Here is a 144,179-nt window from a genome sequence, read left to right on the forward strand (position 1 = left end):
ACACACACACACACACAATTTCTCACCATGTTAATCCTTCAGAGTCGATGAAAAAACACCAGTGACCGCTGGATGGCCTTCCACTGCCGGACAGCACTTGGAGTGGGTGTATCCAACTGCAAAGAACAGCGCAGGCTGACACAACGAAGCGTCCAGCACCAGGATACGCTGAAGGCTCCATTTCTTTAACATGAATGTTTAGTACCTGTTTGGCTCTTCACAAAAGAAGTAAGAAGAAGCCGCCACAGGGAACCAAGCGGCTCACATAGCCAGTTAAATGTTTTGGTGGTACCAGTTTTTGAGAATTTGATTACATTAAAGCCTTTCTTGACCATCCTGGAGGCTCTGTCCATGTTCTAACCTAGGACCGTAACTCACTTACTACATAGCTTTAGACAACTGATGTGTCCACTACTTTTTCTGACACTTACGAAGTTGTTCTGTAACTAACCTAACTCATTGCACCTCGTCCACTCATAAAAAGACGTTCTACCACAATATGGCAGCTACAGTTTTAGGACATCATTTCTCACCAGACAAGACTGCTGGCCAGCAAATCAACACCTGATATCAAGATTGTTCAAAATAAGTAATTTTATTATTAAAAAAAGCATTCTTGTGAATGTTAAATTCTACTTTGCCATTCTCTCAATTTGAGCTATTACAAAAAAGTGTCAAAGCCATTTTGCAAAAACAGTTTTGCAAGCCTTCCTACTTCTGACCAGCTAAACAGAAAAGTAAGTGGTTAACTAGAAATAAAACCCATCCCTTGTACCTAACTCTTAATGAGCACAGGAGTTGTGACAATACACTAAACTACCACCTAGCTTTTTAATGTGAAATTATGAAACAAAAGTTCTGCAGACAATTTTTAACCTGTTACATGGAACTGCACAAAGTTTTTTTTTCTGTGGTATCCTAGAACTACAGTAAGATACATAAATGAGCCACTGTTAGCTCTCTTCTTTTCAATTCTTAGTACAGTCACAGAAAAATATAGATCCATTTTCTGTGGATGAAAACTGCTGTACCTCCACTGAAGTAATCCATACCATAATTCGCAGTAGCTGCCGATACTTACACAGGCCTCAGGAAGAAAAGGAAGAAAGACCTTCAAACAACTCCACATTTAACACATGCATTTTTATCAAATCAGTTCTCATTATCAAAGTCAATATCAAAAATATATGTAAACTAATGCAAAACTAAAAGGTTATGACAATATAAAAGAACAGAACTTTGAAATTTTGCACGTTTTCATTAATACTTTAGTTTCATTTGAGCAAAATATATATTGCATAGTCTCAGGAAAAAAAAAGCAATAGTTCCAAAAAAAGAACTTAAAAGTCCAATTATTGTGTTTTCTTTTAAAAATATAATTAACAACTCTTACTAAAAAATAGTACGCAAGACAGCTTCTGATTCCAGAGAAGTGAAATGGCACCATCTAGTGACTTACAGATGAGATAATCAAGTCAGGGAAGTTGTCACTTCTTTTACTTCCTCACGAACCATAGATCCAAGTTTGGAAACAATAGCAAAAGGAAATGTAAAAATAAACATGAATGCTGGAACACTTACGATGGAACAAGGAATTGAAAGTCAATTGTTACTACTCAAGGATTATTTTTCTACCAAACTAGGTACCTGTGTTCTTTAGTATATTAAAATGTTTTTGGAGGCACGTACAACATAAATCTAATAGTCACATACTACTGACTCAAAGATCTTCCCAGGAAAGCCAAATGCTTTTCAAGCAATGGCAGCAACGGCTTATTAAGGAGTTTTCTATCAATTAATAGTAAAACATATAGCTGTCAAAATTTATGAATAAAAATCTAGTAACTTTGGATGCATCTAACTCTTCACTGATAAAATCAAGTAAGGCAATGGCCTCTCCTCTTCAACCAATAACAACACATCATGCTCGCACAGGGACCATGACGCTACGTGTATATGTCCACTGATTCACATTTCCAGCAAATTGCCTAAAAGCTGCCAGCATAGAACATTTCTAAGCTATTTTTACAGAACTAAACTTCAAGTGCTTCTGTACAGATTGCATACATTTTATAAAATCTTCTGGGAACTCATCTACTAGAAAAATATAGACAAAACCACTGCTGCTACTTATGTTTTTTCCCTTCTGCTTTTCTTAAAGGAATATATTGAAAAAAAACCTAGTTACATTTTTCTCAACAAGAAGTCATATGCCCTCTGGAGGACTATCAAACAGGGCTTTTTCTTTAGGAATTGCAACACAAAAAGTTGAAACAGTGAAGGGGGTTGTGCAGTGGAGATTCTATACTCTTCAGACATTTTTAATCAATGTTTCCTCTTTTGTTCTCGCTTTCTGTGTATATTTCATAAATACAAAGAACAGTTTCTTGCTTTGCTAGAAAAGGTAAGTCTCTAGCAACCCAAAAAAAAAAAACCCTCAAAACCTACCGCTCTAAACTTTTAGGGTGTCCCACCCTAAAAAGCGGGACAAGTTGAAATTATAGCCACAGAGAATTATGGTTTTTTACACACTGAGAGACTGAAAATACTTTGTGAAGAACATTACACTGATCTGTAGCTCTGCTGGCTTCTCGCTTATCCACAGCTCTACAGCAGGGCAAAGAATGCTATCTATTCCTAATAAAAACAAGATAAAGAAGGTTAACTGTTTGTTGTAACACAGTTGAAAGCCGTTGAAAAAAGCAACAGTGAGGAGAGCTGGCACTGCCGCATACTGCTGCAGTCTTCAGTAAGAATAAATAAAAAAAAACTCATGAGGGAAATCGCAGAAAAGCAAGCTACTACAGGTACGGACCAATTCCAAGAACATATGGATAAAATCCTTTCTGGTTGGAACAAGTACTGGGTCAAACAATTTTATCCACTGGCTTCAATGTATGCAGCTGGCCCAGATCAATTTCTCTATTTCAACGAACCACTTCACCACACAGATACATATTTTAGCTCTAGCAGAGCACAGAAACACATATTTGAACAGACTGCCCTTCCTCTTTCAAAACTGATTTCAGTTCAAGCTGAAATTTCTGCCTGGTTTTCAGCTGACGCAGAGTAAAAATGGGACTCTCGTAATCAGTCTTTCGAGAACACCTGCAGAGCTGACTTTAACTTTTACGAAAACCTGTATGATTTGCAAAGTGTGATTTTTTTGAAAACTTTATTTGCAGCTATGTGGGGGTGTTATTTATAGAAATTAATTGTCACTTGTTTTAACCATCATGGAGAGAAACACAGTGGAAGCAACAGAGTTCCATTTGAAATGATGACTTTTCCAATCTCAGCTATGAAGACATGTCAAAGCATCTTCTGATTCTAAAATTTTGTACGAATACCAAGAAGGAAAAGACCTGCAAATAATTCAAAGAGAATATATGAACAAATATGCCTTTTTAGGACTAGCTGTTCCTGTATTTTGTCTTTAAGGATGTTGCACTAAACTTTTAATAAGCTAATGTTCACCCACTTCATTAGTTACATAATTAAAAAGACATATATTAAACTGCTTTTAAAAAATTATAAGGAAAAAAAGATAATTTCTACTACTTAAAGCCTAAGACTTCACTAACACTTAGATTTTAAGACCCTCTATGTCTCTAAATGAAAGTAGCAGAAAAATTTGCAGGAAAACTTGCTGGTGTCCTAGACCTCCCTTTTGATGTAGGTGAACCTCTGCAGGGGAGGCTGAGCTCACTTGTTGGAAACCACTGCTCTCAGGAACAATGACAGACTTGCCATGGAGTCTTTCAAGAGGCACTTAAGCATCTGACATCTTTAAAAACAGAAGGAGCATGAACCTTTAGATCTTTACTGAAATGAGTGAGTGTGGTAGTGTATTATCAGAATATGGGGAGTCTCTTGTGGCCAACTCAAAATCAGCAGCACAGAGCAATTTTATTAATAGATGGTATCACTTAAAATATTCCAACTATGGTAAACGCACAAAGACGGTCAATGTAGAGAGGTGTTGGCCATCTCAGCCACCTCTATAGCTGAATCTTCGACTATTAATGTAATCTAAAAATTGGCATAGTTATCATAACACAGCCCTCATCTTGGTCGCACAGGAAATGCTTAGGGCACTCTGACTTCATACTTCTTTGCATGCTATAGACCCAATCACATCTCCACGCAAGACATGCACATGTGTCTGTCAAAAAGCTGTCAAAAGGCCAGTGGAATCAGGTATCTAATTCATTGGTATGGAAAAACAGACACTAATCAAAACCAGTGTTGGTCACGTTTTCCCCAAAGCAAGAAGATTTTGGAAAGATTTTTGGAACACACACACCAAAGTTTTCACTTGTTATTTGGAAACTGAAAATAAAAACAATGTCTTTTTTCTCTTGGTTTAACATCAGAAATCTACCTCTTGAAAGATAACTGGCAAAAACAACCATACCATCATTTTGCACATATTACCTGAATTACAAGAAACTACCCATAAAGGACATTCACTATTTGAGTTATTAAAGATTACATTTCTGTTATTAAATTGTAATTATAGGGTAAGGTAAGTATCACAGAATGCCACGCATGCAATTCCAGGTCAGTGAAGCAACCTGTTGCTTTCATGCTCGACCATAGTCACTCATCTGACATTTTAAATAGCAGTCACAAGACAACATATCATGATATCAAAGGCACACGACACTGCAACCCATGTCTCAGAAAACTTAGCTGACTCTATTAATTCTGTGTTCTCATTTAGACAATTTAAATAAAGGAAAAAAAACACTTTTAAAGGTCAAATATTTCACTCTATATCCTTAAGTAAAATGCAGTTTGGAAAGTTTATTATCATTTAATCAGTTTGATCTTTACAGAAAGAGCTACAGTGTCATAAGTTGAAGAAAACTGGCAGACAGTAATAACAATAACTCATTAAAACTTCCAAATATATGGCTGAAACGGAGTTGACCAACTAATACTAACTTTTAATGAAAAGCTGTGATAAATTAAATATAAACTACTTTGCTTTAAATTATCTTTCTTTCCAAGAGGTGGCCTTTACTGTGGAAAAAAGGTCAAGGGTTAATTAATACTATTAACTCTATCAGATGTGTTTGATCGCCAATTTGCATCATAAACTCACATTTAAAAATCATAGTTCCTAAGTTTTATTATTTGCTTTAAGGTTGCAATCATTTTATTTTCTATTATCAAACCTAACTCTTGAGAAAGTATGTTGCCACAAGAGAACTGCTGATACTGAATAGTTAGCCATTTGTCCGATACGATTCCATGCTTAAGGAATCTCCAGTGAACACTAAACACCATATGATTTACTTCAAAAGTCTGTCCTAGGTAAATAGGAATAGTTCCTGGAGCAGAACAGAAAAGACCACTCCAAAGATGAGCACATTTTCCGTACTGATGCTTAACGGCTACCACCAAACTTGCACAGCAGCAAACCACACAAGGGAAGAAAGCAGCAGGGAGACCTGCCAGATGAAAACCCTTGAATCAAAGATGGCGGGTAAAAACCCCAAAGAACTGTTATTCGCGTTGCATTTTCCACTGGCATCGGAATTTTCTAGTAAAGACCTCCATGAGGCAAATAAATTGGTTAGAGAGTTGCAGAGTAAATACCACAAAAGAAATACGTTATAAAGAAGAGTGTATTTCCCATGACAAGAAACTATTTTTTAATTTTAAGAAACATTATACTAGCAATTTAATCTCTGATGTGGATGCGGTGGTTAAAAAACAGTTAAATAACTCTCCCCAATTATGCAAACTACATTACCACTGCACGAGGAAGGACACTGTGTGAGAAAATACAGAAAAGCAGGATCCACTTCTAAAAATGCTTTGGGTAAAGTCTGTTTCCTGCTGTAGCTACGGTTCTTAGGAATACCTGCTAGGCACCGAAAATGTAACAACCGTGACCTGAAATGGATTTTAAAGTGCGTATGAAAATACAGGGCCTGCTGGAGCGGGCCCGACCGGCGAGCAGCGGGGGCTGGGGGCTAGGCCTTCCCCGGCTGGGGCACCCTGGGCACCTCTGGAGGGCACGCCAGCCCTCGGGGCTGGTTTTTCTGGGGCAGATGCGCCACGGAGCCACCCGCAGCCCTCGCTGGCACCTCTGGCCGGGGGGTGGCCCCGCGGAATGGTGGGGTGGGCTGCCGTAGCCATCTCAGAAAAGCGCCCTACCCGCAGCGAGTCCCCGGCTGGGCGAGGCCGAGCCCGTGGCACGGCGCCAGCCGCTCAGGGGGGTGCGGCGGCCCGGGTCGAGGGGAGCGCAGCGCAGGCCCACCCCGCTCCCCACCCCTCACCCGGCCGGCAGCGCCCGGCGGGCTGGCTGCCCCGGAAAGCTCCGCCTGCCGCCGCGCCGCGCCCACCCGAGGGCGGGGAGCGCGGGGAAGGCGGCCCCTGCCACAACGGAGCCTCGGCCGCGACCCCGGCAGCCGCTGAGGCGGCTCTCCGCGCTCTCCCCTCTGTCCCTGAAGGCGGGCCCACCGCTTCCCGCCGCCTCCGCCGGTATCCCCACAGCGCGGGAGGTTTCCCGCCACCCGGGACCGCCGGGACCAACCTGCCGCCAGCGCCGCCCCGGCCCCGGCCGGCTGCGAGGAGGGCGGCGGCGCGGGAAGGGGGGTCTCGGGGGGGAGAAAGGGCTTCACTTCCACCTGCTTCAGTGGGGTTTTTCCTCCCCTCCCTTGAAACAGATAAAATATCTGTGGAGTAACGCAGCAGCGTGTGCTAAACAGCACATGGCCCCCACAGCACAGTTAATTGATTTAATACTGTTTTTAAAGGACTGCCCATCCCCAGAGCTGGCACACGGAGCGACTCAGCCATTTCCTTATTTCACGTACACTTACCAGTCCTAATCTGGAAAATTACTTACAAACAGTATTTAAGACACATGTGGTTGCCTTTTCCCTGTATTTTATTGGTTCAGAGCATAAATGTGAGCTTTACAGAGTCATTGCAGTGCAGGTGAGGAAGCTCAGAAGCTGTATTTGGCAGCATTAATCTCATGGCTTCTTGGAAAAAAATCCATCCTTCATCTAGAATACATACCAGAACTAATTAGTTCCTATGTCACCTGGGGAAAAAGAAGAAAAGACAGACAGAAAAAGTAAAACAACACTGAGGATTTGCAAACAGCCTTGAAAATATACTAAACATTCAAGTTTTCTTAAAAAAAAATTTCGTTATTGACACATTTCCACTTCACTTGTAGTTCACTGGGTAAGTAAAGACTGCACTTTTCTTTGCAGATGAGCACATTGCCAGCGGTCCAACAAAAGAACATATGTGGATGAAGCAGTGCTGAAAGTGCCACCAATTGTGAATGTGAGCAGCTGAGAAAGGTGCCAGCTCGGCAGTGCTGGAGCTGGCCCTTTTCTGTCCCAAGATAAGTATGTTCCTAGTAGCATCATCGCCTTAGTGTTCCACAAAGGTGTTAAACCAAGCCAGAAAGGTTAGTGAGCACAATGGTAACCTTCTACTCAGAAATCAAAAACCACTCCGAAACAAGCCCATCACTCTGAAAGACCACAGCCTAACTCAAGGCCTGGGGAGAGCAGTTCTAGCTGTGCTATCATGGGCACATAAACAGAAAAGGTCACAACTGCAGTAAGTTCTCAATCATCTAATCAAGGAAGGTATTTAAGACTAAATAGGATTAAATTCTCAACACTTAGTGAACATTTATAGAACCTTGCTGTGAAGTCAGTACAATGTATTCAGTAGCAGACTTCAAGTTACACATGCTTTCCACCATTCATTAAATGTGTTAATTTCTCAGATGAAGAAAATGCTTGTAATCCTGCTCCAAACTTACAACTTCAGTACACAAATTGAAGGAACAATACGTACTGAATATGTGCCGAGGAATTTATGTAACATTTGTTCACACCAGAAGCTTAGTGCTGATATGCTCTGGTGAAGACAGTAAAATATTTTTGAAGCAACTACAAAAGATCCCAAAGCTCTAAAATTCTCTTACGTTTTGCATTCCATTCCATACCCTTTCTTTAAACCTCCAGATGACAAAAATAACATTATACAACATTAAAGCTTCATTTATATATCTCTTGACAATTAGAATCCTTCTAAAGAAAAATGATTTTGAAATCTTACATTATATTGATGACTTCAGTATAGTTCAAGAATTCTGAAGAGCTGCTAGTCAACTAAGTTGGAAAACAAATCATTTAGGAAAAAGACAATTTACGAGATTTTAAATGCTGGGTACATTCTACACAAGTACCAACAGCTTGCCTCCATTCTACAAGTGTGCACTATTTGTATAGTAATTGCTACTGCGCAACCAAAACTAGATCCAGGAACTGTAATAAATCACCATTTTAACCAGTGTAAGTATGCCTGCTATTTCCTTTTAACAATGGAGAATACAAATGTATTTAAAATGTTATTGGGATGCAGATGCATGCCACTAACTTCTGTGTGAACTGAAGGACTTGCAAAAGTGATTTTAGGACTGCTAAGCATCTAGAACCGGTTCAGATCAAGGGGATCTGCATGAAAATGTTTAAATAGTTTGTCCTAAAGCAGCAAACTTGTCTGCCAGAAGCAATCTGGAAAAAAAGCACAAGACAGCAAACAAAACCCAACAAATAAGGTGTAACAAAAATGTAACTCTAACCTTCTGTTGCTTAAGGTAGAGAGACAATATATCCTTTCAGCTAAATACAGTTTACTAGATTAACATATAAAAAGATTAGATGAACAAACTTTAGAAACTACTTGTCATCCATGCATTTCCCATTTATTCCTTAGGGTGTCTCAACCACTAATCTGCTTTTGTCTTGGGTAGACAAAACTATTATTTCCTTAGGTTCATCAATTGTGAGTTACTGCCAAACCACAATAATTTGAAAGTCAAGAACTATTGATAGCCAACAAATATCTCCCTCAAATCTCTCAATATTCAGTGTTGAAGGAAGCTGGACAGACAGTATTTGCTATCTTAGTCCATGATATTTGTGCCTCAGGTTACTCAAGAGTCATACCTTTCACATAATGCTCTTTCAAAACAACAACAAAGAAAATGTCAATATTGGATGTTAACAGTTTAAGTGAGTAGATAACTCTGAATCAAATTGGAGATCGCAGCTCATGTTATCTTTACTGGCACTGCTCAGAAGTTACTTTTGGAAGGGTATTTCATGGCACCAAGTGTCTGGAAAAATCGTTCCTTCTGAAGCTGAAGGTCATTGAAATAATATACTTACCTTTAAGGAATCACTACAGGAATAGAGGATATTCCAGGAGAAATCTAAACAACAGTCAAGTTTAGGAACAAGCAAAGCCGTACAAAGACCCTTGTGGTTTGCCACTGAAGCTAAGCAAAGCTTTACACATGCAACTCAGCTGGAGACCTTTCCACAACAGATGTATGGAAAACAGAGTGGAAATGCCAACCGTATAAAAACTACGTGGAATATTTCACACAAAATACTCCAAATACTTTTCATTATGTAACTTTTATTTGAGACACACATTGTTGTAAAAAAGTTCACATGGAATAATAAAACCACTGGAGTGTGAAGTTCTTTTTAGGGGTTGGGTCTGGTTTTTTTGTCTATACACATCAATACACAATTAATGATTAGGTTTACAAGTTAACCACATGACAAATCCACTTTTATCTGCAGGAGCTTTTCACATTACACCTTTATACCAGAGATAAAATGTGCTTAAACACACACAGTAGAACACTTCTATTTCAAAATTAAGCATTTTGTCAAGGACTATACTTTTTATTCTGAATTTAGTAGCTATATAGCATTAAAATAACTGTAATTGAAGTTTTATTTGCAAAAATGTTTGTAAGGCCATAGGAATGCACTAAAATACTTAAATTCACCAGAAACAAGAAAAATCAATGGAAATCCTGCTATTGTGGAAGAAAGAAATACAAGTTTTATTTATAAGAATGAGAATGGCATAAGCAGTTCAGTGAATGGAGCAGAAGAAAGACCTATTACCACCTACAGACCAATCCTTAGGAAGTTTAACACTGCAAATTTCAGTTACATTAATAACCAAATAACAGATGCAGTTTCACAAATAACAGATCTATGCATTTTACATATTATTAGTGTACTTTCAAATCATTATCCATTCACAATATTTTAATGTGATATGTATATACGACACTATTCAGTTGTGAAAATGATCCACTTAATTCACTTGACTTCAGCAGACTAGCATGGGAAAGGTACTTACAAGGGGAAATACCTTCTGTAAAAAGAACTACAGGTCTGAAAAGTCAATTAGCATTTTTGAGGCTGTCCCCCAAATAGAAAAGTGATCTGTGTTAAGTTCCATGAGTGGTTTAAGCTTTAGCAATAATAGAACTTTCAGAGAGTAAGTAAATCAAATATTCTGTATACACTCAACAAAAACTTCTTGTGCGTGTTTTGCTGAGCACAGTCTGAAAGCTAAAATTGCAAAGCAGTAAGACTAGTTTGTTTTTTGTTTGGCTGGTTTTTTTTTTAAACCATTTTGAAAAATATTGGTCAAGATATAGTGCACAGACGTGGAGCCGAGGGAAAGATTTCATAAAACTCAACAGCATAAGTAGCATTTTTTGTTTTATCAAAATCCACCAAAAAATGTCTGCCTTTCCTGAAAGGTTAATGGCAATTTCTGGAAAAAAAAAAACAACAAATACATTTGCTGCTTAACAAATAATAATTATATGACTTTTGTTCTAATGGACATTAGAATACTAACTAGTTGACTGAGGTATAGTTAAGAGTCCTTCAAAATTTACATTATATAGTCTTGAGCAAAGTAGCAACAGAGACTGCACAAAACAATCATAGTGATATTAGAAAAGCCTGTAGTACCCAGCATCTGATGCGTAGGCAGAACATACCATTTATCATCACCCGCCTGCCTAAAGGAAAAGACAGCTAAAAAAATTCCCAGTAAAACATACAGCTGATTTGCACGCTAAGATACAGCACATTTTTCAATGCCTGACAAGGCAGACTGTACACAGAAAGTGGTCTATACTGACCAAAAGTTAGCACATTGATAAAGTGCAGCCACTCAGCCATTTAATACTGCTGGAGAAGAGGGGTGGGGGCAAAACAACAAAGAAAGAGAGAGAAATCTGCATTTTACCTTATCCATAAGACCACATGAAATTAGAATTCTTCAGTTTCAGCAGGGGACAACAAAATTGCATTAAATTCTTCTACAAATAGAAAAAGATGAACTTTACATGAACATTAAGCAAAGTGAAATATTTACTGCATTATTTTCTCATGCATAAAGTGAATTTCCTATGGTCTTACCTCACATTTATGTACAGTTTAGCAGAGCTAAATGTAAGAAAATAGCAAGTTTTTTTTCTCCCCCCCCCCCCACCCCATACAGAGCAGATACCCCAATTTGCTGCTGCTTCAAGAAGCACTTCATAGACTCTGCTACTTACAGGCTCTTTCAAAGGGAAGTTCATGGAGACTAATATTGAATGAACATTTAGCCACACAGCAAAGACAGGAAAAACAATACAAAGCATTCTGTAAACGGTGCCAAACACAGAACATGTCAGTTTTGGTTTGCAGACAACCCCTGAGATAAAAAAATCAAAGTATTACGACACCAAATAAGTCAGAGGTAAATTACTGATAATAAACAACATTCATAATTGGTGTCACAACACTTTCTGTATAGAAGCACTTTTTTTTTTAACCATACAGAAAACATAACTGCTTTAGCCTGTCCAAGAAAAACCTCAAGGGTAGACAACAGAGCAGTTAGGGTTGCTTTGTTTTTTTCACTAAACCTTGTTGCCATAAAGATCTTTCTGTTTTAGTGCAGCAACAGCAGTTTATGAGATACATCACCTAGTTACAATAACTATTTCTATTCAGCTACTGGTGGGGACAGGTTGATAACCACTTAAGACTTCATGGAACCAGCTACTAATGTTAAACCTTTTAAAATCAAAAGTCTTTAAATCTAAGGCGATTGGCCTGTTCATTTCAAAATATTTCTAACAGACCCAGAGATGACAAATTCAGTACCCGACACCACAAAACAAAGCGGTTATCTGTGGTAACAAAAAACTCATTGTTTTTACAACTCTAGACAACGTAGTGAAGCAAAAGCAAGCACATCAGACGTTAACTTTGACAATGACAGAATGCACCTATCCCCTCATAACAAACATGCTGGACACAAACTTGTAGTTAAAGCTTACAATGGTCCAAGTTTGGCACATCGACAGAACTAAAGCACCTGTTTTAATTGCTCATTGAGGAAATTTTTCAGAAGACAATAAAAAAGTAGTAGAACAAAGACTAGGTTATACGATGCTCAGTTGAGTAAAAAAAGGCAACTACATTTCAACTCTGCTTCTAACAGTCTAGGTCACTGTACCAGTTTTTGATGAAAAAAAAAAAATAGCTTAACTGCAGACGAAAGAGGGCTTCACACATTCAGCATTACCTGCATAACTAGCAGTACATTATAGCCCTAATCTGACCATTTCCTTAGTGCCAGAATGCGATAAACTTTAGCAACTGCACAGGAAGCTAGTTTTTGGACACCTCTGCTGTCGAGGGTCGATGCTTACAGACATTAACAAACTATCCTTAGAATTACAGTAGGAATGGAAGTCACCTTTAGAAGCAGTCATTTCTGAACAAATGAATCCACAAAGAGGTTACTCAAAACTCATGCATTCAGCTTCCACAAGCCACTTAAGTGATAGTGATGAGGCCAATGCGTGACGATGATTTCAACTCCAGAGCGTACTTCCTCATAAGAAACAAAAAAAGGTGCAGGCAGTTTGAGCTAACAAAGGGAAGGTAAGTGAGGAAAGACACTGTGTTTATTCAAATAACTGAAAGGTGCAACTGTGAATCAGACAGTGACTGGCAATTCAGAACGCAACTTTGCTAAGTCTGGTAAAGAAAGAAAAGCAACATACTACATTCAGACTAGAAGCCGTAGCTTCTGCATGAACAGATTTGTGCATCTAAGAAACAAAACCCATACAAATTGTTAAATGCCAATTGTTACAGTAACTCTCATCACTAGAGTGTCAACATCCATACTGCAGTCATGGCCACAAGTATACAGCATAGAAAATAATGGAAGTGAGACAATTTTTCCCCTGGCTCTTCTGCTTAAAGATAAATTTGTTTAAAAAGAGAAAGAAAAACTTGCACAAATCTGTTAAGAATCTTAGTTACACGTCAAACTGTGCAAATACAAATGTAAGATTGCGCTGTAACAGGCAGTAAGAGGCCAATATGGATGTGCAAAGTTAAAAGAAACATAGCAGCTTTTGCAACAGGCAATAAAACAGAAAGTAAAAAAGGAAAACAAGTTAACTCTTGCATTTGTGTCTCCACTTCATAGCTTCCATATCTGAGAAAGAAGAGCCTGACAGGTCAATAGGCTTAGTGAGCAAAATCCACTTGGTATTTTGTGTATCGCAGTCTACGTTCAATGGAGCTCTCAGCAGCAGCTTGGTGGTATTATTTCTGAGGCTTTGTGACCCTGTGCTTTCAAAGAAGCAGAAAAGGTTCTAAGTGTGCTGCAGTCTATCACTAGAAGTTCATCAAAGTAGCGTGCATCGAAAGAAGCTGCTCTTCTTAGATCGATTTTCTGTTATTTTTACTGGCCCACCTGCCCCTGATGAACTGTTGTCATTCTGAAAGAGAAAAAGAGTATCAACATCACAAAATGCAGGGAAAAAAAAAAATAGAATCATAGAATCTTAGGGTTGGAAGAGATCTCCAAGATCATCAAGTCCAACCATCAACCTAACACCACCATGCCTACTAAACCATGTCCTGCAGTGCCACATCTACACGTTCTTTGAAGACCTCCAAGGACGGTGACTCCACCACTTCCTTGGGCAGCCTGTTCCAGTGCCTGATCACTCTTTCAGTAAAGAAATTTTTCCTAATATCCAATCTACACCTCCCCTGCCGCTAGCTTTCCTAGTTTCCCTCCCCACTTCAACCCTTTGCAAAGCAATAACCAGAGCAGAGGTTTGTTGCAACTTGAGCTCCTCAATTAACCAGTGATTGTTAATCACTCAATAAAACTGCCTGTTTTACAATGAAACATTTATCCAACATCCCAATCTCAAGTACTGGCTTGAAGGAGTGACTACATAATTTGACATTTAATAAAGCAAGCATCACACTGTTATATTTCAAAAAACACATCAGTTTCAGGCTGCCCAATGTTAATTTTCATGCAAAATAAAGAATAATTACACACTGATGTGTAATACAGTGTGATAAAACACTGCTCAAGTTTGATCCAGCATCCACTGTAACCCCCGGGAGTTTTTTTTGATACAGCTCCTGCTCAGCCAATTATTTACAGCAGTCATTTCAATGTATCTAAGTTTGTATGCTAATTGGAAATACAAACCATTTTTCTGTTGAGCTTTGTCATAATGTCCCGTGCAAGTGTGAAAAATGCCTGGTGAGGAGCAGAAATTAAAAAAAAAAAAAAAAAAAAAGAAAAAGAGACAGTTAGTCACAATAGTCACAAGACACATTAAAGACAAGATAGACTTGGAGTAGGCAGACACTTTAACAATACAGTATTCTGTAGGCCACTGCTAACACTTCAAGTTGCAAGGCACTCTATGTACAATAACTATTTACTTAAAATTGCATTAAGCACGCTTTAGAAGAAAAAAACATTTATTTTTCAGTCTCCATCCTACCAGTCTTCAAAGCAAGCGAACAGACTTGGTCATCGCATAACTCTTGGGAAAGAAAAAAAAAATCTGCTGAAGAGAAGGTGCTTTAATACTTTTTTTTTTTCCAAACTATACTGTGCAAGACAACTAAAAACCCACAGAGAGGTTTGAGCTGCAATATACAAGCTGCTTTTTTTAATGCTTTCTTCACTTTTCATGTAACAATTTTAAAAAATATTCAAATAGCCAAGTCTTTTGCAGTAAGCACAAACTGATGTTGTACACTTAATGACCCGCAGGAGTAAAAAATGAAAAACTGCAGGGTTTGTCATGAAAGAGCAAGTCAACCATCTGCAGGAACCAATGAAGAAGAGAGGTACTTTTTCTTAGGAGACTATTGCTGTTCACTATTGGTATTAGCTGCTGATGTTCACACTTTAATTCTCTGCTATAAGAATCATAATGACACTGAAAATCAGACCAAGCACTGTTCCAGAAGCAGCACAATGCAAATAAGTCCATTCAACTACATTGTATAACAATCATCTTGCAGCCAGAAAAAAACGCTTGGATGGCACAACATCAGTCATCTTATTTTTACAGTAACAATCTCTTTAGTTTCTCGTTAATTTGTTATCTGCATGATCTGAATTAAGTACGTGTTTGGAGAACTTATAAAAAGTATCTCATCAATATACATGAAAAGGCTTTTAGACAATTAGGTACAGGAACAGCATTTAAGAACAAGTCTGCCTTATCTGAATGAATGAATCTTAATGTAACTGCCTTCTGATATTACATTATTTTCTCGTCCATGCTTTTCATAGAGTTAAGATCCTCCCCCCACTCTCCTCAAGATGACAAGAGTGATTCATGGTAAGATAGACTGGAGTTGAGCCACTCTTCCATCCGATTCTATGTCCTTATGCTCTCAAATAGGGATCTTGTGTTTTTAGCATGAAATCTATTTGCAGGAAACCAGACTGCAAGTCTATAGATAGAGTATTCATAAGTCGTCTTCCTTCTCTAACATCAGCTTATGACAGTCTATGCTGACGTTCCAGGTTAATACACAAATCTTCAGTCCCATCTGCACAGCATATATTTACTAGGGACCTGAAGGCTTCTCGACACAGTAGCATGTAATTCTGAAAGTAAAGAATCTTGAATCCAATTTCCTGCACAAAGCATTGTTCTAAAGTGGTATCTATTCCCTGTCCAAAAGCACCTGCAATTTAAGTAGCAAGGTAAAGAAGTCTAAAGCAACTGTTCGCTACAATAATAGAAAACCACCCTGTTAACACCCATTTAAAAAAAATTCCAGAGACTACCAGAAAACAAAAAATGCTGGATTTTACAGTAGCTTTCTAAATATAGCAAGAGTGTTGACCCAGGAGCACAGTTGGGACTTCAGGTCCCAGATCAGGTCAGAAAGCCCAGTATATCACAAAACATGCTTCCATAGAAGCAGTTCAAGAAACACACCTAAGCATAACACCCATCTCTTACCTCTTCCACATTTATGCTGGATTTTGCACTCGTCTCCAAAAATTTGATTCCATAATCAATTGCTAACTGGAAAAGAGGTTAAAGTTTTTCAATGTTTTTAAAATTCCTTTGTAAAACAAATGTTTCTCATTGGTTCATAACAGAATAGATGCTCTATGCTATATCAACTTTTAGAAAGAAACTAAAGCTTCATTTCTAATGTTTTTGTAAAAGAAAAGTTACTGGACAATTAGAAAAAATACTAGAACAGGTCATACCCTCATGTAAATTCAAAACCAACAAAGGTCCTTATTTAGGACCTAAAAGAACATTAAGATAGACTCTTCATTGATATGGATTCATTGATCAGATAACTATATACTAGCATCCCATAAGCTGTATTACTAACAACTACATTACTTCAGCTGTGTACGTGAGAGATTATATAGTATTCTTATTTGCTTGTTTGTTCTGTAGAACAAGTAATTACTTAAGCTTTAATGACAGTACTTACGACAAAAACAAGTAACCGCCATGGTGAATTGAGTACAACATGATCAAACTACACACAAAGCTTTATATTGAGATTTAGAACACTTCATGCTATAGCAAAGGTCAACACTGTTTACAAGATCTTCCCCTCAAGACAACAGTACCATTAAGTTTATTCAGACTTGAAGACAGTCAAATGCTATTTAAAAACAAAAAGCCCAAACCTGGCATCCTGTAATATATAAAAGATTCTGAAACAAGAGGTTTGAAGCCCATTATTTCTTGTATGCCTAAAACACACCAAACATCCAGCAGCCAAAATCCTAAGAAAAGTAGGCTTCTAAATAAGGTAAACCATGAAATCTTACCTTTTCCCCTTTTTCTTTTGAGACTTGTCTTTTTTCATTCATATCACATTTGTTACCCAGGATCATTCTTTCTACATCTGAAGAGGCATGCTGAAAGAAGACAAAGTAATCTCTCAGAAACAAAGTGTATCATTATTTAAAAGAAACTTATGTGTCAAACTCATCCACAAAGGAATATTCTTTTTTCAAAAAGTTATCTAATATGAAGGCTTTACTGAGAAAAAGACTGACTTTCAAAACAGGCCATTTAATATTTAAATACTGAAATAGGGTGGAATAAATACTCCTAGATTAAATTTGCCTAGTTTTATTACAGATCAAATACAGCACCATGAGCTCTGTACCAGGTTGTGCACATGCACAGGCATTTGGCTATTCTGGAAATGTAATGGTACACGCTTAAGTTCAAAGTGGTGCATGGACATCTGGTGTACTTGGCTGGAGTATCATTACGCAATATATTTGCATTTTAAAAATAGATTATTAATAAAAGACTTTTTTAATTAATAATCACTTCAGTAAGAGAACTTCAACAAGAGAACTTTTATAGCCCAGTCACTACTGGATCAAATTGGTCACTAATACAGGAATTTTGCTTAAGAGTCAGAGAACAATACTAAAGAAAAGCCCACGGATCTCATGTTTAAGGAAAAAAGTAAGACTCTGCTATCTAACTACCAGCTTCACTAAAATTAGGGTTTCTCTTCTAACTTAATAATGACCTATCCCTGCTTCACAGCTATCCAAGACCAAAAATCTCTAATCAGGCAAACACACAACACAGTAACAACTGAAATTAGACAGATCTGTCATCATCTCAGGGAAAGGCAGACACTCTAAGATCTTGCTCCTTCCTATTGCTTAGACACACCCAAAAGCAAAAGAGAACAATAGAAGTCATACAGTAAGAGCTGTTTTGAAACACTTCATGCTTACTTTTTAAACTTAAATTTTCTAGCTTCTGTCCCTAGATGAATGAGATAATATTCTCCCCATTAATAACCACTGTTGCATTCACTGCACAGTCTAACTTGGCCATGTATGTCAGCTTCTATAATGAAAGTGAGTAATTACTTTGTTATTATTTGTCCCAGGTAAATCATAAGATGGAACAAGTAAGAAGTACTTTCCAAAGTACCTACCTCCTCTATGTTTCTTATCCAGTTTTTTATGTTGTCAAAAGACTTTTCATTTGTGATGTCATACACCAGCATAATTCCCTAAATAAAATCGAGAAAAATCTAGTTAGACGAGCTAGCACCATTAGTTGATTTTTGATATATGCTGTTGGTTTGGTTATACTTGCAAGAAATGCAATGTACGCTTTATGCGCCTATAATCCCTTCTCAAAGCATTATGCCATTGCTAAGAATTTACCCAAAATATTACTATTTAACATCTTTTGCCACTGTTAGAGGTCAAACACACCACTTATATGAAGTTTTAAATTATTAGCCTATAGTCAGGAAAAGTTTAAAAATTCTACTACAACAGCAACCAGGACTCTATTGTTAAAGTCAAATTTAGAAGCAGCAGCTTTAAGCAGTCAAAGATGACAAACCTGTGAGATCCAATCTGCTGGGGCCAGTAGATACTTACAGCAAAGCTGACACAAGGTGCTCTCCCAGAAGCTTTAGCTCTTTCAGATAGTTATGTATGTATACTAGCGTGGGCTCTCAACAATTAGCAAAGCACGGGAAACCACACAACAGCTGCATTAAGGACAGATTGCCAGGTTCGTCTCCATTCCTTATTGCCTTTCCTATCACTCCTTGTAGGACAAAGATAAGTCCTTGGCCATGGACTGGGAGGTGGGGAGAAGACCACGTCACTGCCAAAACCTTTTCAAGTACTAGAAAGCTCTGAAAGAGCTACAACCATCACTATTTCTCCCCATCAGTACTGCATAACTGTGGAGTTATTTGGACCAGCAGCCAGCCTATGAATGGAATGGATCTGTTCACACAAAGCAGTAAGAACATAGTAGCAGCACAGCTAGTAATCAGCAAGTTGAAATTAACTGTCTCAATGTAAAGTATCTCAAATCATAGCATTAATGACCATTACAAGCAGTTATACCACAAAGAGTGCAGACTACAATTCAGTTATTTGATTTCAAGTCATTCTTAATCGAAGAAAAAGAAACAGTAGCTTTTGTAGGTGACTGTATTTCTAGCCCAGACTTTGCATTCTGTACTGGCTGAAGAAAAAGCAATTTAGTGGAATATATACTTTTAACATTAAAATAATTCATTATCTATTTTTCAAACACTTCAAGTATTTAAAGGGGTTGACTGTATTAAAAAAAACCTTGTCTTATTAAAGTTTGGCAACTTAGCTTCTTATTATAATCTGCAGAAATTTTAATTATATTAAAAAAGACAACATGGCTTGAAGTTTCATTGCAAGAACAGGACTAGACAAAGTACCAGCAAGTTTTAAAAATGAAAAACAAAAACAACTCAAAACAAAAAAACCCCAACCAAACCACAAACTTTATCCCCCCGCACCTCAAGCCACAATTACCCAGTCCTCCAGCTGAAGACTTACATGACCTAACCTTAAGAACAGCAAACCAGTTACACTAGTTGTGCCTAATTTTTTTCAAGTGAGAGCACTCACCATGGCTCCTCTGTAGTAAGCCGTTGTGATTGTGCGGAATCTCTCCTGGCCTGCTGTATCCCTAAAATTCAGTGAAAACAAGTATTTGTTGGAGATGATCTTTATGCTGTTCCATACTCAGAGATGTCTTATTAAACAGAGTAACAATATATTGATCCTCACTCATTAAGAAAAAATACCATTGAGAAGCTGTTTGCACAAGTTTCCTCAGCCCTCAACATCCTTCTCACTCCCAAGCTATCCTACTTACACCAGTGGTTACAGTAGCACCATAAATATGGCACAAAAGCATTTAAATTTTCATGTAAGCAGTAAAACTCAGCACTACACAGCCTTCCTCAGAATAATGAAAAAATACAACTCTGATGCATCCACGTCCTGCATTAAACAAAACCTAAAACATGCAGCAGTAAAGTATTTTAGGACAGTGCATTTTCACATTAGTTAGCTATTAAAATCAGCCACTATACCTTAGTGTGCTGATATTTCCTCCTAGATTACTTCAAAGCAGTATCTGTCTGTGACTGAACAAGAGAACCGAAGGGTTTGGCTACTAGTCACACCTAGCGGGAACTGAACCCCGAAGAGCTGACAAAACACGGCTTTTTGACTTACACTACAGACAGAAAATTTGTACCAACCTCTTCTGGTACTTCATCTCCTTAGTCAAAGAATTCTGGTTCACATGCAAGTATCACAACTATCTCTTCTAGAACTTCAGAAATTAGCAAGAGCCCTACAGTTGCCAGTAGCATTTAAAGAGTTTGGCAAGCATAATAATGCTTCTCCAAAAATACTCATCTGCTGTTATCAGGAGGCTCAGTCTCTACTAACCCACCATCAAGGAATGGGAGCATTATCACTCACCTGTGCCTCTGTGAATACAACTAGGAATCAAAGCATCAGAGGAGATTATATTTTCTTAGTAGCTAATACTTCTCTTCCACACGGAATACTTAAAAGTGCATTTAAGAGGACAGCTTCTGCTAAAACGGGAAGTTGCTGTAATGTTCGCATGTGAGTAGGCTATTTCCTGTGCTACTGAAGCAGAAACACTCCAAGAGCAAGCTAGAAGAAAGTATAAACCGTATGGATAGTGAAGGAATAAAAGGTATTAAACTTCTGGTACAGCCAGGCTCAAAAGCTATCAAGTATTCCTGCTCAAAGACAAATTAAATACTGAAAACTCAAATTATATTGGAATACTTACCATATTTGTAGCTTGATCTTCTTTCCATCCAATTCTATTGTTCTGATCTTAAAGTCGATTCCTGCCAGAGAAAGAGATACTCTAAGTTTTGCAATAAATGAAAAGGAAGCGTCCAGTTTCCTTTTAACAATTTGGTAAGAGAAAACTTAGGCAAAAGAATTATTCTGAACTTGTCATTTCTTCCAAACACCAGGAAGTGCTAAGGATGCAAAGGTTTTCATCTGCATCCAACACACCAAAGATAAATTATTCTGCATAATGAAAATAGACCAAACTCAGACTCACTGCTAGAATTAGTCAAGATTACGAGAGGAAGATTTAATCTCAAAATTCTTTCATTTTACAACAATAAGGTCACTAGTTTTAATGTGTACTTTCCTCAACTTTTGACTAGCCCCTGCAGTTCAAGCCAATTCCTTAGAACCTCTGCTCTGAGGAAAAAATGCATACTATGGCCCCTTAGTTCCTTTTCAAAACTGCCCTCTGCCTTTGCAAACTGATGTTTAATGCAATCTGATCAGACATCACAGTAAATAGTAAAGCATCACAGGAGATAAAAGCTACACAGATAGTTACTGAAAGTGGCTGAAGTAGATCATGCATGGGACTTTTTCAGGAGCACCAGTTTACGAGTAACTCAGATTTTCTAGGAAGATCCAAAAGGTATCAAGAAAACACTTCTCTCCTTTCCCTGCCTTACCCTTCCACACAGTACCCATGAGCTCCAAGATTGACTTTAAGACAGATTTTAAGCCAAGGGTGGAAAAAAAAAAAATTAATTCAGAAGGGCTTAATAATGCCTTTTAAAGTTTAGAGAGATCAAATGGATCTATGAATCAAAGCCAAGATTTCCAAACTGACTAGCCTTTACCCTGGACGATTTCAACTTTCACGTCGCTAAACCTATCACTATAACATAGCTCAAACTGAGACTGCTCAAGTCCCACTACGTGACTCCCAGGACAGCCACCCCCACGTACCCCTCCAATTAATCTGTTTTGAAACTAACAGCCCATTTTTTCTTCACTGAATTTTAAACAGTTACTTGATATTTAGTAAGTTTGGAAAATATTTGGGGAGGGTGGGGTAAGTTATTCCATTTATTTAATTTATTCTCTCCTCCAACGTAATTTAAGTGACTATTATCAAGAGTATCTTACTTGAGAAAACGCTCTTTCTAGCTTTACGAATTCATCCATCACTCAAACAGGAAGCTACGGGATTTTTTAATATACTGCAGTAGAATTTGAATATGAAATATGGACTTTCATTAACTATTTGACTTTCATTCTTCTCACATGCGATATTAATATTTTAATATACTGAAAATAGCAAGTTTCAGCCACTTAATCTTGATGTGCTATGCATAAGTAGTTTAGCTCATTAGTTAGAATACAAATTATGAGCAGAAATATTGCATCAGCACTTTTAACAGCATATGAAATTAATTGCATTAATTTAAAATGCTGTGACTACTGCTACAATTGCAATTTCCCAAGACTCACTAGCAGATTTACAGGAAAAAAAAAAAAGAAGATACTTTAATTAATTCACATTATTCTAAAAATGACATAAGAATGATGTGTACTTTAAAAAAAAAAACCCTCATTATATGTAACAGAAGTTTGGCAAGTGTTTCCATCTTACATTTGACAGGATTTTGTCTCTCTCTTGCAGTAAAGACTTTTCTCCTAACTACGTGCAACACTTCCTGAAATCACAGGTAACTGTATTCAGATCTGAAAATAACAAAGGTTATAAAGCACAAATACAGATTTTTCTGTAAAGGGTATTTTATCCTGGACAACAGCAAATTAAATCAGTTTTAAAAGCTCCTTCGTGTCTAGGCCTGAAGCCTTAAAATTAAGAATAACAACTACAGGGAAAACTAGCTTCAGAGACTATTGTGGTTTAAAGATAATTCCGTATGTACTGTCAGCTACTGAAGCTGAGGCACATCAGCATAAACAGTGAAAGACTCCGGCAGGGATGGTTTTCTGAGACAGCAAGCATACACTGCAGTCAGATATCTGTACACCAATCCATGCCTCGGACATTCTGGTTTCTTGTGGTTAGTCACTTCCCTCGCAGCACCAAACGATTTATACAACCATTCCTTTCATCACTTCTAGAACTCAGGATCTGCACAGAAAAAAAAAAACAAACCTTCTCAGAACTTAACATTTCTAGTAGGAACTTCACAAAAATTCTCAAATCAAGATGACTTTCAAGGCTAAAAGAAGAATATAAAGGGGAAGGCCATAAACACTTCTGCTACAATACCAAGAAGTCTAACAAATGCAACTGAAACTTTTTAGAGGCTAAAATGAACTAGAAATTGGTGTTTCTTTTGTTCTTTCACTTCAGCAACAGGAAGTGGTGAGCTGCAAACATCGGTAGAGCAAGCCTGGTGACATGGGCTACCACTTCCTGCCCAGTCCACTTGCATGGCTAAGTATGAGCAGTACTTTGGTTACAGTTCAAGTTAAATTATGCCATGCAAAACACTCCAATGACTACAGCATTTCAAAAGTAAATATTGACAGAAAGTTTCCTTTATCAATGAATCCTTATTTTGTACAACCACACAGTGGGATACAAGAGTTTGAAGAGATACTCGGGTGTAATAAAAGAGTCACTCGTGAACCAGAAAGTTTGATTGGAAAGGATCACACAGCTTTCATGGTTTTAAAATGCAGTGTGCCATGCTGTTCTCTCCAGTAGGGAGAAAAAGCCCAGAAACATTTGGATGTCCAGCTGAATTTAAGTTTTAGAAGCTTTCAGAAAACACAGACCCAGATTAATTCTTAGAATGCAAAGGCTAACACGATAATAATTTTTAACTGCTAAAGCAGAGTTGCCACACAAAAGCCTGATGCACTTGTGTTCACCTAGCAAGTCAGCAGCTATCAGACACGGATACAAGAGTATCTGTTGGAAGAATCACAAACTCACAGTCTGCGAGGCTGAAGTCTAGGTTGAGACCCAAACTGTTCTTCCACCATTCTGCTCCCTAGTTCCTTCTTATCCCAGCCAACCTATGCAGATTGTACCCACAATTAACCTGTAATGCAATCACTTTAATGAGACATTGGGCAACGTTCCAAAGAGCTGCACTACAATACTAAATACACAGGACTGTCCAGTAGTACATATAGAGAGGTTCCTTTGCTGCCTTTAGTCCCAATGGTTTTCTACTCTGCACCTTAACAAAACTAGTCTGACGCAATTCTTACAGGAATGCAGAGACGCTGAAACAGTTCATTTTGCTACTTTAGTTTTCAGAACAGTAGCTCACTCTCAAGACATCACTGTTCCTCTTTTGTTCTCCCCTCATCCGTGATTTTAACACCGTAGTCATCAGAGCTATCTCAGATTTTCAGTGCTACAGAACCAGTTTCAGCTGGGTCTCCACTACAATTTTTCCCTACACAGTACCACTGTTTGGACTTACAGACTGTCTTGCTTCTTCTTTTAAACAAAATTTCTGTTGCAAAAAATGCTGCAGCGCAAAAAACCCAAACCAAAGTATTCTGCCTGGAGCAAGTAAACTGTTACAACAGTACGATCAAATACTTCTGAAGGCAAAGGTTTCTCGGGTCTTCAGTCTGCTTAGCAAGAAGGTACTGGAAGGGCCACGTTCTTGAACAATACATGTAGGGAAAGACAGAAGAAACACACACAAAACTAATGTTAAAAAAAATATAATCACTTAGTAGCTACTGGCAAGCAAATATTAGAATTATTAATATTTACCTGCACTACTCAATTAACCAGTACTTTAAGTTAATTTTTCACGTGGCTCAACATCAGTTTGCAGCAGCTGAACCTTACGTGTAAGAAAGTCCTATGATCAGATGACAACTCCTGTAGATTTTAACTCAAGTTCACTTACGAAGTTTCCTGTTTCATTAAGTTCATAGTCCATATATTTAGAAATATTTTCTGGTGCAGCTGTAGCAAGAAATCAGCCAGGAAATCAACCCCTTTCAGGATGCAAATAAATTTCAATCTCTGATAGCATATGCTAGCCTGCATATCTACCACTGTAGAGTATTTCTCCATCTCCAGCAAAGCAATGATTAATAAACAAACAAACAAACAAAAACAAAAAAACCCAAAGTACTCCATGAACTAGCATTTTAAAGGGTGTAGTTCTTTTTTGTTTCATTGTTTTTTGTTTTTGTTTTTTAAATACAAGCCAAGGGAATTTTAAAGTACTAAACACCAAAAATTGTCAAGGAAGCTGTAAAAAAAATACTACTTGATTTGCCTGCTAGATAGAGTCTAATTTTAGACCCATCTATCAAAGAACATAAATGAAGCACCGCAGCATGAGATCTTGTTTATCAAACTAAAAATTAAGAGATCTATTTTGCATGACCTGCATATAATAAAAACCCCTGCCTCTTAAAGAGGTTGCCTTCCTACTTATCTAAATCCTACCTTACTCCTTTGAAGCAAGAATAGAAGAAACAAAATTAAATGGAAATAAAATATTTTTTCAATGGGATTCCCTGACAACCACAAAGTTTGTGGCACTTATCACCATTGGACATAGATCACAACAAAAAGGAATTCATTACAAGATGGGGGAAGGAGGCAAAGTACAAAGTCTCGTTACCCTTTTCAGCAACGCAGCCTCAGAATAACTGGAATTTATGTGTCAACTTTCAAGCTGGGCTCGCTCCAACTTTGCAGCATTGGTCCTTCCTATCCTACTCTGTTTACATGTGGGGCTGTGAGGGTTTTGAGTTTTTTCAATGGGCAGAGCTGCAGAGGGAGAAAGTTTTGTGACTTCTTTACTGCAGGACACAATGCGCAAGAGTCTTCAAGAATCACAAAAGGCAAGAAAAGCATTTTCCTGCAGTCATTAGGAATTAAGGCTGAATTAAAAGCAACTGAGAAATGAGCAAGCAGATTTGTAACCTACCTTCAAAAAAAAAAAAAAAAAAGGAAGTGAGAAGAAGCACACGACTGAAAATCAATATGCTTCACCTTCAGTTTGTTGAATTCTGAGAGAGAATTACTTGGAAAATACTTCTCCCTGTAGGCTTGGCTTCTTGTGAACAGGAAGTGCCCAAGTTGCCCAGATGAACATCAGAACTAGTAAGCAGTAGTACTTGTATGGCATAGCTGTAGCAGCTGGTATTGTTCTGCTCATCCTCCAAAGGATGGGTTTGAATTTGAGAGGGCCATCACAAGCCTGTCATCTCCAAGATGCTGCAGCAGTATGTTTCAGAATCAACTGCTGCCAGTGCATTTGCCTTTCATTGTGCTTTGAAGAGTTGTAAGCAATTGGTACTGAAGGACACTCTGGGCTCGCTTACACACCTTGCTCACCACAAGATCACAGGGATGCAGATATCAGCACTGGTCGCACACACGAGCTTTGTGTGGACACAACAAACAGAGCTGAAGAGTTTCAACATCTTCCACGGATATTCCAAGCATAAACAGACTTACAGGGCAACGCTCTCCCTGAAACTTGTTCTTTTCCATATGCATCCAACAGCTGAGGGCCATCAATTTGTTCCTGTAGTTTTTTCGCCCAAGTTTACCCAGGGATTACTATTTTCATTTGTTCTCAGTCAATATTGCAGGGTTTGGATTAAATACACTTCTTTTTCTTTTAAGGGAGTATTTTCTTGCACTACATCAGTATACTGTCTCAATGTATAAGGGCAGATAAATGAAACCTCAGAAATCTGCTTTTATATTAGATCTTTCTTGAAGGATTTCAGTAAACATAAGAAATGACCAAGTAGGAAACAAGACCAGTGTAAAAGGCAGGGTGGGGAACACTTGCAACACACCAGTGTGTCATGCAGCCTCATGCGAAAGAACAAAGTCTAATCATTTTGAACTTGAACGTTTGGCTTCAGTCCCTAGTAACATCTGCAAGGCATTTTCAGATGATCTCAGCAATGTCTTGTATCGCTATGTAAATTAAAGACGCACTACTCTTTTATTGCAACCATTCAAAAATACAACAGATTAACATGAAGCAACACACCAGGGTGAAGGTCAACATTTTTTACATTGTAAGATACAAATTTATCTTAGAATATACACAAGTGCAACCATTTTTATTCATCCTTTCATAACTTAAAGGGACAAAGCTGTATTCTATTCCTTCCCATAGCTCATACGAATCTACAAAACACTACTAAACTCAGGGTGGGCTGAATAGACTCCTGCAGGTTAACTGGCCTTTTTTCATCTTACTGTTCACCCATACAAAGAATCTAATACTGGTGTCCTACACAATGATACACAGCACAGTTTCTTGCATCTTGAAGGATATCAGTAGAGTAAGATTCTTAAAGTTTAAACACACTACATTAGCAAAATATATAAATATACAGCTAAAGTAGGTAAAGCAATAAAGAATGCGGGTGCCATATGTATACGTAACATAAGGCAGTTTCCTGCTCATAAGACCTTGAAATTTACTACACCAAGATCAGACCAACACTCATAATGCTGCTTCCTTCAGCATCTGTCTCCTCAGCTACGGTACAGCTACCACTCTAAGCTTCCTCTCTTAAGACAAACTACTTTATATTTAAAATAGAGCAAGTGATTTAGAATACAACTTATAATCACCAGAATTAGACCAGCCCACGCTTTGAAACATTCAGATTTCTGACAGGTCAATAACCTACAATGTAATCTGACTATCACACTAAGATTTGAATCCAGAGCCCTTCAGCCACTTGTGTGTAACAGCACTGCTCCGAGTTCTGCCACCACAGCCGTGCACTGCAGTGCTTCAGCATAAAAACTCGAAGATCCTGCAAAGCAAAATTCTCGTTCCAGTATTTTGAATTCAGAATTTACAGATTGCTTTGAGCAGTCTGAATCGCATTATTTGAAACACCAAAAATACTCGATCCTAATGTAAAGAGTATAAAACAACACAATAGTAGAAACCTGTTACTGCCTGACACGAGTGAAATTACCAACTGTCAAAACAGCCCAGCTTTAAAAGGGCTGGGTCCCTGCAGAATGCTTCTCAGAGTTTACAAGCTAGGTACTACATCTCTATGAAAGTGCTCTCATTCTATTTCAAATGCAAATTAAGCAACACTTGCTGGTAACTCAGTTTCATCTAAAATAATTTTGAAATAGATTAAAATTGCATGACTGATACAGGCAGCAAAATTTGTTTATTTTAAGGATTATTTATAGACTGACTGTCTCTAAGAGGAATGCACTAACTTAGCTGCTTTGAGAACATACTCCTTTCAAGCCAGTGTGCAACTGGAGAGCAGCAAATCTTAAAATGGGCCAACAGATTGGAGGTTTCACAGCTACCTGAAACTAGATAGGTGCTGCCACTGAAGAGTCACAACCAAACCCTCTTCTCTTTTGAGCAGATTAGCTTTCATTTGGGAGAATTCCATAATTCAGCTTACCATCACCTGTAACGACAACTGATGGCGCAACTTAAGAGAACAGGTACACACAGTCACAGCTCTCCTCCTCTGTGCAGTAGACCACAGACTCAGTTGAACCAGTCATTAAATTAAAGCCCTGGTTAATACAGACAAAAAGGTGGCCCACAAGTAGCTGGCAAGCAGCTCCAGCGTGGATCCTACAGCAGGATATCACCTGACCAGCCGCAGCTCCGTGCTAGTACAGGAATTGTTCTGTTTCTCACACTCCAGCTATGGCTAGATACGGAACAGAAAAGGCTTCAGCGATCTCCCAAGGACACAGCCCCATTTTCACTTAACCTGTAATGCAGCAGTGACAGATCTGTGCATCTGTCATCTACTTTGAAGCTCTTCTTTCCCTCAGGTCTCTGATGTGCAGCATATGGCTTTCTACTGCACACACACACACAAAAAAAAAAAAAAAAAAAAAGCTTTGACACATGTTTTAATGGCTAAGAACACCAGATATTCCCATTTAGAAGGTAGCTTAGGAATACAAGTATTTGATTATTATTTCAGAAGCCCAGTGCCTAATATGAGATGACATGTGATTAGTCTTATCAAAAGCATCATTTAATAGGTAAAACTAAAAAAAAAAAATTGAAAGTGGAACTCCTCAGAAAAGATTATCCTAAACCTCCTGCCTATAAATCAGATATGTTTGTAGATGTAGAAAACAAAATTCTGTCTTCAACCAAGATAACTCTAACTGAATACTGCTGTCGGGGGGCGGGGGGGAAGCAAGCTCGCTTCGTCCAGAAGTTAGCATTTTAAGCATAACAAAAAGTTTTTTTAAAATGCCTTATTAAAAAAAAAAAAAAAAAAAAAAGTATGTAGCCAGTACTACCTTGCCACGATGATTCAAAGTTCATTGTTCACTATTCATATACCACACTTCAGTTGTGACGATGAGAAAAGGCCAAAAAGGCTAGGTGTGGTTTTGTTCAGTTACTTTTGGTCCAGATGAATCTATCCGACTGTCTAGCGAGAAATGGAGATGCCACTTCTTTTTTAAAAAGCCTCTTAAAGTTTTGGGGCTCCCACTTGATCTGGATGCCTGTACAGAACTGCTTATTCAGAGTGAAGAAATAAAGACTTTTGGGGGCCGTACCATCATTTGTTTACAACAGAAGAGCTGCTACATGAAAACCAAGCATACAGAGTGTCCCAGAATTCACAAAGCGAAGGACGAACTGGTAAGTCATTGGTTACCTAGAGATAAAAAGCCCTTGCACGGTACAAACAGTGCACTTTGTATTAGGTACTGCATACGTATCCCATCAGCTGCAGATTTAAGAAAGGTATGGAAGACCTGATGGGAACAGCTAGTATGCGCAGTTAAACACTGCTATAGCCCAACAACTTGGACTGCCAAGCACCTCCTTGAGAGATTCAGGGGTATCAAGGCAGAGGGGAAAAAAAAAGTTTAATCAGGTCATGTTAGACAGAGCAGGTATAAATTACGCACGACCACTATAAAGATAAAAGTGATTACAAAATATGAGCAGTGATCAAATTTTTGAAAGTTTTATAGGAATGCTGGAACACCCCACGCAGATGAGAGTTCAGAGAGCACAGACCTGCTAAAACTGGAAGGAAAAGTACACAGAATATGAGTATTGCCAGCAATGTAAACAGAGATAAAAATGAAAAGGAAAAAAAAAAAAAGAAGAAGAAAGCGCACACATCAACAACGGTAGTAAGACAGTTCTTAGCTTTGTAACTGCCACTCTGGCCAAAAGGATCTTTGTTACCTCTGAAGATCAAAATGTCTTGTCCAGGAAGAATCATCGTTGTTAAGATAATCTAGTCTAGGAATTTAAATTAGAGTCCGAAATATGGTTGTGTTTTAGAAGCAAGTGTGTAAAGTACCTAATGAGGCAGCAAAATCAGACCAAAAGTCAAAGCAGAAGGTTTAAAGTTACTGAAGTTATTTTTAAAGATGGCAATCTCCATAGACTTTGAGAACATGATTTTTATTGGAGGCTTGTTTAAATCCATGTTCTTACACGGAGGTTAGTATGTGGGAGTTTTTTGTTTGTTTGAGAAGCAAAAGACACAAAGGAAGAAGGGCTGCTTTATTTAACTTCTGTGTGCATGACGATATAGGCCTTTCTTGAAAGACTTTTACTATCTAAATTAACAGGCAAAGCCATGTAACTTATTAACGAAGGACACACTTGTCTTTCCGGCACAAAACAGTTTTCTTTCCCTATATTATGCAAGGTTCTTTTAATGGTCACTTCATCTCCTTTTCCTGCATTGCACATTCTAAGTACTCCTCTCTAGTCACTTCTGCTAAGCCAGGGAAGGTCTCCCAGCCACTTACTGTATCTCCCCCCTTCCTTCTGTGTTTGGGTTGACACAGACACCTTGCTTCGTCTTTAATCCCATCAGAAGTCACACCATGCAGGCAAGATATTTTGTTTCAATAAAGGTAAGCTACTTCTCTCTGGCAGACAAAAGAAAGGATGATTTTGTTGGGGGTAGGAGCAGTGTATGTGTTCCCTGGCTGGCAGCCACTTTAGCTTTGCCCAATTTCTTAAACTCAACCTGCTCTTCCCAAATTCCAGATTTGGTGCCAGATTCCTGTTAGTAACCAGCCTGCTTTACACGTTCTTAGATGTTGCCCTACATATAAGAGAATGTGACTTACATTCAGCATCAGGTGTTTTCTCTGGTGCCCAAAGCAGTAGAGACTCCACAGTAACAGCGAAACTAATATAGATCACCTTAAATCGGAGCAACTGTTTGTTCTCCCTAGCAGAAGAGAAGTCTTCTGAAACATGGAGTACTTTAGTTGCCTTTAAAGCTATGTACTATCTAATCAAAAGTGCCATAGCTTACATTTAAGAGGAAAGCTTACTATAAGCTGCAAGATTAAACTGATATTAGATACAATGAGTGGTCAAAAACCCTTTAGGAGGCATGAAATGACATCCCACTGCAACCCCTGTTGGGACAGGAAGCTGACTCAAGTTTTGAGTTGCAAGTCTGACAACTAAAAGCCTCTGGATCAACTCTGCTTGTACAAGTCTTAGGCAGTGCAATTCTGTTGAAGTTACTATTATTCATAATTCATTCACATTAGAAAAGGATCAGAAGCTACCATAACATCTAATTAAAGATAAAAAGCAATATAACATCCTTTGAAATACAAACACATCCAGCTAATTTCTATCACAAAACAGGAAATAAAGCATTGCTATAAATACTGCATGTATTCTTCATTACCTGTTATGAATTTCAGTTAAATTCTGAAATAAGTCACTTCAAGATGTACTTCTACTAAAAGGCTGTCCTGTTGCAGAAGGACTTGGAAATCCTTCCAAAAACGTAAAGAAAAAATTCCCAAACAAAAGCTATGTCTTCAATACCTCTCTCAAAGCCCGTGTTAATCAGTCAATACATTTGTTCCTGCACTCATTCAACGTTAGCCTGTGTTCTTAACCTGACATTCAAACCAAGTCACAAAAGCAGCTCTGAGCTGCCTCCCTGCCACTCAAATAACCAGGTAACCCATAGCCAAGAGAGACCTCCATCTGCCAATTAGGAACAGGCATAAAACAGTTAGACATCTGTTTCAGAGTAGCATGCAGCAAGAAAGCTGCAACAGCATTTTTAATAAAAGCCAAACAATTTCACCTACATTGTTGGCCTTCACTTACATTGCAGAACAGAGTACAGTAATGCAATCTCATTAGCAGACGAAAATCAAAGTCTAAGATGTCTTTTGTTACCGGCTAGGTGTCAGTATCAAATTTAAGCAACCACGGGCACAAGGAGTAGAAATATTCAGTGAGGCATAATTTGACTTGAGTACACTAAAACAATTTCCATTACACATCACAGACATGGAAATTTCACTGCAAAAGGGAAGTTGATAATTTTGCTTGTCAAAGGATTTTCATCAGAGTGTTCAAAGGTCAGCACACATGTGCTGGATTGCCAGAGTAGTGCCCTATTTTGCAAGACATAGACTAAGGAAAAGTTACTTCCGTAAAACCAACACATTTTTTCAACTCTCAGATACAGCACTATCTCGCATGGGCAACTTCCTGCCAAAAGCTGATATCATCTTGGATTAAAAAAAACAAATACAACAAATTTTGTTCCAGAGTCAGCAAGCCTTTGTACTAAGTCATAAAGGCTATCAGCTAAAAGATACGACTTTACTCTCACAGAAATCAGTTTAAACAAAAAGTTGAAAGGAATGCAGAGAATAAACCTTATTATTTGGAATGATAAGCCCAATCCAGTTTTACCAGACAGCACTACTTGAACAGCAAGTTAAGATACTTAGAAATTGCTAAATTAATGCTTCTTATTCTTGTACACCGCACTGAAACTTCTAGCAAAATGCACATAAGATACTCCAAGATAAGTTTTGCTTTAGGAGCTGTTGAAGTGTGAAAATGAGCTGACTGATCTGCATTTTTCTTTCCATGTAGAACTGTGCAAAAGCAGAAGTTTCCACTCAGGAAGCAAACTAAACAATATAACCTTACATAACACATTCCCGTTGAAAAAAAAAAAAAATAAAATTATCCCATGTTAACAGTGAAAAGTTGATCCTCACTGGGGACCACAGCAGTACTAAGACTCGTCAACCCTTTCAGAGATTTTCCAAACGGAGCTACAGAGCCCTATATAAAAAAATTTTAAATTGCTGAAGGCCAAGGACCTGCATTGCCTAAGTCGCTGAAGGCCAATCCATGTTTTCACAGATTGAAAACACACAGCTTCAAGTAACTAAAAGGATCATCTCAGAGAAAGATTGCTGTCTCACTTCTCACGATGGGTAGCAAAGTTTGCTAAAGGTATTAGTTACATCAGGTAGCCAAGACAAAGATAAAAAGACTATTACACCAAGAGTCACCCAAAAAAGAATTTGAAGAGTCTGGTACATTGTAAATATATATGCACTGCACTTCTATCTTACTTCTTATGTAACTGTTGGCAACAGGACACTGGCCTGGAAGACCCTGCTGCCTGAATCAGTACCACCATCGTTACAGCATTACCAAAGTCTTGAAGAGAAAAGTCAAGGGACCATTTCAAACCTCCAAGCAATCTACCACGACGTAGCCTTACAGGCATGTTTTGCATGAAAGAAAGGGAATCTGTAAAGTACGACACAAGCATATCACGCAAGATGACAAAGTAACTACAACTCATTATTGACTCATTGCTATAATATGAACATCGAGGCTAAGTAAAACAAATATTCTATAATAAATTTCTTCTTTTCCTTTTGGAAAGTGTTTCCATTGCTTTGGTAACTGAAGTGCTGCGGTTTAACTCTGGTTAAACTACTAAACAACAAGAGGAGGGGGAAATTACAAGAAAGATATTTGGTGCTTAGACACAATGTGGGCCCTTTCATCATGGCAACAAAGTTTGCTTTAACATCTGGATGTAGAATCTAATTAAAAAAAAAAAAGTTGAAACAGTTAAAAATTTAACCCCATGTAGTTAAGAAAAAACCCTTTAAAAGACTCACCTCACTCACAAATAGCATTCACATACATACAATAAAATTTTACATGAACACATCTCAAGCTTTCTCAGACCTCTACGGTTAAACCAACCCTGATCTCGTTAGCAGAGACAGACCAGAGGAGAACTAGGGCACCACTACAGGCACACAGTATCGTGTGCGCTAATTAAAATAATTGTGATTTGAACACACATCATAACGGTAAGTACCATCATACTGCAGAATCCACTTTTTGGAGAACAGCCTGGCAGCTTACACTTGAGGAAGACTCTGTGTACTCAATTAGGAATGATGATCTGGAGACTTTTAACTTTACCTAGCAGGGGGGCCTGTTTGGGAAAAGCATTGCATCACTGTGCCTCCCTCCACACTTCAGGAACGAACAGATTAGATCTACATGACTGACCAAAAAGCAATACAAGCATTACACGAGGGAGACTGAAAAAAATCCAAGTATTTTATTTAAGCATACGTCAGCACTTTATGAACAGTTTCACTATTTCCTGCATTGTCAACTTTCCTGTTTGTAGGTCCTTTGCTAAAAATTAAAGAGATCTGGAATAAACAAATTCTAAGAAGGAAAACGTAACTGTGAAATCACAAATACTACCTATGGAATCAGAAGTATGTCTCAATTATTACAAAGTTTCTTCAAGTTGAATAGTGTTGAAAATAAGACCCCTGTGAAAGCAAATATAAAGGAAGGAAATGAGAGCCAATCAAAAGTGAATTAGTAAGAAAAAGAAAGAGCAAGGGGCTAAGCAGTTCAAGAAGCATCAAGAAAATTGTTGGAAGACAGATGCACACATTGATGTCAGCTAACTCTTTAAAGGATGAAGAGGTATTTTACATTTAGCACAGTACCAATGTAGATTAAAAAAATAAACTAAACAGCACTTATTAATGTTTATTAAGCCTTCTACCACAGATACAGCAAAATATCTTTTCCGGTAAAATGCTACTCAGGCGTTGGTTAGCTGGTGTTACTGATATAGCATTTTGAAAATGGTTGCAGGTAGAAAAGGAATGAGTCATTTTAATTCTTCAGAAGTATTTGTTTGAAATGCAGAAAATCTGTTCTTAAAGCCTTAGAAACACCAGCCGTATCTCATTTAGTCAATCCCATCTGCCTAAATAAAAATGTATTTCTTCCCTATGCACCGAGTTCAGCACAATAAAACATCTGAAGAGGATATGCCATTTGGGTAACATAAAACAGGTCACACATTATTTCACCTCATCTCTTACCCAATTTCCTTCCAGTAAAGAGGCTACTCATTCTCTCAGGGTTACAGGTTTCAAAGCCAGCATTAGTTTTGCCCTCCTAAACACTAGCAAACTCCAGCTCAGTTTGCCCCTTCACCTTGAAAACACTGTACTTCATCTTATTTTTAAAAAGTGATCTCAACTACAAGTAGCTAACCATAAATCCCTAGTCTTGTCAGACTGAGATTTCCATTCAGCAACACATCAGGGAAGAACTTGAAAATTCTGCTTATGCTTAGCTCAGCAGAAAGTATTTTAGGACTTACAAGTCTTACAGAAATATAAGCCACAGCAATTTGTTTTGATAGATCACATCTCATTGTCATTAACAATTGGTAGCTGAGCTCTAGAAACCCCTTTTCACCAACCAATTTATAACGAAACTCAACTTTCGCCAAGGAGGTTCCTCTGTCTAGTCACCGAGGAGCTTCCAACTATAGTCGGCTAAGGAGTTTGAGCAGAACTGCTCCAAATCTCAGAAACGTGAGCTACACGTTCAGGAACACACGCGGGCATTTAGGAGAGCTGAGAAAGGCGAGGTAACTGGAGAGGTAACTATCTGCCGAGAGCGGTTTGGTCCCCGTCCCTGCGCAGCTCAGCATGACTCGCAGTTCGCTTAACCAGCCCAAGCCCCCTTCCACTGTCTGAAAATGTACATCTACGCACGAAACCGCCAACAACCGCGCAAGACAATCAGACAGAAAGCTCGTCCTGTCGCCCGGCCAGAGCAAGGCTCTGGATTTTGCGCAGGACTCGTTTCTGATGCAGCCCCACACCAACAGCGGGAACAACAGGCGGGCGGCCCAGCGCCGCGCACCGCCGAGCCCCAGCCGCCAACTGTTGCTGCGGCCGGGGCGTGGGGGCCGCGCCCGGACCCGCTCGCATCCCGCGGGTCCCTGGCAGGGGCCGCGCCACCGAGCCGCCCCTCCGGCCCCCCCGGCACCGGGGACGAGCCCTTCCCCGCGCGCCCTCCGGTCCTCCCGCACCGAGGCCCCCCACCGCCGCCACGGCGGGAGCGGCGCTCCCAGCGCGGGCGGGCCGGGCTCCCGCTCTGCCTCGGCGCTTGCTCCCGCACCGGGCCCGGCACAGCCGCGGGGCTCCCGCCCACCACGCACAGGCCGCCGAGCGCGGCCCCAGCCCCGGGCAGCGAGACGGGTGGGACCCTCGTCCCTCCCGCTCTCCCGGCGGCTCCTCTCCCGGCGGGAGGGCCCTGGCCGGGACCCCTCTTGCCCCCGGGATGGCGCCGGCCGAGCCCGGCCGCAGCCCCTCACCGATGGTGGAGATGAAGGTGGTGTTGAAGGCGTCCTCGCTGAAGCGGAAGAGCAGGCAGGTCTTGCCCACGCCCGAGTCCCCGATCAGCAGCAGCTTGAACAGATAGTCGTACGTCTTCGCCATCTTCCCTCGGCCTCGGGCTCGCGGCCGCAGCGGGAGGGAGGGAGGGAGGGAGGCGAGAGGTGGGGGGGGCAGGCAGGGAGCGCAGCGCCGCCCCGCCCGGCGCCCACTCGCGGGAGGCTGCGCCGCCGCCGCACGTCACGTCACGTGACGTCACGCCGCGCCGGAAGCGCCCCGCGCCCGACGTGAGATGCAGTCTGCGGGCGGCGGCGGACCCGCCTCGGGGCGCGGCACCCCGCCACCGCCCGCACCGCCACCGCCACCCCGCCAGCGAGCAGCCGTTGAGGCCAGGGCTCCGGCGGGCGCGGAAGCCAGGTGCTTTAAAACCCACGGGCACTGACACAAGGCACCACGCAAACCGTTAGGTCTGAGACCTCGCGTTCCTGGTGCTCACATGGCAGCAGATGCCACGCACCCTGAACTTAATGCCAGTTGCAGAACGGCTGCCACTGAGCAATCGGACGGCCTCGCTCTGCAAGGGACTGGGCTAAATTCTCCTTGGAAACTCGCTAGATTGGTAAACAGAGACACGGCGGTTATCTGCTCAAGCGGCGCAATAAATAGTGGCGTAACACCGCATCCCCAGTAAGCACAGGTGAAGTGTGAGCGCGTATGTGGCCTCAAATGTTTACCTGTGGCTTTGGGAACGTCAAGTAAGGAAGAAAACAGAAAAAAAAAAATATTTTCACACAGTCTCAAGTAGCGCTAAAAGCGTGGGTATTCTATAACAACACGTGGAGCACTAGAACAACTAGTTCTAGAGCACGTCAGTAAATACTTTTCCCCCAGTCTTTCTCCACTGATAATTATCTCTTGGCGAGGCAGCCTCATTATGTATCCATTACGCTGAGTTCCTCGCAGGATGTCACAAGGCACTACAAAAATAAATAGCATTACTGAAACACTTTAAAGTGACAGCAAAGAGCTAGTGCTTTAATTTAATTTGAAAATTATAGCCTTTAGACAAGTTATAAACAGAAATATCTAACACTGTAAATCACTACAACAGTTCTCACTTCCCTCTAGGGAAAACAAAGGGAAAAAAAACCCCAGCCGTTTTCCCCAAATCATTCATTAAGGGATTGTCATCCTGCAAGGCCTGAGTTACCAGCTTCCTTTTCAGTTCCCTCCAGGCTTCCCCTCACCTCCATGCAGGAACCTGCTGACCAGGGCACCACTCCCGCTACTCACCCAGCGCGGCATCATGCTCAACAGCTGCCTGCAGCAAGGTGGGAGGAAGGTGCAGCATCTGGAGGGCCTTAGCTGCAAGTGTTGCCCTCCAGATGGAACTGGGGGTGGGGTGCAAATGTGGTTCAACTCCCTCACAGCAGTCCAGAGATAGCTGCTCGTAAGTGTCTCACATCTGCAGCCAGATTTGTTGGTTATAACCCAGCCTACCACTGTAAAAGGTCCCTTCTCACTTTTTTTTTTTTGTGTGTGTGTGTTAATTTGGCACACGTATATGCTGAGTTCTGTACAGAATCAAACAAAATTAGTCATACATGGTTAGCCTCCATATTCCAAGCACACAAAAAAATCATTCCATGACAGCAACCTACAATTTGATGGGTTGAAATAGGGATAACCAATCTGAAACCTGGCTACTGCTGCACTTGTGCAAAGTATTCTGAGGAATCACTCCAAACAAATACCTTCAGACATTATAAACCTTGAAAAAGCAAAAGCTATTCTGCTCCTAGTTATTAATTATTCCAAATATTCCTCGGTAAGGGTCTCAGTTCGGTGGTGTTCCTGGCCAATATATGTTTCTGACAACAAACCACCAAAAATCCAGTGACAGACCTGATGGAAATCTCTGTACAAGGCGAATTCAGTAAGAGCTTGTCGTGAATGCTAATCTAACTCCCAGTTAACTGTATCAATAGCTAAGTTTATATTATAAATGCTGTGTTGTGACTCAAATAAAAATTTCATAGTTTGACTGAGACCTCTGAGAGACCAGGATCATCTGATATAGTAGAGTCAAGGCAGCAAAACAAAGCTGGAGGGAAGTGCCAGTTCATTTTATTATTTTTTTTACACATTTGGAGACGTTTGCCCAGTTCAGGGTGGTATTTGGAAACATGGCTGCTCGGTTCATTTTTGTACTGTATGATTAGCAGTTGGGCTGTTTAGATGTTAAGATGGGTTGTTACAATACTTATTACAAGATTTAAGTTTATAAATGATAATGGCAACCTGGCACTGAAGCAGTCAAACCAAATTGGTTAATTATTTCAGACTAGCATGAATAATCAGATTATAGGAAACAGCAAATGAAAAACTAATCTCTGAAACATTTCCCTGTATCTGTATTTTCAGAGACGTCAGTTGCTATGTACTGCAATTATGGCCATACTGAAGATTACTACACAGTCTTATTTCAGCACTGTAGAGAGTAATTTTGGGGTTAATATTCACTCTTGAATTGTATGGAACAAATAGGCTTCCATATGTCTCTGGAGCAATATGTTTGTGATCGCCATCTGTTACTCAAAAGTTGTTTTATAGAAAAATAATGCAAATTACTTCTTTCTTTAATTACACTGGTGCTTTGCAATATTGCGTCCTGTTCTAATTTGGAGAAGTGCCAGTTTGCCAGATTCAAGGGACAGATGTTTACATAACCATGAACTTTAAAAAACAGATATAAAAATTAAAGGCTACATTTTTTATTTTCTAGAATATGGAAAAACTGTAATTGTACAATTGTACAATGCCTTGCAATATGTTAGTAAAACTTTGAGGAGTACTATCAAAGGCTGCTAAGGTTCAGTAACAGCCGCTACGACACCTGTTCCATGAAAATACTTTGAAGCCCTGTCTTTGTTATTGCACTAAGTTGGAAAAGGCAACATTTGTGTTACATTGCATTACAGTCAAATAGATCAACTACAATTAAGCATATCATTTTTTTTTCTGACATGGGAGAACCACTGAGGGGAACGCTGAACATGTAGGAAATGGAAAATGTTTGATGCCATGGTCTACCTTTCGTCACCACATAAAATCCCATAGCACCGTAACAGTGTGATGCTGATTTGTACACTTCAGAAAAGCAGAACTTTAAAACCCTTTACAGCCCCTAAATGACTGCCGTAACAGTTTTGCATGAACACCACAGTGGATGCTCATACAATAAAGAGGCGTTGTCCCAGCCAAGATACAGCAGAATTCCATCAGTCACCGAGGTGTATGTCAAGTGCATCTGTCAAAGCACCCAGTTTAAGAAAGCTAACATGAATAGCAAAGTGCAATTACTCCCTCTATTCATACGAAATAAATTCAACAATCTTTACACACACATTAAAAAACCCAGCAAACACTTGTGACTAGTTTATCAAGACCTACCTTTTAAAGATAAAACCAGATTACATTGCTACTTCATTCCCACTCTCATTTTCACTTTCTCAAATGATAGACATCATTACTTGTAGCTTTCAAAAATCCTTTTTTCCCCCTCAGTTCAAAGGTGAGACTGGTTAAGTAAAAAGAGAACTGTTCAAAAATCTGTCTTTAATCAAGGTCTTCTGTTCAATGCATACAAAATTGTAGGAAATTCTACATCTTAATTGTTTAAGTACAAGGTTTCAAAAAACCAATAGTGTTTAAAACATGTTGGTAAAACCAAGATCCTGTTATTTTGGCAATAACTGGGATCCACAGGTCCAAGTCCTACAAAAGATAACCTTATGAGGCAGTCTTGCCCCGAATGCCACGTAACCACAAATCATTAACATGAGCTTTGCTCCTTAGCTTTTGGACTCTGCTAGCTAATATGATAATATTTTTTGATTTATATATTTAACAACTCTGCTTTTGGCAGACGCCTCTGCAATTTATTACAGTTTGATCACCATCATGTGACACTCCTTTAAAAAAAACATTACTTATTCCCCAGTTCCAGTAAATATGTCTTTCACTGCAGGTAGATACTTCTATGCTCCTTCTACACTTTGTCTTACTGCATTTGATATGTCGATATGTCCTGCTTCTAAGTCCTAGTTTTAAGAAGATCAATGCAGAAGTTTTTGGGTTTGTTTTTTTTTTTTTTTACAAAGAGCAGTGCTCTCCTGTACTCTGGTGATCTGAATGTATGAATTTTCCACATGTATATGCTGCAGAACTTTATATAGAAGATGTTAAATCAAGGCATTATTGGAAAAAAAATAAAGTATGTACAGTTCAATTCTGGAAAGGAAAAGCACTGTAAGACTCTTATCTGTAAGTTCCATCAGCTTCAAGGTTTGCTGTTAAGGTAGTGCTAAAAGTGGACCTTCATCAAGTTCCAGTGCTAATCTAAACTATCTCAGCATAAGCATATTGAAACCAAGTGACTACACGCCAGGGTTTACACCATTAACTTATAATCAATTAAAATTATAATACTTAATTTTGTGACACAGGCAAAACCACAGGCAGACTGAGGTTACTTATTCTGAGTGCAGCTTAGAGCTGGTTAGCGTATGGAAATCTAAACGGTCTTAATGATAGAACTTCAGAGACACTCATCCACACTTGAATATTCTAGACACACCACTATAAGCATTATTGGAGTGAATTTCTTTTTTTTTTTTTTTTTTTTAAATCAGTCAATACTCACTTCCTCAGTGACCACAGTCAGTTTAAATGAGATTCTGTAGTAAACATCCCCCAAAATCCTGTATTCTCACAACATCAGATAGCAAATCCCAAGGACCCCTCAGCTTCAGAAGGCTACAAGTGAAACAGAACAGAGTAGCACTGGGTGCCAGTGGGTGCTCTGCTGCTACCTCCCTCCTCGCAGGGAGGGCTTGCTGGCTGTACCAGCCTAGCAGGAGACCACTACAATGCGCGTCCTCAGAGACACAGATTCAGCTTTTAAACAGCAAGAGACTGCCACTCACAATGCAGGAAAAAAAAAACAACTGTCATTGCGTTATTTTTAAACATTTCCAGATCAGCCTTTGGGAATTTTCTGTTGTCATTCTAGCAGACAGATAATGTTTCTTGTTCTTTTCTCTAAAATGACATCAAAGTCTTTGTTTGCTGGGAGAAGACTGGAAAGGGGAAGTAATTCTCTTAGACCTGAATCTCTCTCTGTCTCTGCAGGCCATGCCACTGTGGTACAGATTGCATTTCTCTCCTTGTTAACTCACAGCTTAAACTGCTGCATTCCTGTTTTCTAAAGAGTATACTTCCAAAAAAGCTTCAGTTGAAGGTAATGCATTAGAATTGACTCATTCAGCCGGTCACTGAACTACAAGCAATTACAAAAAGGAAATGAATCTCCAAGTAAAACCAAAATAGAGAACCAAACGGAGGGATGTGTCCAAAACACATCCTGTTTTCAGATCATCCTGTGTGCCCCTCCTTCCACAGAAAGCAATTTTTAATGTAAACTGTGACTCTAAAGTAGTCCTCAAGCACCAGATCCTTGCAGGAAAGACATTTACGAAGAGAAAGCTAGGAGGAAGAGGCAAAGGAGGGCGGCACTCCAGAAGTTCTGTTTTTTTGTTGGTGGTGCTAGATATGTTGTGAAGGTATTTTCTTAAACAAAGAAAAACATTATTCTCCTTCAGATTATGAATCAACAGGCATAAGAGATTCTCCCCTGTCCCTTCTGCTTGCAGATAAATAACATACATTTGAAAAATACATAGGAACAGCTAAGACATTGATAACTGGTTTATGTTCCTAGCTTCACAGGACAGCATGCAGAGGAAAGTATGAGTCACAGCCTTTCATATTAAATTCCCCATGATATAACAAAAAACACTTCCAAAATACCTCTATCTGTGTGTCATCACTGGTCCAGTGTAAAAGGAAAAAAACGCTAACATAACATTAGAATGTTACAAGACAAGGGTTGCGATGGTGAGAAGAGGAAAACCAATGTAATGGCTTGCAGCACTACAACACATGGGTCTGTTCTGACAGAATAATGTAGGGTTTGGGGGTGGGAAGAAAGTGTTGTGAAAGCTGTGTCCAGTGTCAGCACTGGAGAGGCCATCCCAGCTTGGAGAGTATTGTTTTCAGAAAGATATGCCGCTATAAAACTTACATCTTCACTTGTGCTCATGGCAAACTTCGAAAATAATTTTTGCTGAGTGCATCAGCTCTCTCTTGAAAAAGGATGGGGCTCGACACACTGCCTGTTTACGTTTTTGGAAGACTTTTCTTACTAAGCGATTTTTGTAAGGTCTATTTGTGCCACTTAGTGGCCTTCTAGTGAATTACACTTTTAAATGTTCTGGGGTTGATTCAATTAAATCCAAGAGTCTCTACACATTATATTTGTGATTATTTTTATTGACTTATGGGAAAAAGACTCAACTTACTAAAAAAAATAATGAAAAATGTGGGGTTTTTTCATTCTCACCATCTGCAATATTTTTATTTCTCACAGGTTCTGTAAATCGGTTTAAACACCTAAATGATAACAAACAGAAATTCTTCTGCATTTTTCTTTTTGACTGGGGTGGGAAACTACAAAAGAATATGCACGCAGGTACAACCTCACACCATGTGTCGTTTGGTATGAAATGAGACGTGTGACAATTTAGTCAGCATCTAATACAGAAGTAGATGGGACTCCTAGATTCCCCTTATCACCTGAAAATACCTGTGTCATGTCTTCATCTGTTAGAGGGAAAAACGAGTGCTTGAAAAGAGAACTGCTCTCGCGGTTAAGTCTCTTTGTGCTGCATCAGTTTCCGAACGCGGGTGAGGGGCCCTGTGGCACGGCCCCGCCACGAACGCTGCCACGGCCATCGCGAAAGGTCCCGCGCTGCTTGTTCCGCTCAGCGCCGCTCTGCCTACGCGGACGCGGTACAGCGCGTTACTGTCGGCCCGCGCGAACCCCCCCACGGGACGCGCACACGCTCCCTGCGCTCAATTCCGAACCAGTTAAAGGTAAAACAACGTTTCGTGCGGGGAAATGACGCCACGGCGCCTTCCCGAGCTCTGCAAACGGCGGCCCTGTGAGAAGGAGGCTCCCGCCCCGTTTCGGAAGGCCCGTTACCGACCGGCGCGGCAGGCTCCCCAGCCCGGCCCCCGGCCCGCACCGCGGAGCCCCGGCCGGAAGGGGCGGGGAGGGGCCGGGCCGGGCCAGGCCGGCGGTGCGGCGGCAGCGGCATAGCGGGGCTGGCGCGGCGGGCGGCTCGGCGGCAGCCATGCCTGTGAGTTGTTTACCACCGCCGCGGGGCAGAGGCTGGGCCGGCGGCCGAGGGCTCGCTCCCGGCTGACACCTGCCCTCGGCTCTCCGTGGGACTGCGCCACGGCCTTCGGGGCGGGGGGGGGGGGGGAAGCGGAGCGGACGCCCCCGTCCTCGGCGGGGACAGGCGGGCGAGCTGCCAGCAGAGCGGGGAGCGGCTGCGGGCCTCGGCGTTCCCGCTGCACTGGCAAACGCCGGTGCGGGGGCCCGAGAGGGGCCGCGCTGCCTCGGCCCTGCCCGGGAGGGCGGCTCTAGCGCTGGGGAACAGGCCGAAGGCGGCTCGGCGGCACCCAGTCCGTCCCGGCAGCCGGAGCGCCGTTTAACGCGCAGTGCCTTTTTCCTCTTCTCCCGCCCAGCTGGCGAAAGACCTAGTGCATCCCTCCTTGGAGGACGAGAAGAGGAAGCACAAAAAGAAACGTCTCGTGCAGAGCCCAAACTCCTACTTTATGGATGTAAAATGTCCAGGTAAATATTTTACATCTTTATATTTTACAGAAGGAACAAAACTAATTGTGTATATGGTTCATCTTCATAAAAGATCAGATGTAATTTTCTTTTTTCTTTTTAAATCTAAATGTGGTTTATTTTCTGTAGCATAAAAAAGTCTGTATATTGCTTTGGTTTCTTTTTAACAATAAAAGTGTTTTCAACCTTTTTGAAAAGTAAACAATCAGCTTTTTATATTCTGGAGGTCTGCCATGAGATTTTTTTTGTTTGTTTGTTTGTTTGTTTCCTTTATGAAATCCGGGCCAGTAAGGGAAAAAAAAGCAAACCTCCAGATTTCCATGTATAAAAAGTGAGACAAAATGGATGCTTTAAAGCATCCATAGCACAAGCTTCAAGTAGAAGACAACACTGTTTTCCTGCTGTTCTACCTGGGTTGATTCTGGAGCAACAGCCGGAAAAACTTTTCACAAGGATAAATGTAGGCGTACTGCGACTTTACGCAGAAAGTAAAACATAACACAGCTGCCTTTTTCACATGTTGCTGTTAAAGAAGTAAGCTGACATCTCCTCGCACATACAGGGGTTATGTTTAAGGTCTTGCCTGTGTCCACTTCTTACAGATTTTCATTACTTCAGCTCAGAAACATCTGTATAACCAACTTCTCTTTTATAAACTAAAACATGAGATTTTCTAGCACAATTACAGGATTATGCTCTAGCAGCGAGTAGCTTATTAGATCAGCACAGCCACATCCTTATTAAGGCACACTAATTGTTAAATGTTGTAACTTATCTCCTAGAAACTGCTGCAATATAAGAAGATTCTAGCAGTAAGAAGATGCATAGACTGACTTACACTAGTAAATATCCTGACTAGAAGCAGGCAATTGTTGCTGTGTTCAGGTTTTCGTATTATCTTATTCTTTCTTAGTAGCTTAGACTTCTAAGAAGCTCTGAGGCATTGTTTTCCATCTAAAAGTGAGGTAAATCCATTAAAACGTTTGAAAGTCAAGTGTAGCTACTTCTAAAAAATACACAGTTGAAGGCTAAGCCACTGATTTTTTTTTTTAACTTTCTTCAAACCAGTGTAAGTGTATGCATATACTAAGATAAAGTTAATGTCAACATAAGCCCATAGATCCCTGGTTATCTTCATTATTGTTGGATTAACTAGCCATTGAGTTTGAGGGATATATAGAACAAAGCAGGAGGGCTTCAGTAATGACATAGCACTAAGCACAGGCACTGAAAATATCAGAACAGACTGCCCAGAGAGGTGGTGGAAGCCCCATCCCTGGAAACATTCCAGGCCAGGTTGGACGGGGCTCTGAGCAACCTGATCTGGTTGGAGATGTCCCTGCTCCTTGCAGGGGGGTTGGACTGGATGACCTTTGAAGGTCCCTTCCAACCCCAACCATTCCACGATTCTATCAGATGGCCTTATGCATCAGTCATTGGAAGTTGCTACCTAGTTACTGAAATGGATTGGGCTTGTTTCCCTGCAAAATCCATAAAGTTAAAAACTCATCAACGTGGAAATCCACGTTGCAGGAAAAAATAACAATTGCTATAGTTAAATTTTATCTGATAGTTTTCTGCAAACAAAGATTTGTGCAGTTACTATTTGCAATTTAAATGAAACAGAAATCTGTTATTCTAATAGTCCTCTCTACCAAACGATTCTGTTGTCAGAGAGCTTTCTGAGGACCTTCCTCACAACATATATTCTATCTTATCTTTCTGGCCCACATATGCTAAAAACAGCACCTATGCTTAATTTTATCTGTTTGTCTGTTTTCTGTATCTAGATGAAATCCTTTACAAGTTTTCTCTCTCCAGAAATTCCTCTTGGTTAATTAAAAATACTCTTTTAATGAAAGGAGTGAAAATCTCTTTGTCTAAGCTGTGTATGAGAGTGATTTCATTCTTTCTTAAGTCATAAAACTTAGAAGTTGTAGATGAAATGCTGCTGATGCCTCTTCTTGCATCTGGGATCACTGAAGTCATTCTAGGCATGTCTTCACTTTTAAATATGATAACAGCTTTGTAGAATGCAATTATTAAACAGAAGGTAAACACAGATTTGAACAGCAGTGTTTATATTCATAGCTGCCTGACTTTGTCAACAGCAATGTTCTACTATTACAAGTTAAATATTTCTCTACCTATATGGGTTCTCCTATTCAGCAGAGAAGGCTGGTCTAGAATAAACACAAGGTATCCAACTCCTCGTCGTTTTAGCAGGAGGCATACTGCAGGCCAAGCGGAGCTTGTTGGCCATCAGGCTGTGTTGACTTTCATATGGGGAGTTAGAACAGTTTCAGTTAACTAACCTGCTTTCATATGCACGTTTGTAAAAGCAAGTACTTCAGACCACAATAATGTTTTGTTTTAGTTGGTATGCTGTGTAACGAAACACAGATCCATTTTTGGACAAGTGTATTCAGACTACCTGATTCAATTACACGTACAATTAAGAAAATCATGCTAGAAATACTCAGTGGCAAGTTTAATCATGCTGTTTTCCAGGATGCTACAAGATCACCACTGTGTTCAGCCATGCTCAGACAGTAGTTCTGTGTGTAGGGTGCTCAACCGTCCTGTGTCAACCTACTGGCGGGAAAGCCAGGCTCACAGAGGGTAAGAGGCCGTGTTCAGCAGCCTAAGTATCCCACTGACATAAATGCATTTATGTACTCATAGCCTGAAAATATTTTAGCTTTGATTTTGGAATGCTTATTTTGCAAATTGCTTATAGTTGGCTAGTAAAAACATTTGTGACTGGGCCCTGAATTGCAATTTTTCTTCACATTCTTGTTTTTAAATGGCTATACAGATATGCCAGACAGCTAAGCAGCTACATTTTGATCAAACACACTTTACTGTAGGTGCTTTGACTTGTCGTTTCCTTTAGCCTATCTGTAATAAATACTGCCTATTTAATTCTGAGCACTAATTATGGTAGTAGGGTACTTCTGCCAGGCTGAAGTGATTCTGTGCCACTGTTAATCAGTGGTGGCTTGCCTGTTTGTTTTTAAATAGTAGTTCTGCAAGGCAGTTCCCTGGCTCATGTTACTTAATAAAAATTTGTTTTGTATAAATTCTAAGGGAATAAATAACCACTGATAATTACATACAGATAACTAGTATAGCATCAGTATCTTGAAATGTAACCCAATATCTAGGGTATATGAAAAACACTTGAGGGTTTAAAAAAATTAAAGAACAAATCCAGATTTCATTCATGTTTTGTTTAAAGGACAAAAGGTAAATTATATGTGCAAGTTACTTATAGTAGTGCTTATGTGCACTATAAGGATGCGGTTTATATGAAGACAGAATACCTGAAGTCAGGCTGTTAAGCAGTTGAAAAGGTATCAACACTCCTAGCAGCTGTTTCAGTTTGGGATTTGTATCACTAAGGGATGGAACAGTAGACTGAAATTTTAAAAGGCATCTGGAAGAAAAGAAACAGTACACCTTAGCCTTATTTTAAGATGAATTATATGACAGCTATGTTGTTCTGGTTGAGTTAGAGAAGACTCGCAGTGCTAAATCTTCACCTCTTGTGGTATATCAAATTTAAATTTACTGCATGAGTTTTCCTACTTAAGTTGTGTGAGCAATTTTTCAAGGTAGTCTAACAATTTAAGGACTTCTCCTATCTATACTCTTTGTGATTTCTTTCCAGGCTGTTCATTTAGAAGAAAGCAACACTGAACACTTCAGCATGTGGTTTGGATCTGTGTTCCTGAAAGCCTTACCAATTTAAAAATGCCTGTTAATACAACAATGTAATTATGGTTGATTTTGTAAAAATTATGTGCTACCACTGACTAATGAGCTGAAATATCTTTTTCAATAAATGATTTGAAGTACAGCTTTTTTTTTTCCTGGAAGTTTGCAGAGAACTGAGCTCTATTTTTATAATTTTGCTTTTAAACACTGTATTGTTCATTGGGTGGTGTCATTTAATATAAAAACCTTGGACTTGCCCCATCCTTCCCCTCGTTAATCATCAACTACAGCAGTGTAATGCATATGGTAACAGAAACTGCTGTAAGAATGCATTTTGTATACTTTATTACTGGAGCTACCCTCACTCCAAAGGTTACAAAGGCTAGAGAGATTTAAAATGGCTCATTTGCTTTCCGCATTGCCTTAGTCCCTTTACTGCGTTGAGTAACGTGGTGATAAATAAAAATATAAAGTTACTCACTTACATCAGCTGTTTTTCTGGAATGCATGGTGTTTCCCTCCCTTTACTCTGATCGCGAAACTGCATTTGGTGTTCTATACTGAGATTTCTATATTACAAAAAAGAAAAGAGGAGTGTTTTGCAAAAAAACCAAAAGTATTCAGTAGAGAGAAGGCATATGGTATATAAGCAACACTAAGTCAGCAACCTACACTAACAGCAACCTACAACAACACTAATGGCATCAAGTCTTAAAAAAACTAGTACAGCAAAACCATGCATATTTTCAGTATTACTGACTGAAATAATTACCCTTTTGCAATGAGGAAACAGGTTTTTAAGTTTTAAAAAGCCATCCCTTTCTAAATGGCTGATAAAAAGTAGGGTTTTTTTTTTAAACCATGAGAAAACATTCAAAGTCTTACATGTATCTTATTTTACTAAATATCTCAAGTTATCTGTCAACAACTTCTCTTTTCAAGTATCAGGTGTCTTAGTGAGCTAATTATTGTTGGGAATTTCTATTTAACCTGTATTCTTTTTATTACTTTTAAAACTTGTAAATTTCTAGTCAATAAAAAAATCCCAAACCTGCTATTCCAATTCATTGTCTTTGCAAAATAAGTTTTATTTCAGTTAATTCAAAGAGTGAACAGTTATAATTACCAGATGCAAAAAGTGTTTGATACGTAAATAGATGCACCAATTTAATATACATGCCTTTTAAGAAAAGTACAGTTTTATCTCAGTGCCATACTGTGTTTTCACAATAAAGGTTAATTTAAGAGCAGTTTTATCATGAAAGCTGCTCTTAATTGATCAGTTCCCCACACAATGCCAGTCCATTAAACAACTGGTTTCAGAACAAAGATTAAAGTAGCAATATTCATTCACTTGTGACCCGAATATATGTGCTGAAGCCAGATCCTTATCTCCCTTATCTCTGCCTTCTCTTCCTCCACCCCAAAAGATAAGCACTTAAGACTCATGATTAAGTAAATATTAGGGAAAGTCAGTGACTCACTTTGTTCCGCATACTGAAAGATTAAATTTAGACATCATAGCATCTCCAATCCTGTACACGTGGCAACAGAGGTTTTTTTTTAAGCCTGAAGTTAATGGGAGATAACAGTATAAAGAACATAGTATGCATATAAGAAGTTGGTGGCTAAATATACTCTATGAGGGGAGTGAGACACTGTCAGTAGTATCTTGGTGTTAGAAGTGTCTTAGACATGTCTTACCATTATTTGCTTTCATACATACTTCAAATATTTACATTGATTAGTGTCTGGTCATACGCAGCCAAGCAGAATGGTAAACCTACGCCTTCTACGTTCTGAATCTTTGTCTAAACCCAAACACAATGGTCAGCGAGGGAAATCTGTTGTCTCTCAAGTATGCAAAATGGTTTTCAAGAACAATAAATACCATTTGCAAAACAGATGCATCATACAAGAGAAATGTTATAAACCCTAAAAATAACAGCATTGCTTTTCAGATTTTTCTGTATTTACGACACTGTATTTGATCTATGTCTATTCGTGTATTCTTCAACACGAAAACAACACAGAACTACTTACTCTTGTTCCTGTGTAAAACGGGCAATGAGTTCTGCTGCTGGATGTTTTCCCAGCTAGTAGGTGCTCAAGACTGGGAAAAAAAAAAATTAAGAGTTTCTATTGTAGAAGACACTCACCTCCAGTACTTCTGTACTGGAACTGTCAAACAGTATCAAAGACTTCAGTAGAAGAGTACACTTTTAATTTACTGCCTGACCAAATAAAAGTTTGTTCAGAAAGGTTCTCTCTATTGTCTCTACTGATTTGATAATCTTGAGATAAAGATAATTCATATTAATGAATAAAAAAAAGAGAAGTTTTGGTGAGTGGTCCAGAAAACCCAAGCAAATAGTTTAGGTGTAAGCTTTTACTGTTTTAAGGCACAAGAATGACTATAATTATGAAGAGTACTAAACCAGTCCTACTAGCCTCAATTTAAAATGTAGGTAAAACACTGACACCTCAAAATATTACATTTCCTGGTTTGTCAGTCATAGGTAATAAATGTTATCATAGGCAAACTGGGAACAGCGCTGACAGCACGTTATTTCCTCACAGGCCAGGGAACAAGTATGAAGTTAATACTAAACGCACTAACTTGGGAAAGAGACAGGTAAGGCTGTCTTCTGCTAGCCGTTACCCAAGACATCTTCCTCACATTCACAGAAGCAGAGCTGCTAAACAGTGTAGGGATGTAAGTATTCAAACTTCTTCTGAAGGATATTTTGTTTTGTCTCAGCCTGGAAATACTGTCTGATGTGACTGCAGGGGAAGTGGGGGGGCGATAAATCTTGGAGATCATTGAGATCTTCCATACCGTTATGGAATAGATAGAATAAACACATTCAGACATTACTGTATTCCTATAGTAAAACTGAAGATTAGATAATGCTTCTTTGGAACTCTATCCCAATTTACTGCTCAACCTTGTGCAAAAGTAAGTCCTTGAGGCAGGCATCCAAATAGAAAAAAAGGATGGTTTTCAAAAAGAACTCACAAAATCTGTGAGACTTCTGCTACTAGCTCCAAGAATGAGCTTTTAATTTTTTTTTAGTTATTTGAGCTCCTAATTCCTATATTTAAAGGCATATCTACATTGCAGAATACAGTGCCATTTCTAGCTATCAAAGTTGATCTACGTATAATTTAAAAAAAAAGAGACAGTTTGACAGCTCACCATGTGCTATTAGGGCATATTTAACTGTGGAAATAATACACTCTGCATCCAATAAAAATGGAAGAGGCGACATCCAAATAACAAAAAGGTTTTTACTTATATTACTCTAGCTTCATTGTTTTCTAATTCTTAATCCACAGCTCTGACAAAAACATACTTATGGTATAAACCTGCATTCTGGAGGTAGTTTCAAGATTTGGGTTTTGTTGGGTTGGGTTTTTTTTTGTTTTTTTTTTTTTGCTTTTTAAGCAAGTAAGAAAAGCACTATGTGAAAATCTACAAGTCAACAGTAAAACTGTTTTTCTTTAAAAGTAATACTGAACAGTTTTGGCAGACTGCAACTGTGAGAATAATTAATTACGTCTTGGTGTGCACAAATCAAGATGTGACATTTTTCAAAAGTTTAACATTTAAAGTAGATAATTCGTTGTTGTACTTCTCAGTGCAAGAAACCAATGCTAGTATTTTTAATCCTGGGTAAGGGCTTGACTGAGAAAAAAACCCTGGTAATGTAACGGTAATTTACACACATACTACAGGAATTCAAATTTGACTGTTACATTCTCCTTTGCTGTAAGTTAGGAACTTCCCTGAGAGATGAAATCCAGTTACACATAAGGTTAGCACCGTTAATTAAGTGAATTTTTTACATTTTCTTTACATATTTTTAGTAACCTCAGAGTCCAATTACACCCTTCTGCATTTGTTTTTCATGTTTCAGTACAGTGAGTTCAGTCACACTAATCTTTTTTTAATCTATATATTGCGCCCATTTTTCTTTATCAAATTCCCTTGCAATCTTTAAGGCAGTGCTGTTGAGTGACACCGATTGCATATTGCAGAGAATACTCACAATTACTCCTCTAGGTGGTGCTACGAGCCCAGTACCTACAGCTTCAGAGTCCAGCTCTTCAGGAAGAATGAGGAGGACACTGCTTGCCCCCACTGCACCACCTGTATGAGATGCATAGGGCCTCTGCTGTCTGCAACAGCCATACTGTTGTTTTTTCTCTACTACAGCCCAAGCCATTGCGTATTTACCATCCCTGTCCCACGATACTTCGGTTTTTGGCACGGGGGTCCACATCATTGCGACTGTGTCTGGTTTGAGGTATCCGGGAAGAAGTTTGCCATTAGTGTTTTTAAATTGTCCGGCTTGATAACTGTATAACAAGGCATTTCCAAATTTCAGAAGGTCTCCTACTGACGACAGAAAGCCACCACCAGCCCACTTGTAAGAGTTGTCCACGTACGGTGCGTTTACCAGCCGGCCCTTTTTGTTGTAAACATAACACCTAGAATTCAAGAAAATTCAACTTGTCATTCTCAGATACTATGCACAACTGTTTTAAGCTGCCCTACCTTAAAAAGAGCAAACTGAGCATGTAATAGCTTGTTCTCATGAAAATTTAGAATTTTTTTAAAATACATTTTTCTTAAATATTTTTCTTGCAGAAAAATCAAAACAAAATTCAGATAGGAAAACAAAGATTAGGGGGACTTCTTAGGTTAGAAGCTAGCTATTTATGGAAGCAAAACCATCACATTAGCATCTCAGTTTTGCTGAACGATAAGTAGCCCATATAAAAAGCCCTGAAACATCTGTCTCAATTCCTTCATTCTTACCATATTTCAGTTTATAAAAGGATTAATATACACACAGACATTTAAAAGAACTTGACTGTACAAGCTTGATAATTTATGAGAACATCACTAGCCTCCAGATCTACAGCCAGAAGAGCCTCTGAAAATTTGCAAGCAAAATAAATACCAGCATAAAGCATCTTAGAATATAGCAGTAAAGCTATCCCTAACACATTACAAACTGCTTTGTGTGTGTGTGTGTGCATACATACACACACACTTTAAATACACACTTACATGTAAATGCTATAAACCTTGGATTCAACATGCTCATTACCATTTTCATTCTTTGAGAGCATTTTAGAAGCCAAACTTTAAAAAAGTTTGACTCTCATTCTCGTTAGATTTTTTCCATAACCTGCTCTTGTGATTCACTTAGAATTTTTGTCCTGCACCAAAATTTAACAGATGAGTCAATAAATCAATTTCAGAGTCCAGAGAGGTAGTTCAATAACATAAGACTGGAGAGAAACACTAAGAACTCTACCCTTACCCACTGTACTGGAATGGATTATCCAGTTACATCAATTTCTCTGGGGTTTTTTGGTTTTGTTGGTTTTTTGTGCGGTTTTTTTTTTTTTACTTTAAGTTAATAAAAATCAATTGGTAAAGCGTGTTCTTGTTAAACAGAATTTGAATTCTGGTTAAAATTGATACTACAATTTAATTTATGAAAACTTCATGTTACTGTGAGATTATTACAATTCCATGGAACTCTTAAAGTCCGTATATTAAGCAAACCAAGGTAACTGTACATTCTAATATAATCTCTCAGTCACTCCTTTATTTTACTCTGTTTACACTTACTGCTTATTTGTACCCAAGGTAAATGCAAACTTCAAAGTCACCCCTGCCACTTCCCCACTCATATATACTCTTATAACGGAAAATACTTATTTCCTGTTCTGTAATTTTACACGCTAATTATAGAACCAATACCATCATGCTGACAGTTACATGACTAATTATGAAATAACATAAGCCACTTCATTTAAAAGCCTGAAAAAAAAAAATTACACATTCTTAATTCAGTTGGCTTAATAGAGAAACAATTGTTGTGGGAAAAAAAAAAAGTTTAATCCTTGTTTACCTTGCTCTGTTATATATCATTGCTTCATTGTCATCTAGTACAGTTGATAGCATATCCAAATCATGAAACATTTTTAGCATATAATCTGCAAATTTTTGTCCTGAAACTCTCTCCACAACAGCGCTTAGGAGAGTAAAGCCATACGTTGAATACAAGAACTGACTACCTTGAAGAAACACAATGAGAAAGGAGAAAAAAAAGTTAGCTGCATGATGCTTAAATAGGATCTGAAGAATAAAATTTAAGTCATCACATGTGCAAATACAACTATATATAGTAATGAATAATCAATTAAAAGGCTCACTCTTCACTCCCATTTTAATATGATGTGAATAACAAGTTTACGATACTGGGCCCTAGGAATTTCTCTACTGCAGCAAACATAGATGTTTGTTAAGTGCAGGCAGCTCTGAGAACAGCACTAAACAATTTCGAGGCGTCTGCATGTACAGCCAGGTTTCACGCTAAGATGTGAAGACTGACATTTAACATCCCTTCCACAAGATTTACCATATCAGTTCTAAGAAGGATGTCTGGATTTGGAAAGCTGAAGCAAACCAGAACCTTACTTCTTAAAAGATGCTCACCTACTGTGACTTGTTTGTGTGTCTATACCCTAGAGATGGAAAGACAAGGGCAGTTCAAGGTTTTCAAAGGTCTTAATGACTTTTATCATAGTGTTTCTAGTTCTACTTTTCTAGATCCAGAATATCCTGAAAGATTATATGAACACTAACACATATATTATTTAAGACAATATAATTTATTTACAAAGCAATGTTTCATTTTTAAAAATTTAATTTTTGCACTAACACCTTTTATTAAACATCTACATATCAAGCAAGTGCTGAACTGCCTACAGTCGAGACAGATCTCTTACTTGAAACCGTTCCTAGAACTCTCCAAGATGGTAAGTGGTTAACTTCTCCCCCTTCCTCCCCTCTCCCCTTAAATGCCCATTATTTACTGCTCATCAGCAATGTGCATCGTTTGCCTGTTAACCTAACTCATGTAGAACTTACACCTGAAGTTCCTCAAAGTCCTCTCTAGAATTAACTTCAATAATTCCAACAATAAATATCCTCAACAATTCTGGGATTCTATGGTCTTTCAGCAGAGTCTTTTAGCTCCAGTTTAGCAATTATTTTTGCTTTTGCTTCATTTAGAAGGCCCAGAGTACAAACATAGCAAGTTGGCATCCGCTTACAAAATACTTTGTAGATACAAATTTGTTACCAAAATTATAAACTGCTTTAGTCTATAATTGGTAAATTGGTATGCTTCATAGCATTTACTGCATTACTTAAAGCTCCTGTAAGGAAAGTCTTATTTCTGCCTGAGGTCCCACCTTCTCCCCTGCATTATCTGAGACTCTTTGTATTACCTTTTAAGTCTTGGCTACATCACATTTTGAACCTGGATTATGGTGCAGACACACCATTAGGAAATATTGATATAAGCATAATTTTTTAATGTCAGTTAGATTGGTAAAGGCATCTATACAAGACTTATCTAAAATGGAACTGATAAAATTCTGATCAGTTCAGTCTTCAAAAGTTACATCAGTTTTAAGACAATTACATGACCAGATGGTGTGTGCAGAACATCCAAAATACTTCTCCATTGAGTTTTTAATGGGGCCCAAGAAGGAAAAAAACCAAACAAAACACATACACACAAAAAAAAAAACCAAACAAAAAATGGGGAAAAAAGCGCAGCTCAAACTAGAAAGTCCTCACAACCACTCTTTACTGGAGTGTACTATCCTTACTGCACGTAAAACAAATTGAAACAAAAATTTCACCAGAAGAGCACATTTTGGTCTAAATGAATAGAAACTCACCGGGTTTAAAGAATAAAGGATCATTTTTAAATATCTTCAGTGATTCAATCACACTTTCAAATTTTTCCTTCAAATAATACTCCTCTTGCTCAAATTCCTTGTCTCTCCTTCCAGGTTTTGAATTTCGGCTTTTTACTTCACCTTCATGTTCTTTCTGTTTGACAGAATCGGCCTTTTCAGTCCCTTTGCCTTCTTTTTCTTTTAGCTCTTTATCCTGATAGGGCTTTGTTAGTTTAAGTGCTCTGTTTGCCTTTTCCTTTTCTTCCTTTACTTTTGTAATATCTTTTTCATAGTGACGAATCCCACTCAAGTGTGAAACTAACAGTCTTGTAGTAATAGTGACCTAGGTACGAAGGACAATAATTAAATGTGAGCTCTTCTTAAAGACATGATGCACACTAAATCACCAGAAAAGTAAAATTCAACATGAGGAGGAACAGACAAAGATAAGACCTTTAAAATATCATGTATCAAACACAGTTAGAATATATACACATCTATGCACACACTACACACTTGATATAAAATTGAAGATCCACATTTCCACTGTCGCTTTTTCGAGCAGCAAACATCAGTACTTGTCTAAATGATTTCTGGTGTTTTACAGAACAGGTCCAGATACAGGCACCTGTACACATACAGCTGTGCAATGACAGCAACAACAATAAAAAAAAAAAGTGTTACCAATAAACAATTACATACCTTTTCACCCTCAAAGGCTTTTTCTGGAAATTCAGGGACATACTTCTGCACTGGAGCATCTAAATCCAGTTTCCCCTCTTCCCACAATTTAGCAACAGCCATCATCGTAAGACACTTGCTAATACTAGCAATTCGCATGATCGTCTCCGGCTTACACGCTACACGATTCTCTACATCAGCATAACCCAAACCTTTAAGAAAATAAAAACACTGTGGTAAATACTTTGCACAGAGACACGTTGAATTAATTATTTGCAATGAATTAGATTTACTGGCTCCTTAAAATGTTTTTCCTCTAGCTAAACTGGGACATTAAGCATTAGACTCTGCCTGCTCCTGGCTCATTTCTGTTCGTAACATTTTAATGGAGTAGGAACAGTTAATCAAAGCCCATTGTATTGGCCAATGGCATCCCAAGTTACTGATTAAGACTACAAACAAACCTGATGATAAATTAGATAAAGTTGGTTTTAACCAACACTTTCATCACACTGGTGTACAAGATTAAGCCAAAATTTACACTGCTGAGGTCAAATAGTCAACATAGAAAAACTAAAGAGACAATAACTGACCAACAGTCATAAATATTCCTTTTATTGTTCTCAATTAATGGCTGAAACAGTAAAGGTTCTTATTTTACCAATACAGAAACTGAGAAAGGAAATGACTCACAAACTCATAGCAATTACTAAGTTGTAAAGCTTCACAAAACAGCGGTGTTATGTGCTAGGTTTCAACATCACTCAGCATGACTTCAATTAAAAGCAGCTGAATAGTCTCCATACCAGTGCTTTCCTATGTAACCAACCCACAAGCCTGGTAGCGAGAACTGGAATTAATAAGGCATCACCAAGCTCCCATACTAGTCTTCAGTTTGAGCTAGGATTGAAGAAACTGCAAGTGATGATGCAGCAAAAAAAGCAATGAAATGCAGTAATGACATATTTGCACTTTTTAGAAGTCCTGCAAGCAATGCATGCCTGTCTATACAAAACTGTAGTCTAATAACAAACTAGTTAGAAAAAAAACCCTTGCCAAAATACAAAAAATAAAACAGATGACATCTCAGTTGCCCAGGACCCTTTCTTTTACGTGAAGTTGCTACTCAAGTGCTTGAGTGGTACTTGTGAAGGCAGATGCCGTACCCCTCAGTGAAAATACCTTCCAAACCTCAAATCACTCCCACTAGTTTAGCAAGAAAGCAGGTTTAGTACTGTGATCACAGAATACATGCAACTTACACCTGTTCCTATTTTTCCCCCCATGAAGAAGGGAAGAGGACCATAAAATGAGCCAGAAGTCTGCTAGAACAATGTTACCCACCTCCCAGCTCCCTCGCTCAAGGCAGTGTTGTTCTCTACATCCATACGCAGCAGGGTACAGAAAGCTCCGCCACGGCTTATGCTCCCACACGTAGCTGTCTCGCTACTGGATCTGGCAGTCCTGGTGATAAACCACCACCCTGGCACTAGTGCCCTCAGGCACTTTCCTGTAGGTCAAGTAAGGGATTCTGCAGAAGGCTTACAAAAGCTGCTTTCATTGCTAGGTAATTTGAGACCAGAAAAAGCTATCTGATTTGAGAAACTTTGTGATTAAGTTTCTAGCACATTTTTCTTATTACACCACCATTACAAAAGGTACCAGAGGCTCTCCAATTCACTTCTGTCATGATGAAACAGAAATTAAAACCTATAATCAGCTTCATACATATATACAAGCTAATGCAACAATACACTGTCAAAAGAAAGTTAGTAACAATCTTACTTACAAAGACCTTTTTTGACAAATTCTGTAACACATTACTGAACTATGTTGCCATTTACAGATATTATTTCAGTTGTCCAAAAAACCCAAAACACATTATGAAAATGTTTCTGAAAACAGACCCACAATTTGGTGGGTTTTTTTTTTAAATAAACATCAAATGTCTACATGATATGAGCAATCCTGACAGATTCTATTTAAAACTAAACTGTGTAACCAGAAAAATCACTTGCAACTTCTGGAAGGATGACACCTGTTAAATCTCAGTACCTGCCCAGTAAAAATCTACAGCTTAGCCCACAAATGGGAGACAGATCGCCAAATGTGAGCAGTTATTACTTTGACTACAAGGTAAATTCCTGCAGGGAGAACAGTTCTTTACCTCCCATACGCAATTCTACCAGACCACTGTACAACTGTATGCCTACAGTATAAGGATTCAAAGACTGATCTGAAAAATTAATGGAAGAAAGGTTCTTAAGTGTAACTGTTGCGATATACTAGCACATTCAGGACGTTAATAAATTATCAATTCCTGGAAATCACTGAAGTTTACCAATGGAAGTATCACTCCATACTCCCTGTTTCTGGCCACTGTCCGGAGACGGGACATCAAGTGCACGAAATCCCAGCCTGATCGGTGTGTCCCAATTGTTAATTTTTCAAACGTTCCTTGCTTCCCAACAGCATGCACGGCTACTACTCGCATATACCAACCTTCTGACCAGACTTCCTTTCCGTCTACAGACACTCCAACTAGTATACCTGGGATTCCTGCTTCATCCTGCCAAAAAAAAACGGACAGAAGACACTAAGAAGGATCTTTACAGTTAAAAAACACGTCCTCCCAAACCCTAAAAATGCAAAGGCAACCCTGCATACGTCCACATATGGTTGTCACATTACAGTTGCAATTTTGTTAAGTACTAGTTGGGCTGAACAGGTACAAACCGCGCTGGAAAAGCAGACATTTCAATTCAGTAACTGGGAAAAATACATCTAACAACAGCAGTAGCTTAGTTAAAATAATTTATTTAATAATAAATAATAAATATCGCCCCAGGCAGGGGGCGAGAGCCCGGCTCCCCCTCGGCCCCGCTCGCTCGGCACCTTGATCCGCCGCAGCAGCTCCCGGCTCCTCTCCACGGCCGCGCCGAAGCCCCGGGGGGGCAGCGGCAGCGAATTCGCCTCCTCCGCCTCCCGCCCGCCGTCGGCCTCGCAGCCCGCCGGCGTCGGCACCTTCACCCCCAGCGCCAGCCCCAGCGCCAGCCCCCAGCCCCAGGGCCGCGCCCCGGCACCGCCGCCCCCTCGCCGGGGCGCCGACAGCCGCCCGGGGGCCGCCGCCCGCCGCAGGGCCCGCGCCAGCCCGTACATGGCCGCGCAGCGCCGCGCCTCCGCCTTCCCGGCCGCCCGCCAGGCAGCGCCAGCCGCTGCCGAGCGCTCGCGCGGCCGAGCTCCGAGCGCATCGAGCGAGGGCCGCTCGCCTCACGGTACGGTGCGAGGGAGGCGCGGCCGCTCGGAGCGAGCAGAACCGCGGCCGGGACCCGCGGAACTAACGGAGCGGGCCTCCGGGGCGGCGGCAGCCTCCGCTCCGGCACCGGGGCCGCCTCCCCGGGGCTGCTGCGCGCTGGATGGCGGGGGCCGTTCAGAGCCGGTTTGGTTCCGGGAGCGCCCAAAGCCACCCCTGTGCCCAGACACAGCTACAGGCAGCGTTTGGCGACACCGGGCGAATCCCTCCCCAATCCTTGACCCTTCAAAAGAAAGAGTTTAAAGCATAGTAAAGTGCTTAAAGTAAAGTAGGGCAAGCTGGGCTCACACCAAGATGAAACCTTTTAACTGCAAGGTGAGATATTTGATCCAGATTAGTGAGGAATTACTTAGAAACGTTGAATTTTCCAACACAGGTTTCAGAGTCAAGTTTAGCCTACAGCCCTGCAATTTTTCTTAGAGACCACAGAGACATGACAATGCTCTCCAGCTGATGCTTTTAAACTATCTCAAAACCTCCCGCGTAATAAATTTCCAGTAAACTTTTAATAGCTCTCTTTAATGCCTTGGATGTTGACTGAGCAGCAAGCTAAAGAGACTGAAGAGTGATCAAATAGTGACAATTTTACCCAAGAAGGCAGAAGGAAAGGATTTTCAGTGCATCAGCAAATTCAGATTGACAGGCAGGCAGCATGTCAGCTAGAGCCGAGTCCCATCCAAGGATATGTCCAATAACCAGGATTCTTGGGAGCTTTGCCAAGCGGATGAGTCTGCAGATTTGGGATCCTCAGATCAGACTTTTATGACAAAGATATTGTGTGTGCCTATTGCAAAGGCAAATCCAGAGCCACTCAGTGCTGTCAGCGGAATTGCTAGTCCACATGTCTAACTGGAGCATCAAAATAGCTTCGTTAGTATGAAGATACTCAGTCATCCCCTTCCTATGAATTTCCTATTGCTGTTAAATTACTAATTGCAATGATATTAGAGCAGACCATGTTAGGTCCAAAGAAGGTTTAAAAAAGCCCTCATTAACAGCTCAGTTCAGTCTTTTCTCAGCACTCTTGTTGCTCTTTCGGATTTCAGACTACCTAGTCCAATAGTTCGAGGGCAAGAGGGGAGGGCAGAGAGAGACTAGTTTATATGAACTCAGCACGTCATGGTTCAAAATGAGTAGAAAATTCTAGAGGCAACACCAAAAGCAGCAGAGCCCTTGGCTCTGCTATGGAGAATGCAATGGCATCCAAACAGTTGAGAAATCTTCATAGTAGCCTTTTTTTTTTCAACCCTTCAAAGTCAGTCCTGTCACAGGAATGCCTTAGACTGGACTGTTCTAAGGACCTTGACCCCTGCAAATCGCAAATAGATTGACCAGGATGTATCATTACTTAGCAATGAAGAAAGCTCCTTGTGCAGAAAACCCGCAGTGTCCAGTTTGATGGATTGTGCAGGGGTTTGCCATTTCTTTCTTGGAGATTTTCTGGGGTATTTAGACAATTACTTAAAATCCAATGTATACATGTTGAAGGGTTCTTCAACAACACCTAACAACTTTTAATAAAGGCCACTCCATAAATGTTATAGATGTTGACAGAGAATACAACAGCTTAAAAATGAAAAAAAAAAAAGAGCCATACTTGTAAGCAAAAGCAAGGAGTCTGCCCTTTTACAACTCTGCATATGCTCTGCTAGGAGAAAATTCTGAGATGCTAACCTTGGGAGTTCAATCTCCTTCATGTCCGATGATTTCAAAAACTGCAGGATTTGGCAGGAAGTCAGGCCAAATAGCTTTCATGCGTGAAGTCAAATGCAGACCACATGCACAGTTTTCACTGCAGGCATTTATTTCTCATTTGTATTTTCTCAATGAAACTGCATTACTTACCACAGTACAACTTGTACCCAACTGGTACAAGATGCTGTATGTACTTTCTCATAACTCGTTTTCACCATTTTAAACTGTCTCTGGAAGGATTTTGCAGCAGGATTTTCTGCATTCTTACATTAACCTGCTCAGTAGGAATGCTCCTTGGCATCGCACTTGAATGGGCCTAAGCCAGAAACGGATCTTGCCATTTTTCTCTGATTGCCTTAATGAAGAGCTTTGTGTTAAATCCAGTAGCACAGTACAGCCTGCTGTTATCTGTTGTGTCATCCTCTAAGCTGCTGGTTTTGTTACCTTTGAGTTGACCTGTCAGGCTCACAAGGTTTTGAGAATTTTCTACTCCCACTGATAGTAATAGAAAATGAGAACAGCAAGCACCAGGCTAATCCAATTCTAATTTAACAAAAAAAAACCCTCAATGTTTTTCTTCTATCCTCATCTATCAGTCACTTAGAGTATAGGCACAGACTCTCAGCTGTAATCCATCTTCCATATGTAACACAGCCAGCAAAGTCCATCTGGAGAATCTTCTAGCATGGTAGAAAAACTCCACAAGGTTTAGCAGTAAACCAGCTGACTTTTCCTCTGCTCTGCCTCCTTACCGAGTTGTACTTACCAGATTTGAAAAGCCTGTGTGAAGAGATATGCCTTATTCAGATGATAAAGGATGGCGTGACACAGTCTCTCAGCAAAGCAGGGCTGTGCTCACTCACCTCAACATGGGCCAGCTTTAGAGTCTCACCATCAAGAATCCTTTAAGGCTTTATAGCCTTTGAGTAACACAAACACCAAAAGCTCGACAGCACGAGACCTTAAAACAAAGTGCGTATGTATCTTTCTAGTCATCTTGCTCTTGTAGCTGCGTTCGTGTGTGAGCTGAGGAACAACGACAAGGTGGGCAGTAGCTTTCATACTGTTCTGAAGTGGTGGAGCCCACCATCAAAAGGTGCAATAGGCTCTCCCTGCTGATGATGCTCAGCAGTATGTGGAAACATCAGGCATTTACAAAGCGTGAGGCTTCATCAGCGTTTCCGAAAACATGACTCTCTAAAAAAAATAAGTCTACAGGCATTTCAAAAACAACTTCATCACTTCTCTCAGTCTTCCTCCATTCCTGCAGGTGCTTTTGTGGATCCTGATGTCTCAGCAATGTTTAACAGATGTTATTATGGCTGCTCCTGCTTGTAGGTCTGGACTTCGACCTCAGTATTTTTGCTACGATGATCTCATTTGCTTTTCTAGCTCACCAGTGCGGGAAAATCCTACAGTGACATGCCCCTAAATTTACCATTTCCACTGAAATTGAAAAGATGGGTAATATTTTTAACAAGCAACATCTTAAGCTTGAATGATAGGAAACAAGTGATGCCTATTCATATTGCCCTGATAAAGGGCTGCTCAGTTCTGAAATCAGGAACCCAGCTCTGCTCTTTCATCCTGTTAAATACCATTTATAACTGCCACAGACCCAAACTGAAGCTTGCAGGCTGAGTTTGTAGGAAGGGGCTTTTAAAAATTTAGGAAGTGACAGTGTAAGGAATCTCCCTTGTTTTCTTTGTTTGGATTCGTTGTGAAACAATGAAATGTTCCGTTAATCCAATTGATTCCAATTATTCTACCTGGATTGCAATAATTAAAGATTGTAACTTTTGTAAAGACTTCTGAATCTAAAAATGTTGAATCTAATATAAAATAATTAACAGACAAAAGCTAAAATTGTAAAAAAGGATCATAATTTATATTTATGGTAGATAAAATGAAGAAAAATAGGAAAGCAGCGATCAAAAATATAAAAAATATTACCTATGTTTGTATACATAGATACAGGCAAATCTGATGTTGATAGAAAATGCAGAGTAGAGGTATAATAACTCCCTTGATCACACCTGATGTTTCTAATATCAGTATAGGAAAGATTTTAAATAACCCAAATTCTTTATGAATTTGGAAATAAGACAAATAAAGGGAATGTTAGATGTGGAGAGAAATCAAGCTCTGCCTTCTGTCTTTTCAGAGAGGATTTATTTTATCTGAGAGCCAAGAGACGGAATTTTTGTTCCCCTCTGGCTCTAAGCACTGGTACAGTAGATGGCAGTAAGAAACCTTATTGGTTTAACCAGTTGTTAACAAAAGGGGAGGTTCCGCTGCAGTGGGATCTCTCTTCCTTGTCATGGTTTTACTGAACTGAGTTGTTATTAGAGATTCTTCACCCACATACAGTTTTTGTTTGGTCTTGGTCAGTATAGCAGTTCTCAGAGTACTGTTATTTGCTTATCAAATAAGGTAACAGCTGCGTGATTACAGTGTATGTATAATTTCCATAACAGTGCTAATTCTACCAATGTGCACCAGTAATGTTGTATGCTAGGACTGTTAGACCCAGCCAAAAACCAGGCATCCCTTCCCCAAAAGGTACATAACTAGGTGCATACTCACAGCTTTTTTTAAGATTAAAATCTTCCCTGAGTTGTTCTATTTTCTCTAGACTAAGGTCACACGCGAGTGAATTCTCCAACAACTTAGCTGAGAAACATTGATCAGGAACAAATCTTTAAACATGTAAGATGTCTGGACCAGGAGAAAAAGTAGCATTAAAAACAGAGAGTCTTTAGACATTGAGATAAACATGTTTATCACCAGCTCTGCTTGAACCATGATTCAGATATTTGTTAATTTTAACTTCTTGAGGAGTTTAGTTAAACATGATGTACTTTCTCTACACTACACAGGAACACTGATTCTGTTGGTACACCAGGAGCACAGTCATGCCATGTCCCTGTCCCCATCACAAGTTAACAGACAGGGCAGCAGTGGTGGTCCTCAAGCTCAGCTAGGAGCCCAATAGGGCTGGTCCTGCCCTCCAGGCAGCAGCTCATACCTAGAGACTTGTGCGGCACCACAGGTTGGTGACTTTATTTTTTTTTTTCCCCATTACACACCGTAATAGGAACATAACTTTCCTTAATTTACTCCATTTTCCTGTGCAGTCAGGATGTGCCACCTGGGGATTGTTTACTTTCAATAAAATAGAATATGAAAGCGTTTTATAGCACTGCCTTGGTTTTACAAGTTGCCTGCAGTCCAACACAGTTCCTAGAAACAACAGAATGGGAGTTTGGGAAAATATTTCGCGTATCAGGGAAAGGAATGCTGAAAAGACCATGCTGTGGTTACAGACCAGCCAAAGGACGCACACATTTCTTTTTCTTCTTTGCAAAAACATTTGTTTTGAAACTCCAGTTTCTCAGTGGTGATTTCCTCATACTTTTAATTCAGGGCCTGCTTTAAACCTCTTGGGACTCAGAGGAAAAATAGTTGCCACCAGCTGAAAGTAAGTAATGAAGGAACATTTGTGAAATACATCAGTGTAAAAAAGAAAACCACCACGCCCCCTGGAAAAAAAAAAAGAAAGGAAAAAAAAGAAATGAGAATTATTTCCTGTTTTTCCTGAAGTTATTCTCCAGGCAACAATCTCTTCTGGTAGAAAACTGAGCACAGAGAGGACTGAACAATTTTATCCCTGAGAACGACTTCACATTTATCATTAGAATTCAGTTGCTGTGTATAGTCTTTTTACTTCATCCAGCTTTTCTCCCCAGTCAGTGGGTAGAGGTACAATATACCATGGAAAATGATGGCTTGCGTAACCACTAGTCACACAATGTAGGTACCAGACAGCATCAGTGTCTGACTTTTCCATATACATCTTTTCAGACTGAAGTATGTTGCTTCAAAACAAAGTAACAAATCACAGAAGGTGTAAAACACGTAAAAGATTAAACATATTAACCATAAGGTATCATTCTGAAGCTCATATGCCAAAAGATAGAACTATAAAGTGCAGGCACTTATGTAAGCTTTCTGGCTTGCTCTAGGAAGAGCTCCTCACAACTGGGTGACAACTACCTCTCTTTCCACCCTTTCTCCCCAAAATATAAAGCTCAACGAAACGAACAAGTCCCAGACAACTATGCCTCAAGAAATGTGGCAGTGAGAACTCTGACTGCCTGACGCTGACTGACTCAGGAGAGAAGCAGACCAGGCAACTGCATTCAGTCATCCTGAGGTGCCAGGGCTGAGTGCCACCTCCACAGCAGGTGTCTTCAAGTCAGGACGAAAAACAACAGGCACATTTGCTTTGACAGATACAGGAGCAGGAGGAAAACTGTGTTTCCAGATTTTGTATGTGAATCTTTAGGCATACCCCTGTGTGAAGAATACAGTCCTGATTTGCATTTACTGTCTTTATCTGTTCTTCTAGATAGAAGACTCTAGATCCCTCTCAGTATCTGTTCGTCTAGCGATTCAACACTGTTTGAAGCTCCAGCATGTGTTTTTACTGATAACTATTGTCATAAGCAAATGCTTCTCTGCAGTTCACTCTGACTACACATCCAGCTATACATCCATGCTGGTTGCCAGCCCATTTCCCACACATTCACTGCTATCCACTCTAGCGTGGTTTCACCTACCTGCGCTGCAATTACACCTTCATTTCACTCTGCAGACGTGTTCTGTGCCACTAAAAATGCTCTTCGTGAGAACTGAGCACAGATAGCTTGAGAAACTGCACAGGCTAGTAAAAAACAGGAAAAGGCCTCTTATCAAGTTAGTAACATCTCGGATATTTGGGTGGAGGCATTTGGCACTGGGCTTGTGCATTCTTATGGGAGCGAGTCCAGGCATACTACAAACTCCATTCCTTTGCTTCGCATTATTGTTCCCAAGTTGAGGCATGTTTCAAAAGAGCCTCTCTAAAAATGTGTAAGTGCGTGCACAATTACTATACACTACACAGATCAGTAAGAAGATATTTTACTCTATCCCCTTTTCATACATGTAAAATAAGAGTAAATCAAGTTAATTGCATTTACACAGACCTGTGCTGCAATAGGATCATGTCAAAAACTAAACTAGGTATTTATTTTGTAACTTTGCATGCAGAGCTATGGGAAACAACTAAGAAAATTTGAAAAACTTCACTACTGAGGGAAGATGACTGCCTGGGATGACCGTCTTCTGCAGTAAGCACTAACTGTGGGACAGTTTGTCCCTCCTGCCACTTGCAATGACCCATCAACTGCTTGAGTTGGAAATACTATAATTTATTTCTTTCACCTTGAACTAAACCAAAATAATTTCCATGTTTTAGGTACTACATATACTTTCTGTATAGCAGTGTATGTCAGGTATGCATACACACACTTAACTTACAGTCATACTTCAGTGCAATTAACATTACTCAGTAGAATAGCTTTACTACCTGCATACTCAATGTCTGCCACTCAGCCTGGATTCTTCTCATCCCTTCATCTCCTATAACAATCTTGTAGTGCAAAGGTAAGCAAGATATTGATGCATGCATCAGAAGAGAATCAAGGTCAAGGTGTACTGATGCTGTAGGGGAAGCTGTGCTCTACTTAATGGATGACGGCATTTTTTCCAGGTGGTGTAATGAAAGCTAACAAGTTCCTACTCAACTTGGTGCCTGTCAAATTTAAACAACAGGTGTGAGTAAAAGCATTTCTTATAAAGACAGCTGGTGTTCTCCTAAGTTCGCAAACAGGAAAATAAGGTAGAAACCAAGAGAAATCCCCATGTCTATAACTGAAACAAAGTGACACACATAGTTTTGCTGTTCATGCTGCAGTAGAGAGAGTGATTTCTTCATTACTGCTTCAAAGGCAAAACAAGAACTGGGAAAACAGATTTCAGAGCTTTCTGGTTTTACTGTAGTTTAAACAGGGATTCTGAAATCCCCCCCATCTTTAATACAGTATGCAGTTGTCCTACTCAGATGAAGAAGAACTGCTCAGTGCCTTTAAACATAAGTCTCTCCAGAAACTGAAACACAGCATTGCAATCCTCACTGGGACAGCAGCTAAAGACCCAGCAGCTTTGACGCAAGAGAACCTCTCGTTGTGCAATGACTCTATAAAGCTTGATTCTACAGCACTGAGACTTTGCTCTAATGGGTCTGTTTGTTTGCCTAAGGCTCAGTCAAACAGGCAGGCCTTAGCTGTGTATCTGTGTACGGCCAAAGCTATATATGCACTTGTGTGGTTTGGTAAAATGACCTTCTTCAAAACAACTTAGTGAAAATGACACAAACCCCTATACAGCCTACAATTTAAACTTGGATTTTATTGATTTTCCTTAATTAAATCCAAACTGTTAACAGCAAGTGATTCACAAAAATAACAGATCCAAAGCAAACCCTTCCTATCAGTTTTTCTGCTAGCTGGAGTGTTCCCAATGCTAGCAGCACACATTGATGGGGAAGCAGAGGGAGGAGTCAATAACTTAATTGCTCAAATTGGCAATAATCTGTGCTTCTCATCCACAGGCAGAGACATATAGGCCCATGTGCTTTTTATTTCGATTTACAACAGTAAGACTCAGTGCAGAGCACCTCCCATAGATTAACAACCAGTTTGGGTCCCTTGGGCTGCCTCTTGTATGCACAATCCTTCCCACTCAGCTGTTAATCTCCAGGAATACCTTGCTCTCAGACGTGGCTGCATGCGAATGTAATAAAAGCACACACACGTTTGCTACGTGTTTGCTAACTGCTGAAAAGTAGCAAAAAAATGGTGGGTTTGTCTTTGGTTGTTTTTTTTTTTTAAGTCTCATGATTTTCTGGTTAAGGTAATTGATAATAAAGTCCTAGCATAGAGAAATTTAACCCAGATTCTGACAGCATAGTGAAAACAACTGAGATTTTTTAAGTTGATTTTTATGGGAAAAGCTCCTGCATGTTGTACTTTAAACCCAGATGAGAGGTGACGAAGAATTTGCTGCTACCTGGACTTTGCCAGTCACCTTCCTCTGTGGCAGAGGAACATGGTGGCTGCAGGAACCCAAGTGGAGGCCACAGGAAGAGGACAAAGCACAACTACACGGTAGCATTTAGAGGAGGAGGATTAATTCTTCTGTAGATCACCTTCATGCTGTCTGTACCCTCCTTCCTGGCCCTTAGCCCATGTGCACAATTCTATCTTACCGTTTCCCTTTTAGCTGCTTTCTTGCCTAGTTAATCTTCTAGATACATTTTTTTTTTCTGGACAGCCTGCACAAATTACATCATCTCTTTAGTGTATTTTATAGTTCACATGTGTACAATAAACAAATAAGGAAGTAGTACAGCAATCTAGACTGAGAGGAAAGTCTGGCAGGCTTCTCCTTGCTGGCTACAGAAAACCATAATCCAGGAAAGATTTTGAAGCATTTTTCCCAGCCTATTTCTCCAACTAGGATTCTTGTCAAGAGAAACATGCCAACTATTGGTGGACCTGCAAAGAAATGCTCTGTTTTTAAACTGGAAACTCACATGGATCTCCATGTTAGTATCAATACAAATGTATCCTAAGCAAATTAAAACAACTTACCAGAGCTTTAGAGTTTTACTTTCCTGATTATTCTTTCACAAATTCTACTGCAGAGACACCAGACCTGCATGATTTTCCTTCATGGCACAGACAACTATCACTAGGTGTTAGGTCTTTGCACCTTTTATAAAGAGAAACACTATTTGCCATGAGCTTTGTCTGTGACAGATCACACGGGCACTTCCTTGACATTTCGGGCAAAAAATGAAATCAACATCAATGAAAGGAATAATCTCGAGAAGCAGATAATGGCCAAGCTCTGGAATAGAAGGCATTCAAAATACTTTGCAGGATCATGGCCCCAAACATATTTCATCCCTTTATACCCATGATCCCTATATACGTCCTGTACACAAAAGAGAGAAATGTTCCCTCAATCATGCATATCAGTATGTTATGACATGTGGCACTGGCAGCTGCACCTAGGTCTGCAGGAAGACACTTTTTTTTTTTTTTTTTCAATGAAAAAGATGCTGTTTGATCTTTATCCAGCCATTCCCCAAACCAGCAAAGAGACAGGAAGAAATCAGTGCTGAGGTGTCCTTAAAGGCCATAATATTCAAATCCAAAATACTACGTAACATCACTTCAGTGCATTATGAGTCAAGAAATAAAAAATGGGAAGGAATAGGGGTTTTTTTATGTCTGTAAGACTTCTATCTGCTTCTGTTTCCCATTTGTTTCTGCTCTCATATAAATGAGCTAACTGGGACATCTAGATTGCTCACTAAGCTGCTGTCGTTGTGAGGAGCATCCTGCATTTACGCAATTCTCAGCAACAGATTACAAATTGGCAAGGCTATGACTTATACAAAATTAGATAGGTTCACAACTGAAGCCAAGAAGATTATGTAAACTTGTACAGATTTTCCATACCTTGGAAAGAATACAACACACACTCAAGAAAGTAAGTTACAAAGCTTCCCTCTATGAAACGGAACTATTCTTGTGTATATTTTCCAAAAAACTGCATGAAGATAAAAAGCATTATCCTTGTTTTCTCTACTGCTTTGACCTTTTTGCTGCAATTCTCACTTCATCTTCCACTGATGCTCCTGTTTTATTATTAAAAAACTCAGAAATTAAAAAAAAAAACACCAAAATGAACACCTGAGGAAAAAACCCACTATTTTCCCAAATGTTGAGCCATGTAAAAAGTATTTCCCCCTCTCCTTGTTTTCAAATGTTTTAGTTGGCTCATCACTTTCTTCTTTTACTGTGACTAACAGACATTACCGCAGTCATAGATAGCCCAGTGTAACAGATATTCCTACAATGTTAACAGTATAGCAATTATATATACACACACACACACACACACACAGATTCAGAGTTCTCCCTCAGGTGCTAGAGCTCTGACAGGCAGTGCTCTATAGGTGCAGGCTACTGCTTTAGCCTTGTTTCTTCAAGAAAAGGGACTTATATGTCATTCTTATCTGTGTCTCTCATCCCATTCAACAACTCAAACTGATTGACTAGTTCTGACCACACAGAACTAACAGGAAATTGACATTTCTGCAACTTTTGTGAATGTAACAAACCATTAAGATATAAAGAACATGCCTGTGAGCGTCCTGATGCAAGGAAAGGCACACCCTGGAGCATGCCTTGCATACTATTAGACAGAGAAAACCCATGAGAGAGCGAAAGACCACACAAATGTCTCAGTATCTGGAAAAAAATTCATTGCAAGTTTACGACCAGCCACAAGACATGAACCTGCAAGAAGGCAGGCGGTGCTCTCAGAGCTACTCATTTCATTGAGAGAGGACAACTCACAAAACAATCAAGACAATTACATAGCATGGCTGCACAATAATGGTGTATTTCAAACTGTCAAATGTGCTTTTGCATTGAAGAAAAGGGTGAGTAGCTCTCCAAACCAAGACACACATCTTGAGGAATGCTGAATGATGCAGAGTTCTGTAATTTAACAAATTTTTAGAGTTAGCATTTTGGGCAAGGAAGTTGCAAGAGGGAGAAATTCCCATTTGTTTGGAACGGGGTTACATCAGAGCCCCATTTGTTCACTTTTACAAACCAGTGCTTTCTAGCTTCACTCAGTGTTGTCTGATTAGCCACTGCATGCAAAGAATCCATAGCGAGTAGCGGCTTATGACACACGGTAGAAACAGATTTTCCTGCTCCAACAAATACATCCATATGCCTATTCAGGTGTCTGTTGCTAGTCAGAAAAAAAAAAAGCCAGTCGGTGTGATTCACCATTATGTTCACTGCTCCCTTCAGCTCTCCTTGGAACTGGAAAACTTTGACTTACCTATTACAAAGCTTTATGGATGAATCTGCAACAACGCACTTTGGGGAAGTCTATTCTACAAACAGATTTTTTTCAGATGAATTCTCATCTCCTTGCTTGCACATGCTTGCCCTATTAATGGTGACATGATCTCATTAAGAGACACTAAAACCACAGCCTTCTCCTTACCTTTACACACAATAAGAGGTGAATTCAGATTCCCTAAACCACAAAGCATTTTGTGGTCTCCTGGAAAGCAAGCAATTTTAAACAGCAAACAAAGAGTCTAACCTCACTCAGACACATTGTTTAGGACCAAGACTATGGGACCATAAAAGTGATGCAGTGAAGCAGGCAGCACGCTCAGTTGTGCAAGACTCACGGCCAGCTGCCAGGAACTCCTCGGTTCGGCTCCCAGCACAGTCTCCGACTCTCTGGGTGGCCTTGGGCCCTACCCTGCAAACTACCACCCCGCACAGCACTTCCTACTGGAAGCAGCCCTACTGACTGCAGCAGCGCCACTCAAAGCCATGAGCGCATGCAGGCTTGAACTCTCAGAGCCCAGTTACCTGACGTTTCATCCTTGTGCTAAGGAAGAAGAAAGAGATTAGAATAACTTACCTCTGCACAACTGTTATTTGGAACGTTAGACTGTCAGCCTCAGTACGAGCTTAAGGCACTGTCAGAGCCTTGTAATATGTATTTTACTTCCCAAAAACACTTAAAAGGAAGCATAAAGCCAGGGATCTCATCCCTTCCATTCAGGGTGAACTGGCAGCAGCCAACGAATCATGCGAAAGCTTGTAGTGTTACTAAGAACTCTTCTTTACAATACAATCACAAAAAGCCAGAGACTCACACCAGTACATCCTTCCATCCTTCCCCTCCCACTCCCATTTAACCTGCAATTATTTTGTATTACTTTACCCTTTCACCACTACAACAGCTGCTGAGAAAGTCACTGGTTTTCAGTTGCTTGCTAAGGGTCCACTAATGGAGATTCTTTGATGATCCGGAAGGTTATCTATATCTGTTTCCTACTGAGGTCCTTACTGCCTGAAAGATGGATAGCATCAGCTTTCAGCAATATACTATAGAAAAAGAAGGAATAAGAATTATTTTTGAAGTTCTGAACTTGCTCACTGACAGATCTCATAATTCAAATAAAAATACCTACACATGGAGAAATTAGCAATCAGTAGTGAAAAGTTGGGTGAAAGGATCTCTCATGAACTTGACACATCTTCTCACTGTATCAAAGTAAATTAATACATGTTAACAGGTAAGATACACAACTACATGGCACTGTTCCCAAGAGCATGGTGTTTAGGGCTCATTTCCTGCAGATGTCTATGGGAGTTTTGCAGTGATCTTAGCGTAAACAACACAACGCGTTCAACAAAAAATACTTCTGGAAAGCTCTATCATCCGTTAGGGGACTGTTGCATTCTACACCCATCTGGGAACACAAGCAAGTGATGGGGGCAGGTTCTTGCAATATGGGTCCCTCTCAGCAGCTGCAGATTCACCTCAGTCCAACCCACTGCATTTTACTGCACTTTTATATATCAGCCTAACCGCACAGAAGAGACTGAAAGCCAATGTGTTAACAGCATATCCCAATGAGAGGCAGTGCACACGTGTATTTTATATAGCGATACACAGAAAGCTCATGTGATGAAAAACAAATCACAGCAGAGCAACGTTTACAAAATGTCCTAAAATGTGCATTTTATTCCATATCATTATACAATGTTTACATACAGGTATACTTTTAAAACTGCTCAAAGAAAGTGTGAAAAAAAAGTGAGGCAAATATCGGTTTATAAATTCCTCCCCCTCCCCCAAATACACACAAATAAAATACATTTTAAACCAATCTCTTCCAAATTTAGGTTTTCTCCTGAATTTATTGAATCTTTCACTTCAAGATGAAAAATACAATCGAATGAATACTCAAGGTGAAATGCTGACCTACACTTCTGTATTGAGTTGCAAGAACACAATTTAAAACCTCCAGAAGCCTTCACTTTTCTCTGTTGCTTAAACACCTTCATTTTATTGAAGTAGAAGGCACAGAAAGTCCAAATCCTCACAGATCAATAAAATTCTCATAAGAATAAGTTACTGTGCTGGAAAATTCCTGACTTGTCTGATATCAAACAAAAGACTTCAGTAGAATCTTTTGCTCAAAATAGCACCATTTCCACCTGATCTCTCTTGAACATGAATCATTCCTCTTGTTAAAAATTGTAGTTGGCACTTGAGGTGGGACACTTTCTGCCACAGCCAAGATTCTTCAAAAGACTAAGCATGCTGAATTGCTGAACTCTCTACAAAGTGTAGGTAACATTTTTTGTTGGGAAATGGCACATTTAAACCATAATGTAATATAGCTTAACCCGCATACGGCTTGCCCATTCTGGTGTTTCCCTGACCCCTGCCTGATAATTTAGCAGATGTTCTTGTGACTGTGGTGAAACTAAAATAAAGACATGTTTATGGGGCTTCACGGCAAGCAGGTGTAAAAAATAATAAAACAAATAATGTGGTTGCTGCTAAGAAGGTTTTCACATGTTGTTTAACTCCAGTAAAGTTTGATCCAGCATCTGATGCATACTAAGGTTTTCTTCTTTGGCATGCGCCACTTTCTCTGTTGTGGGATTAGAAAATTAAGACATGAATAGCAGTTCTTTGGAGGCACTGATTCTTAGAACATGAAGGCATGCAATCATTATTTCTATTGAAGGGTTTAGAAAGTTAAGAAATGTGCATGCTCATAAATACTGATGTCCCCAGACAACAGAACCAGAGAGAACTCCAAATTAATAAAACAAACGGCAAGTAATGCAAGTTTAGAACTGTTTACAGCTGCATTTGTTAAGAAAATGCACTGCCAACAGAAACATAATTCTTGCATGTTCTGGAAGTTCTTTCCCTATAGGAATGTGGGATGGGGAATGCCTTTTTTTTTTTTTTTTTTTTTTTAACGTAGGTCAATAAAGAAAACAAGTTCTTTGCAGGCCCATACTTCAAGTTTCATGTAATTCAGAATTTGCAAAGAACAAAAAAATTAAAACTAATATCTTCTTCAGTGAAGTGACCTTTAAGAAATTTATTTCTTCTAGAAAATAAATACCATTGAAGTTAGTAGCTTTATGTTGCATGCACACTTTTATAGGACAGTCACTTAATACGCTTATTTGATACAATAAATGAGCACAATGTTTTAGAGCTGCATCCTACCAGAATCCAGTAATAGTAACTTCATACTAACGCAAGCATACCTTTAAACTGACCGAGTATTTTCAGATGGAGCTCCCATTCCTAGTTTGTTTATTTATTTATTTAATTTTAAAGTCAAATACAAGCCCAATTCATAGTAATGCACAATTATTGCATTAAAGTCTCCAGATTAAAAAAAAAAAATAAAATTCAACAGCTATAAGTATCCTTTATATTGGTTTTGAAATATGGAAATACGAATCATGGTGAACATTTTTCCTCTCATCCACCTTCTAGTTAAAATCTCAGGGCCAATTCATGATGTCAGGCAAACTGCCACATGTCCCTCAGCAAGGCAGGCTGACACTTTTTGGATACAGTTAGCTAAATGACTGAAGCAGAAAGGAGCTATGCACGCGAAAGAGCTTAGTGCTCCTCAAAGTACGTGTGCATACAGATAATGAAAAGCCTCATCCAGAAGAAGCATTTTCATTTTTTCCAACAGAAACTGAAAATTTCATCCATTAATTTACCACAGAATCAATAGCCTGAAAAAAATCAGTTTCTAGATTTCTTGCTTATTTCTACATTTACTGATTCATTCTTAAGGAAATTTGGAAATAGCAGTCTTTAAACAACTTAAAGGTATAGTCACACTACAGTTTAATCCTCATTCAATGCCAGCTTTAGTTCATTAGTTAGGCGACTGTTTTGCTCAAGTTGCTGGTAGAGTTGGTCTGTACAGGCAGCAAGCAGGTTAGAAGGGAAAAAAGAGGCAGAATGAAGACAGATTAGACAGAGAAAACAGTTAAGTAAGAGTTAAAAAACCGTCACACCACAGACAGTTCAGTAACATACAGAGAAACGTTTTACCTTTGTTTCTAGAACTCTAATAATTAAATAGCTACTCCAAGGAACAGCTATTATAACCTATGAAGCACTCGCTAAGACTCCTGTGGTGGGAAACAGCTGTGAGACAGGTAAGTGGAAGCAGAAATGGAAGAACTCCAGCTATATTCCTAGAAAAACCAAGTCCTGCTTTAATCTTTATGTACAGTGTGTGGAAGATCTGAGTGCCATTCTTCTTTGTAAGCTATTTAAGATGTGCTGGAACCTCATCTGTCAGTGGAGAGAAAGCAACTGCATCAAAACCAGGGTAAGCAGGCAGGAGTAGCCCACTACCACTAGGTCTGACGCAGCCCGTACTCCTTTCCTGGGGAAGCTGACAGCTGAAATGGTATTTTTGGTAGGAAAACATATCTCTGTTATTAGTATCAACACACTTTGATACTTGTAAATTGTCCAGTTGTACTTTGTAAGAAAACAAACCCAAACATTTGGTGAAAATGAAATGGAAGCATGAAAAGCTGTGTTACTCCAATACAGCAAACGGAGAGGACGGTTCACATTCACGGTCAAAGAGAACAGCCACAGCTATGTTGTGACAGTGCATTTAGCGAGAGTTGTTCTGCAGAGTGACAGAATGTTCCATGATGGTTTTTGACCGTCTTGTTTTCTCAGTTGTCCATATTCTTGTTAATAGGCTAGATCCAAACTGCACTCCTGACCTCTTGATCCCAGATTATTCCCCTACAGGAAATGACTGTTTCTGGTTCTTTTCCACAAGCTTCCTAACAGCTTCCACAGAAATCCTCTTCCCTTGCAGGCTCTGGACACAGCACCGGCAAAGCTGTGCAGTTAGCTGGTCTGCAGGACATACTTGTGCGGTGAGTGGCAACTCCTCACAGCTTCCTCCCCCGCCCAAACTCCAACAGCCAGCTCAGTAAAACCAGGGCACATTTCAGAGCTCTGACCCTGGACCGCTAACAACTGAGTCTTATCTCTCTTATCAGGATAATGTCAAATATAAATAAAAAAAAATACCAAAACCGCAGAGTAACTAAAATTTCACTTTGTTTGGCAAAGTGTATTTGTTATTCAAACATGACAACACTATTTGAACTAAGAACTTGATGCTTACCTTCATCACAGAAAACTCCTCTCTTTAATTGAGGCAGAGATTTACACTACTTCTCAACATCCAAAACGAGACTAAAACCCCCAGGTAAAGCACAGAAAGCATTTACGGAGTATCCAGTCAGCCCTTGATTACTCACAGGCAGTCTGTCTAGGTTGCGATTTAGCACAGAGGTAGAGCCAAGGGCTGGCTCTGTAGGCAGGCACCTTTGGCCAAGCAGGGAGTTCAAGCTCTGGTGTAGACCTGGTGAGGCTCAGTCTCAGCACAGCAGAGAGCCCAGGCAATTGAGACATCACAGCCAGCCTTGCGCTCCTGTCAACAAGCCTCAAGTACATGACTAACTACACATGGCCAGACCTTGTGGGGTGTACAACGTAACGCACAGGTCAGGTCCAACAGTGACCAGAGAGCTGAAACAGGCTGCAGTCAGAAACCACAACAGCTTTGTGGAGTCAAGATCAGTGAAGCAAGGCCAGCTAGGAATTATGTATGCAGCTACCTGAATTATCTGCACTGCACTGCCCATTTCCAGTACTCTGTCCAGTAATTCATCACCCTACAGTACAAAGAGGTGATTACGCATGTTTGAAGGAAAAGGGAAGATTTAAATACTGATGTTCAAAACTACTGTGTTAAAAATTACCAGGTTCCTACACTGGATTGTGCTTTTTTTTTTTTTTTTTTTACTTCAGAAACAACAGTATTGCAAGGAATTTAGGGGAAAAACACCACCGCTGACACAATAAACCAAAACACACAATAGATTAAGGGGCTGGAGTTGCTGTAGCGTAAGTCAACAAGAAGCCACATTTACATTGTTCTACAAGCTAAAAACTAAAACTCAGCTACAGTATGATGAGTTTATTTAGCTGTGGTGACTTAGGAACTTTTGCAATACATACAGTGACAGACATAATCGGAAATCAATCCAGTTTAAACTGATTCACTTTAATGTGAACTGGAAAATAATTTCTTTCATTGTGAAGACAATGAAGTTAAAATAATACAATAAACTCTCTAGTTGAGAAAAACAGTACAAAAAAAGCAAGATGTCAGCATTTAATGCTTCATCCTTAATTAGAGACTGCCAAATCAGCTGGAAGTCTATGTTTAGGCTTTCAAACCTGAAATCTGTATGTTTCACTTTGCAGGAGAATAATGTCATTATTAGTGTAATGATGACATTTTTCCTACTCCAATTCTGAAACATTTCTCATGAGTCTGCAACTCAAACTCGCAAGTCTGAGCTAAGCACAAGAGCGGAAAGCTACTGAAATCTCCCTGCTGAACTCCCAATCCTATCATGCCACTTCAAGAGAAGTATACTGTTAAAGAAAGAAAGAAAGAAAAAAAAAAAAAAAAAGTGTGCAAGCAACATCTTTGCTGAGTCATTGAGGTGTGAAAGAGGGGAAAACTTTTTTACAAGACATTTAAAGGACTATGCTTGGGTGAAAAAAAGAATTTAAAGTTTTTAGTATTGCCCCTTTAAATCTGTCTGAAGCTAACAAACACACACATTTAGAGAAAGACAGGAATGTCTTCAGCATCGAGCTAGGAGAAAATTTCAGAATTTAAGCGAAAAATCTGGTGTCAAGGACGTAAGCACTCTCTCAGCCATGCTCCCATGGTCAAGTGACCCCAATAAAGTAGTGTCCTTGCAGATTTTGGCCTAACAACAAATGAAAAAAAAAACCCAAAAAACCAACCTCATTACATCTATTTGTCATTTTATCTGCATCAGATTTTGAGAAAGACTAAGATTGTAACTGGTCAGTTTTGACCTCAAAATACCAAGGGTAGCATTCTCATCCCATAGACTGCTATCACTGGCTTTGCATTGTCAACATTCAAGCAGAAGTGTTTGCAGAAAAAAAATAGAAACACAAAAAAAAATTAAATCTCTAATGGCAAAAAAAGCTTTTTTTATTAATAACTGAAATAGTTATTTAAATAAATAAAAGGCAAGGGCATAGCAAAAGGGATACAGCTGGCATGTTTATTTTACACTGAGAGATGTAGAGTTTCTGTACAGCAGAGCACAAACAGCATGTTCTGAGACAGGTGCTAGAGGAATAGAGTCAACTAAGCTGTAAGACAGGACAATGAACCAATGAAACATCCAAAGCTTGGAAAGATGTTTTATCCAACCCGATGAAGATGTCTTTGGAGAAGTGAAGCAAAGAAAATTATCTGCATGAAAAGAAAAAGTGAGATAAGGTAGGAAATAAAAAGGTGCAGTAAAGACTTTCAAAAAAGCAGCAACAGCACAGGAGAACTCAGCGTGCCAAGACAACTACTTAAGAAACACCACACCATGCTGGGACTGGAATGCTACAGTAATGTCCTCATGTACCTCATGAGGTACAGTAGGACAGTAATGTCCTCATGTAAAATGTAGAGTACATTTTACAGTCTGTTTTCCATTTAGAAATAACCCAAATTGAAGAAATACTGTAATCTCTGTAGACAGAGATGGAAAAAAGAAATCCATGTGCTTGATAAGCCACTGAACAAAAGCATACATTGAGGGGTGGGAGGAATTTAAAAAAAAAAATTAGAAATAAAAATCAAAGCATACAAAGCAGATCCCTACTAAGAAGTTGGGAGAGATAGGAAGTAATGAACAGATATAGGGATGAAAAAAAAAGCAAAGAAAAGACATGTAAAATATGCATGCATGTAAAATACATTTCAAGCTCTGAGCAAAGCTTATGCCTTGCTGAAAACATACCAGCTTCCAAAAAGAAATGCTGGGACTAACCATAGCCCCTCACAAGCACTTGAGAGCCTCAGCTCTTCCTCTTTCCCATGTCAACTGTACAGGGTTCATGCAAGTGGAAGGTATGAGCATGGGAAGGTGGATTTAGCATAGTTGACCTCTGTTCACAATTTTAGGCTGATGGAAGAAGAGCCAGTTTGTATCAAACACTGCATGGACTAGTCAAATCTTACAGGTGATCACTCCTGCTTTCCTGCCACCTAATACACTCTATTTTTCTCCTTCTGACTAAAGTTGGTACTGTCACATTTTTGGTATATGCAAATTAAATGACTACTACCCTCCACAAAATATGCAGAAGCAACCTACAATTCAGTTTTCACTTCTATGGGTTTAAATTACAAAGTATTTTTAATCAATTTCCATGCTTGTAATTTAGTGATAACTGAAATTTTCAGAGCAGTTAAGGAAACTTAGATAAACACTTTCCACTGTCATTAATAGAGAACACAGATAAATCTGAATTTCTTTGAAGCTTTTCTACGAACTTTGCCAGAGAAAAATTGTGACAGCAGAAGAATACACTCTGAATGCAACATGTATCAAGGGAATCTTCTTTGGTAAACTGAACATGATGGGCCTTGAACAGAGGTGAACGGAGAGGATAAATGCAGAGCTACAAAAGGCAACCACAAGATGCAAGGATTGCAGATCAAGAATGAAAGAGTAAACACAAGCTTATTAGGCAGCTTACAAAATCACCATGAGTATTTACCAGGCTAGGCACAACACTCACCCACACTCTGCCACGGTAAAGAAATTGTTCATGGTATTTTGTACACCTAGTCTCGCTAAAGGAATGCGCCTCCCGCTACAGAGGGAGTATAATTTCACAAGGCCGGAACCGTGCAATCAATGAGGGCAGGGAAGCAGGTGCAGGCACAAGCTGGGAAGACATTTACATGGAAGTCATATCGTTGAGAGCGTGGTCCAGCTCCTCACTGATGGCTTTGTACTTCAGTTTCTGAGCATATAGCTCATCTAACATTCCCCCAAGGGTAGGCAGAGGTGTGCAAGGAAACGGAGCATGATCACAGGATGGAAGGTCAAGGTGGTGGCATGGGATACCATCCAGAAGCCATAGGAAAGGGGAAAAGCGCACAGAAAGAGGTGTTGCAACAGACAAAACAAAACAAAAATTACAAAATTAGAGAAGATTAAAAAAAAAATTCTAGAGTGAATAGTTTTATGTGACAAGTTCATTAACTGCACTGCCAGTGGGGCAGCCTGTGATACAGAGAAAATGAAGGAAACAAAGTGCACAAGGAAAGCAAAATTCATGTTTTGCTGCTCTGGATTTTTGTTTTAACGCATATTAAGGAGGGCACACAGGAGCTACGGATGAAAGATGCAAAAATTGCACTCGAGGAGGAAGCTACCATTTATTTTCTACCTTTTGTTATTTTTTTGAAACCACTCTGGTTTATGTGATGTCATAAACTATGTCTCTTACAGCGATTTCTGTTCCTTCTAAACACCTACCTTTCTTCTCTGCTTCCTTCCTAAGTCAGAGATCATAAATTTTCAGCAGCTACCTAGATAATTCATACCTTTTATGCAGAAGCTAGCCTACCATGCCAAGCAATCAAGCTTCTTAAAATCCTAGACTTAGTTTAACACATTTAAATAGTAAACTCCATATGACTTCTAATTACAAAGCACTACTGAATTATTTTCTCCAGAGGGAGAAAGCACATTCTACTATAGTTCTGAAATATTTATCAAAACCATAAAACAAACTCTCTGAAGTTAAATAAGCTGTCCTTCTGGTTATGTATACAATCCATTAGCTTTACTGAAAAATAGCAACTGGTCTGTGTCACAAAATGCCTGCCATAACCCATACTTACTGCAGTAATAAATTATGTTAGCTTGCTACATTCCTAATTATTACAAACATAACACAGCTCTTCATCAGCTTTTTAGTAAGACAATAATATTTATTATCTAATCACTTACCCTATACATTTATACACCTCCAAGAAGAAGAGTATACAGCAAAAAAATGAAAGGAGTCTTGAGAACATGAGAAAAAAGAACAGGCAAGAGCAAAACACTGTTCACCTAAAGCATTTATGTCATTAATACATTTCAACTAGAAAATATTTTGCCTATTTTACGGTTTAAGGAGACCTATTTGTATAAGGCAGGAGAAGTTAGATGAGTAGAATTGGGTACTGAAAAAAAAAAAACCAAACAAAACCACAAACAACAGGAGAACAAGAGATCTGTGTTTCTATAGTAAGTGAGAAAAACAAAACCTCATACCTTCTAGGTCATCAATGCTCTTCTCCAGCTTGGTTACTGACCTCTCAGCAAATTCAGCACGGGTCTCAGCCTGAAGTTGAGACAAATACAGACTACTTTAGGAGACACATACCTAGTACTTATGAACAGAGGAGCAACAATTCAAATGAGGAAAAAAGTACAATGAGAGGACGCAAATAACAATGCGACGCTAGTTTTTAGGAGATACATTTAACACTAAGCTGTCTCCAAAATGACATGCTCATCCTTAAAGCATCAAAGTAGTGTTTGTATTAAAAGAATCAAAGTTGCATTGAAAGAACTGTTGTAAAGAACAGCTGTAATTTTACCTCCTTCAGTTTGTCAGTCAGGACTTTAATCTCCTCTTCATATTTGTCTTCTTTCTGTGAGTACTGTAATTAGAAAGAGGATTACTGATATTAGACCAGGTATTCTAAAAACACAAAAAAGTACACCACATTCGAGACTCTCTTCTAATAGATCAACTGTATACAAGAAATTAATACAGGTATAACTAAATGAATTCTGCTTACCAGACTGTGGTAATATACAGTTTATTACAAGAGCCGAACTTCCCTTGAGTTATATTCCAGTGCTCCACAGTGGGAACTTCAAGCAGAAATTAGTACTACAGTTTTAAAGAGGAGTGGCATTTGGAAAAATTTAAAGTTAGCATACATGTGCCATTTTAAGGGACATTCTATAAATAGTATTTAATCCTGTCAGACTACTTAACAGAACATGTGGTCAAATAATATTGACCTATTTGGAACTAGAAGGAACACTAGGTTCTGACAAGAGCCAAATTTGAATTGAGTAGCAAGTCCAAATGCTTCTGCTGACAATGGCCTTGCTGAAGTGCTGTGAAGTCATCAGCATATAAAGAAAATCCCACAGGCCAATCCAGATGACAACGTAAGGGACATTCTCACGTAAGCTTCTAGCCTACCTTCTCAGCCTGAGCCTCCAGTGACTTCAGGTTGTTGGTCACAGTTTTCAACTCCTCTTCAAGCTCAGCACATTTGCTGTTATTTCGGAAGGAAGGCAGGAAAGGGGCGGATGGAAGTTTCAGTCAAGCAAAAGAAACAGGAGAAAATAGGGGGAAAAGATAGAGAAAAATGAAAACAATTACAGAGCAAAAGAACAGCCTCAAAAGCAGCTGAATCCATCACAGACTGAAAGCAACTCTTTATGATGCCAAATTCCATTTCAAATATACATTAAGATGACGAACAGACAAATTATCTACAGCCCTTGGCTTACACAGAAATATTTACATAGCCTTTACACGTGAGACAGTTCAGCTTCTTTTTGGCTGCACAAGAGATCAGTTTTAAAGGTAAAAATGAATAAATAAACAAAAAGAGACCAAAGAAAACCACCGAAGCAAGATGCAAAGAGAATAAAGAGCGCAGTGAGGACTTATTTGTTACTACTGAGTGAGCTAACCGGCTATGGAAGCTGAAAGACTTGGGTTGCAGTTAAACCTAAAAACTGTTTATTAGTATCAGTACCTTATCCTCTGCAGCCATTAATGCTTTCAAGGTTTGATCCATTATTCTTAACTGTTCTTCCAGCTGTCGGACTTGGCTGTTAGTGAACACATGAAATGCACAAAAGCCATTCACAAAATCAGTGTGCAGGTACAGCATGCAGTGACAAAACACACGCGCACACACATATGAACACATTTACTTTGGCATTGACCATTTATTTCCACTATTAGAGTAGATGAGCAAAACATAGCTTCGAGCTGAACACACAGTGTACTGCCAACGTTCCATGCTGTTATAGTTGTCTTGTAGCACCTCAAACACATCTCGGGGCAGTTCAACACCTACCTTTCTGATAGCTCAGCACGCTCCTCAGCCCGCTCCAGGTCACTCTCAATGATCACAAGCTTACGAGCCACCTACAAGAAAAGGCAAACGGCAATCAGAAATATTACATTGCTGCAGCACATGTCACAAGAACCTACAAAGCAGGGAGTTGGGCCTCCTTCCATTTTTTTTGGTCAACATGTGAGTTTTGATTATGTGACATCTTCATTATTCATTTGAGTTTTTGTAATCTGACATTTTTCAAGGCTTCTCTTTCAAACACCAAAAGGCAACTTAAAAATATTTTTCTCCCTAAGAAACCAGGGAATACTCTCAACCATTTTAGTGCAAAGAGTATGTATCTCCTCCACCCCTGAGGTATCCGGGTGCCCATTTTGCCCATTTTTCCTCCCACAGCTGCAAAGAATTATGTTTGTGATCTTTTGAACTTAAAAGGCAAAGGGGAAAAGAAAACAAAAAACAAAGATAATTACAGGCACAGCCTAAAGGGCTTTAGAAACAGATGACCTGCACTCCAGAACTAACCTCTTCATACTTGCGGTCAGCCTCTTCAGCAATGTGCTTAGCTTCTTTAAGCTGGATCTCTTGGATTTCCATCTTCTCTTCATCCTTCTGGGCTCTATTTTCAATGACCTTCATTCCTCTGAAAGACGCGAAAAACAGGAAATGCAAGGTTTGGGGCTTGCCAATTTATCTCCAGCTCTACTACTACTGGAGTGCAACTTTCAGACAGTATTAAGGTGAAACGTGTATGAAGCACATCAGATACTTGATTCTTTGCACCATAGATCTAATCCTGCGCATTCAGAAGTTCAGAGGAAAGAAGCATATCTCAGGAAAAAAGAAAATGTAATTTGTTTAGCTCTTACCACAGTTCAGCTGTAGTATTCTTTTTCATTTTAAATTAAGGCAAACTGATCTTGTAGAAAGGTAAATAAAGGGTCTTGCTTCTAAAGACCTAGTAAAATAACTAAAGACATCTGTGCTTTTAGACTCATCATCAAACAGCATGTTACAATCCCTGCTGCACTGACAGACTTTATGTCTATGGGCGAAACAGATTCCCGTGAGTTTTGCCATGTCAGAGCCCTAGAGCACTGAAGCTCGCTGTGCTCCGCATGAGCAAAATTTAACTCCTTCATAACAGGAAAAATTGCATATTGCCCCTTCCATGCATGTTTGACCCAAATTCTCTTAACTATTTCACAATGTACTGCAGTCTCAGGCGCTTCCCCTTTCAACAGGCTGCATCATTAGTGAGGCAGAAACAAGATATGCAGAACACACAGGATTCTTTCTCAATAAAAGGTACTATCACAGATATAAAATACCATTTGTAGAAGTAAAAGAGAAGGTCTTCCAAAGCCACAAATCTTGAGTTCCTAACTTATATTAAGCACTTCTGGAAATCCTAGGCTACACTGAAAGAATTATCACGCTCTCTCTCCTTTGCTCACCTTCATGTACCAATCTGGCCAACAGAAGACCCAAAGCCTCTTTGAGCGCTTTGCTATTCTCCAGGTGAGATTTTCTACCCACAATGAAATCAAGAATCACCCGACAGCACAAGAGTACACATCACCCTCAGAAAGTTGTCATCCAAGTAAAAGAAATCTGGACTGGGCCAAGCAGTTTTCCCAGGATGTGGCATGATACATCAAAAGCCCTACCCCACTTAAATCTTATCTTTACAACTGAGACACGAAAAAGAATTCAAGCCTACACATTTTGGACATCCCTACAGACAAGCTGTAACTAAAGTCTATGTAGACAAAGGAAGAGTGGATTACACATGTTCAGAGACATAGGAGTGATTTAATTTATTTCCCTAACCCACACCCTTGTAATTATCATCTTTGTCATAAGGCTAACTCCATTCAAGAGGGGCCCCACCTACCTTTCACTCTCATCTGCAGCCTTCTCGGCCTCCTCCAGCTTCTGCAGGGCAGTAGCCAAGCGCTCCTGAGCCCGATCCAACTCTTCCTCAACCAGCTGGATGCGTCTGTTCAGAGAAGCTACTTCACTCTCAGCCTAAGCACAGGAAGAATAGAAATTAACGCATAGTAAGGCACACATCACCTCTTGTAAAATGTTAACCCATACACCTGCTAGTGCCATTTAACAGCACTTCAGTAATTTCTTATTCCATCTACTAAAAAGCCCATATGCAGAGATGCACATGCCTTCATTGAATTGTGAAGTTATTGCTTAATGAAGGAAAGAGTGATTAATGCTTCCTTTAAGTGAAGCGCATTAAGGACTGTATAATTTGTACTAGGAAGAACTCCACTGGAAGAACTGTGTATTGATCCCCAAATATTTTCTGTTATTGTACTTGGAAACATTAACCAATAAGAGTCTCCCCCCTTCTTTCTTTTAAAAATAAAATCAACACAAACCAATTACCCGATTCTTCTATGTTACCCCAAATCCTGTATTTATGACCTTCTGCCATATTTTGATAAGAGTCGTCCCAATATTTCCTTGAGTTCCATAAGAAGGGTTCAGCACAAACACGCAAAAATACACCTAGATCAGCATTTGCAATGAGACAGCTGACACAGAAAGAGTATGAGAGAATTTAGGAAATGCCCGAATACCCACAAGTTTTGTTTACAGGCAAGCTATGCAAGAGCTGACAAAGAAGGCACCAGCAGAGGCTACATCTCAGGAAGGCCCTGGTACAGGCAACAATTGATCAAAGTACCTGTGGGTTTTTTTTCCCCCCATACTGCCATCCTCAAACTTCCCCCAGATTTGCCTTTCTTCCATTACCTCTTCACTTAATGTTCTGTATAACAGCTGCAACTCATCCTGCCTCTTACCATTACAAGCTTTTACTTCTGACTTTCTCAAACCTATACTTGCTTAAGCTGCAGAGTAAGTTCTATAACAGCCTTCTTGCAGTAACCTCATTATTACTTTATTTCTTTCAAAAGGATATTAAATGCAAAATATATATAAAAAGGTCATTACTCTAAAAAGTTAATTACTTCCAAAAATAACAGTTACTTTTAATTAATACTGAAAACAATCTTGCTATACATAAGTACACCTCTGAATTTCCTATGATGTTTAGTTGGGGGCCAGAGGGTGGAACCAATCCTCTATAAAGCAGATAGCAAAAGTATCAGTTTTGTACTTTCGCTTGTAATTATAAATTTAAGGAACTGTTATTTGTTGCTTTCAGTAACCAGAGGCAACTCGATACAGCTGGCCACAGCTAAAATTTTGTTGTTTGTAGCGCAAGTAAGAATAACTTAAATGCCAGATAAGTAAAGCAACCTTTGACATAACAGTAACATTGTCCCACTAGAATGACTGGAAGTAACACATAAACAGGGAAGCAAATATATATTTGAATATTAATGAGTATTGGCAGCAAACATGTAGAGCCAGGAGTAGGAGAAACTTCATCCTTAGAGATCCACAATAACCCAAACAGAAAATCTGGAGCTACGTAATCATTGCATTTTCAGACTTCTGGCTTTAAACAGTAAGAATCTGAACATTTCGTAAATGTTACCTTTGGGAAATTCGTAATGTTACAAGTTAATTATTATCATGTCAAGACTCCTCATCATGATAAGAGCATACAATATGCTTAGAAAACACCGAGTGACCAAAGTTCAAGTTTTCACTTCCTGCTCCAGTAACTCAGTAAGGGTTTACCACCCAGCCTTATATGGCCCAAGTTACTCTTCTGCGGAGCAGGACTTCTCTCCTTATATGGCAAGGAAGGAACAAACCCCAGTGACATTAAGGGGCACTCCCACAGCTAACAGACAAACATAACCTTCTGCGTTTTTGCCATAGCACTTATACACCACATATTTTTACAATGAGCAATGACGTGGATAAGTTACCATCGGGTGTTAATTATTACTGTTGTAAGATCCTGTCTTCCAGAAGAAGGAAGAAAAATGCATTCTGAAAATGCAATTACAAACAGCCCCTTGAGATGCATGCACTCAAAACAGAAGATATTCTTTTTTTAAGGCAATGGCTGCTAGTCACACTCTTTAAACTTTCAACAATCTGGTTTAACAATCAAAAGCAGTAAGCTGTGATATGTTTTGGCCACAGGCTTCAGCTTTTTCATTGTTTGCCTATCTGTACCTTGCACAGGAAGAAAAAAACAAACCCAAAACCACCCTAGCTGGTCACATGCTATACATGTTAAGGCATTACACTAAGGAAAGGGTTAGATCGCACCTCAGCTTGCTTGCCGCAGTGTTCTCAAAGCCTCCCTTGAGCATACAAAAATACAGCTGCGACAATTAAAAAAAAATAAATCCATAAATCCATACATAGCTAGCATTATAGAAGAGGCATAGGTCTCATGCCTGTGAGCTCAGCTTTCTGCCTTTATTCACCCCAGCACTGAGCCGTCCAAACAAAAACTCCAAAAACCTGTAAACGTACTCTGCAGAATTCCATGTAATCTGCTTAAATCAACTCTGGGGAAGAGACAAACGTTAACCTTAAGGATCCTAAACCTTATAGCAATGTGGCTGAGCTCTAACAGGAAGATTTCCCCAGTATGCTTTAATCACTCCACCAGTGCTATTCCTTCTGCCACAGAAGGTAACAGCAAAGCCTCTCATTTTAATGGGAATTCCTTACTAAGTTGTTTAGAACAATACATGTTACTGAAAGTAGGAAAAGTGTTGTCCTTTACTCCACAAAGCTTGGAAAATGAGTACAGCTTTTTTTAAAGACAGACACGCTTATGAAACAAATTAATGACTGTGACATGATCCCTCACTGGGAAAAAAAAAAAAAAGATACATGAAGTGATTTGCAAGAATGCAGCAGTTACACAAGCATAAGGAGCCATATTTTGCTTCTTCGGAAGATCACCTGCAAGTAATCAGAAGGCTCTTCCCTTTGAACTTCCTGCCCAGAATGTGCAGAAAGCCCCATATTGTAAAGAAACCAAATAATCTCCATTTATTCTATTGTAATAAAGTACATTAATAAGAAATTTCTTCTTCTGCATCACTTTTATGCAATAGTGAAGACACTAAAACCGTCGCAAGGGACACTATATGTTTTATAGCAAGTAACACTAAGTTACAGCAGCTGGAATTCCCCAAGGTCAGTAGCAAGGCAAACAACAGCCCTATCAGTTTTTTTCTGTAACTGCCACCCGTAACTACATCTCTCTGCTATGTGAGTCTGTGCTGCTCACACCTGAGATCGTCTCTGCCCAAAACCATGCCTACTGTTCCTCTTCCATCTTAGCCAGGGGTTTTGATGAGCTAAATATCCTACAGATATATAGCGACAGGCCATACGATCACATTGCTGTGGTGTTTTCCGGTACTGTGGGTAAGTACTCAGACGCAGCCATCTCAGGTTCAGTCACAAGTACATAACGCCTTAACAGCTAGCACACTGACTTTCCACAGCTGAACTCATCTAGATGGGATAAACAAACAAGTGGCATTCAAAAAAAAAAAAATTAAAATCCTAGAAGCTTGCTCAGAACCTAATAGAAAGCACCCAATCTCGAACATCTCGCCTCAGTTCAACCTCATTCCAGCTCAGCGTTTTGCTGCTGGCCAGCACACCTACTGCAGCCTACTCAGGCACCGCAGCTTCCCCTGCCCCACGCACCGCTCAGGTTACCGAGCCGGAGAGCGCAGCACCGCAGGCCAAAGACCACAGCGACCCGCTCTGCACCTGCGGCCCCGGGCCTGCCCGCCAGGAACGGCGGCCTCCGCCTGCAGCGCGGGGAGGGGAGGGGCCGCGGCGGCGGCAGGTAACCATTTTGTCGGAGATGGCGGCGAAGGAGGCAGCCGCCCGAGCCGTTCGCCGGGGAGCTGCGAGGGTCAGCCGCGCCCCGGGACCCAGGCCCGGTGCCACTGCCCACGGCCGGGCCGGGCCGAGCGGGGTGCCCTACCTCTTCCCGCAGGGCCCGCTCCTGGTCCACCTCCCGCTGCAGCCGGCCCGCCCGCTCCTCGGCGGTGTCCGCCTGCTCCTGCAGGCTCCGGATCTTCCTCCGCACGGCCTCCAGCGAGCTCATCGCCGCCATACCCGCGTCTGGCCCGGCCTGCACCGCCTCCCTCCGCCCCAGCCCCGGAAGTCCCCCCGCGCCGCACCGCACCGGGGCGGGGCTGCCGGCACCGAGAGGGGAGCGGCGCGGCACACCGCCGGGGCGGGCACAGAGGCAGGTCCCGGGGCGAGGCCGGCCCCAGCCGGGACAGGGCTCTGCGGCAGGGCCGTACCAGGCGGGGCCGGGCCGGGCCGTGGAGAAGCAGGGGGGCGGCGGCCGTCGCCAGGTGGGAGCTGTAGCGCGGCAGCGCCCCCTGGCGGCGCAGCGCGCGCGGGCTGCCGCGGGCCGTCCCGGAATCGGGGCCGAGGCTGAGGCCAGGATCCCCCCTTCCCCCCCCCAAAACCGCCCCAGGAAGAGCGTAATAAAATGACACCGAGCGACCTGCCCCCGCCGGCTGCTGCTGCAGCACCTGACCTAGCTCCTGAGACACGGGGAGGGGAAAGAGAGCTGCGGCTGCCCCCTCCCAGGTGAGGTGGCGCAAGGGACGTGCCCGGCTTTTGCGCGGTGAGTCACAGCAGCGGGGGAGGGTTTCCTCATCCCCCTCTGCAAGGCGAGTCCACTCCGGGGAGCCGGCACTCCCTCCCCTGCCCGTGTCTTTTTTCCTAAGGCTTGGAACTATCCAAACTAGTAGGGCAAATACTAGGTCAACTGCAGTGCCCCCAAGAAATTCTGCCAAAAAAGAAAGACATCCTTAAGATGTCAGACATATTCCATGCATACCATTACATCCAGCATTTTCCTTGATGAAAACAAGCCAGACACTCGCCTACCCTCTGCCTGAGGGATGACTGCAAATAAAATTGCCCTCAACTAGCTTCCAAACGCTGTTTTCCAGCAAAGGAAAATGGCATTGGGATTGGTTAGGAAGACCTTTCATTTTGAAAAGGGACTCTAGTAGCATTTCTCCTGCCTTCATCCTAGGCGAGCTATTTCCAAATAGTCTGCATACTTTTCCTTATAAGGAATATCTCCCCTGGATCTATATGCGGTTCCTTTGAACAAGTTAAATAAACGTCCTGCTAGGAAACTGCCTCTCATCTATGCAGCCCTACACAGAAGACGACAGACATCTGATCCACATTATCCACAGAACACCTCTCTCCCTTCCTATGCATGCTAAGGTTTAAGTTCTTGAGTTCTCTTTCAAAGCTATGCAACTTAATTGCCATACTAAAGTTAAAGCATTCTTATCCTTTGTTCACTTTAGAAGTAAAATAAGATGAGAGTATGTCGTCCTTCATGCAAAGTTGGTTTTTGTAACATTCCCCCTTTAGAAGTATCCTTCCTCCCCCTGAAATACTTTGCTTGCTTCATCTGTGGCAACTCCTCTTTTTATTATGTCTTTGAGGTTAATTTTTAAAGCTGAGTTGTAGGAAAAGAATGATCATTGCTTTGGAAATACTGTGGTTTCACCCAATCCTGTAATTCAGACCTGAGACTGACTTAGAGAGAACTGTACAGCAACAGCCGTAAAGACCTGAACCTTAACTGCAGAGACAATAAACTCGCATGGTTCCATGCACGCAATACATTAAATGCATGTCAGGGGCAGACAGGTGGGTGGGATGAGGGCCTGGGAGAGGCACAAGCTCTTGCATTATTACCATATAAAGTGCTGAGCTATATATATCCCCCAGCTTGCTCCCAGGATCCCTGTCCTCTGAACTGCAAACCTAGCAAGTATCATCTTCCGGCCAATTTTCTCTCACACGAGACTGAACTTTTATTTGACAAGTGGAACAGTTCCAGTCATTTCCAGGAAAAAAAAACCAAACAAACAAAAAAAACCAAAACAACTAGGAGAGGATCTTTTATCTCGGGGACCAGCGAGTGAGCTGCGAGTATCTAGCACCAGTTCTAATATACACATACCTAGGGACAGCTCTCTTGAAGACAGAACTAGCAGCCCTTGCTCTTCTGGATCTCCCTCTCCTGGATCTACTTGCTATTAACTCTCTGATTCTGCTTCGCTATCAAGATAGCATTGTTCCAGGCTGAGCCGTTTTCACCTCAACAGACAATCCACCCTCTCTTTACCTTCACTTCTAGAGCAGCAAGTACACATGAAAAGCACGTGCCTAGTGAGCAGAAACCCAATCAAATGCCTCTGATAGTGTGCAAACCTCATGCAAGGAGGCAGTGCTGTGGTTCCCACCTCCCTGCCCAGGAGGTGCCTGGACCCTACCCTCAGCAAAGCCTCAGAGCGTTGCTTGGCAGGAGTCCTGGCTGTCCTGTGCAGAGGGAGTGTGTGGTTTCTGTACTTGGGTGGTGGCGAAAGGGATGAGGGTAACTTACATCTGTGGCCTTTTTGTCAGCCAGTTCCAACTTTTCCTGTGCATCTTTAAGGGACTCGGAGTATTTGTCCAGCTCATCCTCAGTGCCCTTCAGCTTCTTTTGTAGAGCCACCAGCTCGTCCTCCAGCTGTGATACGGGTGGAAAGTGGTGGAGAGGGGAGGGCAGGCAGGAAAAGGTGCAGCAGGCAACGTGACCGTGCAAAGGGAGAAGTGCGAGTGCAGAAGAGACAGAAAAGGACAGACGGACAGAGAGAAAGAGAAGGAGAGACAGTTAGATTCTCTTTGCTTGTGGCAACGGCACGATACCTTGGCAGCATTCTCCTCTGCGGAGAGGAGGCTATCCTCAGACTTGTGTAGCTCCTCCAGCACTTGGTCCCTTGCATCCTCCGTCACATGCAATTGCTTTTCCAATTGCACAATGTCATCCTCTAACTAGGTGCACAAGAGGAAATATAATGTACACATATGTTTCTCCCTGGGCTTAGAAAAGTGGGAAATTAATTTTTAAATCCCTTCCCCTTCCTCCCTCCTCCCTCGGGATCTCCCAGAAACGTGCAACCAATATGACCCCCTCCTCCAAACGAATAAAGCCCCAGGTATAAAGGAGGGGGGTTGGAGAAGGCCAGGAAAATGGGACAGACATCTGGAAGGGGGAGGGAGCAGCTGGAATGGGACAAGTCTGCTGGGTGGTGCTGGAAGGGGCAAACACAGCTTTAAGTGTCCTTTACCAAATCGCAGCACGTCTAACCAGGAACTCAAGGCAGACTTTCCCAGCCGTACCCCTGTGACAAAGGCACAGAGGCCATGCGGCTCTCCCAGGGCCCCGCTACCCAGCCGGGGTGCCGGGGGCGGGGGGAACGACTTTCTCCTCGCCGGGCCCTCGGAACCCCCAGCCAGGGGCTGCCAGGGCGAAGCTCTGCCAGTTCAACCAGTTCTGCGGGGGGGGGGGGGAGAGAGAGAAGACGTCTGGAAAGGCTTGCGCGCCCGCGCTGGCCGCGCCCGGGCCCCCAGTGCAGACCTGCTTGCTTCTATCCTCCGCTGCCTTCTTGTCCGCTTCGGCTTGCTCGGCTCTGTCCAAGGCATTCTCCTTGTCCAGTTTCAGCATCTGCATCTTCTTCTTGATGGCATCCATGGCGGCGGTGGGCTAGGGCGCGTCCCCGCGCGAACTGCAGCCGAAAGCAAAACTCGAAAAGCTGCCGGACAATTCCGAGTCCGAGACCCAGCCGCGGCCCCCGAGGGAGCTGCGGGGCTGTGGGGCTGGTCCGTGCGGGACGGGGCGCGGGCGGAGTGCGAGCGGCGGGCAGGCAGCGCCTCACGGATATGTACTTTCCCAGGGGGCTGACTGCATTCCTCAAGACATCCAATACTTTTTTGGAAAGGGCTTTTTTTTTTTTTTTTTCTTTCCCTCCCTCCTCCTTTCGTCCCTACCCCTTTCCCTCACTCCCCCCTGGCTTTTTGCGGAGGCTCAGCGCTCCCATTCGCTGCTGCCTGCCATTTGACCGTAGATATGACTATATATGGGATGCGATGGGCGAGGTAAGGCGGGGGAGCAATTTGTTCCCATTTCCAAATAGGCAGGACGGGACTTTTCGCTGCTACTCCTGGGAGGGGAAAAAAAAAAAAAAAAAAAAAAAAAAGAAAGAAAGAAGGCAGCAAGCCGGAGCCCAGGGAGCGGAGGAGACAGCCGGACACAGAGGGTGTCTGGGTGACTCCAGCCCCGTGCTCAAGCCGTCCCGGCCCGTGGAACAAACGCTGGTTTAAAGCATGAGGGTGGCGGAGCTACGCAGGGCTGGGGGGGGGGGGGGGGGGGGGGACGGCAGCCGGAGGGGCACTAAGGGGTTAACTGCATGCACGTAGGGAATGAATGCCTTTTAAGACCTTTCCCCCGAGAGCCAGAGAAGGAGGGGGGATCTCCTCTGAACAGTCAGGCTGCACCAAGTGCGGGCGGCGGCGCGCTGGGCCGGCCCGTACAGCGCCGGGCACGAAGACCAAAACTTCGCGGCGAGGCCTTGGCCGGGCGGGCAGGGCAGAGTGGGCAGGACAGGGCAGGGTTTCCACCGGGGGAAAAGGGGCTGAGGTGCGACTCAGAGCCCCGGGGGCACAGGAGGGCTCTCCGCTCCTCCCTGGGCAGGGCAGAGCTGCCGGCGGCGGCCCATGCTTCCCACATCTGCCGCCCGCCTCGCCGCTGCACATGCCAGGAGCCGAAACGTGGGACTGGAAAGAAGAGGCAGAGGAGAGCGACAACGGCCCTCAGCTGGGACAGCGGCAGGTCGGCTGCCCTCCTGGGGGTAGCCGGAGCTGCGAGGGACAGAGCCCAGGAGAAGTTGAGATAGAGAAACTGGCTGAAGAGGTGCCTTGCACCCTCCACCTGCAATTCCAGGGAGTGAGGCAGCGGAGAGAGACAATTAACAAAATAACATATAATTAAGTGAAGACCTATTTTTGCTTCTGGCATGTCTCTCACAGTCTCATCAGCGCAGCGAGCAAGACACGACACGCTCTGTCCCCATGATGCACGCTCCCTTGTGCGGCGCAGAAAGTACACGGACGTGCATGAGCCCCACAGGATCTGGGCTGCACAAAGAGAAAATCAACCAGCCTCTTCGTCTGCACTCGGTACTTGCAGCAGAAAATTCCTCCCTGGTGCTGTCACTCGATCAGTTGAACTGATGTTACTTCGCAGCAGAAGGGAATGTCCTACGGCTTCCGGCCCGCTGTACTTGCCAGGGCAATGAGGGCTGGATTTGCAAAGCAGGCCTTGGAGGCTGGCTCCTGGAGAGCTTAAACAAGCTGCACCATAAAGCTTCAGCTCTACAAGACAGCAAAGCCCCCTGATCAGGGTTCAGATGAACAGTTATCTTCCCTTGCTCCTGAGAAAGGCCACACTCCGAACTCAGCTATGAACTGCACGAAGTGCAGAGAGGCTCGCAATGAGGCACAGGGATTCCTGTCCATTGCTACTAGAGAGCGTGGAAGACCACTGGCAAAGCAGAAGCTTTCCTTGTGCCTATTTCAGATGATTTCTCACTGCATTCCTTTTTCACTGCATTGGTTTACTCACCAAACTCCTATGACAATAATAGTAAAATAATACCAATAATAGTAAAAATTATGAAGTAAAATGTTTCTAGAGGGTGAAACTCTCTTTCTATACAGACAATATTGTTCATTCATACCTATGAGTTCCAAAAAAATATTTAAACCATCAAAACATAAACAGCATTGCACCATCACAGAATGTTTAAAGACACCAGACAACAGAGGATTGAACAAGTCTGCAGATTTAGTCGCAGCCAACTCTCAAGTGTAGTTTTTTCTCTTTGCTCTTATCTTGCTTTTACAATACAGCCAATTAGAACAGATAAGGGCCCTTCTGTGGTAAGGATAGTGAATATTTAAAAGCCACCTAGTTAAATACTGTTCAACAACCTGACTGCATTATGAAATGTAACAGTATGTTTTGCTCCTAGTTTAGGAGAACTTACTCCTCTGCCACAAAAAAAAAAATCCTTAAAAAGTGTAGAGTATCATGGCTGGGAATTCACTGAGGTAGCTCTTCTGGCTTTGGGGAAAGCAAATGTCTTATGAAATTAAACAAACAGTATCCTGTCTGGCTAATTTGGGAGTGGTGCTGATAGGCTCTTAAAGAATTCCTGTGCAGCTCCATTTTTCTAAAAGAATGTTAGCCATGACATGGGAGCCTCTGGGATACATGAGAAAGTATGAGATATGGGGAGAAGGAAAGGAACTTAAGTTATTTTTTTTAAATACCTGGAAGATGCCATCTCCTCCACAGAAAACCAAAATCTTGAGGTTCCACTTACATGAAAATGTCCCATTAATAAGCTTTGTTTGTATCAAGATGACTCTGTATCCAGGGCTGAACTGGCTGATGGTTATTTTCTTTTCTTGTAGAGAGAATATGAAAAGTACGGACATGTGTAAACATGCTTGCTATACGTTGCATTAATAATTTCAATTACTTGGAAATTTGTGTTCCAGCTGGCTAAGAAAGATAGGCTTGGAAATCAAACAGTTCTTTAATTGATACGTGAAGAAAGACAGTATACAAATTATTTTTGCATACTGAAAAAAAAAAGAAGATAGCACAAACTTTGCTTTTCTGGCATCATACCAATTCCATAATGTTACTTACTACCTCTTTTATTGTTGGTTTGGTTTTTTTTTTTGCCACAGTGGCTCTCATCTATCTCATCAACAAATGGTGCAGGAACTCCCCAGCAGCAGTTTTATTTGCTTCTAGGGGGTACCTACTGCACTCATTTTGAATTGTCTTAATTTCATCAGGCTCATTAGAAAATCAAGACAGCCAACATAAAGCACCAGAGAAGGATATACTGCTTTTGAAATTAACTACTCCTCCTATGAGTACGTGATGTTTCACTTCAGGCTTACTGACAACATGGTATAGTTTCCCAGAGCAAAGCTGGAACCTGTTTGTATCATGATGTTTCTGTCATGTCGTATATCCCTTGGCATAGGCAAAAATTTGCCTTGAAAGGGACCTGCTTTTTTGCACATGGATTGGGCTGGTCAAAGGGAGTTCACACTGTTGATTCTGGTAATAGACAAAAAGAGTACGTGGACATATTCACCTGGTAAAACTTCAAACATTCCCTTGGAGTTGCTTTTCCTTTTCTTTTTCTTTTTTTTTTTTTTTTTTTTTGTAAGGAATATGCAGGAAATGACACCTAAATTTTATACTACAACTGGTTCTGCCAGTTCTACGAAAACACGCCTCTTAAAAGATGATTAAGGATTCAAATTAGGTCAGTCAGAATGAACTCATAGGCCTGTATGTGTCATTTGAAAAGCAGAGTGTTCCCTCATAGGGAGGCAAATATAAATTAAATACAAACTAATTTCTCAAAGGTCTCCAAGACCTCTGCAGCTCTAGTAAAACTGGAAGGTTCATTTTGGACAAAGGGAGCAGCAACGTGAGTGTGGCACATCATCAAAAACCAGGAAATTGAAAAGAGCTGTATTCACCTGGAAAACAATAGATACTAATTAAATTAGGCCGGTTTTACCACTATAGTTAGTGTATTTCATCCTGTAAGGATCTCTGAGAGCTTTGCACTAAGGGAGCTGACGGACAGTATTTCCAAGAGAAGCGTATAAATGGCAAAACCTCCCCTGAGGGAACTCGTCATACATGCTCCAGCCATAAGGCAAGAGAAGGCCCTAAAATAGAAAGTAGGAATCCTGATGGTCAGTTCTCTGCACAGCTCAGTAGGCAGCAAATGAGTACAGAAATACCCCTGAACATGCCAGTCATGCTTAATAAATACATGCTGGAACTCTGTAAAAGGTCCTCCGTAACATTTCTAAGGTAATGGTGAAGAGCATTTTAGCTTTTATAATTAAGAACGGTGGGATGACTTGTTGGAAAATAAAGCTTTACATGATTCTAAAATTATTTTAATACTTTGCCTTTTCAGAACTAGTATGTTTCTGTCCAGTTTGTCATTCAAGAAATCTGTGAACTCCTTAAGGGTAAAAGTATTTATAGTACAGTCTTCTGCACCTGCCCTGATCTATAATCCAAGGGTCTACTCAGATACCACACCAAATGCTAAGAAGCTCATGACCTAACTCATGACCTAAGATCTTAAAATAGCTCTGAAAAGGTCTTTTTTTTTTTTCTTTTTTTTTTTTTCCAAGACTCCTTTCACCCTAATTACACTACTGTTATTCACTACTTTTCAGCTGAGCAAACATGTCTCCCAAGGTTTTGTATTGTGTTTCCATTTTAAATCAGATTTGCTTTAGCTGGTAGTTATGAATTACTAATATAATTCTCTGAAAAAATAAACAAAAAACAAGTAATGGAAAGACAGAAAAAAAAGATCACTTTTGCTAAGATGTTTTCCCACACCCTTCTTTTTATAGCTTCAGGGAATTTTAGGCCAAAAAGGATAAACAGATCATTTAAAACTGCTTGTATTTACACATTGTTGGATTTATGTTCCACTCTATGAAGTCTCTATTGAAGTCACTTACTTGAATTTGACTACAGTAATCCGGCATTTTAAAAAATAGTCTTGCAAAAAACCATCCAATCCACTTTGATTTAAAGCATGCTATTGTGAAAGAGAAATGAAGAAGGCTGAAGAGGACAAGTAACAGTAAAGGGCAAATAATATGTAATATGGGGGAAAGACAGACTAAAATGAAGTGTACCCAAACACCAAACTGAAAAGAGCTGTGAATCAACAAATCCAAAAGGAAGTGACTTCCTCCTGGTGAAACAGCCCAGTCGTAAATTTTCACGGGTGCAGAAATTGCATTAAATTCCGTGGATCTCCTCTGATTTACAGTATGCCAAGTGAGATAAGACCCGATTCTAACGGATGCAAGGTGAGAAAAAAGTTGTAGAAAGACTCACTGTCCTGGAGAACAAGAAGGCCTATACCTCCAAAAGACATAGCTCCATCCTTGTGAAGCAGTTCACTTGCCAGTGCTTTGAGCTATATATAGATAAATACACTATCGTCGCAACATCTACTGCCACATCTACACCATTACAAGCTGTACTGAAGTACAGCTTTGCAGTTTTGTCAGGGATTCTTTTTTTTCCTGGTAGAACAAAGAACAGTTACCATTACATATCTTAACACATTTATGTTACTGATCTTATTGGTACAGCAACATACAATGACAGTAAATAGCGGAACAGAGAAGGAATGGAAAAAAGGAGACAAGAAACCTAACGGTATTTCCATTGTGCAACCCTTCAGCACAACAGTACAGAGGGAGATGCTGCAGAGACACATCAGGGCAGACAGCTATTTCCCTTCTCTTGGCTGCAGCTGAGAAAACTGAAAGTGTTTCAGGAATGTCCTGAAATCATATAGCAGAGTTCATAGCAGGGAATGTACAGGAGTGGCAACTCCTGCAGCACAGAAGGCTAGAAAAGAAAAAGCTGCTCCAGTAAGTGAATCAGCTGAAGCTTCTGGGCTGTCCATGTGAGCCCTCCTGTCCTGCCAGGAATTTGTTTTTGTTTTGTGGAGGTTCTCAGTTGTCACACAACAAGGCATCAGTCTGAATTTGGACAGGATATAGGAAAATATGCCCACATTCATGCCTAAATTCAACCAACCTGCCTATGACTGATGACCTAGGAAACCAGATAGAAGTCTTTAAAGATTCCTAGCCAAGACGAAATACCAGCACGGGGAATTTCTGCTGCGTGAATCTGGCTCTGCAAAAAGCAATTTTTCTGATAGCAAATGGAGCTATCATTACACTTGACCTTCAACAATTATTCAATTTCAATTAAACTATGTATATAGCTCAAGAAAACAAGCGAGTAATTAAACTGTTGAAATGCATTATATAAGCCTACAAGGTAAAGAGGTCACTTCTGGATGAGAGTAAACTTTCTTATCTGAATACTCACCTTTCTGGTGGGAAGATCCCGAGAACCTAACTGGCTGTGCCTTTAAATAGTGTAAAATTTTGTCAACAGCAAACCCTACCAGGTCTAGCCAAAGTTTTATTACTGCCATCAAGACTACACCCACCAGGGAACAAAGAAAAAAATTTAAAAAGAAAAATCATCTACTGAAACCTAGAGAAGTTTTTTTCCTCTGATCTAAGTCTTTTTTTTTTTTTTTTTTTTTTCCCCTGGGATGACAGAAAGAGAAGAAAGATGCATTCAGCCTTATTTTATAAACAATCATTCATCACGTAGCAGAACAAGTAATACTTTATCCCCTTCACTTCAGGCTTTATATTTGTACAGCCTGAAACTTGCTGCCACAGCAAGAGAACTGTGAAAGTGTTTAGTCTCAATTCAGGAAATAAGAGTGCAGCCCAGGCGCTAACTCTATCCTTCTGACATCTATCTCCATGTATCCCACAACCTTAGCTTGTTCTTTCCTGTCCTCCCTGATAGCAAACATGCGGTTTGTATCACTGAGATCTTTAAGCTGGCAACTTGACATGTTATTAACATGACAGATGAGATTCCGCAATAGCAAACACAATAAATCCAATCCACTGGAATAACAAATACATTCCTAATCTGTCCTCTCATTAGTTCCTTATTCTTCTTCTTTGTAACTCTGAGATCTTTCACTAATTACTTGGCAGTTAATACATTTCTAGTTAAAGGACTTACTTGATGTTCCCATTAGTCTTCATGCTATTTTTGCTTTGGAAAGCTGTTTGGACAGTATTCACAGGTCTGTATAATTTACATTTACACGCTCCTCCCTGCCCCAATGAAATAGAAAAAAATAATTTCCCAGATAATTTTCTTGGAATTAATCCCAATTTGAATGTACTTCCTCAGACCTCAGAAGACATACTTCTATGTCCCAACGTAAGAATCAAATTACCAGATGCAAAGGGAGTACCTGAAATAACAAGTTGTCAAATTCCATGAAGAATACATTTTTCTTCAGAGAAAAATGATCTTTGAGTTAGTTAAAATTATCTCACATACCAATATGCCAAAATGAATGACTTTCCATTTGCTTGGGAAAACTACACAAGAATGTTGGATAGAAGACTGCCATGGGATTACCATACAGCAGCCGTTTGATAATAGCAGAGGCTGTTCTCTCTGCTATGTCCATCGCAAAGGTACTGTCATAGTTAATACAGTGTATCACAACATGCACATTTCAGCACGCAGATGGCAGTTTCAAGCATTAAGATCACTGCAGATGATTAGACCTCATAGCTCCTTTTCATTCTGAAGGTAAAATGGCCTCTGTATTTCAAATTTCCAGATCAATTTTACTGAGCAACACATTGTTTTGAAATCTGTCTAGAAGCTGGTGTTACACCTCTCCCAGCTAATCACTGGCACTGTAAAACGGTTAGCAAACCAGCAGCTTGCAGGTGCCAACAATAAAACTGTTTGAAGTGGTAATCCTCTGCATGTCAATGTGTTTAACATCCATCTCAACCATCCCATGGTCTGTGTGCATTGTTAATCAAGTAGAATTGAAAACTGGCACTCAGATGGCATAGCTGCTACAGCTGGATAACAGGCTAGAAGCCAGCCAGAAGCTAAAGTTTCATTAGAAGCTATTTTAGTGTTCATTTGTCTACAGGGACAACAAGCTTAGCAAACAATTGGACTTCTACTAGAGCCCTCTGCCAGAGTGACTCTTCAAAATTCATGGCTGAAGTTAACATTTTACAAGAATCAACTGCACACTTTTCCCAACAGTGAACTTAACCAGAGGCAGAATTCCCCAGTGGCCTTTTTGCAAAAGTTTTACTTTGTTGATTACAATTTAACTTCAGCTATTTATAAGAAACAATGATAATTTCTAACTGAGGCTGCATGACTTCATGTTCTACTTCTGACACCAGCATATCAAACACAAATTCTAATGAAACTCAAGGCTGCTCATAGCTTTTCTTCTTTAGCATGCAGCTCTATAAAGTAAAGGCTTCAAAAATAAAACAGCAGAGAGTTAGTGAGGTGTAGATATTCTGGACTTGTTCATCCAGACTATAGAGAGGAGTGGGACTGCACATTGTGACTCATTTCAGCACTGACGGAATGAGGGTCTGCATGCCAACAGCTACTCCTTCTAAAGACCGTGTTGAAAACTGACAACTGCTGCAAGTCTCAGCTGTGTAGAACAGAGGCAGTTTTTGACTGCCTAAGAAGCTACCAGTTCTACTTTTGTATGGGTAGCTTTTAGTTTTTGCTATTGCCCCTGACAGCCTGAATGGTTTTCAAGGCAAGATCTGGTCAGTGTTGGCTCATCTGCTCCCACTTTTATTAATAAACTGATAACATTCAGTAGATTTGTAATGTGCACATTGATGCCAAGTAAATACTAAGGAAAAAAAGGATAAGTTTTTAAACATTTTACTACTATATTTGAATTTGAGTGTATAACAGGTAAGTTGTATTTTAAGATCTGTTGGTTTGCTGAAATAAATCCTGTCAGAAGCTAGGTTTCATGCTGAGCAGCTAAACCTTAACTTGCATTAGAAAAGCAATTCACCATGCTTGTCAGGGCTATTGCACAAAAAGAATTGTTTCACATGTTAGTTTCCTTGCAGAAGTACAGCATTAATTTCATTCTGTTGTTCTCCACCACTGCTCAAATTAGAAAAGTACATTGTACACAACACACATTAACCCTTCTTGTTCACACCGAGTACTTCCCAAATTACTTTGCCCTAAAGCAGATATAGGTAGGTGCTCATTTCTACAACACTCCAGGGTATAAATACATTTCTTGTACTCAAGGCAATGATATATTTAAAACTTACTGGTGCTGTTATTATTTATTTTTCCCTTCCCACAGCATCACTTATTACCAGGTTCACTTTGCAGATCCTTTGGGCATTTATGTATCATATAATGAACACCTTGTAAAAATCCCCAAGCAAGCATTAAACAAGTTAGTGCCAGAACTGAAAGATGTTTAGCTGCATTAGTACACAAAGGTATATCTGCTAATTAGCACTTACAGCACTGCCAGGACAAAACTCTGCATGGTATCTCTGCATGATATTATGTTGCCTAATGTAGAATCAGCATCTTGCTTGGAGCTAGAGCTGGGATTGCTAATATGGGGCAGGATCCTCTCTGCAGAGTAGAGCTGACCATTGTTTTCTTTAATTAAAACAAGGTATCCACAGGACCTCCTCTGTTTTGCAAAAGACAACCTCAGGATGAATATATAGCAAAAATAACTAGCTCTGGCTGTTGAGTGCTCTACAAAGAGGGAAAATAATATACTCCTGTTAAAAACATTAAAAATAGAAATAATAAAAGATAACTTGGTCTGAAATCTTATCTGTAGGATACTTCATGTTAGTGAAAAATCTATTTTAAAACAAAAACAATGGGATCCATCTGCCTCCACTCTGAGGTGAATTAATTCTCAGTATTAGTGTACGAGCTTGGTGTTGAGAATAAGCTCTCCATATTTCTTTTTGTCTTTTTTGAACTCCGTATGACTTCCAATTTCACTCCTTCCTGCACATAGTTTATTTTGTTTAACAACTAGTTTTCAAAGCATGAAGACTTTAAGCTTTCAAGAATTCTGACAAAACAGCTGTGGAAGAATATTCCCCCCCGACCCACAATAAATAATTTGTTCAACAAATTACAATGCCAAGTTTTGTAAGAGCTTTGAATCTTGTTCTTTAAAATTAAATACGGTAAACTAAGGACAAATGTAACAGTTTTGATGGATTGGATTCTAAAAATATTAATAATTTTCTTAATTAAAAGAGAAGTTTTATAGAAGCGTAACATTACAGAGGTCAGAAGGAAGGAACCCTATTCTAAGGCAGAGCTTGCCACTGATTCCCAGTTGGTGCCTTTGCCATGTCACTCACCTGCTTTGTGTCTCTGGTTCTGTATACTGCGAAAAAGTTTGAAACTGGTTAAAAAATTGCTATTTGTGAAGCACTGTGAGAACTGTACACTAAGTATATTGCCATCTTCCACAACATGGCCTGTTAGCAAGGATATATCCTAATTATTTCCAGCAATCCATACAGCACATCCTAGCATCAGTACCAGGGGAAGAGGGAGAAAATTTTACTAAAAAAACTAAAACCATCAACATGAAGTACAAGTACTGGAACTAGAAACCATATGGAATCACACCAGTTCCTTTAACAGAGTCTTGTCTTTGAGATAGTACAGCTGGTGAGAGACTTAAGACTAACAAGGCATTAGATGACCGGGCCAGACTCTGGTCAGCTTTGCCACAGACTGAGTGACCTCTGACAAGGCAAACGTACTTCACTCTGGGTCTCAGTAAAACAGAGATTACACTACTGCTCTTCCTCTTTATGATCCAAATATGAGCACTCATCCCTCAGTGCACTTGTTTTCTCAGATCTTAGGGGAACAGAACCCCATTTTGCACCACAGACAGCGCAACAGTGATAAGTAATACTCTACGTTCACAGGCAATGTATGAAGAAAAATTCAGACCCAGAATAGTGGATTCTTTGTTACTTCATGGCACATTTTTTGTTTGAACTTACAAAAAAAAAAAAATCTCAGGGTTTATGTTACTCAGCATATGGAATTCAGCATAGAACTTACACTGCTTATTTTTAAAGCAAAACTAGACACTCAAGACAAAAAGAAAAAAGAACAAGTCACTGAGCGATTTTCCCTGCCAACCAAGCAGTTTGCAGTTCACAAAATCTTGAGTGAACCCTCCATTCAAGTGTTCTTAATTTAAAAGTAAGAAAATTTCGTAATTTTCTTTTTCTTAATCTCTAAATTAAAAACATATTTTATTAACATTCTAAATATTCTCCCTCTTTCTCTTCTGAGTTCCCTTATTATTTTAAATTATCATTACATTTTTGCTATGTAAAAGCTAAATTTTTCTTCCCCAGAGTAGAAGAAATTTGGCAGTACAAACATGGCTACAAGAGCATTGGGACAAGATCAATTTCTGTTGCTACTGTGTCCACAATAGGTCGTTTACTCTACAAATACCTGAAAATGTATCTGTTGGAAGAGAGTTACGATGACCGAGGAAAGATAAAGACATTCAGGACATCACAGGGTGCTTAATTTGCATTATTTGTGGGCATAGAAAGCACTCACTGAGGACAAAATATATAACCAAGATGTAATTTTCCAGAAGTTGCCAAAGAAACCCTCAACTGCTATCAAAAGTCAATAGGCATAACCAGTTACAGGCTTTTGCAAATACCTAACTGAATGAAAGAGAAAAATGAGGAAGCATAAACTCCATTTTTATCTGTCCCTATCACAGGCTGTGATAAAGTGTAAAAAACATAACACGAAATAGGCTTGCTGAAGAGAGGAAGAATGCAAGGTAGGAGGCAGAGACATGCGGTCCCTGATAGTTCCCTAAATATTCCCTCTGAAACCAGAACTATGTTAGGAATTTCCACCTTCAAAAACACAAAGTCTTTCTCCTACTTAAAAATGGCCAAATGGATTAAATTCAAATTTAAGGAAAAAAATAAATCCTAGACTGAATCTTCTAATGCCAAGTTTCTGCCTGGAACAAATTTTTGTGGTTGCATATTAATCCTCTAAAACCAGCATAGAAATGTTGACAGCTGTAATAGTTATTCATACTGCTCCTTTAGTTCCACAGACTTGCTAAAATCTTGTGTTTAATTATCTACGCCTAATTATCATGCCAAAATTAAAAAAAAAATCCCCACTCCATTAATTTTCAAGAAAAAGATCCATGTTGGTCTGTAACACCAACATGGGGGATCTCTGGCCGCAGACCCCCAAGCTCTTCATCAGGACAATGCAAAAACGCAGGACGGGGTGAAACCTTTTTGGGTTCAGGGACACTGGTGGCACAGAGACACTCACTGCTCTGCCTTTGAAAATCTGCACATGATCTAATTCAGCATCCTGCATCTACAGGTGTTGACTACATCTCCCCTAGAAGCCTGTGCCATAAGAATTGGCCAAAAATACTACTGAAAAAAAAAATGGTTCAGCAAAATAAAGGACTCAAAGACACTGCAAGTTTTTTATTTGAAAAAAACCCAATGTAAGTCAATTTTAGCCTGTACCTGGTGGGGCCAGATGACATTTGATTATCAGCAGGGTGTTCTCCAAGGCTGCTGACAATTCCCTTGAAAATAGCTGATTCAGAGTTCTTTCTGGGTGAGGTTTTGGTGTACATCACTAGAACCGCTTCAACATACACAACTTATCTCCTATCTTGCCATTTAACTACACTGACTGGTAAAACAAGGTATTTCTTTACTTATTATATGTGGTTTAAGGTTGGAAACAGGAAAATGAGCGTACAGTGTTAAAGCTATCATGCAAGCAAGTTTAATAAAGCAATGTGGAAGGCCAGGAGTCTTTCGTTCTTTATTATTAACTAGTTTCAAAGCACACCCAAAGGAGCAGGGGATGCAGAGTTTGCAGGGAGGAACTGCATCAGCGTCCATTAGTCATGGGGACAGGAATTTCCAGATTTCAGGCTGAGCTGATATGAGAAAGCAGGAGCAGGATGGGGTAGGGATACACCAAAGGCAGATTTTAACTGGAAACCATCTGGGATGTTAATGGATAGTTGATCAAACCAAATTAAACAGCTTCTATCAGAAATCCAATAATGAAAAGTTATTTTTTTTCTGAGCACAAGCTATAGATGATGCAGTGAGGGTTAAAGATTCAATACTTTTGACGTTGTAATTCCTAATTGCAGAGTACACTAGAATAAACACTATTTTAACTTGTCTTTGTTAACACAGAGCAGTTACGGTAAAATAAAACCAAACAAAAAATTAAACAGCCCTCTCTTGGTAGAATTGTAACTAAAGTTTTTACAGAGGAGTTTACAACATGATAGTGCAATTGAAATCAGAAAGGTCTGCAGGAACAGGTACATTGCTACAAAGTAAAGCTGTTTTCTTCCTGTTTTCCATTGCTATTTTAATACCACCAGTATTCTACAATATCATGAAACATCCTTACTATTTTTCTTTCCACTCTGCTGGAAATTTCAAAATCTGTGGGTTTTTTTTGTAAAATTTCATTAATTTTTTTACTTTTAAATTTTTCTACACAACAAAAAATTCTGGAATGAGGCTTCTGTCGACAAACAGGCTAACAACAACAGTTTGTCTGTGAAAGGAGAAATTATATTAAAATAGAATTTTAGAAAACAGATTAAAAAAGAAGGACGGTCCTAATAAAAAATATTGATTCTGAAAAACATGAAATTATTCCGATTCATAATCTAAATTCAGAATGATTAAAAGCCCTTAGATTCAGCTACTTCAACAATGACAACTTTTTCACAGAAATCTTCAGAAATTATTAAAGATTTCCCAGTTAAAAGATCTCTCCTGTAATTTTAACTGGGTGGAAAAGAGAGAAGTGGACAGACTAACATCATGTAAATTCTTTACCTTTCAGAGAGAAGTAATCAACTTAGGAAAAATTGTTCTGAATTTCATCTATTTAATAACAGAGTATAATTGCTCATGGGGGCTAATTGTTGACACTTCTCTTAAAATCTCTATTCATTGGGCTGATGAGGTTAGAAAGGTTAACACTTAAGTGGAATAATTATAATATTGGAAGTGAAAGAGGTACCTCGTCACCTGTATTAGTGGCTTTGGTTCTGGTGACCAAGTGGGCAAAAGCAAAGCTGAGGAGAGAGACTGGTGAGGGAACTACATGAAGGAAAGGAAAGACTTCTCTTTGAAAAAAAAAAGTATGGATGAAAGGAACATTAGTGCTTATCTTAGAAAGGAGACTAAAAAAAATCAGGCTATATAAAAATAATAAATGCTGCAGGAAAAAAGACAGGACTTTCTTTTGGCTACTCTCATGTTGAAAGAAAAATGAGACATTCAGTAAGGAGCTGGAATCCATTTTAAAATGGATTAAAAGAAAATTTGGATAAAACATGGTTAATCCATGAAACTTACTGCTGCAGATAAAATTGAGGCTAATATTTCAGCAGATACAAATTAGGACCGGTTATGAGATCATCAGGAATCCAAACACCATGGGAATTCTGCATAGCACAGTTTTTTAGCCCTCCATGCTGCCCCTTTCCCTCCTCCATAGAAACAAAGTCAAACCAAAGACTCAGACAGAATATAAAGTCCCATGCTTCATGGAGGAAAATCAATTATTAAAAAGAAATCCAAAACATTGGCACATTATGTCAGAATTGTACTTTACAGATTTTTGGGTATTCTCTTTGAAACATCTGGCTATAGAGGTAGACTTGGTCTACATTCCTCTGAGCTAGCATAGCAAGTTTAGCTTTGCCTTTATATTGTGTGTATTTTGCTTTTCTGTCTCCCTATCTGTTAGAGACACAGTCAAAGCTTCCTGTGTTTATGGAATGTCTGCAAAAACCACTAGTTTTTTTGGTGGGGAAAGCTGACCACAAGTGCTGAATGTTCAGAAGTTCTCTCAAAATTCATCTGATGATTTAAAACAGACTTTGGGAACAGAAATCTCTGTATCTTCCTTCCCCAAAAATCAGTGTGCTGATTTAAATGTGTGCATTTTTTAAAAGGAAGAGTGGTATTTTTTTTTAATAAAGGAAAAATAGAGGAACTTTTTTGCCTCTAGTAGCAAGAACTTGGGTGTGTCAGCTTTGAACTCTGCAAGTTCTGTTTCATTGTGTTTAGATCTCAGCTGGGCATCTTCTCCCACTGTGCACTCATATACAAATAATCTTCAGCATTTTCTGTGGAGATGGAGAAATAGCAAGCAAAAGCCCAAACACCCTCCCACTCTGCCCAAAATACTCACTAACTCTTTCACTAGTTCTTTGAAAAGGAACCACCACACTGGCTTGGGTGTCTCCCTTTCTTACGCTCTCTGACCAGAGAAGTGAGAATTCAGTGAAGCCTGGAATAGCATTTCCCAGAACCACAGTCCAACATCCTCAGCAGAAAAAAAAGAGGAGCACCAGTGCTGCAATGATTCCCACCCAGAGGATATCTCCTTGAAACCAGAGTGAGCTGGTATCCACTACAGCAAGCTCTACCAAGGCAATGCTGTTAGCCTTACTGTAGAATTGAGGAGCTGAGACGCAGAAAAGTGAAACCACTTACCTACTGTAGGAATTCTCCTGAGAGAAAGGACTTATACTTGGGTCTGCTAAATATGAAAACAGTGATCCAGTTGCTGGAACATCTCTTCCTGTTCTATTCACTCCCTACCTTGCTTTCATGACTTCCTTATTTAGCTGAAGACTCCAGCCAGATATCAAAAAACATCATGTAATATTGAAAAAATAACCATTCCTCTTTCCTTTGCACTTTGTATGATGTAGTGGGAAAGAAGAGAAGCCATTTTTCTTTGTAAGGACTTGACAATACAAAGCTCAGCACAGAACTACCGTAGCACAAATTCTGACAAGACCATGAGTCCAGTTGCCTCATGACTGTTGACGACATAACAAATCTCAACTAGATGCTGCCCACTGTATTTCTGTCTCATTGCAATGAAGATGTGTATTAGATTCTATAAAGAGCTGTACAGAACAGTGCTACAAACTAAATTTATAGGGACAACCATTCCCTTTGTCCTCTTTCTCAGAGAGATCTGCTCATCCAAAACAGAGCTAAAGAGTTGGCATTTGCCATTTGGCAATTCATGAGCTGCACAGTTTAACTCAGGAAGTGAAGAACATGCTCAACTGAAATTGTAGAGAAATTTTAGGTAGGAAAAATATAGTTACACTGGACTTCAGCTAGAAAACAGGAGTTATCAGCACTTGGAAAAAGTAGTAGGTAGCTCACACTACAACAGAGATTGAAGGCAACATGAAACAGAAGTCTCTTAGAGCCTTCAGTAATGACATGCGAAGGAAGGAAGATAGGGGAACTTCAACTTCATGTCAGCTTCTTTTTCCAACCATTGCTATTACTGTATTTGTTTCTATAAAGACAGAAAAAACCATTAAAAGTGCTAGAGCATAATCAACAAAGCACACAAAACCAGCAGCAATAGTAAAAACTCTGGAGCCCAAGCAGTTTAGTTCAATTGCTCAAAAACAGAAGAGGGCTTTAGCACACAGATCTTACCCTGAGGGTAATTTGTGTAGGGTCCTCCTGCTAGGATGGTCCCATATTTCCTTTAATAGCCTTGCAAAAAGGTTGTAGAAGCCAAAAATATCATTTGTTAGAAGCTAGGATGAAATCAATTTTGATTATAATGGGGGGGGGGGGGGCGGAGAGGAATTCTGTTTTTCAAGTACTGCTTTTTCAAAAGCCGGTTTTACTAAACTCCAGGCATTGCTCCCCTAGCAGACTGCCTGTGGAGCCATTCACTAACCAAGGGTATTTTTGAGCAGTTGGTTTCCTTTAATACATGCATATATAAGAAATTGGTGTTACTCCTTCCCGTTCCCACTGTGACTCGTCTTTGAGCTATTCTTAAGTGCCTTGTCCAACTTAATTAGTCCGGTCAGGCCAGGCTCATTTCTCTGGCACCAGCATTTAACAGCTCTGGTCAGCAGACAGATACTTGAGGGTAGGTTTCATGTGGCTTAATTTTGAAATAATGACAGAGAGGGAAATTTAAAAAAAAAAAAAAAGAAAAGAAAAAAAAAGAAGGCTAGCCTGTGGAGGTGGTGCCATCCATCCATTTGAGATGTAAGCAGAATGCATAGTAACTCTATCCTGTACTTCACACTTTCACTCCTATGATGCTAGAGGTAATTTGACAACTGATAGCAGTCAGGGCTGTGTTTTCTGCAGTAACAAACTGCAGAGTAGCAGTTTAGTTGGGAGATGTGGAAAGAGACAGCAGTTACAGAACAGTATTCTTGGACTACGGTATTCCAGAAGATGCAATGCTGGTTTGTTTTAAAAGGCAGGAGCCTGATACAGTAATTCTTCAACTGCATAAGCTACCAACTTATTACACAAATTTTATTTCCCATTTATAATTTCGTGAAAGGACGAGACAGAACACATCATGAAGATCACAGATACTCCACAACGGCCATGCTATTTTTACATAGAATACGTTCACATTCTGCTGTGCATAGGCCTCTAATAACTTAACCTTGTTTAACATCTTCCAGCCTTCGTTCTGACAAATATTAGAATACAAGTGTTCTTTCAAATACTTGTGCTTCTGCAAAACATAAGGAAAGAATAGCAGAATTATATCTTTAAACTGATAGGCCTCCACAATGGGAAGACATAAAAATAATGAGAGATTATTCTTCTGGAACAATCATCAAGGGTAAGAGAGAGAAACCCATGAAAGAAGCATTAACGAAGAAGGGCTAGGAAGCCAACGACAGTATACATTTGAGGCGATAAATTTTTGAGATACTTCAATTAGATTGTTCCCAAAGAAAAAAAGGCTGGTAAACAAAATTATTCATAAATAGATTATCTCATGATAAGTCCCTGCTGAAAGAAACCAATTCTGTAACACAATTAGCAATGAAAAGACAAGAATGATCCTCCCGCCTGTGAACTAGATGGGTTGCACTGAATTTGTCTTCCAAACACAAAACTGTTTCCTTTTGGCTGTTCTGATGGTGATACTGTATTTTAAAGCAATACAATTAATTTCTTGAAATATCAATGGGATTCTGTGCTAAATAGCTTTTAGTAACTGATGGCTTGAGTAATACAAGGTGTGAAATTATGAAGTCACAATATACTAAAGACCTAATCAGAACATTTATCTTCATCAAATATTCAAGTCTGAAATTCTCTTTTGGGATTCCGAGATCTTTCTGCCATACTGTTGTTGTCCTTAACCACAAAATTCAGTAGGCAGAATTAATTCAGAAGATTTATCATCACTCTTAGGGTATGTAAGTATAGTGCAGAGCAAATACACTCTAAAGTTCTCTGCTTTGTCATTGACAGCAGTATCATTGGCCACTTGGAGATCTAACTGGCAAGTCAAGCCAAAAGACGACAGATAAGGGAGACAATCTGAAAGCACTTGGAGACGTTCAGGCATAGAGTCTGAATAAAATAACCGGGTATTATATCCAAAGTAGAAGCTACAAAAATGTGTATATTTAAAGTCCTGCTAGAATTGTTAAAAGGTTTTACTCCTAGTGCCTTTTGGATATGGACTGTGTGATACAGTGTTTTATCAAAAGATAAGCCAGTTCAGATCTTGGAAGTGGAAAAACTTGCATTGTCCTCAACCGCACTGGCTAATAAACTGTGTTTTTCATCACAGCTCATACACCTGGAGGAGCGTAGCCTTCTTGTGGCTGTGTTGCATCACGCTGCGTGGGTGCACCTTTGCATTGGGCAGGCTGAACTTACGAAACACAGAACAGGAGGTTTCGCACCCAGCTGACAGTACAAAGCAAACAATGCCAGAGCCGGGACTCGAGCTGTGCCCCAGGAGAATCTCCTGTTTCCACTACATTGATGTCCCTCAAGCCAAACCCACGCTTTTATACTGCTTGTTAACACCAGTAAGTGACTTTTAAGCACATGACTGTGGCACTTGGTTAATTAATGCAGGCTTTGAGACAGATAGCAAATTATAAAGCAAACTACTATTCCTCTAAATATTGTGATCCAGATAGCCACAAATTAAGTTCTGTGTGAGCCAGAAGAACAGTGAGAGGAAGACTTGGGACAAAATTCTTAACTTTCTTTTTTTTTCCCCTCCCAAATCTACAATTAAGATTATAGGATAAATCACTTGAAAAAAAAGCACAGAATGTGTGCCAATTCTCTATGAATCAGGTATCTTAAAACAAAATGCTGTACAACAGCATCTCCTGTAGAAATGAAACAGCTAGATAACAGAGATCTATCTCGCCTGAGGCTCTTTCTGGCTTAAGAATCTCTAGCAATCCCAGCACTTGATGCAGTGATCCTATGAATTTCCCACAGCAGGCAGTGGGAATGACAAACATTCTTTTCAGGGCTATTCCCAGCAGTGGACCCCTTGTACAGACTGCTAAAAACAATCCCTTAATCCCCTCCACTCAGTGCCGCCCTAAAGGAACAGAGGATCAAAACACAACCTCTGGAATGACCTTAGCTTGCTCTGTAACACCTCACCACGGGTCAGAGATGTCAAACAGCTCCCTGAGGGCCCTTCCTGTTCTCTAAGGAATGTGCTCTTAATCAGATAAACAAGAAAGCTCCTTTAGACATACGTAACACACACACATGAGGACTACTGGTCATCTTCCTTATGAGATCTACACACAAAGCTGAAGGCAAGAATTATATGTATACAATCAACTTACCAAGGCCACATTTTTTCAATCCTTACCGAACAGATTTCATTCTCCAAATAATTTCTATAATTTCTCAAAATGTAGCAGAAAACACTGAAACAATAACTGCAAAAATCCAGAGTTGAAAAAATAAAACATCTAAAGTTTGAAGCAGCAGACTGCTTAAGCGTATGGTTCTCCATTTTTAAGCCTTAAGGCCTAGAACACAAGCGCAGAGGACTCAAGCCCACAGGGAATGGTGCAGATTTCCTCCTGTTCCTTTATGCACAGGGTCAGAAGAGAGGTAGAGAATTTAAGCAGTTTTCTAAATAAAATTAAAATGGCTCTGACAGAACCTTGTGTTCAGCTTGGTTGTCTTGAAACTAAACAAAGTTGATTCACTTTTATGAAAACTATGAAGTAGCTGCCTGATTAATTACCCCATTAGTTATGCCTCTCTCTAAATTCAGTGACAGCAATAGAGGCACACAAATGTGGTGGCAAAAACCACTTTACTTACTCCCTTTGAGGTATTTAAGTTAACTTACAAGCTATTTATGGCTTTGAGGATCATCACTTCTCTTTTGGCGTAGTTTTCTTTTATGCTGTCAGGATTCTCTAGCTATCCACTTTCCTCAACAAGAGATTTTTTTTTTTTTTTTTTTTTTAACTGAAGACATACACTAGAAAACCTGGATCTTTTGAACCAGTTAGCAGGAAAGATGGACAGAGAGCGTGGCACTCAGTTCCACACAGTCCGGAGAGCAAACCTTTCAGGGTTTAAAAGCAACTGGACAAACTCAAAAGAAAAAAAAATACATTGTTACAGAACACAAAGGCACTGTCTTTGATTAAGGTGATCCTTTCACCACAGACTACTGGAGACTGGGGAAATACTTGGGGAAGGATCTCTACAATTGTACCTTGTTCTTCCATTTTCTCCTAGACATCCACTACTAGAGAGAATCTTAGGCTTCAGGTTGGAAGAGCGTGGCCACTCTTCCACCATTAGTACAGCAAACTGCAGCTGCCGACCAGAAAAGCATTTATAGGCAAAGGACAACCCTGCTGCAGTTTAAGGAAAGCAGTGAATGGCAGGATCTTTTGAAAGGAATTTCCTTTCTCGCTTCCACAAAGAATAAGGATAAAAGCAAGCTGTTAGTGGATTTGCAGTCCTGCTGGGACGTTTTTATGCCTTTATTAAAGCAAGTACAGAGCCTCTTTAAAAATGGGAGGGGGCTTTATAAGCACAATGAGCAAATGGCCATAGAACCCACCTTGGAAATAAAATATTTACATCACCTAGAGAAGATTATTTCAGATTAAATCCAGAATATGACCTGGCAATAAAAAATTGCCGCCTGAAGCAGCTTGGCATCTAATTGTCTGCCATAAAGCCAATATTCACAAAAGATCAGAGTGGAGAAAAAAGGCTTAAGTCTAAACTACAATACTAAATCATCCTAAAATTCACCCTGGTGAGTCACCATTCTACTATTTACCGTGCCTGCATCTTTGGCCACTGTTCCAATAAACCTCTGAGGCAGAGCTATTACATTGCCTGGTACAGGAGAGTCTTATCCTTGGCCAGTTCCTGGGCACCGCTCTTACCCAGATTAGAAGAGGAACTGAACACTTCATTTTGATGTGATGGTGCTTTAAAAATTGTTGGCACAAATAACTGATGATGATGTAACACAGCATGAGCATTGCTAGATGCAAACTTCAGCATCAGATAAAGAGCTAAATGCTGCAACAGCTCTATGAACATGATCAAATATTACATTACTGCACAAAAAAAAAAAGGATACTCCAGTCTTCCTGCTAATACTAGGAGAGAATGATTAAGACTGCAGTTCTGCCTGTTAAGTTGAAGGAGAATGGTTTTTCAGCTGTCTCAGGAAATGGGATGAGATGGACTATTCTGATTCTGGTCCATAAGGAACAATAATCTATGATAAGTCATTATGCTACATGAATCAAAAAAACTGCAAGCTTTTCTTGCCTAAATGACCACTAAAAGACAAAGGGATGAAGGGGAAGTTTCTGCCTGTAGAATTTCATTGCTCTTCCACTGGGGTTTCCAGCAAAACAAGCCAATCACAAAGCCGCCAGCAAAACCTACACCCTTCGGCCTGTTCCATGCTCTTACTATCCCCATCCTGTTTACTAGAATAAAACCAGTAGCGACGAACTATATAAAAACAAGGGTAGCATGAGATTCGTGTCATTGCTCTGGCACATCCTGCTCTCTTCCAAGTATGGATATATTTGCAGTGATGCAAGAACCAGAAGTCAAGGAATGCTAAGCTAGACCCTGGAAAACTTTCAAGGCTTCCAGAGAAATTCCCTTTTCTACCATAGTTTGGTGTCAGAATGAAGTTAAAAACAGATCACCATGTCCACTGGCCTTAGAGATCCCATTGGCAGAGTATCAAATAGCAGAGTCTACCTCCAAAAATCAACTTCTGGATCACCTGGCAGAACCCCAAAGGGAATTGCTGCTTTAGATACTGTTGCTTCTGGAGACACTGCAAGGTTCTGCAGACAGGTTGGACCTGCATACCTGAAGTGTTTGATATGATCAAAGTCCAGAAGAGTAAGGCAAAGAAAGTTCCAAGTGCAACATCAACTAATTACAAAACTCAGCAAATCTGAGATCAATCCTGACTGCTGATCATAAGCCACTAGAATAAAGATTCCTATGCTGCTCTTTCCTACCTGATTATATGCCAGTCTGAATTTAGTGGAAGTTTTAATTTAAGATCACATCTGCATCACAGCATTTATCTCAAATCAGGTTACTTGTTTCCTAAAGAGGCAGTTGCCACGAGACTCAACAGATGCTACTTTCTGCCCTTAGTCATCCCAACTCAGAACAAACAGAAGAAATTAAAATCTAGATCTTCCTCAGCAGCTCCCACATGCCAGACCTTTCTGATATCCATCTAAGTCCAAAACCAGCTGGCTTATTCACTCACCAACTGTGTTTTAAAGTGCTTAGGGGCCTCAGAAATTCTCAGGCCATTTCTTGGTATGTCTTATTTGATGTACTGAAAAGACACCGCCTCTCTGGCAGGGAGGAAGCCTCTGGGATATGCTGTCATCATTCCTATGGCATCGGTTCCCACAAACACATCTGAGCTAGCTTGGTAGCACTGTTGCCATGGCGGTACAAAGCGAGCTCAAGACCACAGCTTATGTATTTAGTCAGCTTCTTAAATGGGTTTTACAGCCTATTTTGCATTAGCTCTAATACTCCCAGTGCTGAAATAGCCTGTTTAAGGACAGAGGTATTAAACCTTCAGTCAGTGCCTTTCATTCTAATTATATTTTCTAGTCTCTGGAAGGAAATGTCTCCCAGAAAGCCATTTTTTAGGCATTCTCTTTTTAAAGCATAAAAAGCAGAGATGGAGAAGCAGAATCATACTTAAAGCAGCTTAGAAGGAAATGCTGGGATCCCCAGAGGGGCTGGGAAACATGTGGGTTTGGGATGAAAAGAACCAAGCCAAGAGCTAGCTGGCTACTCCCAGCTTTCACACCATAAATTGTTACATTCCTTACTGGCCAGCCAGCTTTCACATGTAGAAAGAAACTGAAAGAAACTGAATTGGGTAAGATGTAGCAGACAAGATAGAGCTTAGTCAAGGGCACACGGTGTCAGGGATCCTTTCATACTCTAGCACAAAAAAAAATACTGGCACAAGGCCTAGCATCTTTGTAAATCAATACAGCTGTTTATTTAAACCAAATGGCTGGCAAGGATATCAAGCTTTGATTGTTGTAGCCATTTCCAAAAGGAAATTAATAACATTTCAGGAGATGACAGAAAACCCATGTAAGAACAAAAGAATTCTTTCCAGCTAAGTTTTTATTCATTATAGGGCATGCTTTCAGTTCACTGCTTGAAGCCTAATAATAGACAGTACCCATTATTAGCAGGATTGATTATCATAAAACTCAACAGACAACCAGACAGATATTCCTCTCCAACTGTTCCTGACAGCAGAAAGTTCCTAAATATATTTGTAATCACGAATGGCATGGGTTTAAGCTTCTTCGTAATGTGTGGGAATCAAATCCCTACATTTAACTGCCGAGTGTGTTAAAGACTGGCATGGACATGTGCTGCTGCAGGGATACACAATCCATGGGGTGAGAAGCCAGACTCGGCATGGCTGGCCCCAGGTTCTCTCTGTGTACAGGGGTAACCTGCAGCCAGAACACTAATTTTCTGCAATGTGATATCTTGCTCTAATCCATTTGTTCCCTTTGTGGCCATGGCAGCAGATACATAAATCACTCTGTTACAAAAAAAGTAGGAAAACTGAGAGAGAAGGAGAATGTGCATCTTTAACTTCCCCTCCCACCCTATCTTGGATCACACAAATGTCGGTGTTTGTTTTTTTTAAAGAAGATACTGCTTTTCATTGTATGGGTGCTCCCTTTCTATCTATTTTCAAGGCTGCTACTGATTTTTTTTTAATAACATCCTAAGAGAAGGTAACACGCTCTTAAAAAAGGCTACAACCTTTGGCATTTTTAAGCTATGCTGTCACACTTCATTGGAAAGAATTCAAGATGACAGGGCAGGATAAATTTGACAACTTCAAGTGAGCACTGGGAACATGACACTAAAGTCTCTTCTTTTTACCCCGAGCAGAAAAATTGCTTGACTGTGCGTTAGACTCACAGTTAGTGTAAGAGGATAACGCAGACACCACTTTGCCCCACCGTCAGTAAAATAACATGAACCTCTCCTTGAACATTCAGAATTAGGTGCTAGGGGATTTCTGGTTTGAGTAGCAGTGAAAGATCAAAAGTGAGAGAGCGGGAGACTGAGCAAGTGTAAATTATTCTTTAGCCTTCATTTTGTCATAGCTGTTGCAGAAGTCACAGATTCCAATATATAGATTTAAAAAAAAAATCTGTAACTTGGGACCCACAGGAAGCTGTGCCTATGAATAAGGTAGCAGAACTGAGGTATATTGACAAGACACCTTCTGAGCTGAATGTAGGCAACATTAGTAAGTCACCAATTACGATAATAGCACAGGCAAATAATCTGGTCTATAGAGACACGACCCCTTTCATGCAGTGCTAGCCCACTTGATTAAGAACCATGAGGACCATTGTGCTATTTTTAAGTCTGGTTTTGCAAAAAAATAAAACCTGTGTGGCTGAGGACTGCAGACTGCTAAAAGATGGCAGAAGAAAAGCTCTCCGTTGCTGTGTTGTGGAGATTTGCAGGGCATAATAGTTGCCAAGCCACTACGCATCATATTTGAAAAGCTGTGGCAGTCAGTGATGTTCCCACTGATTGGAAAAGGGGTAACATAACCCCCATTTTTAAAAGGGGAAACAAGGAAGACCTAGGGAGCTACAGGCCAGTCTGTCTCACTCCTGTGGCCGGCAAGATCATGGAGCAGACCCTCCTGGAAACCATGCTAAGGCACATGGGAAATAAGGAGGTGGCTGGTGACAGCCAGCATGGCTTCACTAAGGGCACATCATGCTTGACAAAACTGATGGCCTTCTATGATGGAGTTACAGCGTTGGTGGGTAAGGGAAGAGCAACTGACATCATCTACCTGGATTTGTGCAAGGGATTTGACACTGTCCCACACAACATCCTTGTCTAAACTGGAGAGACATGGCTTTGATGGACGGATCACTTGGTGGCTAAGGAGTTAGCTGGATGATCACACTCAAAGAGTTGTGGTCAACGGCTTGATGTCCAAGTGGAGACCAGTGATGAGTGGTGTTCCTCAGGGGTTGATATTGGGACTGGCCCTGTTTAACATCTTTGTTGGTGACATGGACAGTGGGAGAGAGTGCACCCTCAGCAAGTTCACAGACAACACCAAGTTACGTGGTGCTGTCGACATGCTGGAGGGGACGGATGCCATCCAGAGGGACCTTGACAGGCTGGAGAGGTGGGCCCGTGCCAACCTCATGAAGTTCAACCAGGCCAAGTGCAAGGCCCTGCACATCGATCAGGGCAATCCCAGGCACAAATCCAGGCTGGGTGGAGAATGGATGGAGAGCAGCCCTGAGGAGAAGGACTTGGGGTACTGGTGGATGAGAAGCTCAACATGAGCTGGCAATGTGCGCCTGCAGCTCAGAAAGCCAACTGCATCCTGGGCTGCATCAGAAGAAGTGTGACCAGCAGGTCTAGGGAGGGGATTCTGCCCCACTACTCTGCTCTGGTGAGACCCCACCTGGAGTACTGCGTCCAGTTCTGGAGCCCCCAGCATCAGAAGGACATGGACCAGTTGGAGAAGGTCCAAATGAGGCCATGAAGATGATCAGAGGGCTGCAGCACCTCTCCTATGAGGACAGGCTGAGAGAGTTGGGACGGTTCAGCCTGGAGAAGAGAAGGCTCGAGGGAGACCTTATAGTGGCCTTCCAGTACCTAAATGGGGCTTGTAAGAAAGCTGGAGAGGGACTTTTGACAAGGGCATGTAGTGACAGGACAAGGGGTAAGAGCTTTAAACTGGAAGAGGGTAGGTTTAGATCAGATATAAGAAAAAATTCTTCCCTATGAGGATGGTGAGGCAGTGGCACAGGCTGCCCAGAGAAGCTGTGGATGCTCCATCCCTGGAAGTGTTCAAGGCCAGGTTGGACGGGGCTTTGAGTGACCTGGTCTGGTGGCAAGTGTCCCTGGCCATGGCAGGGTGGCTGGAGCTAGATGATCTTTTAGGTCCCTTCGAATCCAAACCATTCTGTGATAACATCTAAGAAGCAGCATTAAGAAGTTAAATGTTTGTTAGTTCCATCATTCACTGCTGCACTTTCACATACTGCTGGAGCCTCTTGGACACAGTGACGATTCTAAAATTGTTCCTTCAGTTCTCAGTAGAAGATACCTAAACCTTAGATACAACTCAGAGACTCATGGTGAGAGCTCCCAGAGAAGCAGTATTTTCTTCTGCATTTTTTTCCAATTACTGTATTTTTATTGGTAGAAATTTTGGACAATCAGTACAAACATTTTTCTTTGGTGTTTTAATCCTGATTATAGCCACAGTAAGTGAGAAGAGCACTGAAGACTTTCCCGTAGATATGGGTGCTCCAGCTGGCAGCTTTCAGGACTCTCTCTAACCTTTCCCTTTCCCTTGCAGGAGCTCCTACATCCCTGCTGACAGGCAGATGCCCTATTGCACCTGCACACAGCTAAGAACGTCGAACCATCAATCACTGCCTCACACAGGCTGTAACTGAGGTCTGAATTCCATCATTAAATGATTGTTCTGCCCTACATAACACATAGTAGGCAAAACATGTGCACTCCATACCACAATCATTCTTATGTCGTACCACAATCATTCTTATTCTTGCCTTCTCCTCTAACTAACGCTTCAGTCATGGATTAAGCTTTGTCTGTTTCAAGACAAGAAGATGGGATGGGAAATAAGACCTGTATTGCTTCAAGGCACTACCTGAGCTGGGACTCAAAATTGCAGTGCTTACTTAAGTAAAACCAAAGCTGTATCAACAAACAAAAGGAGATTAGAACATTAAGCGATTAAGAACAGAGATTCAGAATCTGATTTCAAATACCACAGAATCATTCTGGAAATGAGTGAGATTACTCCTTTACTTGGCTCAAAATAATAATAATGATAGTCAACGTAAACCTTGTCAAGCTTCATGGTAGCGTATGTAATACCTTCCCTGCCCAATACAGTAATGCATAATTAAGTACAATAATGCATAATTATATCTTGTATTAGAGACAGGAAAGCAGTCTATACCTCTTCTAGGGTAGAAGTTACGTCCTGAAGAATCCGACTGCTGCTTTCAGACGTCTACTCCCTCAGGAAAAATGTGCTTGTTCTGGTCTTTGGTGGGGCTGTAGCAATATTCTTAACCCTGTAATCAAGTACAAAGTACAGATGTAACCTTACTGCTGGTCTGAAGATACCAACACAACGATATTGTACATATATCAAGGACATGCAAAAATCTGCTTTGCAATATTCTGGGAAGTGCTTAGGATCAACAAGAACAGAAATTATATATATGGTATCAGGAATACTAAGTGATCTTGGCCACTAAAACACTGAGTCAGTCCTCACATTTAACTTTTTCTACTCCTTTCCTGACATTGATTTTCAGAACACAGTCACACCTACCATGGAAGGATGCTTCTATTCCACCTAGTGACAGCGGCACTGAACAACTCAGGGAAAGCTCACATCACTCCAACCACTTCAGTCTCTGAATTCCAAATCTCAGGATCTGACTAGCATGGTCAAAACCATACTGTGACTACAAATCCATAGCAGGCAAGTCACAGATGAAGGACATTCATGTGTTTAGACAGTGCACTGGGACACATGTCAGGAAATGTGTTACCCGCTCATCTTCACATCAAAGCAAGCATGTTGCTTCCATTCAAACAAACAGGAGAGAAAAAGAAGTCTGGACCATTTTAATATACATATTATTTAACTAAGGGACCATAGGAAATTTTAGCCTGACTCTTCAGAAATCCCATTCTAAAAGTAGCACGAGTATAGCCATCTTACTGTACACGTGTCCTACACTGAAATTTCTCCTGATGTTCATGCTGAGGATATGCTACGATCCCTGCAAAACATCTTGTAAGGATTGTTACAAAAATAAAAGCAGAGAAGACTCTTAGATCAATTCAAACATGTTTTCAATGAAACAAGCTCATTCTTACACCCATTGGACAGCTGAAGTTAAGTACCATAGTAAAAACCCAAAGGACGCAATCTACTTTTAAACTGTACAAAATATTGCAGGCTCTCTGTTCACATTTCTATCACACATCTGTATGCTTTCCCAGTCTTTCATCGCTTCCAAACTGAATGCTAACAGTTACAATGTGAAACTCAGAAGTAGTCAACAAACATGGCCATTCAGAGGCATGGGCTGTGTATACAGGCAAATTGCTGTTTTTGTAAGAAACATCAAGTAGGGGCCCTGCCTCCTTTCCCAGGCAAAACAACACAGCATTTTCAAAGGCAACAGGTGGAAATTTGTTTTTCAACAGCACAACTTTTTCATGTACTACAAAACAAGTGGCAGATTTGTAATGGAATATAATGTTTCTCTGCCCTCAGGAAATTCCACCAGTGCTGAATGGCACACTGCTTTGGGCGGGGGGGAAGGAGCGGGGAAGGAGAGAGAGAAAAAAAAATAAAATAAGAACAGGAGCTGGCTTAGCAAAATATTATTTCTGGATTCTACAGCAATAGATGCATTAGAACCATACAAGTTGCAGAGCAGAAGTGCTGGAGAAGCGTGCATCCGTATACTCTCTAGCTTGAAAGACAATGTATGGGACTTGTAAAAAAATTGTAAAGATTGATTTCGAAAAAAATGGAAAAACAGCTCACATCACATTTCCACAGTATACAAAAAAAAAAAAAAAGACAAAAAAAATCCCAACATTTGATATTACTGTTTATGTGGAAGGTTGTTTAGATTTCCTAAACTTTAGTAAGAAAGAGTTAAGTGGAACAATTGATTGTAATTATGAAAAACCGTATCTCCTTGCTTATGAAAGTAGTATTTCTCAACAGGAAGATTTTCAAATCTGGAGTTAGTTCTTCAACTGGCAACTGTGCTTTCTTTTTATGTTTCCTGCAGCTGAAAAGAAAGCAGATTTCTGTAGCCCAGAGCAATTCTATCTCAATTGCTATGCGCTAGTGTGTAAGGGCAATGTTTCTTGCAAAATCGTGATTTTTTTTTTTAATCAAACATTTTCATTGTGCTTTAAAAAATACCTGTTAATTTAAAAAAAACCAACACCATTGTTTATAATCCACTATCCCTTTATCTCCTACTCAACGTCTTTTACACAGGGCTACTTCCTAGTCCATTTGCTTGTAGTCCCCTTCTTAAACCCAGGAAACAGAAAGAATCACACTGAGTTAATGATCAATAAAAGTGATGCTCATCCCCCAAACTCTTAAGTTGATCAATACAAATCGTTGCATTGACTCTTGGTTAGTAATTAAAAAAAAAAAAAAAAAAAGGTGGCTGAAGATTCTGTCAGATCCAGGCCATTTCTAAATCTATACTTCAAGAAAGAAGTTCTCTGGTCTCCAGTGCAACATAGCTCAGCAGGTATTTTGGATCTCAAAGAAACAACTGCAGAAACACACTGTGACTTTGACTATCCTTTGACAGGTGTTGTATTAAACTCTGTAAAGTTATCTGTGTGCTTTGGGATCTGGGCCACAATGTTTGGTGGTGGTTCTTCTTAACTACTTCTTCCAACATTATCACCGTTATCTTTCTCGATGAAATCTGCTGCTTTCTCAGCAATGCATCAAACTCAGTCTTCACACAAAGAACATGGTACGTGGAGGTGTCAAAGTCAAAGAGAGAAAACAGAAGTTTATATTTGTTGGCAGCATCTACATTCATGCTGCTTTAGGCTCTCTAATACAGGCAGTCACAAGAATAAAAGCTAAGTGCCTGGAAATAAAGCTGTAAATTCCACACTAACTGATTCGAAAAGAAAGGACACAGACAGTTTAGTTACATGTGTATAGTTATCTTCTTACTTACAGGTGAAATAATTTGATAGTTTTTTTGGCTAAACATCCATTTAGTCACTGTTAGGGAGCAATAAAGACACAGATAAGAGGAAATAGCAAGGGGGATTACAGGATTCAGTAGCATGCATCAATAATTTTAGAATTTGTGGACACACCAGCGATTTATGTCATGCTGATGAAAGCTTTTTCCTATCACTTCATAATCATTCCAAGCACTTCTGGTTATTGTGGATCTAAACTACAATGCCTGCATAGAGAAAAGATTCCTTAGATGTGATGATATTCTGCCTCTTCCGCTGCTGTGGTTGGTATCATATTATATAATACTATCATCTTTGAGTCTTCACAAAATTTAATGGAGTCTCCATTTGCTAACCTGAAGGGCGGATAGTCTAAGAAACTCCAACTTATACAGCACAAATACACATCACAGGACTCCACCTGGAGTGCAAAATTACTTTTGTGAACAGCACTGAGAGCAGTCACTAGCACAGAGACATAGTCTAGGTTATACAAATATTGTGTAGTGTGAAAAGCACTTCCTTTTGTGCACAGTGAACAACAATCTGGAAGTCTATCATCTCTGGATATGACATGCAGGGAGGATTTTAGTCCTGGAGACCAAAACCCCTACAAGAGTGTAACCATCCACGTACCTACAGAGGAGGCCATTAGAACTGTGTGTGCAGTTTTCCATCAAACTGCCCAGCAAGAGCTTAAAGTTTTAATCCCCTCTGTGGACACCATGTATGTGGCAAGGAACCAAATACTCCTTAGGTGACCAAGACACTGTCAAAGAGTGACATAGTAGGAAGAAAAAAAAAGGAAAAACTTCTAGGGGACAAAAAAGGAGAAAAGACAGTATTAGTCAACAGAAATCTACTAAGTTGCAGCCAATGTGTCTTTCCACTACAGCAAAGTAAGGCTTTTTAAGAACTCGCACCTCAAGTTCCTTTCTTTCAAGGACATTTAGATGTTTGTAAAAATATTATGCATGCCATATCTGAAGCAGTTGAGAGGACTGATTTTTCACTCAAAAATTTCAAGTATGCACAGTTGCACAAAAGGCTTTCCATTTCAGAGCTATTAAACAACTAAATTTCTGATTATGCTACCTCTCAATCAACAGTCAGTCTCTGCTGTAAGCAAACATCTGTAAATAAGTCTTTTGTGTAAAATAATCTGATAAATTTATCAAACTGCTTTTGCTCTAGTAAAATTGAACATTCCAGAAAGTGGACTTAATTTCTTAGGGACATGCTAGCCATCCAGAGGGACCTGGACAAGCTCCAGAAGCGGCCCCATGTGAACCTCATGAGGTTAACAAGGCCAAGTGCAAGGTTCTGCACAGGGGATCAGGGCAACCCTTGGCATCAATACAGGCTGGGGGATGAAGGGATTGAAAACAGCCCTGAGGAGAAGGACTTGGGGGTACTGGTGGACGAGAAGCTCAACATGAGCTGGCAATGTGTGCCTGCAGCTCAGAAAGCCAACTGCATCCTGGGCTGCATCAAAAGAAGCATGGTCAGCAGGTCAAGGGAGGTGATTCTGCCCCTCTACTCTGCTCTGGCGAGATCCCCCCTGCAGCACTGCACCCAGTTCTGGAGCCCCCAACATCAGAAGGACATGGACCTGTTGGAGAGGGTCCAGAGGAGGCCACAAAGATGATCAGAGGGCTGGAGCACCTCTCCTGTGAGGACAGGCTGAGAGAGTTGGGGCTGTTCAGCCTGAAGAAGAGAAGGCTCTGGGGAGACCTTAGAGCGGCCTTCCAGTGCCTAAAGGGGACTTGTAAGAAAGATAGGGACAAAATTTTTACCAGGGCCTGTTGTGATAGGACAAGGGGTAACAGTTTTAAACTAAAAGAAGATAGATTCAGACTTGATATAAGGAAGACTTTTTTTTACAATGAAGGTGGTGGCACACTGGAACAGGTTGCCCAGAAAGGTGGTGGATACCCCAGCCCTGGAAACACTCAAGGCCAGGTTGGACAGGGCTCTGAGGAACCTGATCTGGTTGGAGATGTCCCTGCTCCTTGCAGGGGGGTTGGACTGGATGGGCTTTACAATTGCTTCCAACGCAAACCATTCTATAATTCTATGCTACAATATGAAACTTAAAATGTTGTGGTAGCAGACATATAATGAATTAAAGGAAGCACCTGACAGGTTCTCCACTGAGGTGGTATACAAGTTATCTTGATAAAAGCTGGAAGGAACACACAATGAGGAAAAGATGAGTATAAGTCTACTGTGTCCTTCTTTCCCTGAACACATACACCTTTTCTTCAGAGGTAAGAGGCCATTCTGTTTGATAGGCCTTTTGTTTCTGACAGTGCAGTCATGTTGGCTGGCACCCTGCATACTGAACTTGGAGCGTGCCAAGCCAAACACATAAGCTACCACAAACTGAACTAAGGAGCTAACACTTTCTCACTGGGGCAACAGCTGACTAATAAACATTTTGTGGATAGGGTACAGAAGGAGACTTACAGCACAAGCTCATTGACGAGTTTCATTTGTACAATTTTTGTGTTTAAGGCTGGTAAATATACACAAAAAGAACGTGCTGGGGAAAATTTCTGTCAGGTTGTTGTCAATTTAGGTAAAACCAGAGCCCTTGCAATAAAACCTGAAGCTGGAGCAGGCAATGTATGTTCCAGTCTGAAAGCCCAGTGAATTTTCTCTTTCACCTTTCCAGCTCAGTCATACCACAGGCATTTATTTTAACAAGCAACTTGAGATACACATTTAAAACACTTATTTATCTCAATCAAAAAACTGAGGATCAAGACTTCTCATCTAATGCTGGGAAATGACTCATTGTGCCTTAAATGTCTGACCTGTTGAGGCATTATTTACTAAATATTTGTAAACAGTAACACTAAATAAACATACATATCAATTATAAGAGGTGTTTGCTCTGCAAATGCAGGGAGGGATCTCAGATTTCCAGTAATTCCCCTTCACCCAGTTCTACATGCTCACCAGGTCTTTATTATTAGAGCTCCAGGGATTCCACACATCCAGGCCCTGATAACAAGAGGATGGGTTAGTGATGAGACCAAAGGGAAGTGGAAGTCAGCATTCCAACATCCTTCTCTGCTTAGGGATAACATTAATTCTAAAGACTTGGTATTAACTCAAGCAAGTTTCTAAACAGTATGACTTTCAGCTAACAAACACGTAGGTACCAACATGCTAGTAAATCCCCGCCAGAAAGCTATTCTGCAGTCTGCCTGCTGGTCACAAGTGCATTAATTGACAGGCAGTGTTTTGATCTCCTCTGATGCTTTTTCCATACTACTGGAGAACTCTGCGTCTAGGAAGGGGAGACTGTATGTGCATCATTTGGTAGATGCTCTCCTCTAATAGTCTGCCAGATCTTCAGCTTGATGAGGTTAGTGCTAAACACAATTGTTTTCACGGGTTTAATCAATTCATTAGTATTCGCCACAGGCTCTGTCAAAGCAGTGTGGCAGGGATCCTGCCCTGTAAGCAGTCATGCATTTTGCTGTCTGGGAACATCTCCAGATGCCAGGGCTATAGATAACAGCAGTAAGCTTTTAGACAAGGATCTTCCTCTTGGTTATCAATCTGCACTTACAGAAGGCCAGAATCAACCTGAAATAATTTGCTTTGGCAGTCTGAATATGTTTGCACAATACTTATTTACATTACAACTCGCTCATACCAACACAATGAGCTACTTGCTTTCATTATCACTAAATACATTACCAAGCTTCAAAGAATGCAGCTGTTGGAAATCAAGGAGGATCCCACAGCGCTCCTCTGTTGAGAGCAGTAAATTTTCCTCTGCAAAGCACCTGTACTTTTTCAAACCTCTAAATTTAGATCCAGTCTAAACTGGGATAGGAAAAAAGGGATGTGCAACATGAAACCACTACAATTAGGCATTAGAAAACACCATTCTCACAGACCTGTAAACTGGAAGGCTGACATTCCTTTTACTTGCCAACTCAGCTTCTTAACTTGCTTCCACAAAACTCATCTGCCAAAATCCTCTGTAAGGGTTATGTCATCTCCATCCAAACATCATCTGTTTCCCATAGTGAGCTTACAAAATACTGAGAATACCTGAATATTTCAAAGCAAAGTATTTATTTCAATGCAAGTAATTAATGAAAATACAGGTTCTAGACAAATAACTTGTGAGTTATGAATGCAATGTTTTGTAATTAGTGTCTTCCCATCAACAAGCAGCCTATAGTTTACTTGGTCCTCAATATATTTAAAAATATATATTTTTGTCACTCAAAAATCTTAAGTGAAGGCTAACATAATAGTCTGTGACATGTTTTTTAACAAATAGTTATTTGTGATGAAGTCAGAAAGCATACTTAATGCCCGAGTCTCTCTGTATACAGAGAAAAACACAGTATATGATACAGTAGCTGTTGTATCTGGTACTGAACTAGACTGCTGAAGATCTGGACTCCCTTCCCTACTTGAGCGCATACTTACAGACTGCATCACGTCAGTTCTCTTGACTATTAAGTAAGTTAAAACTACTGGTGTTTGCATAAGCTCCTGGAGGCAGACCCTCTCTACTCAGTGCTTCTACAGCCCTGAAGTAGAGTTCTCTTCCTTGAAAATGATTCCTCTGCAGATAACTGTAAAGAAAGTAACATGACTAGTGACCTTGTAAAAACAAGGCAAGACTGCATTGTAGAGTGTATTTCTTCTTCTCATCTTTTTTTTAATGACTTCACATACCTGAAGGACAAATTCAGTGATGGACATACATTCTAAGGCTTCTAAGAGCTGAATATTCTAATACCTTAGTTTCTACAATTTCATAGAAAAAGTAATTGATGTTAGGTTTCTTTCCAGATTTTGAATTCACATGACACTTCCAAGCTTTTTGCCATACATAGTACTTTAAGCCCTGCTAAATCTGAGATTCTCATGCACTCGCATTACTTTAGCAGCCCAGTCTTCTATTACTGTAGCAGTTGGGTCTCACTGAAAATCATCCTGTAATGCATGACCCGTGCTCAAACTGAGCAAGCTGGCAGACCGGTACAATAGTGGGAAACGGTCTGTTTCAACTGTGCTCTTTATTGCTTACCAGTCACAACACACTATGAATCTCTCAACACGGTTTTATTACACACTGAAGAAACCGGAGTGTTGCACTGCTATTTCCACTGACTATGAAAGGAACCTAGACACAAAATTGGCATCCCAGAAACAAGCAGATTATACATTTCCATGTCAGAGAGGGGATCTCTGACATATTCACAGCATGCAAAGGCACTATCCAACATCTCAATTTATTTCCTGCACTGTAATTGTTTGGGAGTTTTCAGTCATGGGAATTCTGCAGATTTTCATCTCAAGCATACCTCATTTAACATCTTGTTCTGCAGAGTGTAGGCATAGCTGCCTTTCCTCGCAAAAACTTATTGTCATCACATCATTGTTTTCTGCACTCCTTGCACCATTACTCTGCAGTCTGCTAGTATTATCTAATTATGAGTGTTACTGACTGTGATTTTTGTAATTACAGCCTTCAGTGTTTAAATTTTTAACCGGAACTGCAGTGTCTGAATGAGTCTGACTTTCTACTGTGTGAAACAATTGTGGCTTCGTAGCATACTGCAGATTATAGTGCCCCACTTGGTTGAGATTAATAAAAACATGTATGCTTTCTTGGTTATCTTCATTCACCTGCAGAATTACAACATTTTCCACAATTCTTATGGTCTTTCTTCCTGACTGCAGTGACTAGCTCTACGCAGCATTTAAAGAGCACCATGAATGTCATTCCACAAAATAAATCAACATCAGTACCTAAAATATTTGCCCAACAGATTTAAAAAAAAAAAAAAAAAAAAAATCAGCAAAAGCAGTCTTCTAGACTTAGATGGAAAAATCAAAAACTGTTGAGAACTGGGGAAGTCAAGGCCTCCCTGACCAAGTCTGTTTTTTGTTGCCCTTACTCAGAGACACAATCAAACTACATCAACTCCGTAACTTTCTACTCATCAGCTGAACCATAGTGAATGCCTGTAGTGTCTGGTCTTAGCCCATAGTACACATGACTATACAGTTCAACTTACATATCATACACTGGACATGCTTGATGTTGACCAAGTCAACAGCTGCAGGGCAACTTGGTGACTTGCTGCAGCTTGACTGCAGAGCTAAGCCTTACGTAGCAACTGGGGATGGGAGAGTCACCAATCTCCCAGTAACTTCTCTGAACCCTGTAGAAGCGGGCCTTAAATCAGCTCTAATAACAGTAACAAAGTAACACTAATTAAAATGAAGAATGTGAACAGCAGCAACTAGTACTTATGTCTAGAGTAGCTTAGACAATGCTTAATCAATGAAGCAATACTCCAGATCAAGGAAGAGTTTGCTGTCATAAACTGATCACAGTACAGAACAGAACAGAATTGACTAAACCAGCGCTGTCAATGGAATTGTGCTGACACTGCTCCTTATGACTGTAGCTTTTCATCCTCCAATTTACACTATCAGCATCTACCACCTTCGGTTCATTGTCTGACTCTCTGCCAGATACCCCTACTGCTCTAGAACTCATAACCAAGACTCAGGCAAAAACTAACTTACTGCTACCTGCTCCACCATTCTGGCCTCCTGAAGAACTTTTGTGAACAGTATTTAAACTATAAACGTATTGTTTCTAGTGTCTTCCCTCAGGTAAAACAAACACACAACCAAAAGCAAAAAAAAAACCAAACCCACAAACCCCCAAATACAAAAACCTCAAAAAAGCCTTGTCAGAATATCGGTAAAAGTCATACTTATTTTAACAACTGTCATGTTGAATCAAAATTTGTTTTACTGCATGTAATCAGCACTAATTGTACTTCTGTGTTCAGAAAAGTCCTATAACTGATAGGATTATCAGACATCTATAAGTGATAGCAGGAGTGGGTACAAACCGCATGCGATTTACATTCCAAACCCCTATGGAAGGGGCTGTGAAGGGCAGAAACACACTCCTCTCTCCATAGGCTGTCACGATGGAGATTTCAAACTAGTTTCTAAACAGATACAATTAAGGTTTTCCACAGAGGGATCTCAGGAGCTTTTACAACGTGTGTTCCAATCCTTCTACAATTGCTCAGCCATCCCTTATATCTGACCAGCTTTAAATGCAGAATTGGTAATTAAGCAATCACAAGAACAGTTAGAGCTACAGGTTTACTGGTGTTTCATTATTTCCAGCAGCGGAGTTCTATTGCATAGCAAGAGCTGAAAGCTTCCATAAATTACTTGAAAAGTGAGAGTAGGCAGATTTTAATCTCATACATATTGTACAGATGTATACTTACTGTCATAGTTCAGCCCCAATGGGGACCAGACTACGCAGTCTCTCTCTCACTCCCCCCACTCTCCGAGAGAACAGGAGGAGATTTGACAAACAAAAGAAAACCAGGAAAAAAAAAAAAAAAACCAAACACGCGGGTTGAGATTGAACAAAAAGTAAATTTAACAGTAATGACAGAAGAAAACAAGAGAGTGATGGAACACAAATACAGTACAATAGCTCACAACAGATCTCTACATCCAGTCTCTTCCAACTAGCAGGGCCTCCCTTCAGCACCCTCCTCACTTATATACTGAGCATGATGTCAGATGGGATGGAATAGCCCTTTGGCTAATTTGGGTAAATTAACCCCAGCTGTTAGCTAATTAGTTAACTATCCCAGCCATAGGGGCTACCAGCTTCAGTTCTCCACCCAGCTCAGGTAAATATTAACTCTATCCTGGCCAGAACCAGGACACTTACCTAAATCCATACTTAAACATCATCATTTTCTTGTGTATAACTGGTGATTCTGTGAGATTTTCTTGTTTTTTGAAGAGCAGAACAAATACTAAACATACTACAAAAAAGTCAGATATTTCTTCCTGTCATACAGAATAAGGATCCCAATTCCTTCAGAATTTTTTGAAGGGTGACATCAAGGAAACTCACATGCAGCTCCTTAAACTCTTTCCAGATCTAGTTTCCTGCCTGAAAAGAACATTTTATATAGCTTTATTTTGCCTGTCTATAAAGATCCTTAAGCACTGTTTCTACCACAACAGAACTAAAGTGACAGAAATTTCACAGCCCAAGCTCATCTTCTGTTTGGGAAGGGAGTCTCAAAACTATCTCTGATATTTTAGGATTATCAAATCTGCCGTAGTTGGCTCCCACCTTTGACCTGATAAGCTACTCAGAAATTCCTGTCTGGACACTTTCTGTCTGGTTTTCATGCATGTGTACAACTTCATTCCCTGTTACGTACAACACAGAATGCAACTCCCTCTTATCTTTTATTAGTAAGAGCGCTGCACGCATGATTACAAAACAAGAAGAAAAAAAAAAAGTACAAGTGGTGCTACAGCTCTTTAGTCTTTAACACAGTCCTGTTCACTGCTCCTTATCTGCAGCTGTGCTAACTGGTTTAGTTCCCCACACTGTGAGACTTAGAAATACTTATTTCCTTTGTCATTGTTTGTTTAAGGATTGTCACTGTCTGCAATTCATAAATGTCTGAAGTTCCATGTCAAGTTCCTCTTGCTTCTAACTTGCCCCAAGGCATTGAAATTTGCTCCTGAAACTTTTGAAGACAGGGAAGCTCCAAAAAAGTCACTTAAGCCCAGGAAGATGAGAGTTTCATTGATCCCTTCTCCTGTTCTCCAACCCAGAGAACTTGTTTATATGGCACTGCTCTGAAAGACATGAAGCACCTACTCCACATGATCTCTTACATTTGGCTAAGGCTGCTAGGACCCTGTAGAGGCTTCTGCTCCCACTGACTTTCATGCTTTTCTGCACCAGCCAGTTAAAAGAATTTATTCCCTCACTCTTTCCCTTGTTCCATCAGCCCTGGAACTGACTCTTTTGCAGATATTTAAAAAAACTAATATGTTGCTTTTGCGTGACATTCCAATGCAGAGTCACTGTGAGTCACAACTCAGAGTAAAAAATTCTGCCAAAATCCAATGCACACAGCAAAATAAAGAACATTGCATTATGTTATTTTGGATAAAATGTTTATAATATTGAACTACTGATATGAAATGCTTTGATACTTCCCGTTTCCAAACATTTGCATTCTGCAGTAGAGATTAATGGAACACACAATCTAAAAAAATTGAGACTGAACAAAGTGTTTCACTATATTCAGAAGTATCCTTCATCTTCTTATCTCTCCAGCTTCTCAACAAAGCATTGTGGAGACACTACTGGACATAGATATAAATGTGTCTTCATACTTCAAATGATAAATAGAGGGTCACAAACATATGGAAAAAAAATGTATTGCCATTTCAGCTACCTGTCAGCAGATGCAGGTATACAGTGTCAATTTTCCACTCAGCAGTGTTTCAGAGATCCTCCTTGAACACCACGCTTGTTTTCTAACCGCTCCCTGAGCATGTTTCTTTACTTCGTAATGCTCTGACATCTAAATTCTGAGCTACTCTGGAGCACATATTGCTCTCTGAGTTTCTCAATCCTGTTCAGTTTTTCTTAGCATTATTACAACAGCAGTTCAGGAACCAAAATGTCAAAGCATATGGACCATTTACTTCTAGGGAAGGAAGTTACTGCACCAGAATGACAAACATTTCTTATTGCATTCCTGGACATGAAGCTAATCTGTTGCTGAACACTGGAGATACATTAAACATAATATACTTGAAAGAATCTTGTTTTCAAAGCTGAAAAAAAAAGGGGGAAAAAATTCTGGCAGATTCTATGAGACTTCAAAATCAATCACAACATGCAACTTGCTGCATTTTCTTCAGGGGAAAGGCAAGAATGGAGAACATTTCAAACTTTGTCCAAGCTACCTCTGCATTTTGAGCCTTTTTAACTTAGCTGATGCAGAAGCTGTAAAAAGTCATAATTTCTTCCGGGAATATGTGCCTACTTCATGTTGACACTAACAGATATAAATAGCTGTGAGCTGTATCGATAGCTATTTTGAGAATGGATAGAGTCAGACATAGTGGTATTAATGAGAGCAGGAGTGGGAGGCAGCATAATTAGACAAAATGAAATATGAGAAATCCTTCATGTAAGAAAGGCTGGACAATGTCTTCTAAGGAAAAGCTAACGCATGCAACTTCTCACAGGGAGATAAGATCAACAATTCTGTCTGGAATCCCAGCTTTCTGACATCACCAGCCCTTTAAATCACAGTGAGCTGAGAGAAAGGAAAATGCTGGCTATGCTTTCATGACATCCCTGAATACGGCCTCCTCCTGTGACTTGCCTTCCCTAGAGAATATAGAGGACAAGACTCATTCCCTTTTAAAAGGAAGAATGCTACCTTCCTATCCAAGTTCCACAGTTCTGCTTTCTCCCTTAACTACTTCTGCTTGATGCGTTAGTGAAACAAACTCCCAAGCTGAGGTTCAGCAGTAGTTAGTATAAAGGCTGAAAGTTCTAGAGAAGGCCTCGAGCTCCTTCTTCACATTTCCCCTACTTCCTGTTTTCTTTTAGACTAGCAATGCCCGATTATGGCTCTGTAACTCCTAGTCAGAACTTGAGAGCACACAGAAGTAAGAGGTCCTAAAAGGTTAAAGCTAACTGAATGTGGTTAAGTTGAGGTTTTAGACATGGTTTCTGAAGAGTTTTTATTTCATAATTATACCCCATTGCTTGTTGCACAGTGATGCCTACACATGGCAGTTTAGAAACCAACATCCCACATTATGGCTGGTGCTGCCTCAGCATATGTAAGTTTCTGCTCCAAATATTGTTTTAGTTACAAATGAAAGAATCAAGCAGAGGTTTAGAGACAGTGGCATGCAAACACTAGCACTCTGATGCTACTTTCAACTTCTGCTTTGCTATCAGTAAGTGCTACAGCAGAAAGAAGACTGAAGGAGGTAATTAGGAAGGTAAATCAAAAGGGAAAAGTATGCCTGGCATACTGCTGCTTCTGAAGCCTGAGAAATAGAAAAGTAGTTTGGCAAAACTGATGTGAACCCAGCAGTTCATTGCTGTGTTCTACCTCCATTTGCTTTATTGGAAAGGGCAATAGGATAGAGGTGGCAGGGAACCAAGAACAAATTCCCAGTCCTAAGATCAGTCTTACATCAGCCTGAGAGCAGCCTGATGGCACTAACTCCCCGAGGGCTGTAATGACAGGGTAGGTAGAATAGAGGTACTGTCTACCTCTCTCTTTCATTTCCCCCCAGAGAGCAAATGTCAAGCCATAGGGCCAACTGGGCTGACTCTGTGTCCACAAAGTATCTCTGATATGTGGTAATTTTGTGCTTTTTGATGTTTTCTAAACACACAGCTGGAGCAGAGATGTGGCTTCTACATCATTCAAAGTAGTCTACATATCTTTTGTGTTGACAGATATTCAACCTAAGGAATTCAAACTTGTTTACACATCTATGTTAAAAAAATTCCTAATGTTTCTATGGATGCCTCTATTTTTATATCCACCTTTCACATCCTGCTTTACTCCAAGGTGGAACACTTTAGAACACTGTATTCCAGATGCATACTCCTTAATCAACAGAAGCAACAAATGCTGCAATACGTTTTCTCTAAGGCCATGCAGCCTCTAGGCAGGAAATGCATATAATATTTATGAAGTTTTCCTGCACGTAGTCTAACAGAAGGTCTATCACAGAATAACAGAACTATCTGACAGAAAACTGTTACAAACATCATTCATTGCCACTTTTCTTGTCCGCTTTTATGTTTGTCACTGCAGTAGAGTGGAATTCCCAGTGAGTTCTTGAAGATTTATGCTCTTCCTGGGATAAAGTAAGCTAATTGCTTGAACCACTAAACTCAGATGCCCAAAAAACAATAGTGACTTGTGCACTCAAAAAATGGCCAGGAAACAGGCGTGAACTGGGAATGTCTGGATATCTGTGATGGTCCAGAGAAAATGGTTCAGAAAAAAAACCCCAGATTTCTAAGATGTACCAACAATGGAGATCCAGAAAAAAAAAAAATCATACAAGACACCAAAAATTATTACTCTGGTACCATTTACAGACAATCTTACAGGATATTGTCTTTACTCAAGTGACACATACTGCTTCCCTATGTTTCTTTTCCCCTTATTGTTTACTGTCTACAGATCATAGAGGTCAATCTCTTGCTGCTATTTGTGCCGATAAATAAATTACACCTGGTTCCTCTCTGATGACCCACACTATACTGGGTAATGATGTTATGCTGCACTCAGAGATATACAGAGAGAACAAAAAAAATCATGAGACTCAAAAAGGATTGTGAGGCTCGAAGTCACTCCAGGTTATCCCTCTGGTTACATTCTATGCTAATCTATTTAGCTATACCAAGGGTTCCCTTCATAGAAGGAAAGGAAAAGTAGAATAGTACCTAGCATCATCTGTCTGGACTTAGAGTTTAGTCATGAAATTCAGAAGCTTCATTCTATTCTATACCAGTGGTATGGAATATGTTCTATATTCTGTTCTAAAACTCTGCACAGAATACTCTATTCTCTACCATATTCTATGGAAGTGGTCAAGCAAAGCTGTCAGCTCTGTTCCCTCATGGCTGCACAGCTGCGCTCAGGGAATCCTCTCTCATTTCCACATTCAGCCATAACTTGGAAAGATATACGAAGGAGGCAATTCAAAAGGTTCACTAGCCATGGCAGGAAGGAGAAGCATCCTAACTACAAACCATTTCCCAAATCCTTCCTCAGGGTCTACTTCCAAATCCCATATTCAAATCTAAACTAAACCAATTCAGAGCACAGAGCAACAAATTCCCTCCTCTGCCCTTCCTGCCTAGGGAGCTGGAAGGAAAGGGGAACACCCTTCTGATAAACTCAGCCCCAGCTTCCCCTCTGGGCCTACCGCTGAGCCCAGATCGGCCAGGCCATCAGCAGGAATGGTAACTGCTTACTTGCCAGAGCACCTTTAACTTGGCTGTAATACAACACAGAGCACACCAGCTGTAAAGCCACTGGCCCAAGTCCTGAGCAGGAAAATGAATGCGTGAGTAATACCTAGGATTTTTTGCTTAATCATTCAGCTATGTAGACACATTTCCTTACAAGCAAACCATTCTGGATAGAGGAGAAAGAGAAGACTTAATATTCTTGTTTCCTAAAAACACAACTAGAGATATTTCCTTTAGCAAAATGAGCATTCTTGCCTCAAACCAGAACTTGATAGAATAATTTTTATTTTTTACATGAATTTGTGTGGTCAAGCTACAGCTTTGAAAGGAAACCTAATCCATATAAAGTTATGAAAAATGTGAAACATAATCTAAAAGTACCTAAAGGGGGCCTACAGGAAAGACGGGGAGAAACTCTTCAGCAGGGTCTCTTGCAATAGGACAAGAGGTAATGGTTTTAAAATAGAGGGAGGTAGATTCAGATTAGATATTAGGAAAAAAATTTTCACAATGAGAGTGGTGGAGCACTGGCACAGGTTGCCCAGAGAGGTGGTGGATCCCCCAGCCCTGGAAACACTCAAGGCCAGGTTGGACGGGGCTCTGACATCTCTGGTTGGAGATGTCCCTGCTTCTTGCGGGGGGGGTGTGGACTGCACGGCCTTTAAAGGTCCCTTCCAGCCCAAACCATTCTATGATTCTATAACTTTTTCCAAAGTGAAGGCTAGATCAAAAGAGAGATTGTCCAGGACAGAAAGAGCCTGTGAGAAATCAACGCTGATCCATGAAGCAGCTCAGTTTGATTCATTATGTACATACCATAACAACACTTTGCAATTCTAACACAAGAATAAAATAGCATTTTGCAAATTTTGACTAATCAATAAAAGACTTAAAGACAATACAGGCATGTAACAAACTGTGGGGTTGGTTTTTTTTTTCTGTGCTTTTTATTAATTTATTAAATCAACTTCCTCAAACTAAAGAAGCAATCTCAGGAAGGGAACTCAGGAGATCTGCTCTGCTGGCCTCAGTTTGAGATGGCTAGCATGCCCTCTGCTTTGTTTACATTTCATGTAAAATAATGCATTTGAGAAGAAATTGAAGCTCTCCCTGAAGAAAAAAAAAGGGAAGAAGTGAGAGAACTGCTTAATTACCAGATAGGATGAAAGAGTTAATTTATCTTGTTACATAGCCCTGAAGAATTTCCAGTATCATTACCATCTTAATTTACAGTTATATCTCAATATATGATCCAAAACAAACCATGAATACCCAAACAAGAATTATGCCAAGAAAAGACCCGGACAATAACTCAGGTTCTTACAGCCGAAGTATAAAAATGTCTCTGGAATCTGAGGTTTAATTTACAAGTCTATTACCATACTATGAATTATTGCATACGCCTCCTGAAAAGAGGACAGACCTGTTACACCCCTAGTGACAGGATTTAGACGTATAGCAGACTAGTAATCACTCAAATAGAGACTTGTCATGAACTGTGCACAAACAGAAGCAGCTAATCTAATGCTGACACACCTTAAGAAAAATCTGTTCTGTGATTCACAGATGAACTATGATTCAACCCCAGCTCCTCTGCTTCCAATTCATAATGCCAGTCTCAGGTAGACTGCACAAAAAGAAAGTCTAGTATCTCCTTCCACCACTACTTTTTCAACTCACCGTGGTTCATAACGGTAGTCTTGGAACAGCCTCAGGGCCCAAGAAAAGGCTCTCACAGATGATGCTCTGTCCACGACAGGCTTTCTAGGATTTACAACAATTTTGTCTTGTCTCTCTGAGGAAATAAACTGGAATAGATATTCGAAAAGAGCAGTACCCTACAGAGACATTAAAATAACTCAATTATCTTATCCTAGAATTTGAGGGACAGGAAGAATATCAGTCCAAGAAGAATTGGCAGCAAGGGTGTTAATAATTTTTAGCTGTATAGTTTTGCCCAACAGTTTTCACTTAAGATTCTTTTTCCCAGGAAATTGGAATACACTTATCTTACCTCCTCTATAACTGTCAGTGATTCAAGTTGCTTGTGTGATTTCTGAAAGCCTCTCTATTTATCCTTCTCAACTTCCACAATACAGTATTGATGTGGTTTGAATTAGACCTTCCTGATAGAATTTCAAGTTCTCTTTGATGCAGAACATGTCTTGCTGATTATATTTGAAAGACATCTAGTAATTTCTCTAAGTAGCATAATTGCCTTTTTGATTCATCCATTTGTTTACTGGAGTTTTGACCTATGCATGGAGTTATTGAAATAGTGAACAGAGTAAACAAAAGCATAGGCCTGTCAGGATTTAAAGGCATCTCCGTGCTCAGCAAATGTGCATTGCCTTTCTTCACTTGTTTGATATTTTAATAAATTGTTAACAACTGGTCTTCTACCTATAAGATAAATCAAAGCTCTGAAAATAAATATTTGTGAAATTTGGATCCATTTTTGATCCATCTCTGCCCGGATCTCACTTTTCAGATGTGTCATAGATGTTAGGTATGACATTCTAGATTTCCCTCTTTCCTCAGTGAGAGACATCTGAAGCTGGTGCTGTACATGTACAGCAGTCAGGTCACCACACTGAGAAGAGACATCACCACCACTCATACCTTACTGCAGAGCCACATCCTCTAAACCAGCCCACTTGCTTTTAGTAAGGTGGTTCAACTCCATAGTCAGAAAACAATGCTGCCTATCGTGGTGATTCTTCTGCTATCAGTAAGGCCTGCCTCTAGCTGGTAACCTTATGCCAGCATTATCCACTCCTCTTCCTTGTGCTGTTTATCCTCTGCCATTGCTTGGAGAAGTAATCCATGCTCCTCACAGGCTGAGGAAAACAGATCCTAAGCCACTGCTCCCTGCTGGCAATTTTTGAAGATGTTGCTTAGAATAGAACAAGGTACAATGGTGAGCTGCGCAGAGCACCAAATCTCAACAATTTGCACTGGAGAAAAAAAGGACATCTCAATCTTATAATTTTCTTTGAATTCGACGTATGTCAGAACTCAAAGGAAAGGATTTCATTCCTAGAAGAATTAATTAAGTGATGTGTCTGACAGCAGTTCCTGACTCTAAGCTGCCCTTCCTCTACAAAAATCCTCCCAAGCTCACAAGCACACAGGAGAGAGGGTTGCATGCCGCCCACTCTGCTAACTCATTCTTATCTTGCTTGGGACAATACATCAGGAAGGATATTATGGGGCTGAGCCAACAGTCTGCTGTTATCAAGAGTGTGCACTTAAAGCTATCACCCAGATCCTCACCTCGCAGCGCAAGGGAAAAGTGCCTGTTCAAATGGCCACTTACTAAGAAAAGTAGTATGAAGTGTTCAACAGCAACGAGGATTCAGTTCCTGATGTCACAGCTTTGGCATTCTAGTTATTTATTTATTTATTTTAAATAAGGAGCAAGGGAAGAGCTGCAACCAGGGACAGCTTCTCTGAATACAGAGCATGTATCTGTCACCATGTGTCCTGGTTTCAGCTGGGATGGAGTTAATTTTCCTCTCAGTAGCTGAAGTGTTTTGGATTTCATATGTGAAGAACATTGATAAACACACTGATGTTATGAGTTGTTGCTAAAGAGACCAAGGTGACTGCCTGGCGTCCCAGGTTTTGCTAGTGTGCAGGTACAGAAAGTTGGGAGGGATATAGCCAGAACAGTTGACCCAAACTGGCCAAAGAGAGTATTCCATGCCACAAAGGTCATGCTCAGTATTAAGTGGGGGTGCACTGGTGAGCTAGCTCTCTTTTTTTTTCTCCCACTGTTCAGAATTGTTTCTCTCACTGTTCAGAATCGTCCTGGGATCATTTACAGGTTTTTTTTGTAACATGATTGCTGCTCAGAATGGGTTGTATTGGTCATCAAGTGGTGGGAAATTGTACTTAATTCATTTTTTTAATTGTTATTTTTCATTTTTTCCCCTTTTATTATTATTATCAGTAATTTTTATATATACCAAAAATTATCTTTTCCTTTGCTATCCTAGCAAACTCATCTAGCAAACTTATCTCAACCTATGATTTTTTTTTTTTTTTTTTCCCCAATTCTCTCCCTCATCCCCTGGGGAGGGGGAGGGTGATTGAGCAGCTGTGTGGTACTTGATTCCTGACTGTAGTTAAACCATGACACCATGGTATAGTGGAACGTGATGAGTGGGATGGGACAGCTTTCTGTTCAGGTCATCGGACATTTGCTTTTTAATTAAACATTTGTTAAAAAATGCTATTTTCTACTCTGACTCCACACACCTTCAATCAGTAATAAAGTCTTTCACTTGCTTTTAGCAAACTGACCTCAACCTTATATGGAATTTAAACAGCTCACAAAGAATGCAATAAACCTCTTGCCCCTTCTCTGTCTGAGGCAACTGTTCTTTAAGTGCTTAGAAGAATGATGCTAGAGATCCTTTAAGAAATGCAGGAATTTCAAGCTCAAGCTACAGCCCAGTTCCTAACTAAGAAGGGGAAAATTCAGTTCTACTGTTTAGGAATTTTTCCAAAAGTGTAATTTTTACAGTGGAAAATAAAACACGCTTTGAAATACTAAAAAGGCATGACAATTTTAATCAGAGGTCCAGTACAATGAAGTCTCATGGCCTAAGTTTTAGCAGTACAAAGAAGATGATCTTGAACATCACTGGGTTAATCTGTTTCCGGGAAATGGTAGGCTTCCTACATAGCCTGATGCAGCACATGGATCTTGCATGCTGAATCTCACAGCAGCAAGACCATAGGGCTGCTCATTCCAGGGACTTCCCCAGGAAATCCCTGACCATGGGATTAATTTCTACTCACAAACGGAGTGATCAGCAGACTAGACTTTTAGGGTTCACCTCTGCAACGGTGGGGGCTATCAAGAAAACAGGCAATCCAAGTGCAGGAGCTGGCTGCAGGCTGGTTGGGCCCAGCAGAAGGACATGGCAGGGGCAAGTACTGTCTGTTGCCAGGAAAGAGGATCTCGTTTCACAGGTCTTTGTAACAAGACCTGTGAGAGCCCAGCTGGAAAAATACTCTGAAAAAAAAGTTAGGCCAGCCAACTTCTACCCAGACATTAAAAGAAGAGTTTTGACCACAAAAGGCTCAACCAAACAACTTGCTTTTTCCTTTTTTTTTTTTTTTTTTCTCTCCCCTATATCAGAGATAGCTTTTGCAATTAAGTGACCTTTCGGAGCTGGATTAATCAATGCATTCATACAGAGAGTCTAAGGAATCCTATATGCACCCAGAACAACTTCTGCCTCACCTTCACTGACAGAAGCAAGGTGTGGGGTAAGCAAGCCCGATTTAAACTACATACTGAGTCTTTTCAGAGGGGCATCTCACAGCAGGCCTTGTTTGGACTGCACATTCATAAGCAATCTAGAGGTACAAACACTCAAACCTTAGCTGCCAGATTAAAACTTCCATACCAAAATAGGATGAAGATGGAGGTAAAAATCCCTATGCATTTATGTTCCAGAGCAAGAGATGCACTGCCTTGCACTACTCTGTTAAAGGATAAGTGTGCTTAATCTGTAGATACAAAATTTCTAAAAATTAAAGGAAGCTCAGGAGGAGTCTTTTTGAACTTGTGAGAAAAAACATCTGCCTAAAGCCTTCCCTTTTCAGCATTTTCTCACAATTAGTCCTTCATATTGAAAAATCTCCTTTGCACTTTCACAGCCTGCCTATGAGACACTGCCATGCTTTTCACCACCTTGCAGCAGCTGGTATATAGCAAAATGCAATGTGCTTTGCAGGTCTGAGGGAGAGGGAGGTCACTTTACTGAGGAGGCTGAACACACTTACTTCAGATACGGCATTCTCTAAAGCTCCAAGTTGTTTTGGAGATGGGAGAAAAAAACCTCACCTCTTCGTGCAACTGTTTGCCCTACAGGTAGATATCTGATAGGGAAAGGCTGTGCAAATAGTGGATGGAAGGAATAAAGTCCAGGTTTTCTGGCACTGCAGGCCAGCTCTTTGGTTCTGCCTGCCTCTTTTTAAACAGACATAGGCTTTTAGTGCTCTGGCTTATACTTAGGGGGCCACTTGTACAGGAAAGGAAAGTAGAAGCTTGACAGAATTTGATTTCAAGGCTCTCCCAAAACAAATATTTTGTAAAGTGAACAAGACTCAGTGTAGAAAGGTACTTAGTATTGACTCAGGAATGGTTTTTCTCTCCCCATGTCACATTCCAAGATAAGTGAAGGAACCCTGAGCAAGAGGGGGCAATGCAAACTGGAAGATCCTAATCATTCCAAATCATTTGGAGAGAATCCAGTAACAGGGGCCGTGCAGAAATGCTCTCCTGTGAGCTCTGTGTAACATTAAATTTTTATCCTGTCAAAGCCCACCATCCACAGAATCCCCAAAGCAGTGAAACAGCTTAAACTAGCACAGCAACAGCAGACCAAGATCCAGAACACTGTACGACAGGAGAAAACAGGCAAATAAACCAGAAAAAAAGTACACTATACCTAGGGTAGGGATAGGCCAAGGGGGGGGGGGAAAAAAGTCTTCCAACACTGACTCCCCTGGCTCTCTGCAGGATGGGATCTCCAGGCCCAAGAACACCCACAGCATGGCAAAGTGCCTAAGCACAGATAACCTGGGCTGTCTGGGGAGAAGGGAGCACAGCAAGCCTCCAGCCTCTTGGACACCACAGCTCTAACGGGAGGCTGGCTGCACTCAGCTGTAACATCTCAGGCAGAACACCATCACAATAGTATCAATGTTTTCTTTTTGCAATTCTAAAATTGTCATTTTGAATTTGCTAGTACACACATTCAGAATCACAGTATTAGAATGCTGTTAGCATCACCACTGTTAAGCAAAGCAAAATAATGACACAGATATCCAACGTGAAATTTGCTCCACCCAGCTAAATTACCTGTCATCTCCTTAACAAAGGTCTGGTCCAATGCCTGCTGATATCTGCCACAGTCTTTGCTGTGGCTTTGAAGGTTTCTTCAATGTTTTGAAGCTTCCCAGGAAACCGCTATTAGAAATTTATCAACAGAAATGGAAGCCACGAGTAAGCTCCAAAACTCAAATCCAATTTTTAGAAAAAAAAAAAATCAGTGTTGGGAAACATTAGGAACTGGGATATTTGCTTGGAGTTTATTTGGGTCAGAACACGTTTGGCAAAGGAGAAAAGAGGGGGGAAAAAAGATGGCTTGTGCTTGACTGAGATTTGGGGTTGGTTTAGGTGCAGTCCTGGTTTCAGCACTTTTCTCTCCTCAAAAAAGTAAATTAATGTATCAAACATGGAGCAGCACTTCTGACAAAAATCAGTTTAAATATAATACTGGAGGTGCTTCCACTGAACAATACATACTGACAATGCCATTTCTACTCACAAAGGCTGCCAGTGCAAGCTGCTGCTCTGAGTCCAAATCAGAGACACTATTTATTTGGCACGAAGCCACTGCTGAGGTTGTTTTAATTCTTTCATATAACTTAATTTTATTTGAAGTATGACATTTGGTGAATCATATGATTTTAATGGTACAAATTCCTTAATGGGGAGAAGGCACTGGATCAGTACTGGAACTGGTCTCCAAAACCAGTCCTTACTGAATGGAAAGGGCATGTGTCTCAAACACAGTTAATGCCCTTTACAAAAATGCTGTAAGTTAAACAGTATGTATTTTCCTCCATTAAAACTCCTGTCTTCTTTCAGGTTTGATATGGTAACAAAGGAATATAATAAGAGAACAAAAGGTGTCTTTAGTTTTTCTCTTCTAGGCTTTCTCTTACAGGAAACCATGTATCTTTTGCCTTCAGAAAGCCACTCCTTTTTTCCTTATGTAACTAATGTGTAGTAATTAAAGAGACACTTGCCTCAGTAAAAGTCTGCAAAATTAATTGAATTATTCCTCCTCCAATTAGATCAACACCTGTTAAGAGGGTGGAGAACTCATAGTAGCCATAGCCAGCCTCTACAGTGTGTTATATGCTGGTACAGGGACTGTAATCAAAGAGCACTTTTAAGTTTGTTTCTGTGAGAATTTCTGCTATGGTACAAACCCTGCACTGCTCACTCCTGAACTATGCTTATACTCTGGAAGTCTAGAGACAGTGCAGGTCAGTGCCCCTCCAGCATTCACAGTCAGTGTGCAAGAAAGTGCTCTGGCCTAGAAGTAACAGAACAAGTCATAAAGCAGGTAAAAAAGTCCCCTCTATAGCAATTCCAAGCAGAGACCAGAATTGCTCTGCTGGTGCATTGGATAGGGATTTGTGACAGAAAAGGGCAAGAAGTATCCCATTTTCACATGGTAAAGTAGGCAGCAGTAAACAGCTCTGCATCTGAGAGATGATCACATGTTTTCTTTTTATTCTTACCTTCTGCATTTCACCAGTTCAGTGTCTGCTGCCTTTCTTCCTCAGAGGCCTGTGTTTGCTTTATTGTGAGTAACAGATATTCAGCCAGACAGGAGAGCAGCAGCTTTTCCCTCTTGCAGCAGTGTCCTGTAGTAACTTTACTGAGCAGTGTGCTGCTGTTTCTTCTTGCTCTTTATC

General features: G+C 40.3%; 4 protein-coding genes across 29 annotated transcripts; 1 reads left to right on the forward strand and 3 right to left on the reverse strand.

Moving 5' to 3' along the window:
- Window positions 1-6,889: 6,889 nt before the first annotated feature.
- RAB8B (RAB8B, member RAS oncogene family) lies at window positions 6,890-36,512 on the reverse strand. 11 transcript variants are annotated; one of them, XR_015259875.1, is made up of 11 exons: window positions 36,340-36,512; window positions 20,861-20,921; window positions 19,651-19,711; window positions 18,171-18,248; window positions 17,029-17,118; window positions 16,190-16,255; window positions 14,404-14,454; window positions 13,645-13,669; window positions 13,354-13,515; window positions 11,125-11,197; window positions 6,890-7,028 (listed from the first exon to the last, which is right to left on the reverse strand). XR_015259875.1 is itself a non-coding variant. In XM_086757053.1 (11 exons), exons 1-10 carry the CDS (start codon window positions 36,461-36,463, stop codon window positions 11,148-11,150), a joined length of 774 nt encoding a protein of 257 aa, XP_086613179.1. In that variant the 5' UTR covers window positions 36,464-36,512; the 3' UTR covers window positions 6,890-7,028; window positions 11,125-11,147. The 11 variants fall into 11 exon arrangements, 8 of the variants coding, with proteins under 8 accessions (XP_086613179.1, XP_086613178.1, XP_086613186.1 ...); XR_015259874.1 differs by having other exon boundaries at window positions 6,890-7,066; XR_015259873.1 differs by having other exon boundaries at window positions 6,890-7,066; window positions 12,631-13,515.
- A 6,875-nt stretch (window positions 36,513-43,387) lies between these two features.
- On the forward strand, window positions 43,388-47,982 carry RPS27L (ribosomal protein S27 like). The gene is made up of 4 exons (XM_086756879.1): window positions 43,388-43,620; window positions 44,012-44,120; window positions 46,632-46,742; window positions 47,794-47,982. The coding sequence occupies exons 1-4, from the start codon at window positions 43,615-43,617 to the stop codon at window positions 47,820-47,822; spliced, it is 255 nt and encodes an 84-aa protein (XP_086613005.1). The 5' UTR covers window positions 43,388-43,614; the 3' UTR covers window positions 47,823-47,982.
- A 925-nt stretch (window positions 47,983-48,907) lies between these two features.
- LACTB (lactamase beta) lies at window positions 48,908-59,456 on the reverse strand. The gene is made up of 6 exons (XM_086756873.1): window positions 59,193-59,456; window positions 58,800-58,866; window positions 56,319-56,509; window positions 55,617-55,959; window positions 53,774-53,939; window positions 48,908-52,334 (listed from the first exon to the last, which is right to left on the reverse strand). The coding sequence occupies exons 1-6, from the start codon at window positions 59,454-59,456 to the stop codon at window positions 51,791-51,793; spliced, it is 1,575 nt and encodes a 524-aa protein (XP_086612999.1). The 3' UTR covers window positions 48,908-51,790.
- A 13,349-nt stretch (window positions 59,457-72,805) lies between these two features.
- On the reverse strand, window positions 72,806-92,885 carry TPM1 (tropomyosin 1). 16 transcript variants are annotated; one of them, XM_086757588.1, is made up of 10 exons: window positions 92,565-92,858; window positions 91,853-91,978; window positions 91,548-91,673; window positions 85,089-85,222; window positions 83,717-83,834; window positions 83,192-83,262; window positions 82,300-82,375; window positions 81,680-81,742; window positions 81,351-81,420; window positions 72,806-73,753 (listed from the first exon to the last, which is right to left on the reverse strand). In XM_086757588.1, exons 1-10 carry the CDS (start codon window positions 92,676-92,678, stop codon window positions 73,671-73,673), a joined length of 981 nt encoding a protein of 326 aa, XP_086613714.1. In that variant the 5' UTR covers window positions 92,679-92,858; the 3' UTR covers window positions 72,806-73,670. The 16 variants fall into 16 exon arrangements, with proteins under 16 accessions (XP_086613714.1, XP_086613718.1, XP_086613717.1 ...); XM_086757580.1 differs by lacking the exons at window positions 72,806-73,753; window positions 91,548-91,673 and adding exons at window positions 78,286-78,493; window positions 79,985-80,063 and having other exon boundaries at window positions 92,565-92,848; XM_086757579.1 differs by lacking the exons at window positions 72,806-73,753; window positions 91,853-91,978 and adding exons at window positions 78,286-78,493; window positions 79,985-80,063 and having other exon boundaries at window positions 92,565-92,844.
- Window positions 92,886-144,179: the final 51,294 nt, after the last annotated feature.

Source organism: Chlamydotis macqueenii, chromosome 12 (assembly GCF_036417535.1).
Source record: "Chlamydotis macqueenii isolate bChlMac1 chromosome 12, bChlMac1.mat, whole genome shotgun sequence".
In the NCBI taxonomy this organism is placed as follows: Eukaryota; Metazoa; Chordata; class Aves; order Otidiformes; family Otididae; genus Chlamydotis; species Chlamydotis macqueenii.

Excerpts from the sequence above, each read along its gene's own strand:
- RAB8B (XM_086757053.1), bottom strand. The coding sequence starts at position 36,463 with ATGGCGAAGACGTACGACTATCTGTTCAAGCTGCTGCTGATCGGGGAC. Across the intron at positions 14,455-16,189 it reads CCAGCATAAATGTGGAAGAG|GCATTTTTCACACTTGCACG; the intron begins GTAAGAGATGGG and ends GCTCCTCACCAG. Across the intron at positions 13,516-13,644 it reads CAACAGTTCATCAGGGGCAG|GGTCACAAAGCCTCAGAAAT; the intron begins GTGGGCCAGTAA and ends TTGAAAGCACAG.
- RPS27L (XM_086756879.1), top strand. Across the intron at positions 44,121-46,631 it reads TATGGATGTAAAATGTCCAG|GATGCTACAAGATCACCACT; the intron begins GTAAATATTTTA and ends GCTGTTTTCCAG. Across the intron at positions 46,743-47,793 it reads GAAAGCCAGGCTCACAGAGG|GCTGTTCATTTAGAAGAAAG; the intron begins GTAAGAGGCCGT and ends ATTTCTTTCCAG.
- LACTB (XM_086756873.1), bottom strand. The coding sequence starts at position 59,456 with ATGTACGGGCTGGCGCGGGCCCTGCGGCGGGCGGCGGCCCCCGGGCGG. Across the intron at positions 55,960-56,318 it reads AAGCCTTTGAGGGTGAAAAG|GTCACTATTACTACAAGACT; the intron begins GTATGTAATTGT and ends CTTCGTACCTAG. Across the intron at positions 52,335-53,773 it reads ATGATATATAACAGAGCAAG|GTGTTATGTTTACAACAAAA; the intron begins GTAAACAAGGAT and ends CTTGAATTCTAG.
- TPM1 (XM_086757588.1), bottom strand. The coding sequence starts at position 92,678 with ATGGATGCCATCAAGAAGAAGATGCAGATGCTGAAACTGGACAAGGAG. Across the intron at positions 91,674-91,852 it reads CAGAGGAGAATGCTGCCAAG|CTGGAGGACGAGCTGGTGGC; the intron begins GTATCGTGCCGT and ends CCCGTATCACAG. Across the intron at positions 83,263-83,716 it reads CTGACCGCAAGTATGAAGAG|GTGGCTCGTAAGCTTGTGAT; the intron begins GTTAGTTCTGGA and ends CTTTTCTTGTAG.